At 40.8% G+C, this 143,846-nt stretch overlaps 5 protein-coding genes across 8 annotated transcripts; all 5 read left to right on the forward strand.

Annotated features, from left to right (window-relative positions):
- Nucleotides 1-7,112: 7,112 nt before the first annotated feature.
- CYB5R1 (cytochrome b5 reductase 1) lies at nucleotides 7,113-12,806 on the forward strand. The gene is made up of 9 exons (XM_072648178.1): nucleotides 7,113-7,421; nucleotides 7,859-8,008; nucleotides 8,136-8,208; nucleotides 8,828-8,934; nucleotides 9,226-9,355; nucleotides 10,148-10,231; nucleotides 10,866-10,951; nucleotides 11,482-11,581; nucleotides 11,958-12,806. The coding sequence occupies exons 1-9, from the start codon at nucleotides 7,407-7,409 to the stop codon at nucleotides 12,128-12,130; spliced, it is 918 nt and encodes a 305-aa protein (XP_072504279.1). The 5' UTR covers nucleotides 7,113-7,406; the 3' UTR covers nucleotides 12,131-12,806.
- A 1,380-nt stretch (nucleotides 12,807-14,186) lies between these two features.
- ADIPOR1 (adiponectin receptor 1) lies at nucleotides 14,187-34,388 on the forward strand. Of its 2 annotated transcripts, none has more exons than XM_072648176.1 (8): nucleotides 14,187-14,323; nucleotides 25,688-25,924; nucleotides 27,081-27,197; nucleotides 27,591-27,762; nucleotides 29,279-29,465; nucleotides 30,373-30,560; nucleotides 33,106-33,299; nucleotides 33,467-34,388. In XM_072648176.1, exons 2-8 carry the CDS (start codon nucleotides 25,784-25,786, stop codon nucleotides 33,593-33,595), a joined length of 1,128 nt encoding a protein of 375 aa, XP_072504277.1. In that variant the 5' UTR covers nucleotides 14,187-14,323; nucleotides 25,688-25,783; the 3' UTR covers nucleotides 33,596-34,388. The 2 variants fall into 2 exon arrangements, with proteins under 2 accessions (XP_072504277.1, XP_072504278.1); XM_072648177.1 differs by having other exon boundaries at nucleotides 14,194-14,367.
- A 6,643-nt stretch (nucleotides 34,389-41,031) lies between these two features.
- Nucleotides 41,032-64,851, forward strand: KLHL12 (kelch like family member 12). Of its 3 annotated transcripts, none has more exons than XM_072648174.1 (12): nucleotides 41,032-41,162; nucleotides 46,443-46,676; nucleotides 50,919-51,072; nucleotides 51,899-52,116; nucleotides 54,194-54,343; nucleotides 55,939-56,053; nucleotides 59,975-60,081; nucleotides 60,788-60,983; nucleotides 61,690-61,848; nucleotides 62,148-62,246; nucleotides 63,051-63,237; nucleotides 63,417-64,851. In XM_072648174.1, the coding sequence occupies exons 2-12, from the start codon at nucleotides 46,494-46,496 to the stop codon at nucleotides 63,541-63,543; spliced, it is 1,695 nt and encodes a 564-aa protein (XP_072504275.1). In that variant the 5' UTR covers nucleotides 41,032-41,162; nucleotides 46,443-46,493; the 3' UTR covers nucleotides 63,544-64,851. The 3 variants fall into 3 exon arrangements, with proteins under 3 accessions (XP_072504275.1, XP_072504274.1, XP_072504273.1); XM_072648173.1 differs by lacking the exon at nucleotides 41,032-41,162 and adding an exon at nucleotides 41,565-42,016; XM_072648172.1 differs by lacking the exon at nucleotides 41,032-41,162 and adding an exon at nucleotides 43,035-43,124.
- Nucleotides 64,852-66,563: 1,712 nt separating this feature from the next.
- RABIF (RAB interacting factor) lies at nucleotides 66,564-71,706 on the forward strand. The gene is made up of 2 exons (XM_072648179.1): nucleotides 66,564-66,860; nucleotides 70,587-71,706. Exons 1-2 carry the CDS (start codon nucleotides 66,735-66,737, stop codon nucleotides 70,830-70,832), a joined length of 372 nt encoding a protein of 123 aa, XP_072504280.1. The 5' UTR covers nucleotides 66,564-66,734; the 3' UTR covers nucleotides 70,833-71,706.
- Nucleotides 71,707-76,630: 4,924 nt separating this feature from the next.
- On the forward strand, nucleotides 76,631-84,472 carry LOC140529476 (tubulin alpha chain, testis-specific-like). Its single transcript, XM_072648175.1, has 5 exons — nucleotides 76,631-76,852; nucleotides 78,314-78,536; nucleotides 80,669-80,817; nucleotides 82,175-82,855; nucleotides 84,080-84,472. The coding sequence occupies exons 1-5, from the start codon at nucleotides 76,850-76,852 to the stop codon at nucleotides 84,371-84,373; spliced, it is 1,350 nt and encodes a 449-aa protein (XP_072504276.1). The 5' UTR covers nucleotides 76,631-76,849; the 3' UTR covers nucleotides 84,374-84,472.
- Nucleotides 84,473-143,846: the final 59,374 nt, after the last annotated feature.

Genomic DNA, 143,846 nt, shown 5'->3' on the forward strand with positions numbered 1-143,846 from the left:
TATAACTTTTTGATTACAGAAATTTGCTATAAAAGAAAAAGAGGGACAATGTAAATTCTAGTTCAATAAAGTCTTTAATAGCATATAAATATTGACTTGGTATCCTTTCATGCCAGGCCTAGAGGCCTGAGGGCTACCCGAGTCTTACCTTACCTGTCCCAGGTCTTCGGTTGGCCAAACCGGATAAACGTATGAGAGAAGAGACTTTCTGGAGTCGAACAAGGGTTAGGCTTTATTCAGGGTCCTGGTTACATGTGCAGGGGGAGCTCTTCCTTAGGAGGGAGAGAGAAATCTCCCAAGGAGGCAAAGATCTTACAGTAAGAGATTGGAAGCAGAAGTGTAAGTGGGGAGAGAGGGGGAGGGGAGAGCGAAGAGAGGAAAAATGGAGCCTTCTGTCCTGTCAGGGCCCCTCCGTGCTAAGAGTGCCTTCAGGCTTTCCTGACCCTAATTAAGCTCTCCGGCCGCGTAGTTTGCACCTGAATACCGTGCCTGTTAGATAACAATAGGTGTGCCCAGATCCGGGTCAGTCTCGAGGGCGGGGATGCTCCTCCCATCACATTTCTCACGGGAAGAGGTGGAAATACACGAGATAGCTCGGTCTCACTCCTCGATTCCCTGCTGTTTTCTGGGGGGCCTCATGAGAACTCTAAGATTTAGAAGTTCCCACCTTTACCCGCCCGAGACTGTCCACATGGAATTGAGCTTCCACCCCCAACACTTTCAGATAGAGTCATCTCATATTTGATTGAGCTATTAACTATTAAATCAAGCTAACCTTAAGACAAGATAGCTCATAGATTATTACTTTTTAGTTCCATGTACTGGAATCCAGTTTCAGCTTAAACAAATATAATCACTAATGATAAACATTTTAGCCTTTCTTTCTTAAGTCAAATACTCTTGCTACTTAAAGGAAAACCTTATTCATAACTTCTCATAAGGTATCCCTTGAAGGAAAATGTGACTGATCATTCTCAGCTCTGAATAGCTTTTCCCCTCTCTTTTTTTTACTCTACTTCCTTAAAGAGCTGAAACACCATCTTTTGGCTCCCCTTCCCCTTCAGAGGCCCACCAGATAAGCTCTCCCAGACTCATTCCAGCTTTTAAATCAGATTGGGGAGGGGGTAACATCCTCTGGTAAAGCATACATAGATATTCTGCTGTTTCACCCAAACCTTTCAGGCTATATACTAGGAAAAGCATACAAAATTTTACAAAAAGTTTGAAATTATACCTGTTTTCCTCAGATTAGCCTAAAACGCTCCAATATTCTAAGACAAGGCTTTTGATCCAAGCAGAGACCTGAGGATGCTGACAGGGCATTGCCAGTCTCCCCAGGCAGAAGTCTTCATAGTTTCAAAAGATTAAGTAATTGGCTGCCTAAATACTCACATTCCTTGTAGTCATCCTTCAGAATCTGGAGAGTCAACGCTTCCGAAAGAAATCACTGAAATTCCTAAGTGAAGTTGCAATTTTAAACACACTGTCTGGTATCAGATACATTGACCCAATTCAAACATGAAGTACACATTTTAACCCTTCACTGCAGACTGCATGAGGCTCATCCCCTCTTTTTTACTTGCCAATACAAAAGAGATTATCCTAGGTGAGGTAGGGAATGACCTGCCTCACCCCTATCTGACAGAGGTAAGAGGTCCATGAGTGCAGTAAATTACACATATTTTCAAACTCTTTAATATATTAGTCAGTTTTTATTTATTTTTTCCCTCATTTTTAAAAAAAAAATATTATCTGGGATAGGTGTCTAGGAAAGGGAGCTTAAGGACACTTTGAGAGATTATGGTAATATAAAACATCAATAAAAACTTTTTTTAAAAGTTTGATAGAATTTTCCTATAAAAAAGAATGATCTATAGATTTCTTTCTCTGCTTTATCTCTCTCTGTTTCAAGTATCAGTATTTTATTCAGTTCATAGAAGGTGATTCTTAGGATCACGTTTTTTTTTTTTTTCAAACAGTTTATATAACAGAATTCACTTGCAATTCCATCTGATCCTTAGTAATTTTCCTTTGGGAGTTCCTTTATAGCTCACCGTAGTGGATTTTTGCCAAGCACTGTTTCAATTTCACTGAAACTTAATTTCTGTACATCAATAAGTACTTCAAGAAGGAAGGGAGAATTCAGAATTTAACTAGGTTGAAACAAGAAAAAAAAAACAATATTGTAACATGGTGAGGGCGGGGAGAGTTAGAAAAACAGGTAGTGAAATGTAAAATTGACATGTCTCAAAAGTCACACTGAAGTGCCCAAGTTACCTCAGAATTGATGCAGCATCCAGAATTTTCATCCAGGTTTTGGGAATAAAAACAATTTGTTCTCACGTCCTCACTTGTTCTTAAGCTGCCTACTGTGATCAACACCTAGTATGAGACTTGGAGAAAAGAGAGAGACATGGGAGTCAATTACTGACTGCAACTGTTAATTGGGGCCATGTATCCTTAACCTGTATTTGTCAACTGTATCCTTACAAGCTGAGTAGGGCTACTTTTTAATAACCATATTGCTGGTGTTAGGTCAAGTCATTTACTTCATTTCAATTCCTGAGGCTGGTAAGACTATAGCCTCCAACTACACTAATACAATTCCTTTTTCTGAAATTGGGTTATTTAAAATTTCTGTTTCTTTTTCCATTCACCTATATGTTTTATATTTTTGTAAATATTCGTCCATTTCATTTAAGTGATCAGTTTTGTAGTCATGGCATATGATGGCAAAAATACTTCATCTGAGTTTTCATTTTCAATACTAGTAATTTGTTTTACCTCTCCCTTTTAAAAATTATGTTAGCTAACAGTTTACATGTTTCATTAGTTTTCTTTAAAATGTCTTCTAATTTTATCAGGAAACTTTCTTATTCATTTCTTCCCTCATTTTCAGAATTTCTATTTTTGTGTTTGATTAAAGTTCTTTAATTTGTTGCTTTGTTAGTATTTTTAAATTGCATATCCAATTTATTGATCTGTTTTTCCTCTCTTTTTTTTGGTTGGAAGTTTTTGGAGACATAATTTTTCCCTTAGGGGAAAAGGGTTTGGACTTATAGCAAAAGTTTTGATAGATCAGATCATCTTTGTCATTTTCTTTGATGAAATTATTTGTTATTTTTATAATTTGTTATCAGTTTTAAGGATTAAATTATTTTATTTCCATTCAAATTTTAATCCTTTCTTCAAATGTCTTTTATTTATTATAATTTATGCTGCACTATCATCACTAAAGGATGTTTTTACTATTCCTTCTCTTTTACATTTGTTTATGAGGCTTTTATGCCCTAAAGCATGATCAATTTTTGTAAAGGTGCCATGTTCAGCTAAGAATATAAATATATTACTTTGTATTCCCATTCAGTAATCACCAGGAATCTAGGATATATAAGTCTAGCACATTCTATTCAGTTCCTTAACTTTTTCTTATTTATCTTTTTGTTAGATCAGTCTAGTTCTGAAGGGGGAACTTCGAGATTCCTAACATAGGTTTACCTTATACTTCTCCCCGTAATTTAGTTAACTTTTGTTTTAAGTATTTGGTGCATATAATTGATACTATTTCATTATCTATAGTACCATTAGTCATAATGAAGTTTTCCTACTTATCTCTTATTAACCATGATTATTTTTACTATTGCTTTCTTTGAAATCATGATTGCTGCACTTATTTTTTAAATTTGCCTACAGCATAATAAATTCTGCTCTACTTTCTCATTTTAACTCTGTATGAGTATTTATATTTCAAGTACCTTTATTGTAAACAATATATTGTTTGGATTCTGCTTTCTAGTTCATTCTGCTGTCTGCCATTTTAGGACTCAATTCATCCCATTCATATCCAGTTATAGTTATTTATTGTATGTTTCCCTTATTCTATCCTCTTATACTCTTCTCTCTTCCACCACTTTGCAAAGGAGGTGGAGAAAGAGAAAGAATCTAATCTAAATAAGTTTTTAAAAACTGAAGTGTCTATTCCTCCTCTTTCCCTTCCCCTTCCCCTTTTTACCAAGATGAGTGAAATGATTATTTCTCTCATGTTAATAATAAAATGTTGAATTAGAACTAAGGTTTTTCCCCTTTTCTATTTCCTCATTCAGAAATCAATCCCTGTAAGCAATCCAACCTTTGAAGGGCAGGACTAAAGATAAGATGAAATCTTGGGCAGACATACTTGGAAAAATTCAAATCTGATCAAAAAGTAAAGAAATTCTAGTTCAGGTGAACTGGTGGATTCTGGTCCACTGTGTTTTTCTCAGACAGGTCTGAGTAGAAGTAGATTTCCCCCTTTTGTCTAGATTACCCTAGATAGGGTGGTATGTGTATAGATAAGTCTCTTTGACCAAGATTGAGTGATCAGAGTCATGTCCCTCATGCTTTCATTAGAATAAGCCCCCCTCTCATTAAAATATTCATTCTCTCATTACTTGTTAAGCAATCAGAGTTGATTTCAACCGTCAGGAACACCCGCTCTTCCAAGAGCATATAAGCATTGAGTAGACCTCATGAGGTGTAATTGGTTTATGAGAGATGGTCAAATGACTGTCCTTTTATTATCTGTTAGTATAATTAATAAAACAATTAATTACCCAGAAATGATGTGTCAATTTTTTTATATGTCACAAAACCCAGAACCAGATTCTTTTTCATCTCCACTTTATGAGTTTTCCTCTGAAGACAATGTTTGTTTCATTTGTTACTATTCCATCCCTGGATTTAGCTTGTCTCTTAACCCCAACACACACTCACCCTTTTAATGGCCCTAATTATTTAATGTATTTCTATACCAAACTCTGTGTGTGAGTGTTCAGTCCTTCACTGTGAGTTTTTTATAACAGTGGGGATAATGAGATACTCAGTCCATCCTTCCTCCATGTTTGTATGCTCTGTTTCTTGCACTCCAGTTATTCAAAAGAGAAAATTCCTCCTCCATCATCCTTATTTCTCCCTTAGTCTATTCCTTTTTCCAATCCTTTTCTTCTCTCTTAAAACCTACAAAGCAGAACAAAAACATACTCAGTCCCTGTGTTTGTACACTTCTTAACTCTTTCTGTAGTCCTTGAAAAAAGTGAGATTCTGAAGGTGCACATCTCTTCTCTCTATTAAAAGGTAAGCACTTCATCACCATTCAGCATTTTTCAATAACTTAAATATAATAACCTTTCTGGGTTTCTTGACTCCTGTCTTTGCATTTCAAAATTTAAACTCAGTCTTCTTATTAGGAATGCATGAAAGTCCTCTGTTTGTTTAAAGTTCCATTTCTCCTCTAGATTTATACTCAATTTTTCCAGGTAGGTTATTCTTGATTGTAAGCTTTTAACTTTTGCCTTTTGGAATATTGTATTCCATGATTCTCTCTCCTATATAGAATTTTCAACATAGTGTTGTGATACCTTGACAGTAATTTCTTATTAGTTGGGAAGAAGTTAGAACTCATAGTTTTAGGAACAACTGTTGAGTATTGTTCTTGCAACTAGGAAACTGAAATACAGATAATGAGGTATAGAAAGCTATCTTGCCCTACAGGACAAAAGAGAAGATGGGGATAAGGGAGGGATGTTAGAAGAGAGGGCAGATTGGTGATAGGGGCAGTTAGAGTGCTCAGCGTTTTGGGGTGGGGGCAGGGGAGAAATGGGGAGAAAATTTGGAACCCAAAATTTTGTGGAAATGAATGTTGAAAAGTTAAATAAATAAATTTAATAAAATAAGATAAAAAATAAAAATGATTTGCCTGCTTCAGTAGCCTTCAAAGCCATTGGAACAATTGTTCTCATCTGCCCATTCTGCTAGGGGGAAGTTTTCACATATGTAGGGTAAACATCCCCCAACTCACCAATGGGTTTTGAGTCCCTTCCATCCCTCTTAACATAGTGTAGCTTGTCTTCCCATACTGTTTTACTGGGGTGTGGACAATAAGCATGCTTGGAGCCACAGGTGAGAGTTGAGTGCCAGGTAGACACCAAAGGTGAATGAGCAGCCCTAAAAAGGGCTTGGTAAGCTCTCACACCAGAGGTGCTAGTCCTTTTTGAACACCCTGTATACCACTTCAGAGATAGCAACAAAGTTTTGAATATAGGAAAATTAAGTGAATAGTGATGCTGCTACTAACAGGCATAATGAAGCTACTTCACAGTATGTCATTCTCTTTAAAATCAAGAAATCCACCCTATCATCAAACTTCAACATGTCTTGCTGCATTTTCCTCAGTGAACAAAGCCTGGCATAAGCAGATTTCTGTGGTTTTGTCACCTGTCAGATTTCAGGTTTGTCACCTGAAATAAAGTTAACACAAGAGTTAGGACTGACAGAACAAGGGATGTGTAACCTGCAAAAGAGAGCACAGGAAAAAAATGTGACAGCTGTCTTCATGTTTTTGAAGCATTGAAAAAAAGTGGAAGAGGAAGGAAGAAAACAAGCTTTTGTTAAATACCTACCATATGCCAGGCACTTCACAAATTTTATCTCATTTGATCTACACAACAACCCTGGGAGATAGATGCTAGTATTATTCCCATCTGTGACTTGCCCAGGATCATACAGCTAATTAATGTCTGAGGCCAGATTTCAAGATTATTCTTTCAGACACCAATGCAGCTGCTTGGATCAGACCTCTTTTGCTTGGTTCCAGAAGGAAGGTATATGAACAAAGGAGTGTAAGTTACCGGAAGACAAGTATTGACCCCACTTATGGAGAAACTTAAAGCCATCCAAAAGTAAAAAGGACTATCTCCAAAGAGTGAGTTTCCCCTTTTTCGTGGGCTCTACGAACACTTGGCTAAGCTGTTAAGAGGATTTTCCTCTTGGTCTGCTTGCACTAGATGCCCTCAGGGGTCCCTTCCTGGTTCTGAGTGTAACAGGGTGAGTCTGTGATCCTTTTCCTCTTGTGACTAGAGGACCTCGGTCCCCTTCTTTCTCCCTCTTCCTCTTCTCTCATCCCCCCCAGCACTAACCAGGCATAGAAGTAAGAGAAGTAAGGTAAGAAGAACAAAGGATTCCGGTGTTAGGGGAAGTACAAGGACAGCCCTCAGAGTTACTGAATCCTTCTTTCTTCTTTCCTTTCCCTTCTTCCACTCCTCTTCCTTATCTTCCATTACCCTTCTCTTCTTTCTCCTTCCCTCTTTTCCTTTTCTCTACCCTTATCTTCTCGCCTACCTCCCTTTCTCCTCCGCTTCCCTCCTCTCCTTCCCTTACCCTCTTCTCTCTTTTCTTCCCTTTCTCTCCTCCCTTCTTTTCCTTTAATCTTTCCTAGCTTTGATCTTCCCCCTCCTTTCTCTCCTTCTTTCCTTTTCTTATTTCTTCCCATCTCTCTGGGTCTTGTCCTGTCCCGCCCTGCCCCGCCCCGCCCCGCGGCGCATTGTGGGATCGGGCCTGGGAGGTTTAGGGAGCGGACTCAGCACTTGACCATGGGGATCCAGCCGGTGAGAACCCCTACTCCTCAGTCCTGCCCCCTCCCCTCTTTGCACCCGCAGACTTCCCCTTCTCAGGACCCCGAGGCCCCTGCGCCATCACCTGGGGATCACTCTAGAAGCCCTCCTTTCTGGATTGCGCAGCCCTGCTCTGCATCCCACCTGCGCCCAAGCCCAGCCTCTGGATCCCTTCCCTGGAGCAAATTCCCACGTCCAGTACCAATACCCGTTTCTGGAGACCGCGCTGTCACTTGTCTCAGACCCCTCCCCAAGACGCGCCTCACCCTAGAGCCTCGAATCTTGCCCCACCCTCAAGCAGCTCTGCCCTTAGCTAAGCCAGGCACCACTCCAGCGCTATAGGACCTAGAGGCTCTGCTTTTGGACATTGCAGTTGACAGGCTCCCGAACTGACCCACTCAGTCCCTCACTCAAACTTCTCGCCCCGACAGAGCACTGCCCTGCTGGCCTCCCTGGGAGTGGGACTTCTGTCCCTCCTAGGAGTAGCGGTAGGCTCCTACCTGATTCGTAGGTCTCGAAGGTCACCTGTCACTCTTCTGGACCCCAACGAGAAGTACTTGCTGAGGCTGCTGGATAAGACGGCAAGTTGCCTGTGGGAATATGTGCTTCCATGGTGGGGGTCGGGGTAGGGGTGGGGGGTTCGAGAGGAGGCTAGAAAAGGGAACAAGGGGTGGCCAGGTAGTGAGATGCACTTTTAACTCTTTGCAGACTGTCAGCCACAATACCAAGAAATTTCGTTTTGCCCTGCCTTCAGCCCATCACATCCTGGGACTACCTATAGGTAAGGACAGTCTCTGGTGGGCAGAGGACTAGGAAGGGCACTGCTACTTGATCACCCTTCTCCCTTCCAATCTGCTATTACTCCATTTCTCCCTCTTTTCCCTGGATCCCATAGTTTCTTTTCCTTTATGATTTGATTTTCAGTCTGTGCTATAATGTTCTATTGCTAGGGTGTGGTCTCCACTTTTTGCTTACCTTTGCCAGTCACAATCCCCTCCTATCCCCCAGGATTCAACATCATTATTGCTGGCTCTTGCCAGGGTATGTCAATATTAACCTGGACCATCTCTCTTCCCCTCAGCCCTTTAATGGGGCCCTAGGACAAAATGATCAGGGTTCTTCCAATTTTGTCTGCTGGAATTTGGGGATCATGTGGAATCTGACTAGGAGCAAGAAGGGTTCTACTCTCTTCATAGGTACCCCCATGTAAACCTTGCTATATCTAGAATGAACGCATTGAGTTCACTCTCCTTTTACTTCATGATTCATTCTGACCTGGAACAGAGAATTGGTGGGCTCAGATTTAAAACCTACCTTAAAACTCACTGGACCAGAAAGCAGGAATGGCTGGGGGACTTTTCTGATTCACTTTCACACCCTACTTTCTACATGGTCACCAGGAAAGCATGTCTACCTCTCTGCCCGCATTGATGGCAACTTGGTTGTCCGGCCCTACACACCCGTCACCAGTGATGAGAACAGGGGCTACGTGGATCTTGTCATCAAGGTATGATATAGAGCCCCAAGTATTCTTCCTTTCCTCCCCCCTCCAACATTTTCCTGAGAATTCACTGAGTATGTTAAAGACAGGCAACCTTTGGGGGTTGGAGAAAAGGAGTATATACAATCCTTACCCTAAAATCAAGCTCAGTCAAGTAGCTGACTCAGCCACTGGTAACATCTGGAGTTTCTGAAGCTTGGGTTAGATCTGTGAGGAAAAGGCCAGAAGTGGAATTGGGAGAGATGGGGTTTTACAACTGGTAAAAACTGGCTGGATGCTATTCTCTCCCCTCTTCAGGTCTACCTGAAAGGAGTACATCCCAAATTCCCTGAGGGAGGGAAGATGTCTCAGTACCTAGACAGCCTAAAGATTGGAGATATGGTGGAATTTCGGGGGCCAAGTGGAATGCTCACTTATAATGGGAAAGGTATCAGCCCTACTGCTTTCTAATCCAACTCCTAGTTTTCTAGGTCCTGAAACCTTCCAGTCTTTGTCTGCATTATGAATGTATCTGCATTATGCATACCTTTTTGTATGATCTTTATTCTTTGTATATATCTAAAGCTAGGGCTCCTTTTTCACTTCAGCATAGCTCTGATAATATGAGACATAGTATCCTGTCTCATCTGCCATAGGGAACAGCCACTGTCCTGAATCCATCAGTTATAATAGACATAGATACGACCAGGGCAAACATTTGGCTTCCTTCTCTTCTCCCCAAAAGCACTTTCTCAGTCTCATTTTCATGGTGAGCTAGAGATATGTTTAATTGAAGTTCCTCCCTATTATTCCCCCACTAGAACAGCTGGGCCCATTAGCTTAGCCTCCTGAGCCCCACTGGTGTCACTAGGCAATGTTGAGTCACACCTGGCTCCGTGCCTGTCTGTCTCACCAGGGAGGCATCTCATTGCCTAAGATTGCTCATGACTCATAGTGTAGCCCTAGAACAACAACTCTCTTCCCTTAGAGTACTGGGATCTGGCAGTTATGATAGACAGGTGGCTCAACCCTACTCATATTCCCAGGATATATTATTGTCAATAGCCAGGTCAGCTTGAATCTTTCAGCCAGTTTGCGAATAAATTTGCCACAGCATTAAGGTCCATAATTAAGGTTCATAACCACTTGATAAAGGGTCCCTGGGGTTTCTTCTGCATTTTCATTTTCAGTTCCTTACAATGAATTCCCATTTGTCCTTTCTGCCCTTGACTTCTCTCAGGGAAATTTGACATTCATTCCAGCAAGAAATCTCCAGCAGAACCCCGAGTGGCGAAGAAGTTGGGAATGATTGCCGGAGGGACGGGTGTGTGTCACCCCTGTGTCTGTTCCCAATGCTGCTGGCCGTTGGCATGGATCTGGTAGCAAGTGACACTTGGAAGGGTTAGATGCTCATAGCTGGACTGGTAATGATGGGTTGCTGGAGTTCTTGGATCTGTGGAAAATAAGAGGGATTGAAATCAGGGGGTGTTTCAAACATTTTCAAATCATGACCTTTTGGGATTGGAATGGAAAGAAGCAAATCAGAATGGCTGTACAGGCAGATGGATCCGCAGCCTTTCACTGAATCATTAGATGTTTGCTGACAGCTGCTTCTTTCAACACTAGTCCTAGACTGTGGATTTTTTTTTTTTTAGAAAGTCTTAGATTGTTTCGTTAAATGAATTTTACCATCTGAATTTATATGAATCTGTGTGATGTCACAAGATTTATCCAAACCACTCACCAAATTCAGACCTCAGATTTTCTGTAATTCCTGTCTGGAAACAGAGGAGTTCTAGAAAACCAGGGAAGAGAAAGAATCAGGATACTAGAGAATGAGAAATGGAGTAAATATATGGAGTAGGTAATAGGATTGAGGAGAAAAAAGAACTAAGCAGGCTCTTGGTGGGAGGAGCTGTTCCTGACACACAACAACAAGGGTGGGGGTCTTTATTCAGGGATCACCCCAATGCTACAGCTCATCCGGGCGATCCTGAAGGACCGTGAAGATCCAACCCAGTGCTTTCTGCTGTTTGCCAACCAGGTGGGTTAGATTTGCTCTCTGCCAGGACTGCGGAATGGCTGATGACTGTGGGGCATGATGTGCAAAGTGCCATAGGCTAGACTCAGGGCTTGTTTCAAAACCCATTGCAGCGAGAGGCTGAGGTTTGGGCTATTGGAGAGAAGAGCATAAAGTGGTTTCTGGAAGGTGGGGAGGATGGAGGACCAGGTTCAGATCCCAAATCTGAGGCTTCCTATGGGACCTTGGGCAAATCTCACCTCTGGCTTTCAGTTTTCTCATCTGGAAAATGACGGCATTGGACTGGAGGGTCCCTTCCAGCTATGATCCTAGCATCTTTCCATTGACCTTCATTTCAACTCTATGAAATCTTATTTCCTGGAATTCGAAGCTATTCCTTAATAATGTCTTTCCCCACTTATTAAGGGAGCATCATGAGGACTGGAGATTGAGGTGTTACTTTAGAAATGAGGCTTTTGCTTGGGTTCTCTTTGGGGATGAGGGATGTTAGGTGGTTCTAGAAGGGTTTACTTCCTCTTTCCTTGACATTTCAGACTGAGAAGGACATAATCTTACGAGAAGATCTTGAGGAATTGCAGGCCCGATATCCTGAACGATTTAAACTCTGGTTCACCTTGGATCAACCTCCAGCAGGTTAACTCAACTTCCCTATCCCTTGGTATACCTAGACATTTTCTTACCCCCTCACCCCTGTCATTTTCCCCTCCCCTGGCATCTGGGTCCTAGCCTTCTCCATCCTGGTTTCTGGTTCAAATGGAAAAAGTCTTTAGTGGAGTACCCATCTCCCAATGGGTTGAGACCACCCTAAAGACGCATTTAATTTCTATTCATGTTCCCTGAGTCCTTGGCAGGGGTGGTACTGCTAGTATGACTGGGCTTGTGGCCACATTCTCTATTACTTAACACTATTTAATAACATAGAGCTTATGGTAACATCTACCACACCAGTCACACCCTGGGTAAGAGATGGTGTCTCAGTTTGGTTTCTCCTCTTTCCACCCCCCTGTAGATTGGGCCTATGGCAGGGGCTTTGTGACAGCTGACATGATCCGGGAGCACTTGCCTGCTCCAGGGGAAGATGTATTGCTGCTGCTGTGTGGGCCACCTCCCATGGTACAGCTGGCCTGCCACCCCAACTTGGATAAGCTGGGGTATCCACAGAAGATGCGTTTTACCTACTGAGGCCCTTACCCTCCTCTAGCTTTGCTCAGCCTAACAACCCCCATCCATCTCCCTATCAGCTGCTCAAACTGTGAGCACCTTGCTACTGATCTACTGTCACTGCCCAATCTTGTTCAACCTCTGCCAAGTCTTAGATCCTGGAGTTTTCTCTAGGATCAGCTCTGGGAGCAGGCACTCAGTTGGGTCTAACCAGACTTAGATCCTGCCCCTCTTCCAATTCCTGGGCTGGAAACCTCAGTCTATAAGGCCAGAATGGCAGTGCTTAAGGATCTGACTTTGGGAGAGAGGATTCAAGGATTTACACTCTCACCGTCACTGTCCAGGGATGTAAAGAGCAGTTGGGGGCCACAGTTTGAAAACTGAAGATGCTTAGTTATTGCTTCTGAAAGAGGGGGGTTGATTTCTTGTGTGTGCAGTAGAAGGGGGGTATTAAAATGGAGAAGGCAGTACTGCTGCTGAGATGGGACTGGGGATAGAATGCTCTCTCCCCAGACTCCTCATCCTCATAGGAAGGAGTCTGAGATATATGTGCCTATTTTCGATACCAGGACTCCTATTTCCCTCTCCTCATGTCTGCTGGAAGATATTGCCTGCCTAGGGTCTTCTTAGACATTGTCTTTGTGTCAGGAACCTCTGGCTGTGAAAATAAATGGGGCCAAGGCCCCCATGTGGCTTCCGTGGGTTTGGTGTGTCTGTGTGTCTGGGGTGACTTTTAAGAGCTTCAGCTTTCCAGAGGGTAGCCATGTCACAGCATAGTATCCTTGCCCAACCTTCCACGTGAGGGCTGTTGCCGCAGCTCTGGTTCTGTGTTGAAATGTGCAGTGCCACATACACCATCCACTGTGGCACAATTTGAGCAGCTGCCTCAAGGAAGGGAGAGGGTTCCTAGCTGGGGGGAGGGGGAAGAGGAAGAGGAAGATGGAGAGAAGTAGCTGGAGGAATTGTTGGACAGTTGGAGTGAAGGGACCCTTTCTGAGGCCTGAGGACAAGAATATATACCATTAGATGCAATCTATCCCTCTGGAGACACTATTGACATTCTACCTCCTCCTCAGGAAGGAGAGGGTTTCTCCTCTTTGGAGTTCTTAAAGCAAAGGCTAGATGGGGGAAGGGGAGGTTTTTGTTCAGGTACAAGTTGAACTAGATCACAGATGCTTAAACTGGGGTCTGTGAGGAAAGAGAGGGGGAGGCAGAAATAGGAGGGGAAAAGGAGGAAAAGGGAACAGGAAGAGGAGAAAGGAAAAGAAATGGAGGAACTGAAAAGAGGAGGAGAAAGAGGCACAGGAGAGAAGGAAAGGTGAAGAGAAGAGGGGAGGAGAGGAGGGGAGGAGAAAAGGAAGGGAAGAGGAAAAAAGGCAGGGGAAGTGAAGAGGGTGGGAGGGGAAAAAGGAGAGGAAGGAAGAGAGGGGAGGAAAAGCAGGAAGGAGGATAGAGGAAAAAAGGAGGAGGGGAAGAGAAAAGGGGAGAAAGGAAGAAGGGAAAGGAGAAGAAAGAGGGGAAGGAGTATAGAGAAGGGAAGGGAGGAGGGGAGGAAAGGTGAAAAGAGGGAGGCGAGGAGAAGGGAAAGGGGAGGAGGACAGAGGAAAGGGAAGGCGGAGGGGGAGGAGAAGGAAGGAGAAGGAAAATGGAGAAAAGAGGAAGAGAGGGGAAGAGGAGGAGGAGAGAGAAGGATAAAGTGGAGAGACTGGAGAGGAGGAGGAAAGAAACGGAGAGGGGAAGGGAGGGGGAGGAAAGAGGGAAGAGAAGGGGAGGAAGAAAGGAGAGGGGCGGGGCGGAGGGAGGAGGAGCAGGGGGGCGGGGAGGAGGGAAGAGGAGAAGGGGAGGGGCGGGGCCGGAGGAAGAAGGGAGGAGGAGCAGGGGGCGGGGCGGAGGAAGGAGGAAGGAGGAGGGGCGGGGAGGAGCGGACGGCCGAGGGGCAGGCCCCGCGAGCGCTCACCTCCAGAAGCTGCCCCGCCGCCGCCGCCGCTGCCGCCGCCGCCGCCGCCTGGCCTCTCGGCTCCGCCGGGCGGAGGTGACGCGGAGCCCTCTCGCGCTCCTTCCGGGGCCGGCGCCTCCGCGTCCCCGGGGGGTGGGGGCTTCTCCGCCGCTGGGGCCGAGGCCGAGGCCGGCGTCACCGCCCGCGCCGGGAATGTAGCTCCGGGGAAGGCGGCCCCGTCAGAGCCCTCGGCCGCCGCCGCCGCCGGAGCTCGGCCCGTAAGTGTGCCAGGGTCGGGGTCTCCGGGCTCGCCGGGGCCTCGGTGGGTAAACATTTTCGTCCCCGCCCCCGGGGTGCCCCAGTCTGTCAGCCGATCTGTCAACCTGGGGTGGTGTGGGGGCCGTGGGCTGCAGCTCCAGGGGGCTGGGGGGGACGACTGAACGCCGCGAGCTGTGCGTGGGCCGGAGCTGGGGCGCTGCTCGGGAGTCTCCCGGGACCTCGCCGGGACGCTGTCATCCGTGGGGGGCCCCGGCCCAGACAGCGAGGGCGAGCCCTGGCCCTAAAGCCCTGATTGCTTGGACACGTTTTCGACGGGAAGGAAATCTCTGCCTTCCGATGTTCCAGGCTGGAACATTGCAAGTGCCCGCCCCCGCGCCCCCCCCCCCGCGCTCCCCGCCCCCCCCCGCGCTCCCCCCCCCCCCGCCCCCCGTCAGTCCTCGAGCACGCCGTGGTGACTGTGCTGGGCCCCCCTCCGTGCTCTCCCCGGGGTCAGGGGAACTCGGGCAAAGGCCGTGGACGTTTTCTGTCCAGAGGAGGAGTTCTTCACCTGGCATCGGGGAACCAGGTTGCTTGAACATTTTAATTATTGTATTTCAACATCATTGGTTTCTTTTGCAAATTCTGTGTAGTCTGTTGTGTGCGTTTAAAAGCATTATTCCGGGAAGGGGAGCTCCCAGGCTTCGGCAAAGGGGTCGGTGACTCACAATGGTTAAGAACCACCTCATCCAGATTTATCTCTAAGTCTTCAGTTTCTGACATTTGTAACTATGCTTACCTTGTCAGGGTTTGGGACGGAACTAAATCGAGAGTACCCCATTGTGCCAGTAATGTGGCAGGAAAGTCTAGGAAACTCCGGGGGGGGGGGAGTATTGGAGATAGACCCCGGAAAGTTTGACTTAGGTCCTACTAATTCTGAGACTTTAGGTGACACCTAGACTACAGGGCATTTCCTTAACCCTGGGTAAATGGTGAAGCTTTTGGGGTTTTTGAGGTTTTGCAGCAGCTATCAGTGCTAGAAATAAGACTGGGGGGCTACATTCGTGGGGCTTTGCTGATAGAATTATCAAAAGAATTGTTTCTGTCTGATTTCCTCCTATAAAGGAATTTAGAAAGCATGTCTATTCCCACAAAGGATGATATGTTGGTTGAAATTAGCCTTTAGAACTTGAATTTCTGTTGGAAACTCAGCTTGAAGTGAGAGCCCTGTAGAACTGAGTCTTAAGACTGGACTGAGAATTGAGAAGCTTCTAGTCCCAACAACTCTTAGAATTCTGTGATTCCCAGGGACTGCAAAATATTAGTACATTTGACTAAGAGACCATTTCCCTTCAGAGTATTAAGGTAACTCCAACAAGTAGTGAGAATTAGTATTACCATCCGTTAGGCTCTCTGTTGTCCAAAACATGAAATACAAACTCCTTAGTCTGATGACCAGGATCCTCCATGCTCTTGCTTCATGGAGCTTTGGAGAGTCTTACTACCCTACTAACAGTTGTGCCAATTACATTAGTCCATTTGGTGTTTCTGAGAACATTTCTTGTTGTTCCCCAGCGCTTATCCTGCTTAGAATATCTTACCCTTCACATTTCCCCATTTGCAAATAGTCTGTAAAGTCTTTCAGCTCTAAAAAAAATCCTGTGATTATCTTAGCTTATAGACTGACATCCTACAAACAGCTTCAAAACCTTCCGAGCCAAGCTTTGATACTCCTTTTCTGTGAAGCACTTCCTAATCACCCTGCATGGAAATTATTCTAGATCTTCCTTCCTCTAAAGTCTTTTAACTCTTACTGACTTTTACTAGTTATATGATTTTGTGTCAGTTGTCTTTTCACCTCATCTAAGTTTATAAATGTCTGATGGGCAGGAACTATATCTTACTCATCTTTATATCTCCTGTACCTAGTAGTATATTTGTTGATGGAAGACCAAATTGGCTCCATCTTTCAGGCATAGTATTTTTCTCCTCCTATAGGACATGTTGGAGAAAGTTTTATTTGCTGACACCTACTGGATGAAGCTACTTTGAACCTATCAGTAATCCTATTATTTAGCTGGTTACCATAAACCCACATACTTGGGAGATTTGAGCAGCTTTCTGGGCATCTGTGTCAACACAAAAGACCTTTAGCACCTAAGATCTTTAGAGTTATAGGTATTGTGGTAGATACTGTTACTGTGTAGATGGAAATATGAGGGTATCTTGATTCATAGATCCTTGGGATTTTTGAATTAGCTTCAAATCACTTAGCTGATCAATTCTAAGGACTTAAGTTTGATTACATGTACCCAGCAAGGTCATTATTAACTTTTTATTTCTCTGATATTGTTCCTTACCTATCTGACCTTAGTAAGACCAGAAACCTTTCTTCATTATCATATTCTATAGAGTGAAAAGGGTGTTGGATTTGGAGTCTGATCCTGCCTCTGCCACTTAGTATCTGTGGAATCTTAGGTGAGGCATGTCATTTCTCTGTGCCTCAGTTTCCTTAACATAAAATGGCCTAAATGGATTAATCTGTAAAGACCCTTCTGTTCAAGATAGTTGAGTATATTGACCAGTCGGATTGGCAATAAATAGCAAATTAAGATGACTGAAAGCTAGATGTAACAGACCTCTAGCCAACAAATGGTGCCTTCCAGGTTCAGAGGTTGGTAGGAAAACCAGATATGAATGCTAATGACTTTGCCTCTTAATCTTCTGTGCGCTTTTTAGATTTTTAATCACTGTGTTTCAAGAGCAAACCTGCCTTGTAACAAGTATAAGAACCTAGTCTTCTGATTTGCATTACCAGGAAAAGGTTACCCCAAAAAGTTATGATACCTGTACTACTTGACAGTCAAGTAAGAGATGAATCCTGGGACCTGAGAATTACAGAAAGTAACCCCTTCTCTTGGTTTTTCCCTTAAAATGAAATTTCTCTTCCCTTCCTTCATGGAGGAATATTAGAGTCATAGAATTTTCAAGCTGAAAGGGACCCGAGTAGTTCTCTAGGCCAAATGAGAGAAGAAGAGAATCTCTTCTACTGCACACCCCAAAAGTTAACCAGTCTTTGTTTAAAGATGGTCACCGAGAGGAAATCCACAAACTCCAAAGCAGACTGTGCCATCATGGAATCACTTTGACTGTTCAGGAGTTTGAATCAGTCATCAGCACCTTGATGGTGTGGAGCTTTTTCTGGGCTAAGCAGAGCAAGGCTGATGATCCTTTTGAGTTACGTTCCAATAACAGGCCTTCAGTTAAACACAGCTATTGTGTCCCTGTAGTCTTCCCTTTTCCATTTCTTTCAGCTGATCCTCAAATGCCCCTTCACCATCCCAGTCTCTTTCCTCTGGCTGATCTCCTCCCTAAAACACAGTACTTCAGATGTGGTCTGATTAGAACGGTTCCCCTCTTCCTGGAAAGCAGTTCCTTAATGCAGCTCAATATTCTGCTTTCTTTTTAAGCTATCCTGCCACACTGTTAATTCACATTAAGCCTACAGGTTAGATCTTCTTCAAATAACCTGTTGTGTCTAACCATGCCTACCATATCTTATACTTATAAAGTTGATTTTTTTTTCCCAACTCAAATTTAAGACTTGGTATTGTCCCTATTAAATGTTATCATATTTGATTTAGCCCAGTAATCTAGCCTGTCAAAACTTGTTATCCAGCATATTAACTATTCCTTCTATATTTGTGTCATCTGAAAATTTGATAAGGATGCTATCTGTTCCTTTATCCAAGGCATTGATAAAAATGTTGAGTAGCACAGAACCCTAGGGAGATACACGCTGCAAGAGACCTTCCAAGTAGACACTGGACCATTAATATGTGTTTGGTTGGTTATTTTGAGACTTGATCTTTCTATCTTGCTCAGGCTAGAAGTGCAGCAGCCATTCACAAACCAAACCTCTTTACATATCAGCATGTGGACTTTGACCTCCTATTTTGCCAACCTGTGTTGGTTTTACCCTCTTTAGGTAGTCTGATGACCCTCTCCTCCCCAGGGACTTGCCATATTGATGCTAGTCTTAGGACACTGATTGGTTTTGGCGCTTTCAAAACTCCTGAACTCACGCAGTCCAGCAGCCTCGGCCTCCCCAGAAACAGTGACCACAGTGGTGCACTACCTCTGTGTGACTTATGCCACTCCTAAATCTAACAGTTTTTAGTCTTCTTAGTTATATTGCCTCTAACTCATATCATTTCATCATTTCTGTAAAAACGTATGAGAGGACTTTTCACATGCTTTGCTAAAATCTAGATAAAATATATCTCTAGTATGTCCCTGATCTACCAGTTTAATGATCTTATCAAAAAAGGAAATTAGCCAAGTCTGGTATGACCTGGCTCTTTGTGGTCATCACTTGCTTTTCTAGGTGTTTATTATTTAGTAGTCTGATCTAGACTTTTCCAAGAGAACTTGAAGTCATGCTCATTGTTTTATAGTTTGCAGTTCTTCTTTTCCTCTTGAAAAAGTTAAGTGACATGGTGGGCAGATTTGTGTTCAGATTCTGCCTCTAACAACTTCAAACTGTATGACCCTGGGCAATTCACTTACCCTGTATCTGCCTCAGTACCCTCATCTGTAAAATGTGCCTCTCAGGATTATTATAAAGATAAAATGGGATAATATTTGTAAAGTGCTTTAAAAAGTAGTGATGTCAGACTTAAATAGGAGCAAGGTCCACTAAATGATACATAAGGATCAGAGTGACTTAGAAAAACTACATATTCATATTCTCACCGTGCTGTATTTCTATTTAGTTTTGCAATGTGATTGCCATGTTTGACACCTCTGTGGTGCACCGCCTAGGAATGCTAGCTATTTCCCTTTTTTTGAGAATGGCCTCATTTATTCTTTGCAAGTCTTGTTGCCAGTCACTCTCATACTTCACAATCTTGCCACTAGTAAGTGAAGTGGTTCAGCAATCACCCGCCAGTTCTTTTAGTCTCTAAAGCTGTAGTTTATTTGGGCTTGATGGCTTGAACTCAGTTAAGAAAGCTCTGTCTGATTTCTGTCAATTCCTTAGCCATTTTTGTTATGACCTTCCAAGTCCAAAGGTCATTTTCCTTGGCAAAGGAGACAAAAGCAAAATACAGATTGAGCAGCTTTGCCTTTTTTTCTGTTGTCAGCCATCATTATCCTAACACCCCAAGTTCTAGCCCTTTCCTTTCCTTGATGCTCCTCTGTTCCCCAGTACAGCTTGAAAAACTAGCCCTTTTTTCCTTTAATTGTTAATCTATCCTTTGCTCATTCTGAGCTATATCAGGGCTCAGTCTTGTTCCTTGCTTTATATATCTTCTTGTATCGAGTTTTTTGTGTATTTGGTGGGGAGTGCTTTTTCATTCATTCTTCAGACAACTCATTTTATTCCTCCCCTCTTCCTGAGGTAGGTAGCTGGTGGCCTAATTGCTAGAGCATGGTTCCTAGAGTCAGGAGGATCTGACTTCAAAGCCAGCCTCAAACACTTACTGGCTGTGTGACCTTGGGCAAGTCACTTAACATCTGTCTGTAAAATGGGATAATAGCACCTACCTCCCAGGGTTGTTGATCAAAAGAGATAATGTTTGTTAAGTGCTTAGTGCAGTTCCTGGTGCATAGTTGGTACTTGATAAATGTTTCTTTCCATCCTTCTGGGAATTGTTTCTTTTTATGTTTTTAGAATTTCATTCACAAGAGCTTACTATCTCTCATGAGCTGCTTTTTAGCCCATATCATTTTAGTCCGTAAGAAATAGGCAGTGTGGTGCCATTCTGTAGAAAATAGCTACACTGCAAAAATAAATAAAAATACAGCGATGTGAGAATTGTATTTAGACCTTTGTACCTTAGCTTGAATCCTGGTCTGCTTTTGTCACTTTCTTTTCTGGGTGTCCTTGGGCAAATCACTTAGCAATTTTGGATCTCAGTTTCTTCATCTGTAAAATTGTGAAAGAGGGATAAAAACTAGATGGTCTCTGATGTTCTTTTCTACCCTAAGTTAATGATCCCATGTGTTCTCTGAAAGTCAAGTTTTCCCCATTCTGTATCAAGCAATAGGTAGGTAGGTGGAAGAGAGAGGGTGGCTTGTAGAACCTGACTGAGCCAGTTTGTTTGTGTCCCTAGGGAAAGAAGGTTCTATTCTGTTACCAAGAATAAATTTCCTCCAACCTCAAAAAACTGTATAGACTAAGTGACCTGGAAAGCTTCTTTGTCCCAAGAGATGGGAGTCAGCTCTTCAGCTGATGGGGGATTAGGGCTCTAATCATTGATAAATCTAACCAAAACATAAACAAAAAAGAATTAAGGAGAAGAGTAGAATTTTAGAAAAGTAAGATATGATAGACCTCTGGAGAAAATTGAATAGGAACAGAAAGAAACAGAACTTTTTCTCAGCTATTATAGTACCTTCACAGAAATTGAACATGTATTAAGGCATAAAACCTCACAACCAAATGCAGAAATATTAAATAATCCTTTTCAGACTATAATGCAATAAAAATACATTCAATAAGGGGCCATGGAAACAAATTAAAAATTAATTGGAAACTAAATAATCTAATACTAAAGAATAAATGGGTCAAAGAACAAATCATAGAAACAATCATTAATTTCATTAAAAAGAATGACAACAATGACACAACATGCCAAAAATTATAGGATGCAGCTAAAGCAGTGCTTAGGGGAAAACTTATATACCTCAACATGTTTACATCAATAAAATAGTAAAAGAGCAGATCATTGAATTAGGAATGCAACTTAAAAAAATAGAAAAAAGAACAAATTAAAAATCTCCACTTAAGCATCATATTACAAATCCTGAAACTCAAAGGAAAGATTAATAAAATTGAAATTAAGAAAACCATTGAACTAATAAATAAAACTAGGAACTGGTTTTATTGGGGAAAAACAATAAGGTAGATAAACCATTGGTTAATTTGATTTTAAGAAAGCAAATCAAATTGCTAGTATCAAAAATTAAAAAAGGGTAAATTCACTACCAGTAGAAATTAAGGCAATTATTAGGAGCTATTTTGCCTACTTATATGTCCGTAAATCTAACAATTTGAATGAAATGGATGAATATTTACAAAACTGTAAGCTACTGAGATTGACAAAAGAGGAAATAGAATACTTAGATAACCCTGTGTTAGAAAAAGAAATTAAACAAGCCCCATCAATGAGCTCCCTAAGAAAAAATCCCCAGATCCAGATGGATTCACAAGTGAAAACAACTCTGAGGTACCACCTCACACCTGTCGGATTAGCTAATATGGCAGAAAAAGAAAATGACAAATGTGGGACACGATGTGGGAAAATTGAGATATTAATGTACTGTTGGTAGAGTTGTGAATTGATCTAACCATTCTGGACAGCAATCTGCAGCTATGCCCACAGGGCTTATAAAACTGCATACCCTTTGACCCAGCAATATCACATCTAGGTCTGTGTCCCAAAGAGATGAAAAGAAAAGAAAAAGGACTTATATGTACAAAAATATTCATAGTAGCTCTTTTCGTGGTGGCAAGAATTGTAAATTGAAGGGATGCCCATCAGTTGGGGAATGGCTAAACAAGTTTTGGTACACAATTGTGATGGAATACTGTTGTGGAATAAGAAATGAGAAGCAAGATGCTTTCAGAAAAACCTGAAAACACTTATATGAACTGAAGCAAAGTGAAGTGAGCAGAATATTATGCATAGTAACAGCAGTATTGTACAATGATCAGCTGTAAATGACTTAACTGTTTTCAGCAATACAGTGATCCAAAACAATTATAAAGGACTCATGATGAAAAATGCTGTCCACCTCAGAAAGATGGAGTCTGAATTCAGATCGAAGCATGCTTTTTTAACTTTATTTTTCTTGGGGTTTTTGTTTTGATTTTTGATCTGTTTTCTTTTGCAGCATGGCTAAAATGGAAATATGTTTGCATGACTACATATATATAATCTACATCCTTTCTCAAGGATGGCAGGGGAAAGAATTTGTAACTCACATTTTTTTTTTAAATGAATGTTAAAATTTTGAGAAAATATAAAAATAGGAAAGATGGAATCTAATCATTTCTCTGGTTTGACAGAGGTTTTTCTTACACTTATCTGAGCAGCCTTTTTGCCTTCTTAACTACTTTCTTTCTCAAGATTTAGTTCTCTGCAGTTAGAAAGCTTATTGACTGAAAAAGCTTGGACTTTGGAAATCCCATAAAAATGTAACAGCTTCACCAAGACACTGAATTTAGATCCATTATATTTGAAAAAAGAAAAGACCGTCATGTTCGGTGAAGTAACTCTGGGGGAATCTTTCTTCTACGACATACAAGAGCTAAAGAAAACAAGGAAAAACTATTTCCCTAGTTCTAGTCTCAGGCCTCACTAATTCTTTTTAAGTCTGGGACTGTTTTTTTGTGATAGAAATCAAAATAACTTGCTTATCACTTTGTACAATCTATGCAAGACTTAAGGCCAATAGCCCACTCTGTTTGAGTTGGAGTTGGGCAGTGTTCATGTGTTGTATTTGTTCTTCCTTTCTCTTGTTAGACCTCTAATTGCTTCTCTTCCTGCCCTGTCTCTGTTGCCACTCTGCAGAATACCAAACAGGATTCTGGATTTTGCATTCAGGGATGAAGTGATGTCCGTTGTATATACTTGTGTATGTGAGGACACATCTGATATATTAATGACTTGGCTTGTTTTTGGTTGTTAAACTCAGGATATTTCTTCTGGAGGGTTTGCAAAATCACAGAACCAGCTCATTTGAGGAGGGGAGAGCTGAAGGCCCAGAGAAAAAAGATCTGGAAGCCAAGACAAAATAAGAAAGGAGGAGAGTCAGCAAAATTTGGTACTAGAACAGTCAAGGTAATAGATTTATCAAGATAAAGAAAGAGCTAGACATGGATGACTAGAAAGGAAAGTCATGAGCACTATTACCAAAACTAGACTTTATTCTGTTCACCTGTGAGTAATCACCTTAAAATTTGTACCTGTATTTTGTTTGCTACCTCTATCTAGTGAAGCTATTACACTCAAAAGCAGGACTACATGTGCTGAAAGGTGTTCTTCAGTTTACTGCCTTGTATTATATGCATGTGCCTTATCTTCCCTATTAGATGGTATGTTTCTTAAGGACAGAATATCTTGTAAATCTTTGTATTCTGCAGAAAATGAATGTGTTAGCAAATATATTTATTCAGGGTGTCCCCAAAAAAGGCTTAGTGCAGTTTTAAGTAGTTAAAGCTTAAAAGTGCACCAAGACTTTTTGGGACACCCTTTTATAAGCACTTTACTCTCAGCAGGCCTATGTAGTGGAAGTAGTGTTTCTTATTCTTATTTTACAAATGAAGGAACTAGTCAGTGGGGAAGAAGCTTTGATCTAGTTTGAGTCAAAGTACTTGGATTCAAACCCTAGCTTTGCATGGTATGACCTTGGGCAAGTCACTCAACCTTTCTCTGACTTAGTTTCCTCATTTGTAAGATGATCTTTAAGGTCTCTTGCATCTCTAAATTGAGATCTTACTATCAGAGGTTAAATGACTTGCCCATAGTAGTAGGTAGTGGGTAGAACAGGACCTCTGGTTTCTCTGTTAGACAAAGGGGGAGAGGGGAAGCTTGGGTAATGGCAAGGGAAGCAGAATTTATCTAGCCCACTTGCTTGTATGGAAGTTTGAAGTATGCTCTCTGTGACAGTCAGGAAAGAGATGGAGATCTCTTGCTAAGAACATGGTATCACCATCCTAGAAAACAAGAACAAATTTCAGCCTGTTTCTGAGGCTGCTCGTATTGTGGGATGATCGCTCTTTCTCTGAGATGCCAGGTATCAGTGGTTTTTTTGTTTTGGTTTAAGTGTATGAATTGTATATTAAGTATGTGAATTTTTTTCTTTAGTATTTTAGTTTGAGGAAGTTTCTATTTTGTTACTTGTTGGTACCAAGAAAGGATTTCCCAATGTTTCCTCTTAACATTGGTTGTACTTTGTAGGTTTCTAGGGACCTCCTATTTCCTGTTCTTCCAGAGTTCCTCTCTTCTTGCAAGTGTCTCTTGTTTTGCACATCTTATTTTGCACATTTAAATTATTTCTAGCAAGGAATAAGGAATGTGTCATTAGTACCAGAAAGGGGTCTTCTGTATGGAAACTGGTAATTTTTCTCTTTTTTTTTTTTTTTTAAGGTTTAGATTGCTTCAAGCAGTGTTTGGGTGTTCTGTATATCATCCATGCTTTGAAACTACAGTTTTGTCCTTGCCTGAATTTAGCAATATTCCCAAACTAACTAATATTAATTTGCAATTAGTTTGGAATTCAACGATTCATGAAATAGTAAAAGAATTTGGTCACTTTCCTTCAATTTCATGGCCAGTCTGCATATCCATCACATAGGAATTAAGAGACCTTTTGATTTATTTGTAATTCATGGAATTTTGTGGGATTTTTTCCTGGAAAAAGTAAGGTTTAGTTTACCTGGTTTTAACAAAGGACCTCTGCATGTGTTCTTGGTGTCCAAAGAAATGGTCTGAATGAATTCAGGGCAAAAATATGTCTTGGAAGTGGTCAAAGGAAGCTACTGAAAAGCTTGTTGGGCCACCTGGGTGGCAGAGTTAGGGTGATGCTATGCCCACTTGACTCCAACTTCCTGCTTGCAATAATTTTTTGCTTGTTTATGAGGATGGGAGGAGGTGGCTGGAGGGTGATTGTTATTCCGGATTACTTGTGTTTGTGATTTCCAAATCTAAATAATAATCCTGTAATTACCAACCTCCTTGAACTCACTTGGAGCTAAACTATTCTGGGCAATCACACACACACACACACACACACACACACACACACACACTCTTTTTATATGGAAAACAGGTGTGGTTGCTCATTTACAAAACTGAATACATTTATAGTTTAGTTCTTTCCAAGCTGTGGTTGTTTTGGCTTCAACGTTTTTGTTCTTCATTCTCAAAATGGAGCTTTTCTGTGGACTGGATGGGCCCTCTAGAGAGTTAGGAGAATTCTCTCTCTGGAAGAATGGGGGGAGGGGAAAACTAGGAGATAGCTGTACTTCTGTGGTGACAAATTTGTGCCTGAACCACAGATCTTTGGGCAGTGTGTTGATGTTAGGTTGTCTGTTCGTCTGTAGATTAGTGGGATTCTGATAAAGGGTAACATTTCAGTGGGAGGATGGTAAGATAGAATTTATTTAAAGCTAATGACTCTTCTGTCAACATGGAGGTCAAACTGGTTGTAATCTCCACCCTTGTGCTGGTTTTGAAGATTATTGGCCTTTGGCAGGCAGAGGGAGGGTTATACAACTGTGTATGTATCTGCCTTTCGTTCCATATTAGACTACCAGAATGACAGTGTAAAAACCATAACTTGCTAAATATGCTTTGTGTTTGTGTGCTTTTTCCTAGGGTCTACCAACAAGGGGAGATCTCTGCCCCCTAAGACTGGAAAGCTTCAACTTTCAACCATACTGAAGTTGCTGGTTGTAGGGGGGTGCCAACCAGATGTCTTCCTGCAAAGGATCTGTGGTGGGGCAGGGCAATGGGGCACCAGCCAGTAACCGAGAAGCAGACACAATGGAGCTCACTGAGCTGGGACCCCTACTAATAGAGAAGGGTAAACGAATGACCCCCAGTTCCACCAAAGTAAGTAACTTTCCCATATTTGTTGCCTTGAATGTAAGTAGTCTGTCAGATTCCACCGTAAGAGTTTGTAGTTTTAGTCCAAGGGGAGAAACCAAACAGAAAACACAGCTCACATCACTTAGCTCTGAATAATAGGAAAGGCCTTGTCTCATTCAAGAAACTCTGGGGGAAAGTGTCCCAAGTGGAAAGCATCAAAACACATAAAGGGAAAAGTGTTGTCCCTTTTGGTGTCTGGGTGTTCTTCTGTCTGTTTGACTGGGTTAAAGCCTTCGAGTACTAGGAATCAATCAATCAACTTCCAATTGTGTAGCCAGTTCTGGGGGTACTGTTACTTTTGAGAATACTGTGGACATGACATTTGAGACAGAAGTTCTTCAAAGATTAGGCTCTATCTGATTGCTTCTGTCTCTATCATTTCAAAATAAGATGCTTTCAGAGCCAAAAAATCTGGGGTTGGCTTGAATTGGTGTCTGCAGAATTGTTTACAAAGCACAATTCCTTAAAGAAAGGTCTTTTGGGGGGGGGGAGGTTTGAGTGTCTTGGAATAGGGGTAGCAGCAAATGCTGCATTTGGGAGAAGAGTGGAGTACCTAATGATCAGAGAACAGCCAAACTTCTTAGCCATTTTGGGGTCCTATATCCCATTGGCAAGCTGTTGAACCCTTCTCAGAATAATGGTTTTAAATATGTAACATAAATTACATAGAATTACAAAGGAAACCAATTATATTGAAATAAATATGCCATTTTTTCCCACCTAGGTTCACAGACCCCTTGAAATCTATCTATGAACCTCAAGTAGAAAGTAGAAGGAATTATCCAGGCTTAGGATAGAAAAGGCTGCCCCAATTCCCTAGTGCCTCAAAGGACAAGCTGTGGGCAAACTCCATCTCAATAGAGTCTTCAGTTTTCTGTTTAATAAATAAATACCTTAAGCTCAGTAGGGATTAGGCTTTGGGGGAGGAGGCCACATGATCCTGTGGAGTGGGGAGGATGTGCTGAGACTTAAGCTTCTCTGGTCCTGTGTAATGTACCAGGGACAAACTAAGTACATGAAGCATATTCAAAATAATGTGTGATAAACCATGGATATTTTGTTTTTAAAATAACCAAACAAAAGTGATTGACAGATGAACCCTGAGCTTTCCTTACTACAGGTTGAAGAAGAGCAAACATGTCCAGTACCCCAAGAAGAAGAAGAAGAAGTGCGAGTACTGACATTACCCCTCCAAGCCCACCATGCCATGGAGAAGATGGAGGAATTTGTATATAAGGTGCTGACTGTGGGTGCTTTTCCTGAAGTTGGGGAGTAACCCATGGGATGAGGGAGTGGGACAGGAGGTTTAAAAGGTAGCCCCAATTCCAAGCATATGATAGATCAGAATTGTTCTCATTTGCATCTGTGTGTTTTGGGGGCCAAGAGGAATGTTGCTTTTCTTTTTTCCTTTTTTTTTCTTGTTATAACTATATTATGGAAGTAAATCAGAGGTAAGGCTGGCTGGTTAATCACCTAGGGATTCTGCTGCTTCCTGTGCCTGGTGTTAAAGAGACTTGGCAAAAATATGGGTCAGGATTCTGCCAGCTTCACTCAAGATTTGCTTTGAATCCTGCCCACAGAGAGGCATCAGTCCACAGGAGCTTGCCTGGAAGAATTATGTATATTTTAGGTATGGGAAGGACGCTGGCGGGTCATCCCATATGATGTGCTCCCTGACTGGCTGAAGGACAATGACTACCTACTACATGGTCACAGACCACCCATGCCTTCCTTCCGTGCCTGTTTTAAGAGCATCTTCCGTATCCACACTGAGACTGGCAATATTTGGACCCATCTGCTTGGTAAGTGGTAGAATCAGAGGCTAAATAGCGTGACAGTTCAACCTCTCATCTCATATAACAATAGATTTAGAGCTGAAGGGACCTTAAACACCACATATTCTAACCCTCTCATTCTATAAACAAGTCAAGGCAACAAGCATTTATAACATACCTGCCATGTGGCATTCTCTGTGCTAAGCACTGGCGATGCAAAAAAGGGCAAAAACAGTGCCTGCCCTTGAGCTCCCTGTCAATAGGGAAGACAACCAACAAACAACTGTATCCAGACAAGATATAGACCAGCTAAATCAGAGGTAATTGAAGAGGGAAGACCCTAGCATTAAGAGAGATCAGGAAATCCTACCTTCTTGGGGAAGGTAGAATTTTACCTGAGACTTGAAGGGATCTAGGAGGTAGAGACAAGGAGGAAAACAATTCCAGGCATAAGGGATAGCCAAGTGAAAACTCATAGAGCTGGGAGATGGAATGTCTGTGCAAGGAACAATAAGGAGGCCATTGTCACTGGATCACAAAATGTGTGGGAAAAGACAGAAAAGGTTTAGGAAGGAGCCAGATTACTGAACACTTTGAAAGCCAAAAAGAAGATTTTATATTTGATCCTGGAGGTAATGGGGTAAACCCTGGGGTTTATTGAATTGGAGTGGGGTGGGGTGATATGGTCAGGCCTGTGCCTCAGAGATCACTTTGATGGCTGAGTGGAAGATGAACTGGAGTGTAGAGAGACTTGAGGCAGAGACCAACCAAAAGGCTACTGCAGCAATCCAAGTATGAGGTGATGAGGGTGTCAAAAGATAGAAGGGCAAGTATATATATACAAGAGATATTGTGAAAGGAGAATCAAGAGGGTTTTACAACAGATTGGATATGGGAGGTGAAAGAGAGGGGGGCATCAAGGATGATACCTAGATTTTGACTCGGGATGACAAGTACCCTGAAGAGTAATAGGAAGATAAGGAAACAGACCCAGAAAAGTTTGTAGACTTGCCCAACGCTGCACAGGCAGAGCAGACTCCAGCCTTCTGATTCTAATTCCAATGGTCATTCTACTGCAAAAGTTTTCATTGACTCAAATGCCAAGGGAATGGGGCACCTGTAAATGAAATTAAGTAGAAGCTCCCTCCCCAGCGAGAGAACAAATTAAGGGCTGGACTTTAGGTTAGCCCTGATTGGTTGATTCCCTCAGCCTTTTTATAGCCAGGAAGTAAGAAATGGAAGAGACAGTTTGAACCAAATGGTCTCTTGAAAGTACAAAGCATGGAAATGTATATCCTTTCTTCTAATCCTTTATCTCCATGTTTTAAAACAAAAGGTTTAAGCAGTGGAGCTCCACATGAAATCGTGCCCTTTTCACAGAGTATTAATGTAGTTATTTCCTGAAAATGTACGTAGCAGATCCTCCAGCTTGACCCTTACGTTGTCTTCCTTCAAACCTTTTCTTTTTAGAATGCAGTGCAATATAACAGGCTCCATACCAGTGAGATCCATGCTTTTTATTCATTGGTTGTTCTTCCCACAGGTTTTTTGCTGTTTCTCTTTTTGGGAATCTTGACCATGCTCAGACCAAATATGTACTTCATGGCCCCTCTACAGGAGAAAGTGGTCTTTGGGATGTTTTTTCTGGGTGCTGTGCTCTGCCTCAGCTTTTCCTGGCTCTTTCACACCGTCTATTGTCATTCAGAAAAAGTTTCCCGGACATTTTCCAAGTGAGTCAAAAGACCATCATCAGAAAGAGGTTCCTGAACTTCTGTCATCACTCAGGTGGCAGCCCCCACTGCCTGCTTTGTAGGCACCACACATTCTTCCTTGCTGCTAACCAGATTAGCTAAGAGCTGTAGGGTGACACCTTTTTCTCTAGCTCTTCACAAAAATTTATTATAGTCCTGTCAACATAGTGCTTTATTGTGGAGTTTTCTGCCTACACAGTGAAGGTATGATCCATCCCTGTGTCACGCAGGCAGCCTACCTTGTACCCAGTGATAACTTAACCTTCTGTTGACCTGGTCCCTGAGCAGGGTGTAGTCACTTGTGTGTTCCTACCAGTCAGTGCTTCTTCAGAGTTTATCTCTGCTGCTCATGCAGTCCTAGAAACCCCATATATCTGTCAGTTCACTGACGTACTGACGTACTCTTTCTAACTCCCAGTGTGACCAAAAGTTTTCAAAGGGCTGGTAAACATGTACTCAGATCTGGCTGGGTTTTGGTAGCACCCATATGTTTCAAGCACCCTCTGGATAGATAAGGAAGGTAGTTAAAACTAAGGGAAAAAACTAAGTTTTGGAGTCTAGGTCCCCTTCAGTCTGAGGTAAAAAAAAATTGTACCTTTTTGAATTTTAGGGGATAAGAGTAGACTGTTGTTCTTGTTGTGTTTGTCCTTCGTTCTCAAAGAGGACCATGACATTAAGATGATGACATGACTTACAGCTGGCTTTGATTTGAATGAGGGAGGGCTGGGTAGATTGTGTAAGACTGGGAAAAAGATGAGACCAGCCCAAAGAGTTGTTATAGGCTATAAAGGAAATCTAGAAACTGGAAATACAGCAGGTCACATGGCAAATAAGACACTCGCATTTCTCCCATTTGATTGATCTTATCTTTCTGATTTGTTTTTAGATTGGATTATTCAGGGATTGCTCTACTGATCATGGGGAGCTTTGTCCCCTGGCTCTATTACTCATTCTACTGCTCTCCACAGCCACGGCTCATCTACCTCTCCATTGTCTGTGTCCTGGGCATCTCTGCCATCATTGTGGCCCAGTGGGACCGTTTTGCCACACCTAAACATCGGCAAACAAGAGCAGGTGAGGCAAATATGTTGTAAACACAGGAGGGCCAAGGGTTGGCCTAGGATTCATTTGGAACTCAAGGGGCTTGAGTTTTGGGTCCTCCTCTCTTGGATTTAAGAATCCCAGGTGAGCTCTGAATCTACTTTCAGACCTTTAAGTGAATTTTCAAGGCAAAGTTCAGTACTCCTTTGAAATCTGGTAACAGACCAGAGTGAGTGAGTGATAACTCAAGGTAAAAAAAATAAGTTTTGGAGTCAGGATTTTTCTGAGGTAGAAGAATCATACCTTTTGGAATTTTAAGGTGAATTGTTTAAAATTGGGGAAAGGATGAGAAGAGAAACAGTCTATAGAGTTATAGGCTGTAATAGAAATATGGAAGTGGACAGGAAATATATAACAGGTCATATGGCAAAAGAGACACATTTCTCCCATTTTTCTTGTCTTTCTGACTTGTTTTTGTTGTTCAGTCATTCAGTTGTGTCCAACTCTTTTTGACCCTGTAGACTATACTGTCTGACTTGCCCGTAGTAACTCAGCTAAGTGTCTGAGGCTGGATTTGAGGCCAGGTTTTCCTGACTCCAGACCCAGTTCTCCATCCACTGAGCCACAGAACTGCCTCCTGCTTTTAGATGTGTTAGATTGGACTATTCAGGGATGTTCTGCTGATCATGGGGAGCTAGTAAAATAGCTTAGAATGAGAAATATGACTTCTTTAATATTCTTGATTTAAAGTAGTAAGGAAAAAAACATCTCAGAAGATCAAAAGGTTAAAATCAGTGTACTCAGAGTCACTATATGTTAGAAAACTTAGCTACAATCTGGGTTCTATCAATAAAAAGCTTTGAAAGCAAACATTGGTAAGTGGTATGGCAGCCCCTCAGCTAAACACCTTTGGAGCTTGTCATTACTAGGAGTTCCACTGGCAGTTATCATCAGCCTGCAGTGTGTTTAGGTTTCCTAAGTAAGTTCTGTGCATTAACTCCCTTACTGCTGTTTGTGCATATCTTCCAGTCATTCTTTGTTTAAAGATATGTAGCCATTGGATATCAGGCCTTTAAAGTTCCTCCTTTTTTTTGGAGTAAGTGAAAACATCAGGCACAGCCTTTTTCTGTCCTGAATTTGGCAGCCAAGTGACCTACTACAGCTAAGTCCAGGAAATCTATGTCCCACATTTAAGTTGGAAGTGTGGCTTTGGGTAAAACACCTAATATTTACATCCTTGGGTTTCGGAACAAAATAGAGAGGAGATGAAAATACTTCTTCCAGGAAGGTAAAGAATGTGTGTCCTTGGAAATCCTTGAAAAATAAAGGGTAATATGTGAGACATAAAATGGATAATTTTGATTACATTAAATTAAAAAGGTTTTGTACAAATGAAACCAATGTATGTAGTCAAGAGCAGAAAGAAAACAGAAAATGGGGGGTGGATTTTATACACACTTTCTTGGATAAATGTCTCATATCTCAAATATGTTGAGAATTTTGTCAAATTTAAAGAATGTAAGTCATTCCCCAATTGATAAATGGTTAAAAGGGATGGACAGGTAGGTTTTCAATGGGAAAACCTGTATAGTCATATGGGAAAAAATGCTCTAAATCATTATTGATTAGAAAAATACAGATTAAAACAACTTTGAGATATTATCTCATACCTGTCAGATTGGCTAAACTGATAGAAGGGGAAAATGACAAATGTTGGAGGGGATGGGGAAAAATTGGGACACAGATACACAGTTGGTAGAACTGTGGACTGATCCAACCATTTTGGATTGAAATCTGGAATTATGCCCAAAGAGTTATTTGACCCAGCAATACCACTATTAGGTCTTTTCCCTAAGGTGATGGGGCAGGGGCTGGGGAAGAATGTATATGTTCTAAACATTAATAGCAGCTGTCTTTGGTGTTAGCAAAGAATTGGAAGTTGAGGGGATGCCCATCAGTTGGAGGATGACTAAACAAGTTGTATATGATTGTGATGGAATGATACTATGCTATAAGAAATGATAAGCTGGTTTATTTTAGAAAACCATGGAAAGCCTTGAATGAAATACTGCAAAATGAAATGAGCAGAACCAAGAAAACGATGTATGCAGTAACAGCAATATTGTTCAAGGAATAATTGTGAACAAGTTATTTTGAGTGTTATACGCAAATTAAGTACAAAGGAAGATGTTATCCACCTCCAGAGAAAGAACTAATGTACACAAGTATGCAAACTATGGTTTTATATATATTTATAAACCTGTGTCACATGGCGATCTTCTATAGTGCAGGGTAGGGAGGGATACAGTTTGGAACTTAAAATGTAACAAAAAAGAAAAACAAAGGGTATCTAGATTTGCCCTATCCAGATTGATTTCAAATACAACTCTTCCTTTTCTTCTCACATTGTATGTGTGTGTGAGAAATGTAGTACCCAATATACATAATCTGCTAACTACTATTGATATTTATAGATTTCTACTGTAAGATACCAGCTGAAAATCCTTGATTCTAAATAGGTACGTTATGGGTAAAATAACACATAGTATTTACTCTATCTGCTTCCTTCTTCCCTCAGGAGTGTTCCTGGGACTTGGTTTGAGTGGGGTTGTGCCCACTATGCACTTCACTATTGCAGAAGGCTTTGTCAAGGCCACAACAGTGGGCCAGATGGGTTGGTTCTTCCTCATGGCTGTGATGTATATCACTGGAGCTGGGCTGTATGCTGCCCGAATCCCTGAGCGCTTCTTTCCTGGCAAATTTGATATATGGGTAAGGACTGATTCCTCTAATCATTGACATGGGAGGTCACTGTTCTCAAAGCTAAGTAAAGGGTCTTGAGAGATAAAGAAGGTAATCAGTCTTTTAATCAAAAATATATTTTTTACATTTAAATTATCTGTGCCTTTAGCCTTAAAGCCTCTCTCTACTTTCTGCAGTTCCAGTCACATCAGATTTTCCATGTCCTGGTGGTGGCGGCAGCCTTTGTCCACTTTTATGGTGTCTCCAACCTTCAGGAATTCCGTTATGGCCTTGAAGGCGGTTGCACTGATGACTCCCTTCTCTGAGTCCATCTACTACAGGGAAAAAGGAGGAGCTTCCCAAGTGCTTTTTAAAAACTGTTTCTTTGCTGAAGCGAAAGGAAGACTTGAGTTGTCTGTTTCTGGAAGAAACCTCTTAGTAAATTCCATACCAACTGAGCCTCAGCTCACTCTTACATCCAATGGGCTGTCAACTCTCAATTTCCATGTCTAGGACTGGAGGGGATGGTCTGCCTAAATCATTCCTCTCCCTCCTCAGAACAGCAACCAGTCACCTCACAAGGACAGTGTTTTGAAACTCATGTTTAAATTCCCTTCCACCCTTTCTCCAGTCATTTTGGAAATAACTAAAGAACTGGGTCTTTTCAGAAATTCTCTTTCTGGAAGAAAGTGGTCCCTCATTCCTACTTTGTAACCTGGCTTAGAGCTGTCCACTCTTTTCATAGCACACTTTTGAAAACAACTTGGTCCCAACTTTCCGGGGCCTGGATCTGCACATACAGCAGTAGGAACAAAGCCACCCAGTTTTACCAAGCCGGCTAATCATGGAAATGTGTTCAGGCTTCATCTAACTTGTTTTAATTCCCTCTCCACCATCTTATCTCTCCCCCTTCCCCCAGCAGAGTAATGTAAAATTAAAGTGAAAGAAAATATTTAATATTTAATACTAAGCTTTAAAAGGGAGCCCTGTTATCATTGCTGTGTATCTCAGTGCAAAGACTATGATCGTATAAAGAAGACATATGGTATTTTAGGAGGAGTTTAGGGGCGTTAAAATCTTATTGCCTAGGGTTGTCTAATAAAGAGGTCATTCCATGCCTTCCTGTGCCTTTTTGAAAAGCTAAATCAGCATCTGTTAAGTTAATAATCCAAGAGTAGCTGAAGGTGCTTTGGGGCTTATAGATTTATATTGCTGTTGAAATGAACCAGTTCATTTCAGATGACAGAATCATAGACTGTTTTCTCTCAAGAGACTTTAACTAATCCAGGAGTCAACAAACAGCCCACAAAATGAAACCCATCCAGAGCCTCTACCTGGTGACTTTAAGAATGGCTTTTACATTTTAATACAATAAAACTTTATATTTTAAAATGTAAAAACCATTCTTGTCTCTCAGGTACAAAGTAACAAAACTAAAGGAAACTGAGCCACTGAGATGATACAACTGACCTAGGTGTAGACCTAAAGTGATCTGTTGAGGACTTTCTACCTTATTAAAAACCTGATATTTATAGTACTATCTCCATTTTTCAATGACTTGTGACAAAAAAATATGAATATTCAGAAGCTTGCGATAATATGAAAACTTTGCTTTGACTCTTGGCCTTCATCTCTTTCCTTATTAGAACTTTGATCAAAGGGCCTAATTAATAAAATCAAGATTTGCCTCTTTTCCCTATCCCAAACCGGATAGTGGTGCTAATAAAGTAGTTTGGCCAGAAGTAGGTGACTGTAAAAGAAAGCAAGGAACATGAATAATTAGCCTTAGGGAGTGGAGATTTGGGTATCAGTATTGCTCTTGTCACTTTTTAAAACTACAACCTTTTGATAAGGATGTAAATTTATCCTGGACCTATGTTACTGTTAAAGTATCTTCAGCCTTTGAAACTATTTGGAAGTTGGTAAGATCTTCCCAATATCCCTAGGGAGGGCAGCACTGACTTGTGTCCAGCAGACTTGGAAAACAAAAATATTCAAGCCAGTTGATCTCTTTTGAGGCCTTCATTATTTTTGTGGTAGACTCCCTTTGACCTCCTGTTGGCCTTCCAGCAGACCTGAACACCCAGGTACTTAGTTACCTAGATACCTAACCCAGAAATCTAGACGAGAAGCAACTTCCAGGTCCCTGGCTAGGAATGGAACTTCCTAGTAGCACCTAAAGAGGTGAACCAAAGGCTCAAATTTTAATTAAATTCAATAAAATACATTAAAAGCTTCTACTGTGTAGAGTAATAGAGTCAAACTAAAATAGAAATGGGGGACAATAAACCTTATGTAAGGATCCCTGAAGGACGTATATTGACTTAGAAAACCACATGTTTCTATTTGTTTTTTAATCAAAATATCAACACATTAAAATCTGGTAGTACTTAATCAGGTTCTGCTGCTGTGCTAGGTCCCAAGTCAAGTGATTTATATAAGACATCCCTACCCTCAATAAACTTAATCTTTTAGATGTACTAAAGACTAAACATCAGAATAGCTCCCTGAAAGTGGCATTTGAGTTTGCCTTAAAAAGATGAATAGAAACCTAACAGGAGCAGAGCAAGGAAAGGAAGTATGGGGGATAGTAGAGAGGGCATAGTGAGTAATCCAATTTGGGGATAATGGATGATGGGAGGGCCTTCAATGATTGGCTAAGGAGTTTTGAACCTCATTCATAATAGAACAGGGAGGTGCTGAAGAGGCCTGATTACCCTTGTGACACAAGAGCAGGATGGCAATGGAAACCCTGCTGAATCTGGAGGCTGGGCTTGGGTTTAAACCTCATCTCTAATTTACTACCTGTGTTGATTGTAGGCAAATCACTTAACCTCCATAGACCTCAGTTTCCTCATCTGTAATGAGACAACTAGATAACCTCTAAGTTCCTAGTTTAAATCTATTATCCTATAACCCAGTTTATGAATAAGGAAAATAACATAGGCATGCAGAGGGTTAGAAGGGGCAAGAAGAAAACTGAAAAATGGACCAGATGGCTTCTAAAAGTCTGTGATTAATTACTGCAGTAGTGTAGACAGGTGTTAAAGGCATGAGAGCAGTGACAGTGAAAAGAAAGGGCAAATGGAAAGAGACTATGGGGGCAATATCAAATAAGCTGAATGACTGGATGTTTGAACATAAACTTAATCTTGGACACTGAGTTTAAAGTGATTTGAGGATATCCAAGGGGATATATCAGGTAGGCATCTGGAGGTGGGTCTGGCATTTAGAAAATCTGGGCTGGAGATAAAGGCTGAAGTTAGTAGTAGAAACCATAGGAGTGAATGAGATTATCAAATCAGTATAGAGCAAGAGAAGATCAGGGACAGAACCTCAGCAAAGAGAAAGATCTAGAAAAGACAAGCAGGGACTAGAGAATCAAGAGTGTGGTATTTCAAAGGCAAACGAGACTCCAAGAAGGGATTTGTCATTTGGTTAAAGGCCCAAAAGTCATCTGAGGATGAAAAGTGAAAATCAGCTTTGGTGACCTCAAAGAAGCTTTCAGCTGTGATAGACGCTAGACTGTGGGGGACTGAGTTGCTAGTGAGAAAATAGAGGCATCAGGTACCCTCTCCTTTCCTTGTTTCTACAAGACTGGCTGTGAAGCAGAAGAAAATAAGGTGGTGGTAGCTGACTAGAGCAGAAGTCTATTACATTCAGGGCATCTAAGGCCACGAAGACCATCCAAGTTTGAACCTTATTTTGTGACATTCTCCAACGATGCTGAGCATCCAAGGAACAACAGAGGAAGGATTGGGTAGTGAAGGAAACTCGGGATAAGCCTTGACCTTCAGAAAGCAGGCCAGAAAATAGGAATATGTCTAAAATGTCCCATAGCTTAAGAGATCTAGTATGTACCTAAACTGTCACTGAATGTTACAGAGTTAGGATCTCATAGGTTCCTTATACCTCTGTGCCACTTGAGGTCAGGTCAACAGGCATTAAGTACCTTCTATGTGCCCTGTACTGTGCTACATGCTAAGGATACAAAGAGAAGCAAAAAAGTCCCTACTCTCAAGAAGCTCACATTCTAACGGGAGAGACAACATGCAAACAACCATGGGCAAAGAAGCTATATACAAGTTAAATTGGAAATAACTGCAGAGTGAAAGCACTAGCATTAAGGGAGGTTGGGAAAAACTTCTATGAGAACGGGCTTTTAATTGAAACTTAAGGAAAGCCAGGACCTAGGGATGAGGAGGGAACGAATTTCAGGCATGGGAAACAGCTAGTGACCAGGGTGTCCTATATAAGGAATAGCCAGAAAGTCACTGGAGGACAGTAAAGTATAAGATTAATAAGGTAATAAATGGTTTTGAAGGGCTTTAAAAGCCAAACAGAATTTTATATTTTATCTTGGAGATAATAGCGAAGACACTGGAGTTTTTTGAATTGAGGAGTGGCAGTCAGACCTTCACTTTAGGAAGATGAATTTGGCAGCTAAGTAGAGGATGGGCAGGAGCAAAGAAAGACTTGAGGCTGGGAGACCAAGCAGAAGGCTGTGGCAAGAGTTTAGGCATGAAGTGATGACACTACCCCAGCACAGTGGTAGTGTAAGAGGAGTGAAGGGGCCATGTATGGAGATATTTCGAAGGCAGAATTGGCAGGACCTGGCAAAATACTGGCTGGGGGAAAGGGGAAGATAACAGTATAGAGTCAAGGATGACAATTAGGTTATGGGCTCAGGTGACAGGGAGGAGAATGGTACCCTGGGCAGTACTAGTGGAAGAGAGAGCTTGAGAAGAAATAAGATGAGTGCAGTTTTGGACTGTTTAGTAAGCGATCTATGGGACATCAAGTTCAAGATGCCTAACAAACAGCCAGCTGGAAAAGTTACCAGTAGCTTCTTGTTTATGAAAAACGGGAAGCTTGAAAAAAAGATGTGGCTGAGCTATGTTCTTCATATTTTAAAATTCCCTAAGTTCAGCAGCCAGATTTGGCCAAAACCCATCCAAGTGCCTTTTAGCCAGAGACGTATATGATTTGAGATTAGTGACTTGGCAGGGAAAAGTTAGAGGATGGACAGGTTCTGCAAAAGTCTGGTTTATTCCCTTTAACTTTCATGAATGATTCAACATAAAGGGACTCACTAGAAGAACCAATTAGAACAAAATATTAATAATGGATAAAATAATGAATTAAGTAACCTGTTTCAGTGAGCCAGAAGTGCTACATATAGTCACTAAATTCAACAAATGTTTACTAAGCATCTAAGACAAGATCATACAGCTGAGAATACAATTTTTAAAAAATGAAAAATCCTTTGCCCCCAAAGAGCTTGAATTCTGCTGGGAACTGCCTGTGTACACAAGATGGGTAAACATCAGGTTGTAAAGTAATTTCAAGAGAACAGAATACTAGCAACTGGAGGGATCTGGAAAGGGCTTATTTAGGAGATAATTAGTATGTGGGCTGTGCTTTGAAGGAAGTTAAGGGTTCAGAGACAAGTGAGGAGGAAGATATCGGAGAGGAGTGCACAGAGAATGATGGAATGTCCTGTGTGAGGAACAGTCAGACCAGTTTGGAAGACTGTAGCCACTTATAATTGTAAAATCAGAAAGCAGCTAGGTGAGTCAGAAAGACATGAGTTTAAATCCGGCCTCAGATACTAGCTGTATGACCTTGGGCAAGTTATTTAACCTGTTTGCCTCAGCTTTCTCAACTACAAAATGAAGATACTTCCCAAGGTTGTTGTAATGATAAAATATTTGTAAAGCACTTAATGCCTGGCACATAGTAGGTGCTATAGAAGTGCTATTATTACTATTATTTAAAAGACCTGGAAAGGAAGCAAGATTGTGGAAGGCTTTACATGTGAATATTTTGTATTCTAGGGACTGTAGGAAGCCACTGAAAACTTTGGGGCAGGGCTAAGACATGGGCAGATCTGTTGAGTTTAGGGAGGTAAGAGACTGAAAGGGGCCAATTAGGAGGCTAAAACATAGGTCCTATGGTCCGGGCTGAGAGGTGATAGTGGCCTGAATTAAGTTAGAGACTGTATTTTTAGGAAAAATAAGGATGCAGATGTGGATTAAGAATCAAGACTGGCAACTGACTGGATACAGAATAGGGAAATGGGGTTGAAGGAAAAGGCAAAGGCAAGGATGACTTCAAGGTTGAGAACTTTAGGTAACTGAAAAGATGATTGTGCCAATAGACATGGGGAAATTCAGAGGCAGGATGGGTTTTTGGGGGGAAATAGGAATTCCACTTTTTTAAGTTTGATGTGACTATCTAACAACCAGGTGGAGATGTCCAGCAGCCAACTAAAATTTGGAAATCAAGTTCAGGAGAGGTTAGGAGTCATCTACCCAAAAATGATTACTAAACTCATGGGAGCTGATAAAAAAAAAAAAAAAACACATCAGCACCAAAGAACATAGGAATCAAGAAGATTGGTGTCTCAACTAAAATCCCATCTACAGGAAGCCTTTTCCAAACTATCTTAATTCTAGTGCCCTGTCTTTTAGTTATTATTTACCCTGTATATAGCTTGTTTGTACATATTCATTTGTTGTCTTCCCCATTAGAATGAGCTACTACTTTATATTATGGGGGAATTGAATGTTTTGTGCCTCATTCTGTACCCCTTGGCTTGGCGCACACACACTACCCGGCATAGGAGACACATAATGAATGTTTGTTAACTGACTTATGGTGGTCCTGGAGGGACATTTATTACGGATGTGGCTATTATGTGCTAGGCACAGAGGATACAAAGATAAAAGAAGAAAACAGTTCCAACCCTCATGAAGTTTATATTCTACTGGGATGAAAACTCTGTACTAAGAAAACACAGCAGTGACAGCAAGAAACCAGGGAAGACTGAGGTGAACCTTAAAAGGAAGACGATTTCTGTGAGGCAGAGAGGTGGACTGTATTCCAGGGATGGAGACTGACTTGTACAAACGCAGGGAGGCGGGCGTTGGGAGTAGCCAGTTGGGGGAAGAGCAGATCTGCAGAGTCCCTGAGGGGAGAGGTCAGACTCGCAGGCGGTACCCCTCCCACAAACCGTGGGGTACAGGCTTTTACCGGCCCCGCCCGCTCCCATCTCCCGTGACTACGGAAGCCAGCAAGATCGCGGCGGACCCCACGCCCTAAAGGCCTTGCTTCCTCTAGGACCTAGTGGCCTTTCAGGATGAGGTTACGGCCGTAGGGCCGGACCCCGGGGCTTCGGGATTCCACGGAACAGTCCCGGAAGGAGGCGGCCCGCCCCCAAAGACGAGGGACCGCCCGAGGCCCGGGGGCGCGGATGATTCAGCCCCATTGTGATGCAGAGAACGTGGAGGGGGAAGAATCGGCCCCAGCGTCGACTCTGCCCACACCGGCAGGCGCCCCCCGAGCCCCGCCGGCCCCTAGACGCCGTTCTGAGTGATGGGCCTGGAAGGAGGCCACGGCTCCGCAGCTTTCCTCCAAGCGCTGAGAGGCGGCCTGGCCACGCGCCCGGGGAAGCCGGCCGCGGGCGGGTCCTGAGCGGAGGCCCTGCCCGGCCAGCCGCCGTAGAGGAGGGGCTTCAGCGTGCCGCCCAAACCCCGTTCAGCTCCGCCAAAGTCTCACATTCCCTCCTCCGCTTTTCCCACCGGCTCCAAGCGGCATCGGGAAGTGTGGTGCGGGGAGGGTCATGTGACCCCCCCTACGTCACGTGGCACTTGGAGGAGGCGAAGGGGGCCCGTCTTCGCGTTCCTTGCGTCATCACGTCGCGCGGCGACGGCGGCGGCGACAACGACGGCGGCGGCGACGACGATAACCACGATTCTGGCGGCTCCGGACCCGGGAGGCGGCGGCGGCGGCTGTTCGGCGCCCACCGAGCCGCCTGCGGGCCCCGCACCCCACCCCACCCCCTCGGGCGGGGGGCCAGCCCTGCCTGGCTGGGTCGGGCGGGGTGCTGAGGTGAGTGGGGTTGGAGGAGCCACAGTTGAGCCTCCCCTGCCCTCTCCCCGCCCCGTCCGCGCGCCGCCGCCCTCATGTGGCCGGGGAGGGACCCGGAGGCGCGGAGCCCGCGGGAGGACGGGGCGGGACTGCCGGCCGCTGCGCCCTGGAGCCGCCGCCCCCTTCTCCCGGGACCGGCCTCCTTCTGGGGCTGGGAAGAGGGCCTTTTGTCATCCTGCCGCAAGTGAAAAGTGGACCGATGTTGAACCGCACGTTCCCACGACCCTTCCAGACCCAGCTGGGGAGGGGGGTCTGCTCGTGACGTGGGGGGGTGGCTTCTGTGAGCGCTGATTTTGGGTGTAGCGCAACCGGACGTGTTTTTAAATGGGAAGGCACTTCAGCGATCATTAGTCCGACCCCCTCATTGTACGGCCGATAAACCGAGAACCCCAGAAGTAACGCCTTGCCCTCACGGGACACAGGGAGCTGGCAAAGCTGATTCCACTTGTCTTTCCTTCTGATGGCAAGAGACAGGAATAAGCATTTATGTTCCTCTTACTGTGTGCCAGGGTCTGCGCTAAGCACTCTTTTTTTTTTAAACAAACGTCTCATTTGATCCTCACAGCCACTCGGTGGTTTTTTTCTTTTACAGTTGAGGAAACTGAGGCAAACAGGTTAAGTGACAGTTAGTGCTTGTGTAAGGCTGGATGGAAACTTGGCTTTCTCACCTGGGTCCAGTGGTATTTTACCGTTGTGCTGTCTAGCTGCCTCGTATGTGACATTTCTGTGCCCTCAGAGTGGTTGCACAGGCTCCTCCTCCCCACTTGTAGTGACACCCCGAACAGAAGAGAATCGACAGCACTCAATAACTCAAGGTCCCTTGATTTTGTAATGGTTTCTGCTTTGGTGATTTATGTTCCCATCTGTACAGTGGGAACAGTGATCACCTGCCCTGTACAGATGAGGTGTTGATTAACCTATTTTTTTAAAAAAAAAAAAGATAAGTAGTAATGAAAGAGTTGTCATAAGTATACTTCTGCTAATGAGGTGGCCTAGAATTGTCTTTGATATTGAAAAATGGTGGTTGAGAATAAGCTATCAAAGACTCCCCAATTTTACTTTAATCAATCATATTCTCTTGATCATTTGAAAAGCTTTAGACTGAAGAAAATGGGGCAAATTGTTGGTCTCCCCCATTCTTTCCCCCAAAGAGTATTTGTTTTTAAAAAATGGACTGATTCAAATTTAACCAGTCATCATATTTAATGAATTGTAACTGTGTTGTCAAACCATACGATTTTTTTATTTATGTAATGATGGCCATGAGTAACTGTTATTGAACCTGGAAGGTAATAGACTTTGCCATAAATCAAGTTGGTGGGTTTCCATGTGTTCAGGAGCCTCAGTTAAGCTCTTGGGTTGAATCCAGAGAGAAATTTTAATACAATATGATCTTATTATTTATTGATGCATTGTAACTTTGGTCAATTAATACCCAGTAACAGAGATGCCCTTTCAGAAAAAGAATCATAAAAGGTTAGTTTTGCAAGGGGCTGTAGAAATCATCTAATCAAAATTTTGTATTTCACAGTTGAGAGAACTAAAACTTGAAGAGGTGAAGAGACTCTTCCAAAGTTATACAAGTAGTTAACAGCAGAACCAGAGTCTGAACTAGTTTTTCTAATTTACAGGCGAAACTTCTTTCTACCACATTGCACTGTTTTACTCAAACCATTGCCCCAAGAACCCCTTAGTCAACAATTATTACTTAAATACTTCCTGTGTGCCAAGTACTAGACTAACTGCTGAGGATTTTAAAAAAGGCAAAAATATTTCCTGCCTTCAAGGAACCCACTATCTAATGGCAAACAAAACAAGCAAACAAATGAATATAAAAGGATATACAGGATAACTTGGAGATAATCTCAGAAGGCACTGGCATTAAGGAGAATTCCCAAAGTCTTTTTGAAGATGGGATTTTAGGTAAGACTTGAAGGGAACCAAGAGGTGGAGTCATAGAATCATTTTCTTAGAGCAAAGGTGTCAAAGAGTTGGCCCCAGCATTGCCGAAATCAGATTTACATGTAATTGGGAAATATCTAATAAAATTAACAAAAATACAATAAAATATAGGTAACATCTAAGTTATTATGCAGCAAGTAATAATAATTGAAGTTTCCTTGGCACTCTGAAGTTTGCAAAGCCCCATTACATAATCTCATTTGAGCTTCCTAGTACCTTATTGAAGTAGGTGCTTCAGTTATTCCCAGTTTACAAATGAGGAAAGTGAAGACCAGAGAGGTTAAGTGGCCTGTTTGTGGTTACCCAGCTCATATCAAAGGCAGGATTTGAACCCAGGACTAACTGATTCATAGTCCAGCACTATGAACTGAATTACTTTACCTCTAATATAGCCCATTTTGGTTCCAGCCTATTGCAAAATTTTTTGGTCTTTCATCCAGCATATACTTCCCTCTTGGCTTTACTTCATCTATGTATCTGATAAATGTTTCATCTCTATCTTTTAAAAAATTAATCTGTTGACCGTTGATTAAAAATTTCAAAGAGACTAGTGCTAAGGACCTTTTTTCAAGTTGACAACCAACGCTCCCTACCAACTGGAATCTTACCATTTAATTTACAAGGAATGCCATAAGAGATATTGTATAATATCATACACTAAAATACCAGGTACATTATTACCCTGATCAATTCTGACATGACTTGTTTTTAACTAACTTGTTCTGGTTCTTAATGATACCATTCTTACTACTCAGCCTACCAACTTATTCTTTTTTTAGGGTTTTGCCAGAGATCAACAGCAAGCTCATTAATAATTGAATTGTGTTAAATTTTGGGAATTTACCTTCTAGCCCTTTTTTTACTAGTCAGGGCAGTATTTCTGTTTTCTGGTACCTCTTTTGTCTTTTTCAAAAATCATCAATGGTAGTTTGTCAAATACATCTACAAGTTTTTTCATTATCTTCTAGGCCAGGAAAACTTTAATACATGTAAAACATCTAGATACTCTATCACTTTACCTATGTTGTTCAATCACTTTTTAGTCATATCTGACTCTTTGTGACCCCATTTGGGGTTTTCTTTGCAAAGATATTGGAATGGTTTGCCATTTCTTTCTTCAGCTCGTTTGACAGATTAGGAAGCTGAGGCAAACAGAGCAAAGTGCCTTGCCCAGGGTCTGACAACTACTCTCTGAGTTCAGATTTGAACTCAGTAAGATGAGTGACTCCAGGCCTGATACTATCCACTTGGCTGCCTAGCTGCCCTATCCAGTACAGTGGACTGTAACATCCTCGAGAGCAGAAAACATATCTTACCTAATTTTTATTTTTCTTTAGCAACTACTACAATACTCTATGCACAATATATGTCTATTGTGAGTTTCAGCTCTTTTGAATATTCTCTGCAGTCTTAAGATTATTCTCCCTGGCAGAGAAGATAAGAGCAGAGGTTGAGAAGAGTTGAGTAGTTGTGCTTTCTCTCTATTAAGTCTGTTGATGTTAAAATATCTCCCCCCATGTAAAAGACCTCGGTTTTCCTTCTTGTACTTCTTGCCTTGAACAAAGCTTTTAAAGAAGTTCGTTTTGGCATAGTATTTTTTTCAATCTTTATCTCACTCTGGGCTAAAGTCTTCAGTGTTCTTTCAGAACCATGCTATTCTTTCATAGTCTTCCTTGGCTAGATGCCCCTTCTCCTGTTTCTTTGGTACAAATCTTTTTAAAATCTGAGCTCATCTCAGATCTCTTAACCCAACAGGAGGAACACTTTGCTCTCATTTGTCCGAGATTCCCTGGTTTCCAACACAGAGAAATTGGCCTCTTTCTCCCCTTGACTTGGCAGATCATGCCCCCAAGATGGACATCCAGTCTATCCCCTTTTTCAAAGCAAAAGTTTGAAATTTGGATTTCTGTTGCATGTCTTATGACTGGAAGGAGGTTCTTCCCCTGTCAGGGTTAAATACCAATAAGTCTTTTCTATTCTGCAGGTTTTTAAATTTTAACTGATTATTTTAATAAAAGTTCAAAGCTGTAAAAATAAAATAAAATCTGAGCTCATATTCCCCATATACTCATATCCCTCTCTTGAGGCACTCCTCCCCCCTTTCTTAATTAGGAGAAATCATTCATGATTCTATGGTCAAAAATTTGTTTTGTGAGCTCTTCCCCCTTTCATCTGCTTGAGCTATATCCCTTTTAGAGGCTTAGGCAAAGACATTTTACCTATCATGTTTCTGAACTTTCTAGATTCTGCTTTACTTAGTCTGAGACATTTCTTCTGTCTTTCTGAAAAATGTCTCCCCTTGTTTATTAGAAACTCCATGTTAGTGTCCACTTTTGCCCAAAGTTTTGTTCTATTCATTTTTCCAACCAGATCGGTCTTAGTTCTGAACCTGATTCCTCTGCCCTTTGAAACATGAAAGTGTCGATTTCAAAAGCAAACATTTATCAGAAGCTCAATTTTTAGTTGTAACTTCAGTTTAGTTATCTTTAACTTAGCTATCTGGTTGCAGAAGTTGTACAATGTTACCATATCTTCCTGCCAGTTTTATCTATATTAGGGACTGAGTGCACTTCCTCCAGCTGAACAGTATTTCTAATGAGTTGTACTAATATATAAATGAATTATACTACTCATTGACACAGTCCTTTGTCGCAGTTAGTTGGTAGAACTACTTGTAGTTTGCATGCGTTCCCTAAATTGTATTGTCAGTCAATAAATATTTATTAAGTAATATTCAAATCCTGTACCAAGTGTTCTGGGGGATACAAAAAGCAAGTACAAGGCAGTGCTTGAGTTTACAGTCAGTTCAGGGAGATAGGACACAAATGTGCATATCCTCGGTAACAGTTTGGATTGGAGGACAAGAGAATGTATGAAGAATTCCCAGTTAGGAAACAAATATTGGAAATGTAGTTGAAATGTGAGGATATAAAAACCCATATTAGGATGGTGGCAGTGGAAATGGAAAGAAGAAACAAAAAAATGACAATGAAGTTATGTTATTGAAGTTCAAATAACATGAAATTCTACATTTTCTTACATGAAAGTCCTCAAGAGTTGTCCAAAAATCATTTTGCCTTTTCTTAGTACTGGAATTATCTGTGGAGCCTTGAGGAGATAAACTTTCTAATAGTTATATGGTAGCCTTCTCCCCTGGGAAGATCTCTTATTTGAATTAACAAAAAAAGCCAGAATCACTTACTTTTGAAACTGTTAAAGGATGCTTCAGACCCCTAGACTTCTGGAAATTACCTGGCATTTTTCCTCTTTTACTTGCAGAATCTCAGGACCCCTTTTTCATTGTCTCCATATTGCTTGGGGGGAGGCAGTATGGCTCCCAAAGACATAATGACAAACTCACATGCCAAGTCCATCCTCAATTCAATGAACTCTCTCCGGAAAAGCAATACCCTCTGTGATGTTACGTTGAAAGTGGAGCAAAAGGACTTCCCTGCCCATCGGATTGTGCTAGCTGCTTGTAGTGATTACTTCTGTGCTATGTTCACTAGTGAGGTAAGTAGAAAACTAACTTTTTGCATAGGTCAGAACTCCTACTTAGAGCTTATTAGTCATGTGTATCAAATAGCAAAGGCTTTTTTTAAAGTCTGGTAAATTTTCCATGGTAATTTTTAGGCCATAGTCTGAGGAAAATTAGTTCTCATCTTGTCTGTGAAGGCCTGTGTCTAGGAGGTGAATATAGATGTCTGTTCTAAATATGTGGAACAGCTTGGGGAAACGTACTAAGTCTGGAGTATGAAAAAGTAACAGAGATTAAGAAAAAGTTTACTTGACAACCAATGGGATGCCTGAGGCAGAGGATGGGGAGATGCTATAAGTAAGGAGCCACTCTCATCAGGCCTTCAAACCTAGAACAAGTGCTTTATATGCCAGTTGTTTGTGGAATACTGAACAAGAGAGTTTTTCTGTGTTTCACAGCCTGGAACCAGATAGTAAGGAGATTCAAAGAATCTGTTAACCACAAAGAATCTTGTCTTCTAAACCCAAAAATTACAGTGTCAGTCAGCAAAACCTTTAGACAGGCTGATTGAGTAAAGACATGTCTACTAGCAGTGAGTGTCAGAGCAGACAGTGCCATGACTGGGTTGTATTGTTTACATATCAACTTTCTTGCTTGCCTAAAATCTGACGATTTTATTTAAGACATTGAGTCTGGGGCTAATTTTAATGTGTATATCTGGAACAGGAGAAATACTGAAATCTGAAATGTAGTTCCAACATATTTTATACTGGTCTTTGGTGAATACAGATCCTTAAACCCTAACTTTCTGGCAGATTGTATGTATGAGAACATCAGAATCAGATGCTTCTGTTCCAGTTAGCCTTGAGATAATTGTGACGTGTACCCAACAGCTGCTAAACATTGAATTAGAACTGCTGACTGCTAATCATATAGTGTACATCCTCTTCTTTGGCAGCTTGAAGAACATAAGCCTATTTCTTATTCTTTCTTTCCTTCTGCAGGCATCTCATTAAAAATTATGAATGTATAGTTGTCCTATAAAAGAATTCTCCCTCCACTCCTTCACAAAAGTATTTTTATAGTATATTTTTATATGTAAGAAGTGAAATAAAGATAAGGAAGGGGAGGAATTTTAAGGGTATCTAGAGTAAGAGAGAGAGATAGCAAACAGTATCACATTTTTGCAAACTGTCAAGGATCCACATAGGCAATATGATGTCATTGAAATCTCATTGAACTAATTAGAACCTGGATTTTCATTTTAGCTCTACAACTTATTAAGTCTAAGAATCCTTTAAAGACCAGTTTCCTCACCTGTAAATGTGGGTAAATAAGATCATGAAACCATAGATTTGAAGCTAGATGAGACATCAGAAATCATCCAGTTCCCTCATTTTACATATGAGGAAACTTGAGTCCCAGAGACAAAATGTTGCCTACTTCAGAGGGCTATTTGGCTTAAATGAAATCATATATATGATAGTATTTTGAAAAGCTATAAAATATTATACAAATATGTTTTTATCACATAATAATGGTTATATTCATGCCCTAGCAAAGAACCTATAGTAACTCTCTCATCTATGTAAACACAGCTTCCTTGTTGTTTGAAAAATGCTATACAACAGATATACTTTAAAGTCTGCTGTTTGGTGATGATTGTATTTAGTAACTATGGTTTTTTTGTTGTGATTGAATCATATGATAATCATTTTATTATACAGAAGCATGTTTTAAATTCTTCTAAAGCATCAAATACTCAATAAAACTTGACTTTTTAAAAAATATGTTGTGATTGGAGTTTGTATAAATTGTTTCTTTTAAAAAGAAAGAAGTGACATTCCATCCCTTCTTTGATCATCTTCTTTCCCCTAATACAGCTTTAAAAAAAATTTTGTGGTCTTTTGCTTTCCTTACCATTATTAGCTTATTTATTACTTTAGCACTCCTGACCTTATAGGATCATGCCACATGCTCTTAACTGCACTTGTTTCCATTATCTACATAGGTAGACAGACCGATATATATATAATATATATCTATAGCTAAAGATAGATTATATATAGAGAAATAGAGGTCTCTGTATAACAGATAGAAAGATATGTGTATGCATATATATATACACATATAATATTTTTTTTAATGATTTTTCATTGTGTCTTCTGGATTTCATCCTTGAGAATTTCCTATCATGCATGTGTTAACTAAAATTTTAGTCTATAGGATCCCATCTTTCCTTCTTCCAAAGCTTTTGAAACCTATTCTCCCCAAATCAAGGTCCATGTCAGCATTCATCTGACATGCTTCTTGGAGTGGTCACTTTCTCCTGAGCTTCCCAGCATTTCTTCTCTAACAGCCAGCTTCTCTTTGTTTTGTTGTTGTTGAGTCGTTTCAGTTGTGTCCGACTCTTTGTGACCCCATTTGGGTTTTTTTGGCAAAGATACTAGGGTGGTTTCCCATTTCCTTTCCTATTTTATTTTACAGATGAGGAACTAAGGTTAAGTGATTTGCCTAGGGTGGTACAGCTAGCGTCTGTACCACTACTCAGGAAAGAGAGTCTTCCTGACTCCAGGTCTAGTGCTCGCTCTATCCACTGCACCACCTAGTTGCTTCTTCTTTATCAGTAAGACTAACGGAATTATTCTTTGTAATAGAATTTCTTCATGTCAGTTCCTCTTGTTTTTTTGATGGATGAAATATTTATTAATAAGGCAAGGCAAGAAATTATTAGTTTTACTTTTGGCAGAGAGATAACTCCAGCAAGCTGACTGAGTAATCAAAGTCTCATCCCTTGTGTATCACTGTTTGTGATCCACTTCCCAAACTCTTCATCTGTTCTTTCTTTCTCTTTCTGTGGTTGGCAGTATACCCTGACAAGTTTTACTTTTGATTCTGCCTCTGTTGAATTTTAACCTATATGTTCTCTATGCTACATTTCTCCCTTGGGTTCTTAGGTTTTCTCATGGTAATTTATCTGTTTATTATAAAATTCCCCTTTACATATCCTCTTTTTTTTTTTTTTAAATAAAAGCTTCAGAAGAGACCTGTGAGGTTAAATTTGTGTCCCTTTGTTAGAATTTTTAGCTGATCTTGCCTCTTAACTATACTATGGAATTCTGTGTAGGAACAGCTAAGACCACGTGTTTTTTAATACTGGCTCCTTTCTTAGGATTTTTTTCTCCTGTGAACGCAATACAGGATGTTTCTGCTCCTAATCTTTTTACATTGTAGCAACTTTCTGTGATATCTAGCTTGGCGGATGGATTAACATGAGCAATTTCCTCCCTTCCCGTTCCTTTTCAGGTTACAGCCATTTTGATTAGATTTATAAGGTTCCATTCAAATGTATTACTAGCCCTTGTTAGGTTTCTACCATCTTTGGCCAGAAGCCATCACCCCTACCTCTCAAATTATCACACTGTCAGATACTATCTTCATAACCAGCTATTAAAATGTTCAGATCTTTAAAAAAAAGTTAAATTAAGAAAATGTTCAAATATGCCTCTCTTCTGATGCACCTGCCTTCAGCGGGCAGTAGTGATACATCCACCACCTGTGTCCCAGAGGCTTCTGTTTCCTGCCTGACACTTCATGATCTTTAGCCATGTTTTCTTGTGTTCCCCCCCACCCCCGACCAAAGAATGCATTCTGTAACATCCAACAAGTGGTCATCTTCATCTTTTGTTAACAATTCAAGTCAACAGATATCTTATTAGGTGCCTGAGAGTAGTATTCTAAGATGTAGCAGAATGTTAGGTGTTTGCCAGATGTCACAAATAAGTTGGCCCCAGGGTGCAGTAGAAGGAAATTGTTCTGAATCAAATTTTGGACATTGTGCAGTGCTTTCAGTAATCCTAAACTGCTAAGTGTTGCAGATGCCCATCTCTTAATACCATTGTTCTCTGGACGGTAAGTCTTGGAATACTATGTACGTTGCAGTAGTATCATTAAAGTCTTGTCAAAATAGAAGCCTACAACGTACGGGGGGATGCAGGGAGGGAGAGGCAACAGTATCCAGCTGCATTTCTTGTCTCTTCCAGGTTGTGGATTTGACTAAGGAGGCTTTGTATTGCTTTTCTTTTAATGTATTGTCATCTGTGACTAGGATAAGTGATGCAGTATGCCTCTCTGGTACATTGTATCTATTGGCTTCTGTTTTCACAAAATTTAGATATAGGGTTGCAATTTTGATAAACCTTCACGCTTCATCAAATGAGATTCTACCTGTATCTCCTGGAATTTCAACCATTGTTTACTATTCTTTGAATCTGCAGCTCTCAGAAAAGGGGAAGCCATATGTTGATATTCAAGGTTTGACTGCCTCTACTATGGAAATCCTGTTGGACTTTGTGTATACAGAGACGGTGCATGTGACAGTAGAGAATGTGCAGGAACTGCTTCCTGCAGCCTGTCTGCTTCAGCTGAAAGGTATACCAGTCACATATAGTTTCTACTTTTCATGATTCAGGTATCGCTGAAGATTTTTTGAAATGATTGATATGGGCAGTCTGTGACAAAGAATGTTTGCAACATTTTTTGTTCCCAGTTTAGGGAGACATATCTGATAGTGAATATCAGTTGCTGTATGCTATAATGTCCCAACAGAAGTGTCGAATTCCCTTCAGAAGGGAGCTTTTATATCCCTGGGGACCATGATTTTCAAACTGTAATGAAGTTGAATACAGTACTCTCCTCCATGCCAGTTTTTCCTTTGGCTCTGGTTATGCTTCGTTTCAGTAATTAGAGGTTTCTATATAGTCCACACAAAGCAAACTGCATTAGTATGACATTTTCACTTTTGTACATGTTTGTGGATTTAATTTTATGTCCTGAACCTGCTGATTTTAGAATTGTGAGAGGTTGTAGCTACCCTCTCTGCACCAAAAATAGGCCTCATTTGTTTGGTAGAATCGAATGCTGAATGGAATTAAGATTACTAAATAACTTATTTAGAAGTTGTCTACCTTTTCACTGTAATTTTTATGGCATTTTCCCCAAACTCCTTAAATATTAAATTAAAAATTAAAAAAAAATTTTTTAATGAGGTATAGAGAAGTAAAATAATCTGGATGAAGATTGAATGAACATTTATAAGGCAGAATCACATATAGAATTTCCTATCTTCAGTTTTCAATCTGTACCTTAACCATGAGTTTGGACTTTCAGCATATAACAATAAAGTTGGGTCCAAAGAATAGAGACTCAGCCCCTCCAAGATTCTTGAAGTCTCTCTCATTGTTGGTGTTTGCCATAGGTGTTAAGCAAGCCTGCTGTGAGTTCCTCGAAAGCCAGCTGGACCCATCCAACTGCCTAGGCATCAGGGATTTTGCTGAGACACACAACTGCGTTGACCTGATGCAGGCAGCCGAAGTCTTTAGTCAGAAGCATTTTCCTGAAGTGGTACAGCATGAAGAGTTCATCCTTTTGAGCCAAGGAGAGGTGGAAAAGCTAATCAAATGTGATGAAATTCAGGTATGAAGGTAACTTGGTGATTTCACCTCACACAGCACCTTCTATAACAGTCTTGGCCACAAAATGTTACCAGCTGTTGCTAGTAATGCCCTCTACCTTTAAGGGAATCTCTAAGCTAATCAAATGTGATGAAATTCAGGTATGAAGGTGACTTGGCGATTTCACCTCACACAGCACCTTCTATAACAGTCTTGGCCACAAAATGTTACCAGCTGTTGCTAGTAACGCCCTCTACCTTTAAGGGAATCTCTATATCTCTCAATATAGATATCTCAGATAGATAGATATTCTCAGATATTCTGAATATAGATATTCTCAGATAGAATCTCAACTGTCTCTCAACATTGGGATAAACTAACGCTGGAAGAAGAGAGTACCTCTGTATAGAGGCTTTTCTTGCTTTACATAAAAAGATCATCCTGTAAAGCTTTATGCAAAGCAGTTTTTATGTTATGTGCATATGCTCAAAGCTCTGTTGGGAAGGGAGGAGGGAAAGAGTAAGACAGTTGCATGCCTGTGCAGGGAGGAGGCTGGCACACAGTTCAAGAACATGTGGAGCTGGGGACAGAGAAGTGAGAGCAGGGGCCAGGGCCAGCTACATGGAGGTCTGGCTGTAACTGAAAAAGAACATACAGAAGCCAGACACCTAGAGACCAGACGTAAACACAGAAGAGGACAGATGATATGAGAGGGCCAAGGCCAGACATGAAGACAAGTGGGCAGAGCAGGGCAAAGGTCTTCTCTGTCAGAGCAGGAGGTCTCAAGCCAAGCCCAGCCCCAGATCTGGTGGCGGCAGATCTCTCCATGTGTCCATTCTTCTACTTTTACTTGAGGTTTGTTTTTTTGGTGGGGTAGTAGGAGGCCACAGAGTGCCAAGCCAAGGGGTAGGAGTAGAGAGAAAGCAAGCATACTTAGTTGGGTTTTTTTGGGAATGTGGATTTCTTTCAGAATTTTTTAAGTAAAGTTGAATTTATATTATACAAATTTATATAAAGCTAGAACTGACTGTCGATGATATTACATTGCTACCACAGGAAATCTCCAGTTAAGTAATAACAGAGCAAGAAATGGAGTAATAAAGCCAATCCCAGTCCTAAATCCCAATGCTAATAATTTAGCAGAATCTACTTTTCTTGAGTAGGGTAGTTATCTCCTCTGACAGTAATAAAAGATTAATTTGAAATCAGCTAGTGGCACCTATTGCACGTATGTTTGTCACTTTGTACAATCGATATGTTAACTGAAAATTGGATTTTATTAAATCACATCATTCTAAGCAAACAAGGACAGCCTCCAGAGAGTGTATAATTGAAAACGCTACAACTTAAGCCATGCTAGATGGAGCTACCTTAAACCAAGAGATACTACTTAGAATCTAGAGTGTGGCTCTTTTTATTACAGGGATTTCTGCCATGTCTACTTTAATAGTGATAAAATTTTAAGAGTTCAAGATATCCTTCTCAATAATTTGAGTTTTTGAGGAAAAATTTAATAGGAAAGCCTCTGGTAATAGAATGAATGAAGAAAAGTACTACTCCGAGCCCTGCTATTACAAAGTTAAAAGACTGGTGGAAGGAATAAAACATTCAGACCTAAGTCTCCCTTCCCTAACTAGGGATGGTGAATTGCTTCTATTCTCCCTATCTTTCAAGTGGCCTGATTTTGACTCCCTGTGCTCTGTTTCACACTCTTTGGGCTATTATGTATGCTAGGAACTGTGCCTCTTATGCAAAGAGGAATTGTGAATAAAAGGTTAAATTAAGGTCCCGTTTTTGAGTTAAAGATAACAAATGCCTTTAAGTTTCTGGAGGCTAAGAAAGAGGGAGGAAGAGGAAGAAATGTAAAATGAAAACATATCTTACTGTCTATTGGTTATAATGTTCCTAGGAAATATTCTTATCAATCTGGCAATTTATCCATAACACCATTCCCTGGGGCAGGGCCACTTATGAAAAGGGGTTTGGAGGAAGAGAAAAATGATGTTTCTTTAACAAAGTTTCATCTACCCCATGAGTAACTAAAGAAGATTAACTGAATTGAATAGTAGTGACCCATATTCTCTATGGTACATTTGTAGGTAGATTCTGAAGAGCCAGTCTTTGAGGCTGTCATCAACTGGGTGAAGCATGCCAAAAAAGAGAGGGAGGAATCCTTGCCTGATCTCCTACAGTATGTCCGGATGCCCCTGCTGACCCCCAGGTACATCACGGATGTGATAGATGCTGAGGTAGGTCCTAGGAGATGCCTAGACTCTACCGCTTCCTTTGGTTTTGCTGTGGCTCAGCCACGTGCACTGAATAAGATTTCCATTCTCTGTATGTAGGACATAAGAGTTTTCCCCAAGAGACCTCCTTAGCCAGGAAGCTGGGGTTAAAGGGTGCTAAAAAGACACATATTCTTGAATACCGTAACTGAACTAGGAGAATGTATTTAATTTTGCTGATCTGTGTAGCCAAAAGTATCGTCTAGGGAGGCTTTTAGTTACTCCTGTCAAGTGAACCAATACACATCATTGCATTTTATTTTGTTATTTTGAGCTTGTCATTTAGATTCATAGAATTAAAACTGGCAGGGCCGTTCAGAGTCATCTCTTCTGTCCCTTTGAGAGTGCGGTGACTTGTTCAGGATCCAACAGACTGCCCGTGTGGTGGGAGCAGGCCTTGAAGTCTTCCTCCTTTCCACGGTGGCATGCTGCCCACTCAGGCTCTTGGCGCTATACATTTCAAATGTTTAACCATTTCATACAGCTAATCATGGGCAACTAGCCATGCTCCCATCTCACCTGCATTCCAGGGATCCCATTTTAGATTGACTGGGAAAACAGAACTGACCAGAAAGGAACGGGAATAATTTCTTATTTTTGAGACTGGGGGGAAGTCGAGGTCACTGTTTGGGTAGCAGGGGTGGGGAAACTGCCCCTGTATAAACTAACTGAAAGTGTCTTTAAGATGTTCTATTTTACTATTCTGATCTGGTGCATTTTAATCATCAATTTGATGATTACAAAACAAATAAGCCAAGACAGTTTATGAGCCCATTTATTAGCCCCCAGGTATCAGTGTTCTTTGTTGTTCAATCGTTTGAGTTGTGTCTGACTCTTCATGACCCTATTTGGGGTTTTCTTGGCAGAGATACTGGCATAGTTTCTCCAACTCTTTTTAGAGATGAGGAAACTGAGGCAAGCAGTTAAGTGATTTACCTAGGGTCATATAGCTAGTGAGTGACTGAGGATGGATTTGAACTCAGGTCTTCCTGACTCTAGGGACTCTATCCACTTTGCCACATAGCCCAGTTATTAATTCCTCTCCTCTCTTCCCACAAAGACCCAACTTTAACTATTTTTTAAAATCTGTTTGGCAAGGAGAAGAAATAGAGGCTAAAGAACTTACAAATTTTAGTACCATAGCTCATATTATCTTTATCCTGCATGTCATCCTTCACATTCCCATGTACACATCCTTTCCAGGTACCTCTTCTTTGCCTTTACTCTTAACTGTTCATTTTTCTGTCCTATTCATCCTTGAGTGGTCAGGCAAGTGAGAGAGATAGGTGTGCCTGTAAGCTTCTCAGACAACATGTCCATCCTTCATGCTTGGAGGTCACCACAGCCTCATGGCATTCTCCTAACAGATCCTTGAAAACTCTTAATCATAGATCATTTTCAGATCTTCTTCCTATTGTTTTAATGGATCTTAACAGCCCTAGAGCTCCCACCAGTCTCATGGTTATGTATATTCCAAAGTCCATTCTCATTTAATGTAGTTGGCACATCCCTAAAAAATGTACTGCTTATGGTTCATTTAAACATTGGCTATGTTCCAGCCTTTTATAAGATGCAGCTTGCAGTGCAGGGACCTGGTTGATGAAGCAAAGAAGTTCCACCTGAGGCCTGAATTACGAAGTCAAATGCAGGGACCCAGAACAAGAGCTCGACTTGGTAAGGATGACGTGTGGCAAATGGATGGGTGGAAAGAGGGGAACAGAAATGACTGACTATCCCAGGCAAAATCGGGAGGTCTGAAATAGGTGGAGTTTGTCTTTCTGACCTTCAAATTCCCTCCTCTGTCATCTTTGGTTTCTCCTGGCCATCATTTAACCCCTGCTAGACCAATTGATGATGGAAAATACTCATTGCTATGCTCAAAAATATAACCCAGAGCAAATTAAAGAAGTCCTTTAAAGTATTCATTTCAGTAGTATAGTCTGCCCCTCCTTGGATAAATGAATACTGAGCACCATCTCCCAAACCTGTGTTCAAGGGCTCTGAGAAATAACCTGGCCTTTTAGGGACTAATGCTAAGAAAATGCTGAGATTCCTGGGATCATAGGAGAGCTAGAGCCAGAAGGGACCTCAGAGGCCAGCTAATTGAAAACTCCCCTCCCCTCCATTTTATAGAGGAAGAAACTAAGACCTATGCCCCACAGGAGGTAACCTTAGAGGCAAGATTTGAACCCAGGTCCTCTAGGCCCAGTTAGCAGTTCCTTTCTTATTTTGCAGGACAGAAGATGACCCAAAAAGAGTCAGCAACTCTGTTAACAATTCAGACATGATTGACTTAATTCAGCAAGAATTTATTAATAAGCTCCTGCTTTATGCATGGCATTGTCTTGGACTTGTCGTAGAATAGTAGGATGTAGAGGTGTAAAGGATCTTAGCTAAGGTTAGCAAAGAAAAGACCTTACTAATCTCAAGCCAACATATGTTTTATTAAGTACTTGCTGTATGCACAACACACTGCTATACACTGGATATTCAAAACCAAAGTCCCTGCCATCATGGAGCTTGCTTCTACTGGGGAATTTCAGGTAGAGGTGACACAGGGGGATAGGAGCCATTTAGTTCCACAGGAACAATTATAGTATGAGTTGATTATGCTGTATTAATAAAATTATCACCAGATTCCATTGATCAGGAGGATATTATGTGGGTTATGCCTGCACTCTTTGGTATTGCCCACAGCACCTACAGTACATTACTAGGCATATAGTAGGCATTGAATAAATATTTGTTGGATGAAACTGAAATTTAACTGGTTAACTACATAATCTAAGGTAGTTCTTCTATAAACGTAGTGCCTGCAGTCTTCTGAGCAGGCAACAGAGAGTGAGGAGTTTTTTGTTTCCTGGTAAACCCAGGAGACTTTTTCAATTCAGTGTTTCAATCTCAGTATTATTAGTTGATGGCTAATATTTAAAGTTAATGATAAGTGTTTTGATATTCTTCATAGCACCTCCTTTGCCAGTGGCCTTTTCAAAATAGATTGTTTCTCAGGCATGTTGTCTTAATATACATCCTAGAACTGTACATTTTGTACTAGTATTACCTTTATGCTTGGGAAGAATTACAATCACAGCATGAAATGCAACTTTTTCATGGGTGTGTTCTGTCTGGAAAGGGTGGCCATGCTTATAACACAGGGCATTTTAGATAATGCCAAGCTTCCTATCGTCATAGGTCTGTATCCTGATTTAAATTCAGGAATAGAGTTCCCCTTTTATGTTCTCTGGTAGTTTTTCATGACAAAAAGATTCTATGAACATATACCTGGAGAATGTGTTCTTTTCTACAAGCCTGTGCCTTTGTGGAATGCAGGTTTCTCCTTAGTTACATTTCTTGATTTAGATGGAGTCATTTTCAAGGCATTTGTAATATTCTGTGGGATAAACCAGGTAATCAGCATCTGCAGCAAACCCTTCTTGTTGTCTGATTGACAGATTTAGGGTATGTTTCTCAATAGCCAGATGACTAATTTTTTTCTCTTCAGAAATTGTAGTATGGAGACCCTTACGGAGGTGACTAAGGATTAATTCATTCCTTTCCAACTTTCTCTACCTATAGAAGTGGCTGAAACATATACCAGTGGAATGGTGGCTCTGAATAGAAGTTCAGTTGAAAATTAGAATTAGAATAAAGCCTTAGTTTTTGTCAGCTAAATAAAAACAAAAAAGTATGTTGTGTAGGGTGGTTGGTTTTTTATTTAGTTGTCACCTTCCCTCAGGTAGAAAATATTTGTTTACCTTATATTCAAGAAATAATAGCATTCCTTTGGGAAAAGAGTAAGCATCAAAAATAGTTATTCTGTGTCTATGAGATAAATACAGGATAAATATAAGTATATTATGAAAGTGTGGGTAAGTCTACCAGTTGTCATTGTTATACTCCATTCTTATGATACGCTGTTTGATCCTGTTCTTATGAGTTTTTAGCATCACTTCTCTCATCATAAGTATGAAATCTGTCCCATCAAGGAACAGTGAGAAAAGCAGCTGACTTTTGAAATGAACTTTTTCTCCACCTTTAGTTTTACACTTTATCCAGACTCTCTCATGGTAAGGCCATTTATAGCTAGGAGATCACTAGACTCATAACCTCACTTTCCTCTGAATCTACCACTAGTGGAGACCATTTGGGACAATGTCAGACTGTCAGGAGCTGTTTTACTTCTCTGGGTTTTGTAGATTGATCTAGCCAATCTATCCAGTCCTTCAAAAAGCTGGTCATCTCTACTTAGAGGGATATTTTAAAGGAAGAGAGGGTAAAAGTTTCTTCTGACTTCAGTTCCTGGGAAGTCTTGAGGAAAAGTTGTTGCATAACTGTAGCAGAGACTACAATCCTCAAATCAGAAGACAGCTTTAATGTTTGCAAAATGTGAAAAGACTCATTGGTTGGTTGTGCATAATTTTGTTCATTCACATCAATTGCTGTCAGTAGCATCATCACATACAAGGACAATGGCATTTAGATGGAAGTATCACCCTTTCCTTTCTATGTCACTTTCACAGAGAGAAAGTGGTATGAATGGAAATAGCACAGTGCTTAAAGGAAAGAGACAAAGCTACTCTTGGTCTTGCACTTCCAACTGGAGAGAATCTGTGGGAATATGCTCACATATTTAATGTAATCTGAAAGGTCCCTTTGGTTAAAACTCATTGTCTTTGCAAAGAAAGGTCTGACCATTGCCTCTGACCAGAGAAAGGGACTTCTTTATTTGGCCTTTGGGAAAGAAGTTACTCTTAGAGGGTGAGGCTAAGCTCTAGAGTCTGTGCTAATTTCCTGGCAGATTCAAGGCAAATCCAGGTTACTGTTGCAAACAATAATAGTCTAATATATGACAGCCTTTTAGAAATTGAATGAAAATCAGCTGCCCTGAGGTGCTCTAGGAGAACAGAGGCAAAGGTATTAGTTGAAACAGGGATTTTAAATTATTATTCTTTGAAAATGGTAAAGAAGCTTTCTTTTTCTAGCGAGCAGCACTCTTAGAACTTTGGCAGGTTTGATCAGCTGGTAAGGCATTTAGTCATTCAGGTGGCCGAATCAGGGAAGCATTGTCATAGAGAGAAAGAAGAAACTGCAAAAATCTCTTTACTAGTTCCTAAGCTGTTCTGTTCTAGGGAGATGGGATTAAAGTGAGAGAATCTTCTCCTATCCTTAAACCCATATCTCCAGATTTTAATTTTACACAATGAGAGACAAGAATACCCTCCTTCACCTCCTCACAGTTCTTATAAGTTCCAACTCATTGACTCCAGTCCTTTCATGTTGTTACAAATGAGTAGAATAATGTAGTGGTTTGTTCATATGTGAATTTTTTTTTTTTTGTATTTTGGATTTTTATCCTGTCTTGAATACCCTTTGAATATCAGAAATGCAAGTTGTTCCAATCAGGGGCTTTGTGAAAAAGTGATATTCTCTCTAAGTAGGCATTCCTACTACATACTGTTTACTTTGAATCATTCTTCTCAGACACCAAAGAAAGTAGATGCCTCTTAAATGTTTCTGTCTGAACTTCCTCAGAAGGGACCCTAACCCCAACTAGAAATGGAAAAGTAACCCATCCTTTTCTTATTTTGTCCTTAGGGGCCAATGAGGTACTTCTGGTGATTGGGGGATTTGGCAGCCAACAGTCCCCCATCGATGTGGTGGAGAAATATGATCCCAAGACTCAGGAATGGAGCTTTTTGCCAGTAAGAAGTAGTAAAAACATACCTGAACAGAAAATTTACTTTTGCATCTCCCACTTTGAGTGGTGATAAATTGCATTCTTACCCTAGAGTTGCCTATAAGGACAATCTCAGCTTTTGTTGAGGTTCTAAATCATAACTTTACCATAAAGGTCTGAGTGCTTCTGAAAGCATTGGCTCTTGGCACAGCCTCATTGTAATGCTGGAGTCTCTGCAAAAAAGGCTCTGAACTATTGTACTGGTTATCATACCCACCTTCCTTTTTATCATTCATGAAATAGACTATCAAGAGCTGGGAGGAACTTCATAGGATCCCCTAAATGGGGTCATATGATGGTTGTGATTTGAACAGTAATGTGGCCAAAGTGCTTTTCAAAATCCAACCAAGAAAATTGGTGTCATGTTCCCCCAGCTCCCATGAGGCTAAGATAAACAGGAAGAAGAGACTGAATGGTAACAAGACATTAAATGAGGGACCCCATAAGATATGTAGAAATGATAAGTCTTCCAAAAAGATATTAATGGAGGCATGGAAATCATGTGTGGAGGGAAGCTCATGAAAGAAGGTAGTGATTACTTCCACCAGAAGCTGGGAGAAAGTATATGATAGTAAAGGGTAGCATTCAAGATTTTTCTTTCATAAACATATGGTAGATGTCTTTGAACCCAGTCCCTAGTATTTGGTATTTGTTCTCTCCACATATTATAGAGCATTACTCGGAAAAGACGTTATGTGGCCACAGTATCACTACATGACAGAATCTATGTAATTGGTGGCTATGATGGCCGCTCCCGCCTCAGCTCAGTGGAGTGCCTGGACTACACAGCTGATGAGGATGGAGTCTGGTATTCTGTGGCCCCCATGAATGTCCGACGAGGCCTGGCAGGTGCTACCACTCTGGGAGGTAGGCATGTTTTAGAGTAATAAACACATTCATCCATGACTGAGTACTTGGAGCTTGCAACATTCCTATTGTTAGGCATTGGAGTAAATTTGAGGGAACTGGAAGAAACTGACAAGACCAAAATTGCATCTCCCTACTGTAGCCCCTTGCATGATGGGTAGGCACTGTGTAATCAAGTCCCCATGTTCTAGCTACAAAACCAGGATTACAAACTATTTTAATCTTTTCCTTGCCTTGAATTGCCATAGGGCATTCTTTTCTACCCTACTGTCAAGGGGTCAACTAAAATCCCTTATTCTTCAGAGCTTTATGGCCTCAAAAAAAAAAAAAGGTTTAACATAGAGCTTCTTAGTTTATTTTCAGTGTTTGTAGCAGAAAAAAGCGGTAGAAATCTTTCTTGTTTCCATTATTTGTGATTTGAGGAAGGCAGTAGAGATAGTATTGGGCCTTGGAGTCAAGAAGATCCAAGTTCCAGTATGGTCTCAGACACTGTCCATGTGACCCTGGTCACTTTGTCTCTCTTAACCTTAGTTTCTTTTTCTGTAAAATGCAGATAAAAACAGCACCTACCTACTTACTGACCTACCGGGGTTGTTTTGAGCTCGGTTCAAAGGAAATATTTATAAAGGGCTTTTCAGTCCTTAAAGTACAATATAAATGCTGACCACTACTCATGCTCTTGTTATTGTTTGCGTATTGTGAGCAGATATGATCTATGTCTCCGGTGGCTTTGATGGGAGCAGGCGACACACCAGCATGGAGAGATATGACCCAAACATTGACCAGTGGAGCATGTTGGGAGACATGCAGACAGCGCGGGAAGGTGCCGGACTTGTGGTGGCCAATGGGGTGATCTACTGCCTTGGTACTTAGCCTGGGCCCTGGAGGTGGGGGGAGTTCTGTTTCAGACCACTGCTGTTTTGCATAATATGAATTCTTTTTCACCAAAATACAGGTTGGTCCACAGACATCTTCCATTTGGTGTGCTGCTTTCAATAAATAATTACTTCCTAATAACTAAGATCTAATTTAGTTTCTAAGAATATGGTGCAGTCAGTATTTTATTCAAGATGCATGAAACTATGATAGGAGAACTGAGAACAAATGGGGAAATAGAAACATTTATCATGAGAGTTGCCAAAATGGTGCTATTTTGTGTTCCAGGAGGATATGATGGACTGAATATCTTAAATTCAGTTGAGAAGTACGATCCCCACACAGGACACTGGACTAATGTTACACCAATGGCTACTAAACGCTCAGGTGAGGAAAGTCAGACTTGAATTGGAGAGAGAGCAATGCTGATGGGCTAATTTTAAGTTACTGTCCAGTCAGTACTGGTAAGGGCCTCATAAGACTAAGAATCTTGAACCGTAAGTTGTATCCACTGGTTCTAACACCTGCTTTTTTGTAAAGCATATACAAAATCATTTCTTTGCCTCTGTTTTCCCCATATAAGTAGCATTTGTCATGGAGTGGACTTCGTCTCCAATTATCTTATAGGATGTTGTAGGCAATAGCTTTGTTGTTTTACTTTCACTGAGGGAACACTTTTTAAAAGTAGGGTAGATGGGAACAAAGGAAAAGAGAAAGTGTTGTAAATGGTGTTTTAATTACATATCATTTTTCCTAATTCATGAAAACTGCTCAGTCAACCAGCAAAAACTTTTTAAGTGCTTATTATATGCCAGACGTGTTAAGAGCTGGGGATAAAAAGCAAAAGCAAATGCTGTCTTTGCCCTTCATAGTGTCTCTTATTCTCCTCACCTTGAGGTTTTCCTTTTTCTATTGAGAAGGAAGTTGAGTGGAATCAGGTGTGGACTAGAAATTGGGGGGAAAGATGAGAAAAAAAACCATTCTGTTTCTAATTCTCTCCTGCCTAAAGGGAGGACTTCATGTGGTAGTGGATACTGTAGGACTATTCTGTATCCTCGTCCCTCATTGTCCCAAGGTGAATTAGCCATGAGGAATGAAGAGCAGGGGTCTTCAGGTTCTTTTTCTGTCATGTAGTTAGAACAGAATCCTAAATTCAGTAATGCATATTTGGTATTTCCTGTTTTTCCACAGGTGCAGGAGTGGCGCTGCTCAATGACCATATTTATGTTGTGGGAGGGTTTGATGGTACTGCACACCTCTCTTCTGTGGAAGCCTATAATATCCGAACTGATTCCTGGACTACAGTTACCAGTATGACCACCCCACGATGCTATGTTGGGGCCACAGTGCTTCGGGGGAGGCTCTATGCTATTGCAGGGTGAGGATTGAGAAACCAAGCAGGACTCATCAGATGCCTAGGGCAAGACTCTATGGGACCCGGTCTTGTCTTTTGAAAGGGGGTGGGTTTAGGAGTGGGACATATATTTTGTATTGAATACTGGTTGGTCAGGGGAAGGAGCAGAGCTTTTAATGCTCTCTTTTGCTTTTCCCCCCCAGCTATGATGGGAACTCCCTACTGAGTAGCATTGAGTGCTATGACCCCATCATCGACAGCTGGGAAGTGGTGACATCTATGGGGACCCAGCGGTGTGATGCAGGCGTGTGTGTCCTCCGTGAAAAGTGACCAAGGGTGGAGCACCAGCCAAAGCCGTTGACCAGTTCAAGGGGCAGGTTGGGGGAGAGCCAAGGATCTCTTGCAGAAATTTCTTTCTCACTGTGTGGACGGGGCGATTACAGGCACCGGTGCAGTGATGGCTATACTTATTTGAACTCCCCTGTGTTGGCACCAGCTCCTGGGAATGGGTAGTTAACAGAAATGCACGGGAAAGCACTTTGAATGACATGTGAGAGATCACTCTCTTCTCACTCCATCCAGGGAGCCTTTTCCTGGTATTCTCCAGTCTACCTTGTGCTTAAGCAAATGTTTGTGTTGTGCCTGATGTCTCCCAGAAAGCTGAGGTAGGCATGGTTTCCTTGGTATTTGATGTGCCCTGCCTAGTTCGTAGGGTGCCAACTTGATTTAACAGTGGTTAAGTCCAAGCCTTTTTTCTAAGAAAAAAGCCTAAGTTAGTGTGCACTGGTAACTGGGGACAGCAGAATTCTTAAGTTTCATTCCATAGGACACTAACAGCCTCAGAGAAATGAGGTTTCCTATCAAAACCTACAGGCCAGAGGCCTGGGAGATCATTGGACACCCCAGGGACAGGGATGCTTCTGAAATGAGTGAGGGTAATTGAAAGGAATCCAATCTAATATAGATTGGACTTAGAACACTAGTTATGTCTTGGAAGAATAAGATGGTGTACCCATTCAGAGATCCTTCTCCCCCGTTGTGTGTAACGTAGAGCTTTGTTTCTCTTGGTGCCGGAGACTAACATCTGGAGGAAACAAAACAAAGCAAACCAATGAATGTCATCAACGTGGAAGTGGAATGTGCTAGGGGAAGATCAGTGATTTTTGCAATCAGTTCATACACTATTTGTCCGTATCAGGTCCCATCTCACCATGGCAAGGTTTGCCTGGAATGGATAGAGCTTTGTTTTCAGCAGGGCTCTTCCCTCAGAGTGGTTTTTGCTGCTGCTCAGTTTTATCATTTTTTTCTTCCTCCACTATTCCCAACCTCTCCCTGAAATTAATGTTCCCATGATTATGTGCTGCATAGTCAAGGATAAGAAGAAATGTTCTGTTAGATTTTCCGCACCTTTGGTGGCCTTCTGAGCCATTTTACTTACTGGGTCCCACTGAGAACTGAAATGAAATGTTTGCTATTGGGGATGGGGAAAGAACAGTCATCTGAATAAGGATGCACGTGTCATTTGATCTGAAAATCTACTTGGGCCCCTTTCCCTGAATCTTGTGTTTGACTCTCCTCAGAGTTCATTTCATTTGTATTTTTTTATGAAAATATTAAAAATCACATGTCTTGAGTGCAGTTTGTGGCTGATCCTCACTGTACTCTAAAGGCCTTTATAGGAAAGGGGGAGAGGATCAGCTTTAGGTGCCTTCTCTAGAACTTGATTTTCACCTTAATCTCTTAAACCCTTGTGTACTTGCTGCAGAGCATTAGGTCCTGCTACAGATAGGAAAACAGTTGCTCTTCTTTTATAGGGACCAAAACTACCTTCTACCATTTTTTACTAACCCAAGTCACACCACTCAATCTGAATTTGCCCTACTGCAGTATACTCAATGAGAAGGGAAGGACAAGGAAGACAAAGGAAAGAGAAACATAATGCCTGCTTGGTTATTTTAGGGGTATACAGTTAGAGAAGAATGTATGCCACATTGTTGTGAATGGAAAGCAAACTTCAACTTGGTCACTATTTCCCCAAAGAATACTGTAGCAGGGTTTCAGAGGAGCTGGACTGAAAACCTTAAAACTTGCAAATGACTGATCAGATCACTCAAACTTAACTCTGTTCCTTCTGCTATAAAATGGAAGTAATAACTGCCCTGCCTACATCACAGGGTTGCTGTGAGGATGGAATGGGCTGTAATGCATGTAGGAAACACTATACAAGGGTAAGGTGGTATTTTCTGATTCCTTTTCCTAAATGAGATTTTCCTTATCAGGTCCTAACTCTTCAGCATTCTGGTCACTTCTAAATCATATGCCTCCCCAGTACTACCAAGGCCTTTTCTACAAGGGCTGGACCTTGACAGGAAGAAATTTGAGGCTATTGAATTAGAAAGCCATCATTGGGGAAAGCTACCAACCTTTTGATAGTCTTAAGCAACTGGGGTCTACTAATTCAGTGTTTAAAAGTTTCCAGAATTAAGTAGGTGGCAACTTGGCATACTGGATATATGGAAGTGAGGCAGCCTCAGAATAAGGAAATCAGAGCCCTGCCTGATAACATTAGCTGTGGGACCTTGGGCAAATCACAACCTCTCAGTGACGTCCAAGAACATCGAAGACTGCGCTAAACTTACATCACAAGTTTAAAATCCCTCCCAACTTCATGGATGGAACAGAGCTGGAGAAGATGAATGGCTTAAAGGACAGAGATAACAATCGTCCGCAACTTCCACAGGTTCTGCCTGTCTAGTAACTTTCTAAATCTATGACCTTAGGCTCAAAAGTGTTCATGGATGTTAGTAAATCTGTGGTTATAGATGAGAGGGAGAGAGGCGGGGTAAAAACATACAACTGCCTCTCCAGACCTCATTTTCTTCACCGCGCCCTAGATCCAATGCAGTAAAAAAAAACGGGCATCTTTGCTAGTGCCTCTAGTTCGACTGCCAGGAAAAGTGGACGGTCTGCACTTTCTAGGAAAGTCGCGTCTTCTTAAGGCAGCTTGCCAGAGAGGCGTACGGAGTCGGGCGGGGTCTCCACGTAGTGAAGGGCTACTGCCTCCCCCCCCGCAAAGCTAATAGCAACTATGTATATAGTCCTTTCCGGGCTGAGCGTGTGACGTCAGGCAGCAAGATTAAGCAAGCCTTCATCTAGCCTAACCCCGCTCGGGATCGAGGAGGTTGGGCGCTGCCGTCCCTGTGAATTGGCAATGGCGGGAGGAGGGAGTTGGACGCTGGTTCCCAGGAGTTCAATGTCCGCGTCACAAAGCCACTCCGATACGGCTGACCACTCAGGATGGGCAGTGGAGGAAGATAGCGCCTGCGTAGTGGACCCAACAGTAGCGGAAGACGCCTGCGCAGTAACGAGGACTGCGGGGACCCAGGAGGCGGCGGCGGCTGCGCACTGAAGAAAGGAGGTGTGGAAGAAGGCTCCCACGCTGTGAGCCAATCTGCGCCTGCGCAGTGGAGGCGGCTAAGGGAAGGGGTGGTAGCGGCGGCAGCGGTGGTGGCAGCGGCGCGATGGAGCCGAAGGAGCACATGAACGAGCTAGTGTCAGCCGAAGGCCGGAACAGGAAAGCTGTGCTGTGTCAACGCTGCGGATCCCGGGTGCTGCAGCCCGGGGCCGCTCTCTTCTCACGCAGACAGGTATCGGGCAAGAAGGAGCCCACCCTCCGGGCATAGAGGATGGGGCTGCTGGGTCCGGAGACCTCGCCCTCCCCGCCCACAGCCCCGCCCTTCGCGGTCTGAGATCTTTCCCTCTCTGGCTTCCGAGCCCCGCCCCGCGCGCGCGATATTGCTTCCTGCACCAGCCCCGCCCCTCGCTACACTAGACTCTTCCTCCCTGAGCTCCGCCCCTCCGTGTTTCCCCGCCTCCATGCTGCTCCCTCGCGGCGCCCTCGTGCGCCTGCGCCCTGGCTCTGGCCCGCCCCTTTGACCCCTTTCTTTTGTAGGGTCACGGTCTGAACCCTTAGTAGAAACCGGCCCTGACGCTCACACCCGGACCCGGCGTCCCGCAAGGAAGCTAGCCCGGCGAGGGTGGGACCCAGGAGCCTTGGAAGTTTGGGGGTGGAGAAGCGTCTTCCTAGTGCCCCCGGCTGTGGTCCGAGTCCCTGACCGAGCTCCGCGCGGGACACCCTGGAGCCAGGCCCGCAGAGGCTCGGGACCCAGGTTCTCCCCTCGCTCCGTCAGCTCTACCGCCCTCGGCCAGGGCACCGCGGCCTTGGCTGAGGGCCAGACTTGATGCCCTGGAAAACTGAGGGAAAGGACTTGTGAAGATGGCCTCTCCCACCCCTAAAGAATTCCCCTGCCAAAAAATCACCCTCGGGGTTTGGGACTGTCAGTAGGAGGAATTAAAAACCCCAAGCTCAATGGTTCACATACGGAGGCTACGGTGCCTCGGCGCCCAGAAGTGTGCTAGGAACGTTTTCACGTGCAGCCCTGGCCGCGTCAGCTTGTTAGAAAGCCGGGCCCGAGTGGGCCGAGGGCAGGAGCAGGCCAGCTCTGAAGCCCCTGCGCCGCGGCCTCCCTGCGGGCGGTTCCTCGAGAGGGAAGGGAGGGTTCCGGGCCTGGTTGTGCGGGGCTTCCTCCGGATTCATGGCTTGGCGGAGTGGGGCCCCTTTCCGACCGGGTCTCAAAGCGCCCGGATTAGGGGGGGGCCGGTTCTCTTCCAGTAGTGATGATTGCTAGCTGGCAACAACCAGGTTAGCCGAAGCGGTTTGGGAGTTTGGGTCGTTTTGTGCAAAACTTAAAGCAAATTAAAAAGGCCATTCAGTTAATGTATAATTACTGTAAATAAGCAGTACTTTAAAATGTCATAGCAAACTCATGGAATCCTTTCATGGGTGCCCCTAGGGTCCCCCAGTTGGTTAGCGGCGGAGATGGGGGCTCGGGGAGGGGGGGAACCCCGCCCTGACCTCGGTCACGTGACTCCGAGCTCGCTTTGGCTTCGTCTTTTGGGCGAACCTCTTTGCACGTGTAGGGCCGCTAGGTGGCGCCGTGGCGCTCGGGGCCGGCCTGGACTGAGGACTCCTGCCTGAGTTGAAACGTGGCCCCGGGCACTTCCGAGCTGCGGGACCTGGGCTAGTTACTTAACGCTGCTTGCCTCAGTGTTCTCCGCAGTAGGATGGGCGGGAGAAGATTAAACTAACAGAACTAACCTCGTCTGGTGTGTCCTAGATCGAGACCGCGTTGTCTGCTCTAGGTGTGGAAAAGCCACGCGTTTCAGTATTCCAAAAAAGCCCATTTTTTTAATCAAAAATAAAGGAAAGAAACAAAGCAAGTTTTGATTCCTTAACGAACACCAAGTGCTGGACTTACAAAGACTGGGCGGGGAGCCTGCCCTCAATGAGTTCACATTTTACCTGGCAGTACTGCATGTTCACGGATAGGTAAATACCTGATACGTGCAAAGTAAAGGCACCATGATTTGGAGACCGTGACAACACCAGGAATTAGGAAAGACTTTGGGGCAAGTGCCATTTAAACTTCAAAGGGAACTGAGATGGGGGGAGTTGGGAGAACGTTCTAACCTAGACAAAGGTAACCCTACGATCCCTGGTACCATTCTGTTGACTAATCCAGTGGCCTAGTTTCCCTTGATAATAAAAGCTCCCGCTTATATTTCCCATTAACGTTTGCCAAGCATTTTACATCTATTATCTGATGTTCACAACAACCCTGTGAGGTAGGTGCTCTTGGGTTTCTTCAGTCGATGAAGGGTTTTGTGGACATCTGCAAGCACTGGATGACAGGTACCTTGGTGCACGCTGCCCAGTATTCAGCCAGCACCCTGGTGTATCCCAACTACAAATACTTCCTCTTTACCTGACCTGCGCTTGAGGGAGGTCTTTGGCGTTGCAACATTTCATTTGGAATATTCCTCTGTCACTGCCATGTATGATAATCCTGACTGGTCAGGAAACAAATCTAAATGGGGATGTTCAGTAAGATTGGACTTTACAGAGTGGACGCTCAGCAAATTCAGTAAGTGTTTGAGAATATATATGACTAGTAAGAAGAGATAGTCTAGTAAGTCAGGAAAGGGTTGCAGTATATTGGTCCATAAATGAGAACAGAGTTAATATTTCTTTTTTGTTTTGCTAATGCTTAATACCACCAAGCACATAATTTGCATGATCTCTGTTTAATGGAGATATTATTAATGTACTCTTATATCATGACTTAATCTGTGGATATCAAAGCTCTTTACAAAAGTTAAATACTCAGGAATTGCCTGAAGTCACAAAGTCCGGCCCCCTGCAAATTGTTATAACATGATCTCATCCATGCCCACAAGATTGAGTATTGGCAGAAAACATTTTCAGAGAAATTGATACGTATAGACATGAAATGGCTTCTAACTTTGTAGTGTTACCAGAGAAGCCACAGGTGAATTAGCAGATAGATGTCTGTGTATTAGGATGACACAGACATCTATTTGAACAAAAGAGAAGAAGTATCTGGAGGCAGGGGGCAGTAGTGTTAGGAAATGTGGTTCTCCCCAAAGAACTCTTGAAGTGACCATTCTCCATATAAGAGTTCCTTAATACAAACTAAAGAATCCTCATCAGCATCTATCACATACTTCATGGTTATACTGTGTAGAGAATTTACCTACCCTGTTTTTCCTGTCCCTTATATCTGTCAAATCACTTACCATTTAAAGACTTTTACTTGAGTTCTTTGCTCATCATTATTAGGTTAGTTAGAAGGAATATACATTGTATGTGTGTGTGTGTGTATATACATACAGAATTCAGATCTAGAAGGGACTTTAGAGATCATAATCCCATCATTTTACAAAAGAAGAAATCACTAAAGTCTTCAGGGAAATGTGATGAGAGCAGCTATAAGGATGAGAGACAGAATGGAAACCTACTTTGGTGACGTTAGAAACCATGTAGCATTGGTCAGATGTTAGTAGAGCTGATTTGGCAACATTGGAAAATTAATTTGGTTCTTTGTCTGCAAAAGCTCTTTGAATTTCTACACTGCTGGTGGAGAATCCTGGAAGTTGGAAGGGTGAAATTCCAGAGATCTTGGGCATGGAGACCCAAGTCTTGGGGCTGACTCTGAATCCTAGGAGCACTTCATGTAATGTTGCATATGTAGTCTATTCAGGGAATCCAGGGAATAAGAGAGCCAGGATCCTCTCTACTGCTACAAAGACAAGACACCAGCAGTAACTAGAATCTTGACTATGTCAGGTAGCATCAGGAAGCCAGACATGAACCATCCAGAATGCCCCCTCAAACTATATACCTTGTTCCCCTTTTTAAAATTGTTATTACTTGAGGTTGTAGGACATTGAATATGATCAAGAAATAGGGTGATGTGTGATCCCATGTGACTCTATGTTTTCTTGCATGGCAGCTGTTCCTTCCCTCCATGAGGAAGAAACCAGCTCTGGCTGATGGCAGCAACCCAGAAGGTGACTTTCTTCAAGAACACTGGCTGGTTGATGACATGTTTACCTTTGAGAATGTGGGCTTCACCAAAGACGTGGGGAACATCAAATTTCTGGTCTGCGCAGATTGTGAAATCGGACCCATCGGCTGGCACTGCCTGGATGACAAAAATAATTTTTATGTGGCTTTGGAGAGGGTTTCCCATGAGTGACTAAGGGATCTTCAGCAGCAGCTTCCCATAGTGGAATCATCTCCCCAAAACAGAAGTCATTCTAACCTGATATAACTGTTCTGCTGCTTTCTTCTCCGTACTAACGTAAAGTTGTGTGTACCACAGTGTCTACTTGGACATACAAAGGGTTTACCCTAACTTGCTTCCTTGAGACCTCAAGTGCACATGTCTCAAATATTTCTCCCTGTAGTGCACCACTCTTTCCTCTTCCCCATTCTGGTTTGAGTGACATGGGAAGCCAGGTGCCTCCCGGAATTCATCCACTGGCCTGGACATGTGTCAGTTTCTCTTATTCAGGTGCTATTTTTTGTTTCCTGGTCTAGGTGACAAATTTTTACTGTTCTGATTTATTTGACTCCTTTTAGCTTTTGAAATTCTCATGTGGTTTCTCATCAATGGTCTAACCTTACCTTACGCTATATGAGTATAGAGTTAAATTTTTAGCACCTTCTGGCAACCACCACAGAAAAGTAATTCACCAGATGTGTCTGAGACTCTCCGTTGAGTATTAGGGTGGAGAGCACATAAAGAGGGAACCACTGCTGACCTGCATGTGAAGTTTACAGCCTCGGCTCATGTCTGAACAGATGACTGAGGCTCTTCTTCACGAGAAGAACTGTGTCCAAAGAAAGCATCATCAGTACAGTTATTGGACCTGATGGACCTGGTGCAGGGCAAGAATTCCTGGTGAACACTCGCCATCCTAACAGATTCCAGAATGCAAACTTGCCTTCCAGTTTCCTGTATTCCTATTCAATTCAAGTGAATTCATGTTTCCTGACTGCTAGGAAAACTCTTGGCCCTTCTGGTTTGGTGCTGATCCCAGAGGGCATTAAATATGAATGAGTTGGTATCCTTTCTTGTCGTTACTCTCTTCTGTGGTTTCCATTTACTTTGTCATCTCCATTGAACTGACCCAGGGTACCTTCTCTCCAATGGTGTATAAAGTAAGGTTTAAAGCAGTCTCCTGGGACAACTCAGGGTGATGGGGGTTAAGGTGGAGAGGAAGCACAGATTATTCGGAATGCAGGCACCATCTTGAGTGACTGAGTGCCTCATACCTCTTGGTTTGATGCTCTGTTCCATTCTCTTCCTTCTTCCTTTCCCTCTCCCCTGACCTATTTAACACATCTACAGAGTGGGCTCCCCATTAAGGTGAAAGTATTGTGCATAACCCTTTAACCAGCCTTTCCCTCCCCCCCAAAGAATGGTGGCTTTATTCCCCAGTCATGGCCTCCTGGAGTGCTACTGTTGATAAAATTGGACAGTACCTAGATTTTCTGAACATCAAAGAAGTTGAATGTGTTGTTGTATGGTTGCTAGGAACACAATTGAGGTTTTTTTTATTCGTACAAAGACAATTGGGCCAAAGAAACAAAACTGAGTAGGTGTGTCTGGTGATATGTTGACCCTTCATTTTACCAGCCAAACCTGGACAAGCAATTTTTGCCTCAGAAGCCAAAAATACAAGAAATTTACTATTTCATCTTTTCAAATTTACTGACAATAAAAGCAAAAAAATCTGAACAAGGTAAAAGAACTTGTGTGTCCTTGGAGAGAATGTGTGAATCAGACATCGTAGGCCTCATCTTGAATTTTCCTGCCTCTGGCTCATCAGCTACTGAAGTCATTGGGGAGCCCCCACTCAGCTTTGACTTTTTCGTGCCCAGTCTTGATTAAAGGAAACTTTTTTTTTGTGGCTTTGCACAATACCTTCCACATAGCAGTAAATAAATGTGAATAAATGAATCAGCCACTTTCACTAGGTCTGAAAGGGCAACTTGGCCTTACTGCTGTGGTCATGGTCACTGTGGTTGCTCCAGGGGAAGCATTTGGCCTTGTGAAGGGATCTTTTGCAACTAGAGAGTCACTTCTATGTACAAGAAGTCAAAGCAGAGCATACTCTTGCTATATTTCATGTTAGCACCATGCTCTCTGAATGAGGGCACACAGGTTGTATTACAAGGTATGTTTCAGCACTCCAGACTCAGTTCTTCACTTAACATCAGATATTTATACAGTAGTTCATTCCAGTTAGTTACAGATTTATTGCGGAGCAGAATGGGATATATAAACACTTCAGAATAAAATTCTGTTAACAGATATCTTCAAAAGAAAAGAATTTTCTGTTGTATTCCAAAGTTATAACAATTTTGTAAGGCTATATTTTCTGGCATATCCATTAAAATGAGGCTCATTTAAAACAGTTTTTGCGGACAAAGAATTTAGTTCTTTGGGTCAATAAATGCTGATGATATCTCTGATCTGTAAGGAAGGGCTAAAAAACACGTTCTGTGTGCTTGCCTCAGACTTGGATAGAAAGCAGGCTGGATGAGATGTAACAGTGTCTAGGTACTGGGAGGAGAGAAGGGAAAGGTAGTAACTGCCGAGGTGGGACTTTTTCAGGTAGAGCAAAAGCTGGCTTCTGAGCTTTTCTTGTCTGGCCTGGAAGTGGTTTTAAATGTCCCCATTTGAGTGGAAGGAATTAAATATGTGGAGATGGGAATTAACCCATCATGAATGAAGTCTAAGGGCCAGAAGCTCAAGAGATACCTCCCTGACACAGGCTCAGAAATTGCCCCCCAAAAACCTGGCAGTCATAATGTTTTACCTCTACTCAGCCCTTGGTGAACAGGATATGCTTGTTCTCCTGGAGCTTTTCCATCTCTGTTTACCTCACCCTCATGGGACTAGACTGTCTGTGGTTCTCATTTCAGTATCATTTTGTCATGCTAAAGGGAAAGGTATGGAAAAAGTAAACAAAGGCCCCAACTCCTTTCTCAAAGGGCTCTGGAGCTTTTGGTCTGCTGGAAAACTAAGTTAGTATATACCAGGGAGCTCCTACTTGCAGCAATTTAAATTCCTGGGCAGGTATGTCCCAGTGATTTGTTGTTTAGTTGTTCAGTCATCTCCAACTCTTCCATGACCTTATGGGCCAAACTGTCTGTGGGATTTTCTTGGCAAAGATACTGGTTACTGACATTTCCTCTTCCAGTGGATTGGGGCAAAAAGAAGTTAAATGCCTTGGCCAGGATTACACAGCTAAGAAGTGTCAATGGCCACGTTTGAACTCAGGTCTTTCTGACTCCAGACCCAGCACTTAATCCACTGCATAGCTGTCTCCTCCCCTCCTTCCAATGTGACCTACAGGGATTTGGTATATAAAAATACACATAAATAGTAGAGAAGAGGTTGAAATTACAAAACACTAAACTTGGAAATGGGATGAGACTATGAATGGAGAAAGGAAGAAATTCAAGATACTCTTTTTTTAAAAAGTTGTAAAATGTGATCAAATTTAACAAATACTTCTTAAAGGCTCTACTTTGCGTAGAGCTCAGGTGACATAGCTGACAACACTCCATAGTAAGCCTGAACTGGATTACAATATAATTGAGAAATATTTAACAAAATAAATAAAAATATAGCAGAGCATAGATAATGTTAATGTGTGGGGTTTTTTTGTCAGTATTCCTTATGTAGTTCAGTGGTCCTTGTTTCACGTTAGACACCACTGTGTAGAACATTGAAAAAGTTTAAGACATGGATCCTATCCTTATGGAACTTAAAACCTAGTAGGAGGTTTTGACATATACCTAAGTAACTAGGAATCAGAAAAGTGCATAAATGAGATGCAAAGTGCTATGGGAGTTGGTAGAGGATGTTTCAGAATGAAATAAAATATCATTGTTCCAAAAAGATTGAGGATCCCTGGATTGTTGGGGGAGGAAATGGCAAACTACTCTGGTATCTTTGCCAAGAAAACCCCAAGAGAGGTCAGAAAGAAAAGGGACTAACCCACTGGGTTGTTGGGGTATGGTAATATATTTGGTTGGACAATTGCATACTCTGAAGAGAGGGGCAAGGGAGGGATATAATGTTCAGTGGCACCAATATTGCCAACTAATATCCACATAAGGAAGGCCTCCCCCTCCTCCACACCAAGTGGTAATAAAGTGGTTTTTAGCTACAAGTACTGCCTTCCTGTAGTAGGACAAGTGAACTCTTTTTCCCTAATAGTAGCCACAATGGCTTTATAATGCCATACATTTTTTTCAGATTTACTTACTTTGTTTTCAGTTTTCAACAATCACATTTTCACATTAGTTATGTTTCATAGAATTAAAAGGAATGGGAGAAAGCATGAGTAAAACTAAACAAAACCAAACATAACAAAAGAGAAAATAGTTTGCTTCATTCTCCCTTCCGACTCCATAGTTCTTTTTCTGAATGTGGATGGCGTTTTGCCTTGTCTTTGCCTTGCTGTGGAGGACTGCCTATCAAAAACAGTCCTCAAACACCGTGGCTGTAACTGTGTATGTTTTCTTGGTTCTGCTCACTTCACTCTACATCAATTCATATAAGGCTATCCAGGTATTTCTGAAGTTCACCTGTTCATCATTTCACAATAGTATTCCATTACATTAATATACCACAACTTCCTCAGCCATTCCCCAATGGGCATCCCCTCAATTTCCAGTTCTTGGCAACCACAATGAGAGCTGCTATAAATATTTTTGTACATGTGGGAATATCATACATTTCTAAAGCACTTTATCCTACATTTAAAGCACTTTCAGAATGTTCATTTGCACTGAGTCACTCATGATCTCTCACCATATTTTTGTGATCAGTGACATTTTAAAGCGCAGCTAGTGGCCTTCGAAAAGTTGAAGACTCTTTCTGATAGTAAATTGCCTGGCACTGAATCTGGGGTCTTCACCTCCTGGAGGTGCTGGAGGGAATACTCATTTACAAATATTTCAAAGGGCAAATGGGCACATTGTTGTGGTGCAACCTATCAGTGTCTTTGAATACACAAATAGAGTTTGTATCTTCTTGGTCAAAGAGCAGTGGATCTGAAATCAAATGAAACATAGGAGACACCAATTCTGAATCTTCCCCAATTGTTCCCCAGCCCATCTAGAACACTAGGATGGGCTGAAGGACTTCACAACTATAATTTCGCCTTGGGAGAATTGAATTTAGTCTCAGAGACCTCACTCCATAAAGTTTGTACACGTTAGCTCACGTACATCACTACCACCTCCCGTCAGTCATCTTTTGAGAAGAACATGATGAAAATGGATGAAAAACTGCAACTTCTGCTACAGGCTGGAAAAATATTAAAGGCGATCATTATTGAAGGGTGGAAGTACTTTATCCAATCCTTTGATGAAGCCGAATGACATTTCGCTCCCTCATTAATCTGCCCCTAAGCAGAGAAAGGGGCTAATTGTTTACCCAGAAGGAACAGAAATTGTAGACAGGTGTGCTTCGGATAAACAGGTGAATCAGCACTGTGAGATGAGTATGGGACTCAAATTCTGAGATGAACCAACCTGAAAACTCTGAAAATAGGCAAAGTAATGACATGGAAAGTCGGTCTTTTCAGTAAAATACAGATAATTCTGAATGTGTTCCGTGTGATCCCGGAAAACTCAAGACTTTTAAAAAGCAGATCTTTCACATGATTCATTCCTGGGGCTCACATGGGGGAGGGGGGCGAGGAGGGGCAATTCAAAACCGAAATTCTGAAGTACGCACATTGGCAGGAGAGGCACACAGGGAATGGGGTGGGAGGGAAGTCAAACGCCAGCGCCTCCCTTGGACGGACCCTTCTGCTACGCTCAGGGACTCAGCGAGGTACAGGCTCAGGTCCCGCAGGAGACACCTGGGTCCGGAGGTGTGCAGTCTCCTCCCCTCCCTAGTACAAACTGCCCAATGAGCAGCTCCGGCGGGGAGATTTCATAAGCGGCTGCCCAGTAAGGAAAGGAGGGGCGGACTTCTTTGGGGGCCTGGCCCAGTGAGGGAGCGGAGGGTGGGGCCCGGCTTAGGAGACGGCCCAATGGAAGCTGAGAGGAGGGCCGGACCAGAGGTTCGGCGGGGCTATATAAGCTCAGGAGGCAAGCGCCCTCGGATTTCCTGTGTTGGCCGAGACCCGTAACCTGTCTGCAGTCAACAGCGCCCTCCCATCTTCACCCGTCGGAGCCACCATGGTGAGGGCAGGACTGTGTGGAAGGGTCCGGGCTGTCGGGAGGGGACCACGTCCCAGGGAACCCGAGGCCACGCTGGAACACTCCCAGATGGGGTCAGGGCGAGAGGAGTTGCGCTCAAGCAATCCAGTCTGACACCTTGGAGGGGAGGGGAAACGAGAACGAGCTGCTTAGTTACTAAGTTGCCTTGCCAGATCGTTGACCCTAAACTCTTTCTCCCCTTCCCCCCATTTGGATACGCTTGGAAGTCTCTTGGGAACAGGAAGGAATTTCTGAGCCTCCCCTGCTCCATCTTTCTCTTGGCTATTATGCTAAAGCACAGAGTGTCCACTGTCCTTGAAATTTGGACTCCCCGAGGCGGAGGGAGGGAGGGAAAAGCTCATAGGTTTCTCCTCCGCCTGGTTTCGAACTGGTTCTGGGGCCCCTTGGCCTGAAGCCAGTCTGGAGCCTGCAGCCTTCGCTAGGATGGAGGGGCGGGGCGCAATGTGGAGTTCCAAGCTTCTTTCCTGTTCTAGCTGCCTAAGATTTGTGGGTTTCCCTGTTGTGACCCCTCCCAGCGCCACAGGACAAATGTGCCTTTGTGCTGGATCCTTTTATGTGTTTGAAGGGAGGTATTGGGGGTGGGACAGTTCATCCTGGCCCTACGAGGGCCACGTTCCCCAAGTTCTGCCAGCAGGGGTCAGCGCCCATTAGGAGTTCCCCATTTTGCCTCAGAAAGATGCTGTTGGCTTTAGTTAGGTGAGGGAGGGAAAAGGAAAAGAAAGAGATAGGATTCAGACATCCTGAACTGGTGGCCATAAAAACTGATCCACCTGGGAGTGGCAGGAAGGGTCCTTGTCTTTCTAGAATCTTTCTGGAGAATGACTAATGTCATCCAGTTTTGCTATAAGTGGTGAAGACGGTAACCCACTCAGACAGATAGGGAGATGCTCTTGCAACTCACACAGCCCAACCTTCTTGGTTTTAAGCCGTTCCAGCAGGTGTAGGGTACTTGGCCAATCTGCAGCTCCTGTGGAATCAATCAGCCTTCTTCTGACTGGAATCCAATAGTGCCTGACCTCTCCTGATTAGGGAAGGGGAACTGCCTGCCTGTTTGGACAGGAAAAGAGGGGGAGGGGTGGGATAGTGCTTCTGAAAGGGAGCTGGCTTGCAGTAACTAGACTCCTTGGTGTACCCGAAGCCAGGTATTCTGGAGGCTTGGGACATCGAGTCAGTACCCTAAACCAGGTTCTCAGCTGATGGTACAAGCAGAGCAGTGTCCATAATAATTCCCTTTCTGCAGCTAGCCAGTGATATTGCCCTTACTGGTTGGGCAGGAATAAGGATTGGACCAAACACAAAGAGAATCTTCCCTGGTAGAGCATAGCAGAAAGGCCCCTGCTGTTGTTTTTCCTAAACTTTCCTTCTCCATCCTGGAAAACAGAAACGACAAACATACTCATTTGTGCATTGTTTCTCATACAGCGTGAGTGTATCTCCATTCATGTCGGCCAGGCCGGAGTGCAGATGGGCAATGCCTGCTGGGAATTGTATTGCTTAGAGCACGGTATCCAACCCAATGGTACCATGTCCAGTGACAGGACCTTGGGGGGTGGTGATGACTCCTTCAATACCTTCTTCAGTGAGACTGGAGCTGGCAAGCATGTCCCCAGAGCAGTCTTTGTAGACTTGGAGCCTGCCGTAATAGGTAAGGAGTGAAAAAGACTCAGTGGAGGGGGATGAGGGGGAGAAAAGACAAAGAAAAGCTTCCCCTTCCCCCAACCTGGACTCCTTGCCCCAGGCCCCAAAGTCCTTGGGGAGCCTGACTTGGGAAATGAGCCTGCAATGGAATCCAAACCTGTCTGCTTGCCAAAAACCACAGCGACGCCTGCTGCTCTTGTCAAGGCTGCCTCCAGGAGAGGGCAGAGCTGAGGGGCCAGGGAGGGAAGAAATTCCCCCAAGCTCTGATGACTCCAATCTCTGCCATGAATCTAGAGCTGCTTTTTTCTGGCTGTGGAGGGAGCAATCCCAAGCCGTTCAGTGGAGTTAATCATCTCCATGTGGGTGGACGCTGACAGCCAGGTATTTTTTCATCCAGCCTAAGGAGGAATGGGGCAGGGGAAACCGGAACAGACTCTTTTCCCTCCTACTGCTCCTCCAGAAAGAAAAGCATTTCCAGGCTCACTAATCCAAGGGGAATAGGATTCTCACAAAATGGCGGGTGCTCAGCTAAAGTAATTTAACAAATAGCTCCAAGCAGGAGATGGATTGAATTGGCTGTGGCTGGCTCTCTGCAGGCCCTAGCTGCCTTTCTTCTTAGCTACCTCAGTTGGGCCTCCTTGGCTTCCTGCCCTGTGAACCTCCCACTTTTCTAAAGCCATTGCTGCAAATAGGTGACAATGTGGGGAGTTGTGGGCCTGCTTTCTATCTGGCTAATTATTGTTTAATATTATTATCATCAGCATTAATAATAAGCATTTCTAGATGCAAGGCAGAGATCGGAGTCATGAGAGCTTTGATGATGAATTTCTCCCTCCCTAGCATGAAAAGAACCCTTCCTCTTTAATAATACTAGCTAGCCTTTATATAAAGGGCAACTCGGTGGCACAGTGGATAGAATGCCTACCTTGGAGTCAGGAGGACCCAAGTTCCAATCCAACCTTAGACAGTTACTAGCTGTGGCACCTTGGGCAAGTCACTTAACCCTGTTTGCCTCAGTTTCCTCATCTGTAAAATGAGCTGGAGAAACAAATGGCGCACCACTCCAGTATCTTTGCCGAGAAAACCCCAAATGGGGTCACAAAGAATTGGACACAACTTAAACAACAGAAACTTAACACTTTAAAGTTAGCCAAGTGCTTTACAAATGTTCTCTCGTTTTACCTTCATAATAATCCTGGGAGGTAGGTACTGTTGTCACCCCCATTTTATAGATGAAGAAACTTAAGGCAGACCAGGATCAACCCCATACATGTCTGAAGCCAGATTTGAAGTAATATCTTTTTTATTTCTATCCAGTGCTCTATCCACTGGGCCAGCTGTCTGTCTACTTTTAGGTTCTTCTTTATCCCCATCCCAGCTCTTCTTCCTTGTAAATGAAAGCGAGTGTTGACCTATGTCTGCAATGAGTTTATTAAGAATTTCAGGTTAGTGCATTATAGTAGAAAGAGCCAGACTTGAAGAGACCTGGGCTGCTTTTCCTCTCAAATCCCCTGTCCCCCATTTCTTCATCTGTAACATGGATATATTCCTAGCACTTGCTCCACAGAATTGTTATACAAATAACTTTTTAAGCTATAGAGGTCTATAGAAATGTGTTTCCCCCATCCCTCTTCCCTGAGCCCTGGGGACTAAAAGTTAAACCAACTGAAACTTAAATATCTCTTGCCTTTTCCTCCTACCCAGACTCCCAAATCCACAAACCTAAAAATCTGGAATGAAAGATTTAGTTATGATAAGCCAGACCCCTCTCCATTCTAGCCTCTATTTTCTGATGGAATTCATTAGAGGGTACTAATAGTGTTTTGATTATTTTGAAAAATATAGTCTAGTACACTGGGGAAGACCTGAGTTCAAATCGGTTTCAGACACTAGCTGTGGGACCCTGGGCAAGTCATTTAACTACTATGTTCAATTGTAAAATGGGAATTATAATATCACCTACCTCCCAGGGTTGTTGTAAGGGTCAAATGAGATAATAGTTGTAAATAAGAAATAAATTGTAAAAAATAAAAATAAATGAAAAATTGTATCCTATCTCATGGGTGCTTTAAAAATGCTTCTTTCTTTTCTTGCACTGACCTACCCTTTCTTCCTTCACCCCGACATTCTTCCTCACAGATGAGGTTCGGACTAGCATCTATAAACAGCTATTCCATCCTGAACAGCTGATCTCTGGCAAGGAAGATGCTGCAAATAACTATGCCCGGGGCCATTACACTGTTGGGAAGGAAATAATTGATCTTGTATTGGAGCGCATCCGAAAACTGGTGAGCCTGGCAAACATGGCATCTCCCCATACCTCCCTTCCACCTGACCTTCCAGGCTGGCTACCATGAAGTACCCAGTCACCACCATTTCCCCAAGGGTCTTTGGGACCCGAGGGGTAGGATTCTTATGTAGGGGAGGGTAAGAGTAAAGGGAAACCAGATCTCTATGGACTCTTTCTTGCCAGAGCCAATGGTTCTCGGAGTCTTCCTTCAAAGGTGACCTATCCAACCATTTTTCTGGTGTCTTCTCCCACCAAGGGAATGGTCCTTTGGTCAACATCAATGATAAATGTTCTGAAGAGGATGCTTGTGGGTGGTGATTAAACTAGGAAAAAGTATAGTAAAGGACAGTAGCTAACTCTAGAACCTTTCCCTAGAGCAGGGGTCTTAACCTTTCATGTGTGTCATGGACCCCTTCTCAGAATGTTTTTAGATACATGAAATGCATATGATGTCTTGAACCCCTGAGCTAAAGACCCCTGTTGTAAGAGGTATCCGTCTTCCATGTGAATCTAGAGTTAAAATGAACTGCCCCTCTTCTCACTCGGGAAGGTCTGTTGGCTTTTTTAGTTCTACCTGAAACCTGGCAAGTCGATAATCTGTTTGAGTCATGTATCCTATACAGGCCTTTCTAAATCCTAGCCCAGAGGGAGTAAGTAGACTCAGGGGCTTCACATCTCTGTGGTTATTGCTCCCCTTTATCCACATGCACTCAGTCTATCTGTTTTCTAACCAAGTAATTGTGAATTCAGGGCAATATTCACCACTCTAGAAAGGTAGTGCTTAATCTTATTCTTCAGAATATCTCATTCCCCACCTGGGGGATTAAGAACTGGAAATGTATCCACCCTGTATCAGGAAAAAGAATCCTAAGTCAGAGATCCCTCTTTTTTAGAACACAGCTCTGAGAAGGCTTTAAGCCTTTTTTAAGAGAAGAAAGTACTAGGGCCCTGTATTATCCTAGTAACTGTGAAGAACGGTATTCTCCCTAACGCTTGCCTTGCCCCCAAACTACCATGACCTAATGTTGATCGGATCTTTCAGGATCTTTTCAAGTTCTTTATAGTAGAAATAGAGGCTGTTTGATCCTGGGGAAGCCAACAACCATGGCTTATATCCATACAGACCATTTAAATACCTTGTAGATAATCTCTTCTAAAAGCTACTGGGATGGGAGAAAAATGGATGGGAGTATGTTCTTTTATGTTTTTAAAAGGGAATTTTTTTCCCAAATCAAGAAATGGTAAGGAGGTGGCAGGGCCTCTCCTTATATATGTGGAGGAGATTTTGTATTCGTTATCACCTGCCATCTTATCCACATGACATGCTTTTTTTCTTCCCTTCTTCCCTCCCTTAGTCGGACCAATGCACAGGGCTACAAGGATTCCTGATATTTCATAGCTTTGGAGGCGGCACAGGGTCAGGTTTCACCTCTCTGCTGATGGAGAGGCTCTCTGTTGACTATGGCAAGAAATCCAAGCTGGAGTTTGCCATCTACCCAGCCCCACAGGTATCCACAGCTGTAGTGGAGCCCTATAACTCCATCCTAACCACTCACACCACACTGGAGCACTCAGACTGTGCCTTCATGGTGGACAACGAAGCAATCTATGACATCTGCCGCCGGAACCTGGACATTGAGCGCCCAACATACACTAACCTCAACCGGCTCATTGGCCAGATCGTTTCCTCTATCACTGCCTCTCTGCGCTTTGACGGTGCTCTCAATGTGGACCTCACGGAGTTCCAGACCAACCTGGTGCCTTATCCTCGAATCCACTTCCCCCTCGTCACCTACTCACCCATTGTCTCTGCTGAAAAGGCCTATCATGAACAGCTCTCTGTAGCAGAGATCTCCAATGCTTGCTTTGACCCCTCCAACCAGATGGTAAAGTGTGACCCACGTCATGGCAAGTACATGGCCTGTTGCATGCTGTACCGAGGTGATGTGGTACCCAAGGATGTCAATGCCGCCATTGCCACAATCAAGACCAAGAGAAGCATTCAGTTTGTAGACTGGTGTCCCACAGGCTTTAAGGCAAGTAGCAAGCAGGGGATGGAACAGTCATGGGTGGTGGCAAGATCCCTAGTTTTTGACCTTGGGATCCATTGACTCTAAAACTGCAGGAGTTTTAAATGTGGGAAATATAAGCCCAAGCCAGAGTCTAAATCTCAATCTTCCCTGAACTTGCATTATCAGGGGAGAGAGCAAGCTCAGATTCCTGGGTAGTTAGAGAAGTTATTGGATATTTTGTGGGGAATACAAACTTACCTCATTTGCTCTGAGGCAGTTTATTAAGTTATTGCTGTTTTTTAAGTTATTGGTGAGAATAGAGGACGGACTGTCTTTCATATCTTTTTGTATCCCCAGAGCTTAACACAGTGCCTGGTACTACACAGCAAGTACTTGATAAGTATTTGTTGAATTGAAAAACCTATACCCTTTCATTTCTGTCCCCCTCTCCCCTTGACTTGCCATGGAGGTCAAGGGTAGGGGCAACCCCAGCCTAAGGTGTTACTTTTGACTTACATTGGTTCCACAGGTTTTATAACCCAGACCTTGGGATTCTGGATTTCTGTTAAAAAAAAAAAAATCAGTTGGATCATGTGGTCTAATCCCCTCTCATTTTACAGAAAAGAAAATTGGTGACTTACTGGGCTTTTCTGGGACTGAGGCATCACATTTAGTCAGAGTCAGGCCCACGACTAGAACTTAGGTTTTCTAATTACCCTGTTGCTCACCCCCATGTTGCATCCCAGCAGTACACATTTTAAAATTGACGCTCAAATAATTAGCAATTAGGAAAGACTGCCTGGATCTCTTTTTACACTTGTATTACTTTCATCACTAGGGTCCTAGAGGTAACATATATAAAAGTCTATTTTCAAAGAGGAGGATGTGGTAGCTCTTGGTCCTGTTGAAAAGCTAAGTCAAAGCTGCCACAGATGGTTAAGTGATGAGAAGTTCTGTTCAATAAAGATGTCCTGGCCTTGTCAGAGAAGTAAACCTCTTTAAAGCAACCATTGTAGGGGGAAAAAAAGAAGCAGGCTCCACCTCTTCTAAAAGTAGCAAGCTCATCCTGGAAACGAGGCTCTCCCTCATGGCAACATTGCCAGAGGAAGGACTCATGGTATATTTGTCAGAGAACATATGTTCTATAAAGGTGGAGACCCACCTCAAAATATCTCTAGGTTAGGGCAAGACAGCTTGAGAACTGGGGAACCCATCAACCAGAACTCAGTTTCCTTCTATCTCTTTCAGGTTGGTATCAATTACCAGCCCCCAACTGTGGTACCTGGTGGAGACCTGGCTAAAGTACAGAGAGCCGTATGTATGCTGAGTAACACAACAGCCATTGCCGAAGCATGGGCCCGCCTAGATCACAAGTTTGACCTCATGTATGCCAAGCGGGCATTTGTGCACTGGTATGTGGGTGAAGGCATGGAGGAAGGAGAATTCTCTGAGGCTCGGGAAGATTTGGCTGCTCTGGAGAAGGATTATGAGGAAGTAGGCACAGACTCCATAGAGGGCGAAGATGAAAGTGAGGAATTCTAAAAAGCATCCAGCAAATAAGCTATCTGCCTCATCCACCTCTTTTTTATCTTTCTCTTTTCCTGCTACCCCAAAATAAAATCTTTTCTTACTTGCAATAAATACAGACTTTTTTTTTCCCACAGATATACCATTGAAGCTTGCAGGCACTACTGCTTTTCACTGGACTTTTTTTGTCCTTTCGCTCTCTTCTTTTAGCTAGACTGAAAGTAGAACAGGGCAATGAAAGCTTTGAAAATGGGCAAATTTTCAAATTTGCCTTGCTCCCATCTCAGGCAAATTCCACTGCTGCCACATCTTTACACTGAAACTTGGATAGTTCTCTGAGTGTCCATGGAGGACCTTAAGTGAGGCTGTCAGAAGCCTTTCCCAACTTGCAGGACAACTGTCCCTGTTTTTAGACTCTAGTTCCAAGAGCAGAATTCCATTTCCTTTGGGCTCCATGTGTAGGCACTTCCAAGTCAGCGTTGAGGTTGTTTGTATCAGCTGGAATAACCAGTTTCTGAGTTGGAGACTGACTTATAATCAGGTTTTCCTGGCCAGTGTTGCTCTGGGACATCTACTGTTAAAAGCCCAGGCTTGTCACACAAGTTCCTACCTTTATCTATGGGATCAGTCACGCCCTTGCCTAGGGAATTCTCATCCAAGATTCTATAATCCTATATATCACCCAACATAGTTTTTTAACTGGCAGTTTTATATCTACATCAGTTTGTCAAGCTTCAGATTAGTATGCTTACCCTTCACCACCTTATTTACCCCTTTTTCAATTCTATTTTTTTTCTCTTCCTGCCAATCTCCTTCTATGAAGTGTGGTCATAGACCTTTTTGCTTGCCACATGAAAATGACTATCCAAATTGGCCTCTCGGGCTCTTATTTGTCCTCTTTTCCCCTTGTCTCTAGTTCCCACCCATCACTCCCTCCCCCCCACCCACTCATTCTTATCTATTAAACACCCATGTGGCTCCTGGCAATACTACTTGGGCCACTGTAACCTTGCTAACAACCCAAAGTCTTTCCACAGTTGCTCTGGACTCTTCCCTCAAAGTAATTCCCAGCTAACCAGATTACCATTATCATTCCTTTACCAAGTTACTTACCTGGGGTTAGGACAGATTCAGGGGGAAATGATTTGGAAGAACATATCACGACTAATGAGGAAAAGAGGGGAGGTCTGTTCTGCATTTGCTTATAGAATCTTGGAAACCATCTCCCAGTGACCTATGACCCACAGACAACAGCTGCCTTGACAGGTGGTGTACACACAATCAAACCTGTGTAACCGGCTACCCCTCCTTTTCACTGATTTCAGAAAGGTTTCCTGAATAAATAGATGCCACAGATTACAATGGAAATAAGACTCAGGAAGAAAACTACTCCCTCTTCAGACCCTTACTACCTGTGTGACTTTAGGCAAGTCACTTGAACTTCCCTAGGTCTCGGTTCCCTTCTTACAAAAAGGAAATTTTGACTAAAGGGTCCCTGAGGCACCATTCAGCTCTACGTTTATAACTCTGTGCCACAAACTGCCCGAGTCCTTTGAGTTCAGGTAGATTTCTTCCTTTCCCCCTCCCATTGGGGAAGTGTGAAATCCCTCATTTCCTTAAGGTTTCTCTGATATGCTGACACCCACATTCCTATTGGTTGTGTAAGGTAATATCTCGGTCTTTAAGGTAAGTATGTAGCAGGGTGGAAGTAGGGCACATTCAGGGATCAAAGTTGGCACAGCTACTAGATTAGCATTGTCACCAAGGTCCCAGGGATCTCTGCCAGCTACTCTTCCTTCCCAGTTGTATAAAACTGACTTCTCTTCTTTTTTCCCTCTTAGAGAAAACTGTCCACCATAGTGACAAGGCAGGGGAAAGTGTGGAGGATCAGTTTTAATTCCCTCAATGTCAAAGTACGTGCAGCCATTCTGTCTTCATTGGCATGTGTCCCAGGAGAAGTCAACTTGTTTTTCTTTAACCAGACCTGTGATTTCATTGGTGTGAGGAAACTCCCTTAACCAATGAAGTTCTGCCACATTTGGCCTTGGAGAGCAGCCTGGGGCCATTGAGGTTTAGTGACTAGGCCCAGATCACACAGCTGGTCTACTACCTCCAAGTTATGATCCTCCTGACTGCAGCAGACTCCATCCATCTGCCAGCTTGTTCATAGGTTCTTGGGTGGGGGAATGAAGAATGATTCCTTACCTTTCTGTGTTACACTCCTACGTTGTAATAATTCTGTGAATTTCAGCAAAGGCCTGTGACGTACACAGCACTGAACCCAATCTGAGTAAACTGCTTAGCCAAAAGCCTGGATTTTTCTTAGAGGACGTAAGGTGGAAGGTGATTTGTGAGGTCACAGTCACTTGATGAAGATAAGACACACCCAAATAGAAAAGGCCCTAAGGACCTCAAGGGGAAATAGCTTGGCTTAAGGCCTTTGACCAAGTGGATAGAACTCTGGGTCTGGAGTCAGGAAGACTCATCTTTCTGAGTTCAAATCAGACACTTACTAGCTGGGTGAGGACTCTGGACAAGTCGCTTAAGCCTGTTTGCCTCAGTTTCTTCATCTGCAAAATTAGCTGGAGAAGGAAATGGCAAAGCACTCCAGTATCTCTGCCAAGAAAACCCCAAATGGGGTCACAAAGACTCAGACACAACAAAACAACACCAAATAATCATGAGCTACACTAAGGGCTAAATGCTTAGGGATACTGCAAAAGCGAAAAACAAACAAAAACAAAAAACCCAGTCCATGCTCTCAAAGAGTTCACAATCTAATGGAGGAGACAAAATGTAAATAACCAAGTACAAATAAGATATATACAGTATAAACTGGAGATAATCAGGAGGAAATCACTAGTATTCAAGGGCATTAGGAAAGGAGAAAGTGGCCTTTTGCTTTAGACTTGAAGGGAGCCAAGGAGGATAGAACTTAGAGATGAAGAAACAGAATTCTAGGCATGAGACAGTGAAAATGTATGGAGTAGGGAGTTAGGATGGAGGGGAAGACCACTGGATTGCAGTGAGGAGGAGGGAATAAGGTATAAGATGACTAGGAGGGGACCAGATTTTGAAGGGACTTTGAATGACAAATAGAGGATTTTATATTTAATCCTGGAGGTGATAGCCATTGAAATTTATTTGGGGGGTGGGGAGCAGAGAGATGAACCTGGTCAGATTTGAACTTTGGATAAGTCTGTCACCTAGGTAGAGGATGGACTTGTGGCAGACAGACCAACCAGAAGACGATTGCAGTAGTCTAGGTGTGAGATATTAGGAGCTTGAACCAGGGTGTGGCAGCATTAGAGGAAAGAAAGGGGTGTATACAACAGATGCTGGAAAGGTAGAATTCACTAGACTTGACAATTGATTAGATATGAGAGCAGGGAGTGTGAGGAGCTGAGAATATCTTGTAGGTTGCCAATCTGAGTGACCTAAAGAATGGTGGTGCCCTTGAGAATAAAAGGGAAATTAGGAAAATGAGGGAGCTTGAGGCAGAAAGTCAATGAGTTCAATTTTAGACATATCGAGTTTAAAATGTCTACTGGACATTCAGTTTAAGATATCCAATAGGCAATTGGAGATATGAGATTGGAGGTCAGGAGAGAGAATAGGATGTTAGGTTTGGATAAAAAGATCTGAGAATCATCCAAATAGAAGGAATAATTGACTTCATTGGAGCTAATAGGATCCAGAGCCCTAACTCCATCTAACTCTACACCTACCTAATCCCTATATCTAGCCAGCCCCATCTAGATCAAGCTTTGCACCATCCAGACCAGCTATAATAGAATTTGTTGTTCAGTCATTTTCAGTCATATCTGACTCTTCATGACTCCACTTTTCTTTTCTTGGCAAAAATACTAGAGTGGTTTGCCTTTTCCTTCTCCAGTTCATTTTAGAGATTAGGAAACTGAGGCAAACAGGGTTAAGTGACTTGCCCAGGGTCACACAGCTAATCTGAGGCCAGATTTGAATTTAGGAAAATGAGTCTTCCTGACTCAGGGCCTCGTGCTCTCTTTACTCTTGCCCATAATAGAATTATAAAACCATAAGTGTCAAGCTGAAAGGAAAATTAGAATCATTCAAGTCCTATCTTTTCCTACTTTGTAGATGAGAGAACTAAGATGCAGGGAAGTTGGGACTTTCCCTAGTAAGTATCTGAAGGGGAATTTGAACTCAAGTCTTACCAACTCAAAGTCTCAAGCTCTCCCCACTACTCTATACCATCTCTCTACACTTTCTTACCATCTTCCAGCAGTGTAGGCAGTATTAAGGGATGTTAAGGGGTCCCCTGAACTTGTCTTTTTGAGTTGCCATGTTTTCCAGAAACACTGGACTTGTAGGAGGCCTTGAATGTGTCAAAGACAACCCTCCTTCCCCCACAGCTGACATAAGTTATTGTTGCACACCAAGCTGGATATGCTGTGTGTCCTTGGGAGGCAAAACAGGCACCAGCCAGTCTGGGCCAGCCCTGGACCCTTTGCAGATAACGCACCTTCCTATCTTCACAGTCAGTCTAGTGGTTCCCAAGGGAAAAGAATGTCATCCCCTTGCTCTTTCCTTTCCTCCTTTTCCCACCTTTACTGCACCTTTCCCCCTCCCATGGGGCCGCTTTAGGTAGAAATTTGTGATGTCTCTTCCTCCTTTGGTTGTACTACTGTAAATACACAAACCTCTGTAAGGACCAGGAATTCTTTGGGGTCCACATGCATGTTCATTTTTATTGTAATCAACCTGGTTTTCACTTAAGTCTCATACTGTTGACAGCAGTATGCATACCACCCAACCTATTTCTTGTCCAAGGCATAGTCATCAAATCAATAGTATTTTGGAAAGGGTTTGCCAGTGGAATACCCTATGGATCAACTTGCCTTCCCTGAGACTCTATCCCGGGTCACCCTATCACCCCCCACATTACCCTGCCCCCCCACCCTACCCCCCACAGGCAAAGTGGCCTCCTTAGCGTCCATCAGGCACGTGTATCATCTTCCCCTTTTAGAACAGAAGCATTTTGAGGGATGGGACTGTCTCCTTTTTTATATTTGTATCTCCAGCTGTCTAGGCTGTAGCATAGTGCCTAACCCTAGGAAGTACTTAATAGATGTTTTTTTTCATGAAGACAGTGAGTTTTCGTGACTCGTAATTTGGTGGGAGTGCCACTTTTATGAGGACCCAGCCTGGTTCTTCCCAGAGAGGGCTCTGTGGCTTACTTTGAAGTGGTGCAGAGAGGGAATCAGGAAGCAAGTAACAGGAAGTGACTCCCCACTCACCACACTCCCCTGCCCCAGGCTGTTTCTGCTGGGAAGAACCGCAGCATAATGAGGTGCAGGGGCCCTGGACCAGAGACTGAGAGTACTGAGCTAGCACCTGCTATTAGCTATGTCCATGGTGGGTGGTGGGAGTGGCTGGGGAGAAAGGGTCTTTTCCTCCATCTAAACCTCAGTTTCCCCATCTCTACAATGATTTGTTACTGTTCAGTCGATTAGTCATATCCCACTCAGCAAAGATACTAGAGTGGTTTGCCATTTCCCTCTCCTGTAGATTAAGGCAAACAGAGGTTAAGGCACTTGCCCAGAGTTACACAATTAGTAAGAGTCTAAGGCTGAGTCTAAACTCAGCTCTTCCTGACTCAGGGCCCAGCACTCTATCCACTGAGCCACCCAAAATGATACAGGTGGATTAATCAAGTAACAGATATTTACAAAATGCTTTGCATATATTTGAGTCTCACAACAGCCCAGTGAAGTCAAAGCAATAGACATTATCATGCCCATCTTACAGATGAGGAAACAAACCTGTACTCAGTTTAAGTGAGCCTCCAGCAGTCGCACAACTCAGAGTCTCAGAGGGAGGAATTCAGCCTTCAGTGGGTCAGTCACCAAGTGTTTATTAAGCACAGTTTGTCTGATTCCAAGTCCATTACAGTGTCTACTATACCCAGGGATGTGCTGGTAAATGTTTAACAACTGGCTTTCTTTTTTTTTAATCTTCTGCAATTTGTTTTTATTTTTTGTAAACATATTTCCACATTGGGCATGTTGTGAAAGAAGAATCAGAACAAAAGGGGAAAACCATGAGAAAGGAAACAAAGAAAAAAAGAGAGAAAATAGTTTCCTTCCGTCTGCATTCAGACTCCTTAGCTCTTTCTCTCTAGGTGGATAGCATCTGAGTCTTTTGGAATTGTCTTAGATCCTGGTATTGCTCACAAGAGCCAAGTCTAACAAAGTCAGTCATCACACAGCGTTGCTGTTGCTGTGTACAATATTCTCCTGGTTCTGCTCATTTCACTCAGCATCAGTTTAAGAAATGGCTTTCTAAAAAAGAAAAAAAAAAGAATTTATACAAGACAATTTAAAATTTAATCTAATTTGTTAACATTTTTCCCATCATTTACCTAAGTCTAGACTAGAGGGTTGGCAAACTTTGGCCTGACATTAGGTATAAAATGGAAGGAGCATGGTTAGAAATTTGAAAAATATCTAGAAGTCTTAGTGAATTGCAAAATCAATGTGTATTAGCAGCTAGGTGGCTCAGTAAATAGAAATCTGGGCCTGGAGTCAGGAAGACCAGAGTTCATATCCAACCTTACTTACTAGCTGTGTGACCCTGGGCAAGTCACTTAACCTCTGCCTGCCTCAATTTATTCACTGGTAAGATCGCATACCTCGAAGGGTTGTTGGAAAGATGAAATGAGGATGTATTTGTAAAGAATTTAGCTGACAGTAGGCAAATACAAATGCTTGTTCCCCTCCCTCTTCTGCATCTACTGTGTTATCAAAATGTTTAAAAAATCACTCTGAACATGGGCTACATGAAGAGATGACTAGCCTACAGGAATAAGGAAGTGATGGTCCCAATCTATGCAGCTGTTGTCAGATCATATCTGGAGAAGTATGTAAAATTTCTGAAACCATATTTTAGTCAGAATATCGAAAAAGTGGAAAACCTCTAAAGGAAGGCAACTAGGGTGGTGAAAGGTCTTGAGATCAGGTCCTTTGTGCATCAATTTCAGTAAATGGGGATGTTTAAATTACAGAATGGAAAACTCATATGGTGACCTAATGGTGACTTCATGGCACTCACATGAAAGAGGAATTAGATTTATTCTTTACATCCCCAAGGGACAGAACCTGGAGCCCCAGAAGGAGCTAGCCAAGAGCCAAATCACTTACTTGGTAAAATCTTTCTAACAACTAGAACTAACTGAAAGTAGAGTGGGCTGCCAAGAGAGGTAGAGGGGTTTTCCTCATTGGAGGTCTTCACAGATGATGTCACAAGATGACCATTAGTGACTTAGAGCAAGGATTCTTTTTCACATCTGGGTAACACTAGTTGGCTACAGATGTATGTTCTTTTCAACTATAAAATTCCAATATTCTGCTATCTTGAAAGCCTCCATTAGCTCTTTCTTCTTTATATTTTTAATCTTTATTGATTTACTTGATGACATCTTCTTTACTTCTGAGTGCCTTCCTCCTTTCTTTTTACCCATCCACATATTCCTTGTTAAAAAAAAAAACTACAAAAAAAAAGTTCAAAAAAACTGTAAGGTTGTGCCTTCTCAGACTTAGAGAGTCTGCCTTTGCAAAATGTAAGAGGGTGATAACAGAAAATGAATCTAAAAGATATTCCCCTTCACATCGCACAGTTGGGGGGAGTTTCTGATGTATTAAAAAGTTTGAGAGAGAGAAGAGAGAGAGAGGAGAAAGAGAGAGAGAAAGAGAGAGAGAGAGAGATGGTGCCCTCTGAGATTTGTTCAGATTTTGAATGAGTTTATAAGTTGCCCTGCTATGGAGCAAAAAGCCATTTCAGAAATTAAGTGATTCTATTTCTACTAGAAAAGATTAGGGATATGATTGGGCAGTTAGCAGAGAAACTAAACTTGACCCCTAAGCATGGATTATTCTTGTACTTTTTCTTCATCCACTAATTTACATGGATAAATGGTTGTGATTTAAAGCTTAAAAACTTCAGAATCCTTAGCCACTCTGTAAACAGGCATTTATTAAGCCAGTATGTGCCAAGTATTGTGCTAAATACTGAGGATGCAGATAGGCAAAAACCCTGAGTCTGAGAGTTGTTTGATAATTAGTAGGGAAATAGGGCAGTTGGGCAGCTAGGTAGTGCAGTGGATAGAGCACTGGTCCTAGAGTTAGGAAGACTCATCTTCCTGAGTTCAAATCTGACCTCAGACCCTTACTAGCTAAGTGACCCTGGGCAAGTCACTTAACCCCATTTGTCTCAGTTTCCTCATCTGCCAACTGAGCTGGAGAAGGAAATGGCAAACCACTTCAGTATCTTTGCCCCCAAAATGGAGCCACAAAGAGTTAGACACAACTGAACCACAAAAGACATATAACCTTAATCTGTTTTTTTAACCAATTCTGCAGAGGTGAACATTTTGTATATGTGTGATGATTGCAATCAACTAAGATAAGGAAACTCAAGTCCCTACAAGAGAGAATTTAAAAGGTTAACCCTAGTGTCACAAGCTTGCTAGAGTGACCCTATTCTCCCTTCTGCTTGGGAGCTGCAGGCCTCACTGTATGAACTCTGGAGGGTGAAGAACTAGAGAGACTTCTACTGGTCCTAGGGGAAAGAAGGAAGCACTCAATTATTAAGCACTTGGTACTGTACTAAGTTCTTCACAACCATCTTATCCTATCCTCACAACTGTGAGGTTGGTGCTACTATTATTCCCATTTTTATAGCTGAGAAACCTGAGGCAAACAAAGGGGTAAAGTGACTTGTCCCAGGTCACACTGCTAGTCAGTGTCTGAAGCTAGATTTGAACTCATGTCTTCTTAACCCTGGCCTAATATTCTATCCAGTTTATCACCTTAGCTGACTCTGTAAAGTTTGCTGCTCTTAATGAAAGAGCATAGCAATACCCTAGCTGAGACTATTACATGACCTGGGACCTCACAAGCCTGAAGGCTGAGTAGTGACCATGCATCAAGGAGGAGATCAACATTCATCAGAGAGTGTGAGTAGGAACCACATAAAAACATCAGTAGCCCCATAGCTTGTCTTTATAGATATAATGTGCTCCTCCACACATGTGCTCTGGGCACACATAAACTCTGCTTGTATGCCTATTCTAACCTCTCAGTGCATTCCTTCTCCTGTCTGATGCTGTTTATACATGGAGGATAGTGTCCCAACTTTATAGTAGAGATGTTCTGCTGCTACTCTTTAAATGTCTTTGCCTTGAGCTAATTGTGTCCTCTGGCTGACTATTGAGAGGTAAACACATTGACAGGTACTCCTGACATTTTAATTTCAGGAGTACCTTGAATCTGGGATAGTTATCTCCTGGGGGATTAGAACTGTGAGTCAGTGGGCAACTCTCAGGCTACTACATAACCAACATATCAGCTGAGTCTCACAGGATGTGCAAAGTTCCACATCCATCATCTACTTGTCTCAGCCAATCAGCCAACATTCATTAAATCCTTATTATATTCCAGGCACTATGCTAAGTGCCAGGGAGGAAGGGGATGGAAAGAAAGGCAAAAATGGTCCCTTAAAGACCACATCTCCTAATCTGGAAGATGTGTAAATGACTAGGAACATACAATATATATACATACATATAGACATATATATGGGTATGTGTGGGTGTATACATATACACATATATATAAATATATGTACATGTGTGTATAGAAAAATATATACGTGTATGTGTGTGTGTGTGTGTGTGTGTGTGTGTGTGTGTGTGTGTGTGTGTACAGAATAATGGAAGGTTGGTTGCTGTCCCTCTTTCTTGAAGAGCACCAAAATGACATCTCTATGCTAGGGTGGTCCTTCTGAAAAGAAAGAACAGAGACTCACCTCCTCCTTTCTAAAACTTCAACACACCTAGAAATAGGAAAAAGGAGGGAGGAAGGGAGGGAGGGGGGAAGGGAGAAGGAGAGAGAGAAGAGGGAGAGAGGGAGAGGGAGAGAGAGAGAAGTAGGGAACACAAGGGGTATCTGGGTTCCAAGTGAGATTTCTAAGAAATGGTATCTCCTCTGCCTACCCCCAGTTCCCTTCTCCTGGAGCTTCTCTGTTAATTTTGAGTGGAATTCCCCACCTAGGGAAGCTATTTCAGAAGGGATGGGGAGGGGGAATGGGACAGAATGGGGTGCTTGTCTTCTGTGAGGGACTCTTTGCAACAGAGTCTCTGGGAAAATTGTACATATATACAATTAGCACCAGAATGGACTCTTGGGACTCGTGATTTCTTTATCTTTCAGTCATCTGCCCCTGCAGTTCTGTAGATGACCAACCATTTCTGGATGGTACTGAAGTTCATTTCCTCTAAACCAATGTCCTATAGCCAGCTTGACATTTGAACTACAACTACTGGATGTGTACCTAATTCCCCTATTGGCCAGTTCTCCAGAGGACCTCAAGACCTCCTACTTCCAACTTGACAGCTAGAAAGTTCTTTCTCACATTTAACCCATATCAATCCTGCAGCAGTCTTGTCATAGTAATAGCTAATGTATATCACTTAGTTTCCTCATCTATTAAATGAAAATAGTAATATCTGCGGTATCCAACTTATTATACAATAACGATGATGATGATAGAATTTCTATAGTACTTTAAAGTTTGTAAAGGGCTTTACAAATATTTTGTTTTATGGTCTTGATTTCTTCATCTGTAAAATGGAAATAATGGCTGTGCTCTACCAATCTCACAGAGTTGTGAAAGAGAGCATTTTGTAAACCTTAAGCAATGTTTAATCCTAGTTAAATTGGCAAGAGATCTTAGTTATTTTGGCATAGCCTCTTCTCTAACTTCCTTAAAAATTATAAGTAATGTTCATCTCTACTTTTTTGCAGGTGGCATTTTCTAGCTCTTCGTTCTTGTAAAATGCTAGATGGAAGCATTCTTCATTTTGCTGTACTTGCCTCCCAAGTCATTTACAGATCCGGGAGGGTAGTGGTTTACATTTATTTTTTTCCTGCTTGATATCATTTAATCACTCTCGGTCTCAGTTTCACCATCTATAAAGTGGGATAATAACAACATCTACCTCACAGGACTGTTGTAAAGATCAAACAAAATAATACGTATGAATCATATTGAAGACTTAACCAAGTAAATATTAATTATATGTTTATTTTCAGTGAGTTCACTGAAGGCCCATCCCACAGAGCATCTTGCCCTCTTACGCATGCTCAGCTAGAGGAGCCTGGGTCAGTCAGTCAGTCAACAATGAACAAGCATTTATTAAACACCTGCCATATTCCAGGCACTGTGTTAAGTGCTGAGAATACAAAGAAAAGCAAAGGATAGTGCCTGACCTCAAGGAGTTTACCATATAATGGAGAAGAAAACATGTGAATAACTATGGCTGCGATACCAAGTCTCATCCCTCCATTACTCTATAAATTTTTTTGTATTCACTCTATGCTTACGTCTCCCCATTATAGATGTAATGCCCCTATATTGGCAGCAACACTACCTATCCCCCAGTGTCTTCCTCTGACAGGGCAGCTGGAACATCCTAAAGTCTTATACTAGACAGCAGAAGCAGGCAGTCCATTGAATCACACACAATATTTTCTCCTAGCATCCACCATGATCTACTAGGACCTTCATCACTGGTTCATTATAGAAACCAATGCATCCAAGTAAAAATGGAAGGTCATTGCCTTTTTCCATTTACTGCAGAAGGTTTTTTTCATTTTTTTTTAGAGTGACTGATCCCTTATTATTATAATTATTATTTTAAAAATAAATTTTACTTTGCCATTTATTTTTATATCACATTCAATCCACAATTCTAGATTTACCTCATCTTGCCCTATCCTTGCTCTCAATTTGAACTTTCTCATACAACAAAATCAATGAAGAAATAAACCAGTACCTAACAATGTATGTACAGTTATCCCATCGACACTGTGGGAGTTAGGGACATGGCACCCCCCCCCCCAAATCTGGAAAATCCATATAAAATTTTTTGGCCCTCTCTTTTTTTAGATACTTAAGTTCAGAATTATAAAAAAAGAATATGAATGAAAAGAAAAAGGGGTGGGCTAATCATGAGAGGAAACTGAGGGATAAAAAGTACTGTGATAATATCAGGAAAAAAATTGGAAGACTTAGAGGTAGACCTCCAGTGTCTAGTGTGACTGGGGATTTATGGGAAAACATGGGCAAGAGTGGAACAAGAAAAGAAAGTATAGATAGTTACACCAGGTGAAGTGACCTTCCTTAAAGGTGGGATGGGAACATAGGACCAACACAGGCATCATTTTGAAGGGATGCTGAGGGTAGCAGCTAGTCTAGACAGCAACATGGACTAGAAGGAGATCACACATTTTAGGGACCATTGTCACTATGGAGAGGAAGCTAGATTCTTCCAAGATTGTGTTCACTCCCATTATGCCTCTGTATATAGATACCTTACAGTCTGTATAGTCATTAGCTAATGGAATTATTGAAATATGGAAGCAAGGGGAGATTTGAATATATTTGTAGGTTAAGTGGAAGGGACCATAGAAGAGGGAGTGATTGAAAACACATGTGAGTAATAGAGGGTAACTGATAAATCAAGCTTCTCAAGGAGGAAGGAGTGCTCAAAGGCAGGAAGAAGAAAGCCACTGCTTGCCCTTAGCTTTGCATTCATTATTCACAAATTACCATATTTCTGTGTTTAGTCCCCAGATCTGAAATCTAATGAATTTCCGGTTTTGACTATGATAATTTGTTTTTGGGATCTCTGGAGTGTAGGAGTATTTTATTTAAGCCAAATCTGTCCAATTTCTTTGGTATTTTTTGGCTCTACATTGATAATTACCCAATAAACTCCTCCAACACATGTCAGTTCCCTTCATGACTCCTTGGGGGTGGTATGAGACATAAACTTCATATCAGTAATGTGAGGATTGCATATGAACCATGAATCTCTATTTCATTCAAATTGCTTTAAAGAAACCAACATGATGGTACTTGCAACATGTTACTTTCAGAGTTGTCTTGTTGATCTATGCTTTCTTCTGAATTTTTCTGGGGTTTTTTTGGTGCATTAAAATTCAGTGGCCTCTTTTCTCCTTTCCTTTTTTTGTAGGGGAGGGGCATATGAGGCACCACTATTGCTAGGCCCCTTCACCCAACCTATCACTAAAAAATAGACAAGCGCTTCTGTTTAGTATAATTAAACAAAATAAATCCACACAATGGCCATGTCAAAAAAATGCATTTTTCTTCCATACCTTGTGTTCATCATGTCTCTGTTAGGAAGAGGATAGCATGCTTTATTGTAGATACTCTGGAGACATGATCTTGGCTTTGTTTAGAATTGGGTCTTTTAAAGTTGTTTGTCTTTACGTTGTTGATGTTACTGCCTTGTAATATCTCCCGATTCTTTTCACCTTACACTGCATTGGTTCATACAAGTCTTCCCAGGATTCTCTGAAATCATCCTTTCCATAATTTCTTACAAAGCAATAATATTCCATTGTATTCATATACTATAGTTTGTTTAGCCATTTTCTAGTTTATGGATACTCTCTTAGTTTACAATTCTTGGTTATAATAAAAAGTGTTGCTATAACTATCCTTCCACCTATGAGTCTTTCCTCTTTCTTTGATCTCTTTGGGGTATGTCTAGTGGTGCTATCCTTGGATCAAAGTGTACACACACTTTATTGACTTTTTGGATATCGTTCTGAAAAGGCTGGACAGATTCACAACTTCACCAACAGTGCATTGTGTCTTACCACATCACCTCTAGTAATTTTCATTTTCGGTTTTTAATCATCTTTTCCAAACTGAAAGGTATGAGGTAGAATTTGAGAGTTATTTTAACTTGCATTCTTCTTATCATTAATGATTTAGAGCATTTTTTTCACATGGGTGTTGATAGCTCAGATTTCATTTTTTGGAAATTGCCTGCTCAAAATATTTTACCATTTATCTTTTGAATCCTTGTTCTTATATATTTGAATGTTATATATGTATCTTGGATATCAGACCTTTATAAGAGAAACATGCTCCAAACATGCTCATCTATAATAAAGATGGTAAATTGGTAACTATTACTAAAATATATGATTTTTACTACTGAGGCAATTTTCTGCCTCTTCTCTTCTCCCCTTGACTTGACTTAATCAATGAATCTTACCTTTTCTTTTTTTCCCATAATTTTTAATCCATTCATCCTGCCTTTCCAGGATCTATCCTCCAGAGTTGGCATCTCTTTGCCTTGCAACTACTGCCTCATTATTATACTCCCCTTTAACTTCCCTCTCCCTACTCCCACCTGATTCTCTGCTGAGTTTGATGCATTTGCCAGACTCTTCTGGGTTGTTTTTTTTTTAAGTAAATTATTTCCTTTCAATCAGCAAAAATCTACCCTTTATCCTTTTCACCCACACACCCAAATGAGAAAGAAAGGAAAACAAAACCTCTGTTATAAGCATGCATACTCAAACAAAACAAATTTCTTCACTAGATATCCACCTTCCACCTCTCAATATATCTTGTTCTGCCGTCTAAGTGCATCTCTGTCAAGATCTGGGTAGCCTGTTTCATCAAGTCCTCTGGAATTATGATTGGCCATTACCCTGATCAGAGGTTCCAAGCCTTTCAGAGTTGTTTGTCTTTCCAACATTGTTGTCATTACAGAAATGGTTCTCTTGGTTCTGCTTACTTCATACTGTGATCTTCTTCAAAAATGAAAGACAAACAACAACTTCATACTGTGATAATGCATACAAGTCTCCCCAGGTTTCTCAAAAATCATCTTCTAAAAATTTCTGTTTTTTAAAATTCAGTTTCATTTTATTTCCAGTTTTAAATTCTCTCCTCCCTTCCCCAACCTAATTTATTGAGAAGGCAAGAAAAACAGAGCCTATTACAAATAATGTATATTTATGCAAATCAAATTTTCTCATTAGCCATGTTCCCAGAAAAAAGAAAGAAACAGAGGAAAATGTGCTTCAATTTGCACTCTGAGTCCATTGATTCTCTTTCTGGAGGTGGATAGCATGTTTCATCATGAGTCCTCTGGAACTGTGGTTGATCATCGTGTTGATTAGAGTTACTAAATCTTTCAGAATTGATTATCTTTACAATATTGCCATTACTGTATTAAATTATTCTTCTGGCTCTGCTCACTACATTTTGCATCAGTTCATACAAGTCTTCCTGTTTTTCTGAAACCATGACAATCATTTCTTAGTATTCTGTCACATTTACACAGCAATACTTGTTCAGCCATTCTCCAATTCATGAGTATCCCCCCACCCCAGTTTCCAATTTCTTGCCATCACAAAAAGAATTATTATATTTTTACACATTGGTTAGAATTTTTTATGTTTAGGATTAATCCATACCTTAATCTACTTGTTTTCTTGTTCCCCCTTGTCCCAATGTTCTTCTCTTTACCTATTGAATGAAATACATTTCAGTATCCAGCTGTGTATCTATATGTGTCTGTGTGTACTCTTCTCTTCCACCCAGCTCAGATGAGAGTGTAGTTCAAGTGTCAGGAACTCTTCCTACTTCTTCCTCCTTGTTTGTATAGACTTCTACTTGTATACCCTGATTATGTGAGATAACTTTTCCTAACATTCTTCTTACTTCACACTACAGTACACTCCCCCTCCCCAACATTTTCCTCTTCCCCTTTTCCCTTTCCATTCTTTTTTTTTAAGGTCATCAAGACATTACAAAACCCTTCCCAGGCCTATATCTTACTCGATTCCCCCTATACTTCCTAATAATGATAGGTTCTGAAGAGACACATATCTCCTCATATTAGAATGTAAACAATTTAATACTTTATGATTGTTTACTCATGTTGCTTTTGTATGTTTCTCTTGACTCCTGTGTTTGTATTTCAATGATTCCATACAGCTCTGGTTTTTCCCACAGGAATGCCTGGAAGGCTTCTGTTTCATTAATGATTCATTTTTTGCCCTGTGGAATTATTTTCAGGGTTTTTTTTGGGGGGGGGAAGGGGTAAGTTATTCTTAGTTGTAAGCACATATCTTTTGTTTTTACTAAATTATGTGTTATCCTGACTATGGCTTCTCAGTTCTTGAGTTTTTCTAGCTACTTGCAGTAATTTTTCTTTGACCTGGAAGCTCCAGATTTTAACTATAATGTTCCTGAGAGTTTTCATTTTGAGATTTCTTTCAGGAGGGGACTAGTGGATTCTTTCTATTTCTTCTTTTCCCTCAGGTTCTAAGAGATCTGAGCAGTTTTCTTTTATGATTTCTTGAAATGCTATATATTTCTCTCTCTCTCTCTCTCTCTCTCTCTCTCTCTCTCTCTCTCTCTCTCTCTCTCTCTCTCTCTCTTAAATTATCACCCTGTCAACCAGGCAAAGCCCACTCCTTACATAGAAAAGTCTAAATTGAGTTGAATCCAGAAAGGTTTCTTCAGAAGGAAAATTGGATACTAGTGCCACAGCAACCAAGTACAAGGTACAAGGAATATATATATATGCTATAGCGTAGGAGAGGCAGGGACGATTTATGCTTGAACCACAAAGGGGAGGTTTGAGGAGGGGTTAGGGTAGACAAATGGATAGTCCTTTTCAAGAATAGGAGGGATTCAGAAGCAGGATGTTTTGCAGTAATGGTTGACCACAAGGTTGGTTTAAGCCAGTTTGAAGTGCATCACTCAGCAAGGTCAGTCAGCAAACACAAGCAGAGGTGTCTGGGAGTGAGCAAGACTTTTGGCTTACTTCAGGCTCCTGATTGGCTCTTTTGGTATGGTGCCTTTATTCCAGGTCCAGTGCAGCTGGCTGGTAAAGTAACTCATAGAAAATACAAATATTAATCTCAAGGGTACCCTCATATCCCCTCATTCTGTTTCCCAAATTATTATTATTTTTTTGGCTATGAGATACATTCTGTTTTCTGCTCTTTTTTTTAGCGTTTTAACTTTGTTTTAATGTTTCTTGTCATTTCATGAAGTCATTGGCTTCTATTTGATTCACTCTAACTTTCAGAAAGTTTGTTGCTTGGACAAGGTTTTGTACCTTTTGTGCCAAGCTGCTAATTCATTTTCCAATTCTTTCTTCCATAGTTTTCATTTCTTTTCAAATGTTTTCTGCTAAGATGCTCATTTCATTTATAAAAATATTTTAAAACTCTTTTTCCAAATCTTGCTTTATCTCTTCCAGGAATTCTAGTTGAACTTGTACCCAAACTGTGCCAAACTTCTTCAAGGAGGTCTAGGACAGCATAGGGAGATAGAGAGGTCCGAAAACATGGGGAGAAAATTCTGGCCAGAGCTGCACCACATGAAGCATTCCAGTGCAAGGAGGGGCTGTGTACCAGGGCAAGTTTTCAGGGTTCCCAAAGTGATCTGACCTAGGGCAAAGTCTAGTTTCTGCTCCACTTGACTGATCTCTGCAAGTTCTTAACCCAGGTTTGGGTCTGAGCAAAAATGCCTGTGGGCTTGGCCTATCTATAGTTTCAGTAGACTGCATCTGGACTCAGTTTTTACTAGCCAGAGGAAAACTCTGCTGTTTCAGCAGGACAGAACTGTAGGCTTCCCTTTGGTCTGGGATTCTTGCCCAGGTTATTCCATTATAGGCTTCAGACTGAACTTGAAGCTGGAACTATGACCCCACTCCACTTCTGAATTCTAAATTCTATAGCGAGCTATTGCTTGTGTCTGAACTTGTTCCTTGCTTGTTATACAGCCTAGGGCCCTGACATGTAATTGCTTAGTGAGAGAGAGAGTTGTCAGTTGGCACATTTACCTGTAACCTACACAACTTTAGACTGGATCTGGGAGTTCTTTGACTTGGGGCACAGCCTCTCCTTGCATTGGAAAGCTTCAGTACACTTTTGGTCAGATCCCTTTCCCCAAAGGTCTTCAGACTTCTTTGTGTATCTCCTTATGCTGCCCCACGTTAGAAAAAATAATTCCCTGGGATTTTTTTCTTGGATTTCCCAATCAGGATACGGTGCATTTTCTTGGTCTTTTGAAGGAGTCTTGGGTAGAACTTGACAGTACTTCTTCCTTCTCTTCCACCATCTTGGCTCCACCTCTACACCAAACTTTTTGTATGTGTATAAGTGTGTGTTCAATCTTCCTTTGTCTGTTTCAGAGAAGAGTAAGATTTATTCAAGACTCCCACCCCTTCTTCCATGATTTTTTGCTCTTCTTGTATCCACCTCAACTATGAAAAAGAAAAAGTTCTACTTCCTTCTTTTTACTCTCTATATAAGTATATTCCCTTTGCCCTCAATTTTATTTTCCCCCTTATAACTCTCCAAAAGAAATCATTGCTGCCCCCCCCCCCCCCCAGATGATTTCTGTTTTTCTTACTTAACTCCCGCACTTACTAGCTGTTCGGTGCTGGGTAAGTCACCTAACCCCTCTAAGCCTCAAGCGTCCTCATCTGTAAAATAGAGACTACAATAACATCTATCTCAAAGTACTTTTGTGATAATAAAATGAGATCATATATACTAAGTACTATGCTAACCTTAAGGGAAAGGAAATTGGACCTATGGATTCACTGATAGAAATTCCCTCTATTAATGTAAGTTACCACCTTCTCTAAAACTTAAAGGTTTAGAGAATTGCCTGAAGTGACTTGCTCAAAGTCACACAATCAACATGTATCAGAGCAGAATTTGAACCCAGGTCTTCCTGATTGTGAGGCTAACACTCTCTCCACTAAACTGTACTACCTCACAATACCAATATTAGCTATTACAATTATGATTGTCATCATGTCCTAAGATTTCTGCGGGGAAAAGTAATGTGGAATGGTGGCTGAAGAGCCACCAAGGTAGGAATATTCCCAGGATGCCAGGCCATTGGACAGAATGTTCAGGGCTCAGATCACTGTGGTTTCTTTCTCCATCTCAAGAAAAGTACAAAATAAATATTTCCAGGGCTATGGACTAATGTCCTTCTAGGGAAGCCTCTTCCTTTTCTCTGGGAGACAAGTAAAAAGAGAAGGCCCAACTTCATATTACTCTATTCCTAGACAGGGATCAGGGCAGAGCCAGTTAGTTTCTGAAAATAAATGTTTTCACTATTTTGGGGGTTTCCAAGCTGATGGAAATCCAAAGGAGTCCTGAAGCAGCTAAAATGATGGTGTAGCATCAGAAGGATCATCACATGATGCCCAGCATAAGAAATTTCTCTACAGAGAAGTAGGAGCAGAATCTAAGGTTCAGTAGATATAGCCTAAAAGGCCTAATTCCAAATTGGGCATAGAGCTATTCCTCCCCTCCCCTGAAAGTTCTTTTTGTTTTTCCTTTTCTATGCCTCTTCCTAGATATCCCTAATAGATTATCTCCTGGATCTGCTGCCCCTCCCACCACTATCTCCCACCTTTTATTGGGAAATAGACAGAAAACAGACTTGGGCTGCTATCTATGAAAAGAAGGAGATCCTTGTGATATTTACTATCTTAATTTGTAAGATGAAGTGTGTCCATCCAACCCTTCAGAAGTCTGTTTTTAAGCCACTTTAAAGAAATGATTTTGCAATTAGAATAAGAGTCACCAGGTTATGGTGGTGGTGGTGGTGGTGAGGGTGGTGGTAGCAATGGTAATTACTGGTAATGGTAATGGTTAATGGTGATGATGGTGATGGTGATGGAAGTGATTTTGTTGGTGATGCTTTGGTCGATCCATGTCTCCTGCATTATAGACCTGCTAAACATAACAAAACATAGTTTCACTCCATTTTTCATCTCTTTTTCAGAAAAATGGAACTTTCTATGAAGAAATCACACTACACGTTATTTTGATTTAATTAAAAACATATATACCTTTTAGGTTTTTTAAATTTTATTTGTTTTCAGTGTTCTGCAATCACTTCCATATATCTTAGATTTTTTTCCCTTCCCTCTTCCTCTTTCTCCCCTACCTCCCCACTTCCTCCCTGAGATGGCATACAGTTTTATATAGGTTCTATACATATATTCTTATTAAATATATTTTTGCCTTAGTCATGTTGCATAGAAGAATTAAAATGAATGGGAGAAATCATAAAACAAACCAAAACATAATACAAAAAAAAAAATGATCTGCATTCTGCGATCAAATTACATAGTTCTTTCTCTGAATGTGGAAGGCATTTTACCTTAAGAGACCACTAGAAATTTTTTAAGTCCTTGCATTGCAATGAAATACTAAATGTACCAGAAAAATTCCTCAGACACTATGGTTGTTGCTGTGTGCAAAGTTCTCCTGGTTCTGCTCCTTTTGCTCAACATCAGATCATGTAAGTCTTTCCAGGTCTCTCTGAAGTGTTCCTGTTCATCATTTCTTATAGCATAATAGTATTCCATATACCACAATTTATTCAGCCATTCCCTTGAATTCCAGTTTTTGGCTACTACAAAGAGAGCTGCTATAAATATTTTTGTACATATAGGACCCTTTCCCATTTTTATGATCTCTTGGGGATACAGTCCTAGAAGATGTATTGCTGGGTCAAAGGGTATGCACATTTTTGTAGTCCTTTGGGCATAGTTCCAAATTGCTCTGCAGAATGGTTGAATCAGCTCACAGCTCTACTAACAATGAATTAGTGTTCCAACTCTCCCACATCTTCTCCAACATTCATCATCTTCCTGTTTTGTCATGTTAGCCAATCTGATAGATGTGATGTGGTACCTCAGAGTTGTTTTGATTTGCATCTCTCTAATCAATAGTGATTTAGAGCATTTTTTCATATGACTATAGATGGCTTTAATTTCTTCCTCTGAAAACTGCCTGTTCATATCCTTTGACCATTTATCAATTGGGGAATGACTTGTATACTTGTGCCTTTGACTCACTTCTCTCTATATTTTAGAAATGAGGCCTTTATCACAGACACTAGTTGCAAAAATTCTTTGCCAGTTTTCCTCTTCCCTCCTAATCTTGGTTGCATTGGGTTTGTTTGTACAAAAACTTTTCAATGTAATATAATCAATATTATCTATTTTGCATTTCATAATGTTCTCTGTTTCTTGTTGTCATAAATTTCTCCATGCTCCATAAATATGACAAATACACTATTCCTTGATCCCCTAATTTGTTTATAGTATCAACCTTTATACCTAGATCATGTATGCATTTGGACTTTATTTTTGTGTATGGTGTCAGGCATTGGTCAATACCCAGTTTCTGCCACACTGTTGTCTGGTTTTCCCAGCAATTTTTGTCAGACAGTGAGTTCTTATCGCAGAAGCTGGGGTTCTTGGGTTTATCAAACAGTAGATTGTTATATTCATTAACTACTGTGTCTTGAGTACCTAACCTATTCCACTGGTCTACCCCCTCTGTTTCTCAACCTGGTTTTGATGATTGCTGCTTTATAATACAATTTGAGGTCTGGTAGGGCTAGGTCACTTTCCCTAGCATTTATTTTCATTAGTTCCCTTGATATTCTGGACCTTTTCTTCTTCCAGATGAATTTTGATATTATTTTTTCTAGCTTTAGAAAATAATTATCTGGTAGTTTGATTGGTATGACACTGAATAAGTTAAATTAATTTAGGTAGAATTGTCATTTTTATTATATTAGCTTGGCCTACCCAGGAGCAACTGATGTTTTTTCACTTACTTAGATCTGACTTTATTTGTGTGAAAAGTGTTTTGTAATTGTGTTCATATAATCCCTGGGTTTGTTTTGGCAGGTAGACTCCCAGATATTTTATAGTGTTTACTGTAGCTTTATATGGGATTTCTCTTTCTATCTCTTGCTGTTGGGCTTTGTTAGTAATATATAGAAATGCAGATGATTTATGTGGGTTTATTTTGTAACCTACAAATTTGCCAAAGTTGTTTATTATTTCAAGTAGTTTTTTACTTGATTCTCTGGGATTCTCTAAGTATATCATCATATCATCTGCAAAGAGTGATAACTTAGTTTCTTCTTTGCCTATTCTAATTCCTTCAGCTTCTTTTTCTTCTCTTATTGCTACAGCTAACATTTCTAGTACCATATTGAATAATAGTGGTGATGATGGACATCCTTGTTTCACCCCTGATCTTATTGGAAATGCATCTAGCTTGTCCCATTACATATAAAGCTTGCTGAAGGTTTTAGGTAGATACTGCTTATTATTTTATGGAAATTTCCATTTATTCCTATACTCTCCAGTGTTTTCAATAGGAATGGGTGTTGTATTTGGTCAAAAGCTTTTTCTGCATCTATTGAGATAATCATATGATTTCTGTTAGTTTTGTTGTTGATATGATCAATAATGCTAATAGTTTTTCTAATATTGAACCAGCCCTGCATTCCTGGTATAAATGCTACCTGATCATAATGTATTATTCTTGTGATAAGTTGCTGTATTCTTTTTGCTAAAATCTTATTTAAAATTTTTGTATATTCATTAGGGAAATTGGTCTATAATTTCCTTTCTCTGTTTTGGCTCTTCCTGGTTTAGGTACCAAAACCATATTTGTATCATAAAAAGAATTTGGGAGGACTCCTTCTTTGGAAATTTTCCCAAATAGTCTATATAGTATTGTAATTAATTGTTCTTTAAATGTTTGATAGAATTCACTTGTCAATCCATCTGGCCCTGGAGATTTTTTCCTAGGGAGTTCATTGATGGCTTTTTCAATTTCTTTTTCTGAGATGGGGTTATTTAAGTATTCAACTTTCTCTTCTGTTAATCTAGGCCATTTATATTTTTTTAAAATAATCATTCATTTCATTTAGATTGTCGAATTTATGGGCATACTGTTGGGCAAAGTAATTTCTAATTATTGTTTTAATTTCCTCCTCATTGCAGGTGAATTCACCCTTTTCATTTTTGATATTGGTTATTTGGTTTTCTTCTTTCTTTTTTTAATCAAATTGACCGAAGGTTTATCAATTTTATTGTTTTTTCATAAAACCAACTCTTAGTTTTATTTATTAGTTCAATAGTTTTCTTAATTTCAGTTTTACTAATCTCTCCTTTGGTTTTCAGTATTTCTAATTTGGTATTTACTTGGGGATTTTCAATTTGTTCTTTTTCTAGTTTTTTCAGCTGCATGCCCAATTCATTGATCTCCTCTTTCTCTATTTTATTCATATAGGCATTCAAAGATATACAACTTCCCCTAAGATCTGCTTTTGCAATATCCCATAAGATTTGGTAGATTGTCTCATTATTTTAAGGTTGAATGAAGTTGTTGATTGTTTCTATGATCTGTTGTTTAACCCACTCATTCTTTAGGATTAGATTATTCAGTTTCCAATTAATTTTTGGTCTATTTTTCTATGGCCTTTTATTACATAAAATTTTTATTGCATTGTGATCCGAGAAGGATGCATTCACTATCTCTGCCTTTCTGCACTGGATTGTGAGGTTTTTATGGCCTGGAATCTGGTCAGTTTTTGTATATGTGCCATGTACCACTGAGAAAAAGGTATATTCCTTTCTATTCCCATTCAATTTTGTCCAGAGATCTATCAAATCTACCTTATTCAGAGTTTTATTCACCTCTTTAACTTCTTTCTTGTTTATTTTGAGGTTAGATTTATCAAGTTCAGAGAGGGGGAGATTGAGGTCCCCCACTAGTATAGTTTTGCTGTCTATTTCCTTCTGTAACTCCCTTAACTTCTCCTATACCTTTTATTTTAACAGAATATATGGTTCTCAAGGAACACCAAAACATAGCCTTTGAGTTTTCAAACAAAGCCTCCTACAAAACACATTTCCCTAAACAGTTAGTTTATTGATTAACAGAAGGAAAGCTGTGTCCTTTCACTTGGACACTATGGCACTAACATGGGCCATTGTTTTTTACCAGAGTTTTATTACTGCACCTTGTTGATTTTATTTGCATTTTTTCTGTCATTGTGTCTATAGTTATTTTGATTTTACTTTCTTTACCTTGTAGCAATTTTCTGATTCTAAATGTTATGTTTAAAATATGATAATCCACGTAGCAAACTTCTGTAGAAAAAGAACCCTTAAACTCAATTCTACTGACTCACTCATTTTCCTATAATTATCAATTTAACCCAATAGTTCAAGTTCGTATCTCATTTGGATCTATAAATTTAGATTCAGAAGACATTCTCTAGAGTTGAGGCTCCAATGAGGTATTTTGCTTAAATTAATGTCAAAAGCTATTGAGTCATTTTTCCTTACTTGTCAATATCTTCCCTCTAGTCTGTGTTCCCGAGCAATTGGATGAAAGACTTTCATTTGTTTTTTCAGCTTTTCTACTCTTTTCTACTTTTCTCTACTTGTTCACAAAGAGACAGCAAAAGATATTGATTACCTCTCTGCCTCTCTTCCTCTAACATTTACTTTCAAAGTTACATAATTAGATAAAGACCTCCTCCCAAAAAAGAAAAAGAAAGTTTTTCTGTACTACCCTCACCTTTACTGATCTGGGTACATATGAGTCATTTTGTCTATGCATTGCATTCAAGGTGCTCTGGGGATAGAACTAATGTCATTTCCAAGGAACCAAAGTGTACCATTAAACACACAAGGAAAAAAGTTTAAGGTCTAAAAAGCAGGATGTGACTGGAAAGAATCAAATATATTTGGCATTAACTCCTCTGATCCCAGATGGATCAGGTCTGTCATCATCATCTTCCCAATAAGGCTCACTGGACAACCATTGTTTCTCTAGCTTCCAGTGTGGTGGGTCAGACAGGCTCAGTGAGAATCTGCTTGTAAATCTAGTTCTATACCTTCAGCAATAAGACTAGAGCATGAAAACATCAGGGATGAAATACAGTTATCAAAATACATTTTTAAAAAAGTTAAGAGACCCTAGGTTAAGAAACCATGCCCTAAGGGATGTGTAATCAACCCACTGGATAGTGTGAGGATGGGTTATATCCTACCCTGGTTATGATTACCAATCATGGGCTTATCTCCAACATAACTACACCACCTCTTCACCCATTATCCATCAATATTTTTTCTGCTTCACCAGCCTCTTCACCTACTTGACAGTATCAGGCATCAATCTATTTCTGTATTTGTGTGTATATGTGTGTGTGTGCGTGCACACATGTATACACATGTATATATACACATCAAGATATACAAGCATATGTATACACATAAACCTACATAGATATAAATGCATGCATGTATACATACATATAACTGCTCAGCTATCATCCAATTATCTGTATCAGCTGTTCAGGCAAATTCCATACCACTTTCTCTGTCCCAATATCTTGTCCCCCAAGTCATCTTACCTATCTGAAATGGGTAAGGTTAGTGCTCCAAGAAAGTGGCTAATGAGTAAGACAACCCTACCTTTACTTTCTTTTAATAAATTTATTTTCTTATATATTCATTTAACAGCACCTATTGTTTCTTCTTCTACCACCACAGCCAAACTGGAAAAAGAAATAAGAAATTCCTTATAACAATTACATAGTTGAACAAAACAAATCACATCATTAGATATGTCCAAAAATGTATATCTCACTCTTCACCCTGAGTCCATCCCTTTTCTGTCATGAAATAGCACACTTCACTGTCACTCCAGAATTATGCTTGGTCATAGGGTTGATTAGTTTTTAAATCTTTCAAAGTTATTTTCCTTCGAAATGTTGTTAATACATAAACTTTTCTCTTGGTTCTGCTCACTGAATTTTTCATTAGTTGATGCAAGTCTTCCCATATTTGTCTGAATTATTCCCTTTGTTATTTCTTTTTTTTTCTGGAGGGAGGAAGGCAAGGCAATTGGGGTTAAGTGACTTGCCCAAAGTCACACAGTGAGTAAGTGTGTCAAGTGTCTGAGGCCGAATTGAACTCAGATCCTCCTGACTCCAGGGCCAGTACTCTACTCACTGTGTGACCTAGCTGCCCCCGCTTTGTTATTTCTTAGAGCTCAATAATATGCCATTACATTCATATACCATAATTTGTTCAATCATTTTCCAATTGCTGGATATCTCCTGAATTTCTATTTGTTTACTACTATAAAAAAAGATGTTATACATATATGGGTCCTATATGTGTGTGTGTATATGTATGTATATATGTTTATACACACACATACATACATATATATACACCTATAAATGATGGAAATGATTCATTGTGGACTCCTACACAAACTCTAATCAGTATTACTTCATTATGATTTCATAAGGGGTAATGATTATTAGTAATTACTTTAATATATTCATCTAGTAATACATATCTAGGCAAACATCTAATAACAGGCATAAGAATAAGCATTGTATTTATCCATACTTTGTATGAGTCATATAGGAATATAGATTCTAATAGAAGGGTGTGAGAAACATGCTCACTTTAAACAAAGAAGCATACTTGTGAAATCAGGAAAGGTTTTATTAATTTTTAAGTTCATTCTCCTTGAATGAATAGGTAGCTCCTAGTGGCCTGCTACATTTGTTCAGAACAATGCAAGCCTTTTTATATTGCTCCCAATTTAAATTTCCTGCCTTGATCTCCATTGGCTAGATACAGCTTCCTAATCATCTCACTTCATTTTCTCCTCCCTGACAGGTTCTCCTTCAAACAGCTTGTTAAGCATGCATGCAAGCTTCTGACCTTGTAACTGATCAGAAGCCTGGTTCTGCTAGGTCACCTCTATCACTCAAAGAGGAATTTTAATCCCCTGGAAACAGAATTCCTTCTTTTGTTTCCCACAAATTACCCCCCCCTTTCATCAAAATTTTTGTTTCTGTACCTATATGTAATTGATACTTCCTTTCCCATATGAATTCTTCCCCTCATCTATCTCATCTTTAAGTAAATATGGGAAGGGAGCAAAGTTGGCCGATGCATTGACAAATTACACGGGGGCAGTTCCATTTTATAAATTCAGATGCAGAGACCCAAAAGATAAAGGGAAATCAAGGAATTGTCCATTTGGAAACTTCATCTCATACAGCAGTCTGGGGGAGGGGGGGACATCATGTGATGCAGTTTTCTGGTCTGGATGCTCATGCAAACCATCTTCAGCACATCTCATCATCTTCCCTTTGTCTTCCTGTAGAAATCTGCTTTCTTTATATCTATTCGCCTATGGAACTGACCACAGTACAATTTTAAATTTCCATTCCTAAGCCTTATACCCTTATAATTTTTACAAAATCAAAATTGAAATCTTGGTCAATTGTCATGTTTAAGTAATTCACATTAGAACCCAGTTTTTACATTTTACATTAATCCACTATTCATTCCTCCATCAGGAGAATGAAATTTCACTAAGGAATTAATAACAGGCTCTAGTATATACATAATATAATAAGTAATCATTTTTTTTAACGCAGTACATATGAAGTCATAAAACAATTCCAACTTTTGGTCATGTTATACTTCTTTTACAAGATAGACCACAAACCATTCTTTTAAAATTAACTAACTAAGACAAGTTTGATATGAATTAAGTATGCTGATTTCACAAATCCTTGGCATATACACACACACACATACACACACACATACATGTATATATATGCATGTATGCATATATATGCCAGTAACAGATGTCGAAGCTAAATAGTTAGTTGGACTAAAATTCTAAGCCTAATAGTTTAATCTTACTATAGTAACTTCATATGTTCCTGTACCAACCTATTATTTAATAGATTTGGTATTATACTTACAAAACTTTTGATTTTAGGAATTTGCCATTAAGAGTGTAGGGGCATAGATATAACAAGGGAACAACATTTCCCTAACTTCATGTCAATTCCAGGCAGAAATTGTATAGATTGTCAACTAGCATTTAGCCAGTCTTAAAGTCTTCCAGGTGTCAGTGGGGGAAATTGAGTCAGAAGAATTCTACCTCAGCTTAAGAGGAAAAGTCTATCTCTCAAACTTCCCATGAGATCACCCTTTTGCAGTTCAGTGGCTCAGACAGTCATTCTTATCCACACTTAGAGTTAAACTCAGAAAAACAGTCAGTTAACAGTCCCACAAAATCTTAAAATGGCAAACTCCAATAATCAGTTTCAGATATGACTATAATTTCATATTGGCTGGGGAACATCTTTAAAGTGAGCTTTAAATAGCTTGCATGCATTTCAACACTTGTTCTATTTCATGATTAAATAACAACAAAATCAAATTTACTATTAAGAGCATAAGTTATTGCCCTACTAGATTCGCATCTGTTTCCCAAGATTCTCTATCCTTTTCTAATCATACTCAGTCTCAAAGAATTGTGTGTGTGTGTGTGTGTGTGTGTGTGTGTGTGTGTGTGTGTTCAAACACTAACTTAAACTTATGTTTAGGTCATGGAATGTATTGAAATCAAAACAGAAACATTTAACTTTTTCATCAATGCAAAAGTATTCCCCAGGTTACCCCCCTCCCCTTTTAGAAACTTACACTAAAATTCTTTTTCCCAAACTGAAGATGTCTCTGATTTAGTTTCAGTAATTAATTCAGTCAATTGTTTTAATACCCAATGGCTTCTATATCACTTTGAAACATGCAAGGACTTTATTCCATACAGATACACCTTATTCCATACAGATACAAAAATATATGTGTGTGTATGTGTGTGTGTGTGTGTGTGTGTGTGTGATTCTTGTTTTCTCGATAGGAATTCTACAACAAAGAACCTCTTACAAAGAATGCATAACAGCTTCCTAACCCATTTGCCACTTTTCTCTGACAGTACAATTAAGAGAAATTGCTTTTTTACCAATTCATTATCAATTTAGATGAATATATTTCCAAATCACCTTGCACAGAGAATAAACCTTAACTTTAAACAACTGTATCCATGTTCATAATAGCCAATATTTCAAATGGAAAATCTACAATTATAGGAAATATTAAATTATTTAATTTTATCATACCCTTTTAAAAGCTCACTTCATATATAATAAAATCCAAATTAAACACTGCTTTAACACCATTTTTACCTCACAGGGGTTTCACAGATTTTACAATCTAAGGGAACTTTAGAAGTAACCATAGAGATTTCATTTTCAGAAATTATTGATCTTATTCCTTTTGGCATTTAAAAACCATTTCAAAGTTAACAATTTCATTAAATTAGAGAGAGATGATAATAATGTTGTATCTAATATATACCCATCCTTGTGTCAAGCCCTTTACAATCATAAATGCCAAATAACAATATGTAAACACTTTAATTACATGCATATATTTTATTATATATATTTAAATCCAATTCAGACACCTTCCTCTATTTTTAAAAAAAATTTCCAAGTTATGTTAGCTTAAAATGTAGTAAGTTAATATTCTAATTATTGCCTTTGGCTCAGGCAAAAGAGATCTAAAGAATTGTAACCAAAGCACCTCTGGAGCTTAATAATTAATTGAATAATAATGAATACAAACCACAGTAACCAATATCTTTACCACAGTCAGTACACATTTTTAAATTCAATAGAACTCTCCATAACTTTGTCTACTGGTTTTCCAATCAGGCTACAAATTTTTGCTTTTTAGCCCCTGAGAAACATCCCCAAATCTTTTGAAGTGGGATGGGGTAGGGAGTGACCAAGTGCACATGGTCTATGACTCCTCAACTCCCATCTAAACTATTCCTTTTTTTTTTTCTTCAAATTTTCTATCTCTCTTTCCCAATCTTTACTCAGACTATCTCCATTCTCTTTTACATTAGTTAAATACCTAACAATTTACATACCAAGAGAGCCACATTTCTTCCCCAACCTCAACAAAGAGCTTTTGATAATGCATTTTAAACAGACCCCTGAAATCCTGTAGCAATCCCATTACATAAACTTTAGTTTTGAGATGTAATTAGATCTGGATTTAAACCCTCAGCCTTCTTCTGGGCTGTCTTCTTGAGAATTTTTTTTTTTTTGATTGTGAATCTTCCACTAACTTCTAGCAGAGTTTCTCCTTGCTTTTAATAAATTTTAAACTATATTAAGCATTAAGTTAAGAGTGACACATTTCACTTTTCACATTTCCGAATACAACCAGAATGAATTCAACTACCTTTTGGTTATATCACATTACAGAAAAACTTCTCCTTTCAGGTGAGGCAAGGAATGGGCCTGCTTTTCTTTGTTCTGAGGGGAAAAGACTCCCCTCCCCTTTTTTTCTTTCTTATCTCTCTTTTCATTCAAAACTTGGCCAGAGTTAGAATGAAGAGGGAGAAAGAAAGAATTTTTTAAAAAATATTTCACCACAAAACATGAAACATTTCACAAACACACACAGACAAGACATTTGACAAAGTATCTGACAAAGTTTCCCTTCTTCCAATGCTAGAGATCCCGGATGAGCCCCCAAGTTGTGAGAAATGCGCTCATTTTAAACAAAGAACAATACTTGTGAAATCAGGACAGATTTTACTAATTTTTTAGTTCAATCCCCATGAGTGAATGGGTAGCTCCTAATGTACTGCTATATTTGTTCAGAACAATACAAGCCTTTTTATACTACTCCCAATTCAAATTTCCTGCCTTGTTCTCCATTGGCTAGCTGCAGCTTCCTGAACATCTAATTTCATTTTCTCTTCCCTGACAGGTTCTCCTTCAAACAACTTTTTAAACAAGTTTCTGACCTTTTAACTGATCAGAAGCCTGGTTCTGTTAGGTCACCGCTATCACTTAAAGATGGGAGGAATTTTAATCCCATGGAAACAGAATTCCTTCTTTTGTTTCCCACAAATTGCCCTATAATAGACCTCAAAGTATACCATAATGTTCATTACTTGTTTACCACGTATGGAACTTACTTGCACAACCACAAGAATGCTGACAAAGACAGCACTATCCTATTTTCTTCAAATTCCATGACCAAACCAAGCATGGGTGGTGGCATGGTGCAGAAAGTTTCCCCCTCACTCCCACTCCATATGTCTCTGGAGCATAACATGTGCCATCTCTTCCTGTCTAATCTAGTGACTACCTAGTCAGTGGAGATATTCTTTGCTTCACCCAACTTAGGACCCACTGATGATCATTTTTGCTTATTTTTGCAAATCAATGAGATTCAATCAATGAGATTCTATATTTTGCCAAGCTTCTTTTTCATATTTGGGTATCAAATTCTATAAATACAAGGTCCTGGAAGAAAGAGTCATCTCGGATCATGAGGAAGATCTGAGGTCCACTTCATTAGAAGGAACCATGGACTTTTTAATAAAGTACCTCTGCCTCATTCTTTTTTATTGTAGGTTGGACATTTTAATCCTGCTATATACATGTGTATGTGTGTGTGTATACATATATATATATAATATATGTACATACATACATATGCATATACATATACATACACACAAGTAACTACCCAACCATCATCCAGTGGTCTGTATCAGCTGTGCAGGCAAAATTCCATACCATTTTGGGTATCAAACTGTATAAATACAAGGTCACACACATATGCATACGTACGTAATGGTTTGTACATAATTGTTTGCACATTGTCTCCTCTATTAGATTGTTAGCTCCTTGAGGGCAGGGAGTGTTTTTGCTTTTCTTTATATATCCAGTGCTTAGCACATAGTGGGCCCTTAATAAATGCTTGTTGACTTAATTTTCCTCTCTTTTATCTTATGAACTTAAAATCATTATTCTGAGAAGGGGCCCATTAGGCTTCACTAGGTTAAAAAAGAGTCCATGACACACAAATGGTAAAGAACAATTCTCCTTAAGGTCATTCCAGGGCCTCCACTTTGGAGAATATTTCTGCAGGTTACCTACCAAAGTCTGTTTTGTTCTCAAGATTCTTCCCTCAAATTTCTAGTCTTTTAAAAAATACAAATCTGGAAGAAATAAATTTATTTAAAATTCTAAGCATCTTTCCTTAAAATTTTAAAGGACAGCTTCATCCTGCCTTGGAAAATCTCTCTAACCCAAGATATTTCCACTAGTAATTTAGGGTATTCCCAAAACAATGGCAAAATTTCACAATAATATGAAACATATTTAGAAAATTCAGACAATTGCTTTGATTCATCAAATGGAACAATATTTTCAATTTTTGGCAGACCCTGGAGAATAATTTTGCTAAAGCCATTCAATCCATCTTTAAGAACTCTTAAGGATTTTCCCTTCCAAAGGATCAAAGATAAACTCTAGAGGTACTTCTATTAATTAAATTAATCAAAGACACTCCTCCTAATCTGTTAATTATAGATTTATAGAATCTAATACAATACTTTGCACATATTAGGTAGGCACTTGGTAAATTTGTTGAATTGAATAGAGGGGAAATATTGTGCAAAACAGGGCAAAGAATAGTATAAGCCTGAAAGGTGAGATACTAAGACAATAGGACACCTGGGAATTCTGGGAAAGAAGCTAAAATAGGGAGGGAGTAGAGGATACTTCTGGGAAGCTAGGTGGTGAAATGCATAGTGTCATACCTGAAGTCAGGAAGACTCATCTTCTGGAGTTCAAATCCAGTCTCAGATACTTACTAGTTTTGTGACCCTGGCCAAGTCACTTAATCCTGTTTGCCTCAGTTTTCTCATCTGTCAAATGAGCTGGAGAAGGAAACAACAAACCACTCCAGTATCTTTGTTTTTGTTTCTCCATCTCTCTCATCTTTTAATCTCCATGACTCTAAGTTTTTTAAAAATAAATTAATTTACTTGTTTTCAGTTTTCAACAATCACTTTCATAAGACTTAAATTTTCTTCCCCTCCCTTTCCCCCTCCCTCCCTGAGATGGAGGCATGCAAGCTTACATGGGTTCTACACATACATTCTTTTTATTATTATTATTATTATATTTAATGTTCTACAATCACTACTATAAAATTTAGATTTCCCCCCGACTTACCCCACCCCCACCCCCCTCCCTCCCCAAGACGGCACACAATTCCATATAGGATCTACATATACTTTCCTATTGAATACGTTTTCACTACAGTCATGCTGTGTAGAAGAACTAAAATAAATGGAAGAAATCATATAACAAATCAAAATGTAATGCACACACACACAAACATGATCTGCTACATTCTGCGAACACATACATTCTTATTAAACACATTTTTGCATTAGTCATGTTGAATAGAAAAATTAAAAAGAATGGGAGAAACAATAAGAGAAACCAAAACAAAGCATAACACAAGAGAAAATAGTCTGCTTTGTTCTGTGTTGCAATTCCATAGTTCTTTTATGGATAGCATTTTGCCTCAAGAGTCCTTTAGGAATGTTTTAGGTCCTTGTGTTGCTGTGAAGGGCTAAGTCTATCAGAAACAGTCCTTGCACATTGTGGCTGTTCCTGTATATAATGTTCTCCTGATTCTGCTCACTTCACTCAGCATCAGTTCATATAAGTCCTTTCAGGCCTCTCTGCAGTCTTCCTGTTCATCATTTCTTATAGCACAATAGTATTCCATTACATTCATATACCACAATTTATTCAGTCATTGCCCAATTGGTGGGCATCCCCTTGATTTCCAATTCTTGACCACCATGAAGAGAGTTGCTATAAATACTTTTGTACATGTGGGACCCTTTCTTATTTCTATGATCTCTTTGGGATAGAGTCCCAGAAGCGATATTTCTGGGTCAAAAGGTATGCACATTTTTGTAGCCCTTGGGTCATAGTTCCAAATTGCTCTCCAGAATGGTTGGATCAGCTCACAGCTCCACCAACAATGAATTAGTGTTCCAACTCTCCCACATCTTCTCCAGCATTTATCATCTTCCTGTTTTGTCATGTTAGCCAATCTGATAGGTGTGATGTGGTACCTCAGAGTTGTTTTCATTTACAGCTCTCTAATCAATACTAATTTAGAGCATTTCTTCACATGACTTTAGATGGCTTTAATGTCTTCCTCTGAAAACTCTGTTCATATCCTTTGACCATTTATCAATTGGGGAATGACTTGTATTCTTGTACATTTGACTCAGTTCTCTCTATATTTTGGAAATGAGGCTTTTATCACAGACACTAGTTGCAAAAATTCTTGGCCAGTTTTCTGCTTTCCTCCTAATCTAGGTGGCATTGGGTTTATTTGTGCAAAACCTTTTCAATTTAACGTAATCAAAATTATCCATTTTGTACTTCGTAATGTTCTCTATCTCTTATTGGGTCATAAATTTTTCCATTCTCCATAAATCTGACAAATACACTATTCCTTGCTCTCTTAATTTGTTTATAGTACCAGTCTTTATACCTAGATCATGTATCCATTTGGACTTTGTTCTGGTGTATGGTGTCAGGCATTGGTCTATGCCCAGTTTCTGCCATACTGTTATCCAGTTTTCCCAGCAGTTTGTGTCAAACAGTGATTTCTTATCCCAGAAACTGGAGTCTTTGGGTTTATGAAACAGTAGAATGGTATATTCATTGACTACTGTTTCTTGAGTACCTAACATACTCCATTGATCTACCCGTCTATTTCTTAGCCAGTACTATGTGGTTTTGATGATTGCTGCTTGATAATACAATTTGAAATCTGGTAGGGCTAGGGCACCTTCCCTAGCATTTCTTTTCATTAATTCCCTTGATATTCTGGACCTTTTGTTCTTCCAGATGAATTTTATATTGTTTTTCTAGTTCTAGAAAATAATTTGCTGGTAGTTTGGTATGACACTGAATAAGTAAATTAATTTAGGTAGAATTGTCATTTTTATTATATTAGCTTGGCCTATCCACAAGCAACTGATGTTTTTCTAATTACTTAGATCTGACTTTATTTGTACCACTCCAGTATCTTTCCCAAGAAAATCTAAATGGGGTCACAAGGAGTTGGACACAACTGAACAATAAGAAGATACTTTGAGTTTCCTGAGAATTACAGTATAAATATTAAATCATACTTTAAAGAGAGAAGATGTGACCCTACTGAAGATAGAAAAAGAAACTGAAGAGTAGTCAGATAAGCAGAAGAATCTGGATAGAGCAGTGCCATAAAACACTAAAAAGAAGAGTTTATCAATGAGAAGAGGGTGATTGTCCAAGGCCACAGAAAGGTCTGAGTTTATGGGCTGAGTAAGGTATAAGGATACTGGAAGATTCAAAAGAGTTAGGTTTTGAAATACTCTAAAAGCTAAACAAAATTTCTATTTGATCCTGGTGGTGAAAGTATATTCAACAAAACTGAAGTGGGTGACATGGTCAAACTTGTGCTTTAGGAAGATCAATATGACAGCTGATTGGATGAAGAACTGATGAGAGACTTGAGCCACACAGACCCAGCAAAAATCTATTGCAATAGTCTGGGTATGAAGCGATATTGGGCTGTGCTAGGATGGTGACAACATGAGAGGAGAGAACGGGATGTTATGAAGGTAAAATTGATATGACATGGCAACAGATTGAATATAGGATGTGAGAGAAATTGAGGGGTCAAAGATGATACCTAGGTTGTATAAAATCAAGAAATGATTTTAATTCTATTTTTAATAATTATTCAAGTTGGCAGAGATTTTAATGCTAATATTTTAATAAGAGTATTTAATTTAGTACTAATAATCCCACACATCGTAAATCCAAATTCCTTAATTTGTAACTTCACCCTTTACCTACATTCAAAAGAAACTTGCTGGAAAGCCGACCTTTTGTCTTGTAATTCCCTCCACCCAAGACTCTATTCTATTTGGAAGTAAATCTCCACCCTTGTAAAGTCTACCTAGGTAATCTCACCTATCACCCACTTAACTCAAATTCAAGTTGATTAAATCAAAGCTATTACAGACCACACCCAAGTCTTGCCTATCTCCCAATAAAGAATTAGGAGGACCTTAGGTGACTCTTAACCCACCTCTCCATTAAAATGTCTACTAATTGGGATTGTCTTACCATTGCTAGGGGAGGTCCAAATAATATCCTATTAGGCTCATCAGAAGGAAGACACATCTAGGTTGAAAAGATCTTGTCAGGCCTCAATCTGGGACTTTGGTCATTAAGAGGAACCATTGGCCTAATTTATTGGTTACTGCTAGCCTAATAAATTGATCATGCTCAGGCTATTGATTCTGTTTGCCTTAATTTTCAAAATGCAACATTTGTGAGACTGGGAGGATAGTGATGCCCTTGAAAGTAACAGGGAAGTTTGAAAGAGAGGAAGGTTTGAATAAAAATAATGGGTTAAATTCTCTACTTGTTTGGTTTGAGTTATCCAATAAATATTTGAAGATGTCAACCTGGAGGTTAGGAAAGAGGTCGTGGTTGTTGTTTAGTGGTTTTCAATCATGTCCAACTCTTTGTGACCCCAGGAAAGAGGTTAGGACTGGATAAGTACATATGAGAATCATCAACATTGAAATGATTATAGATTATTGAATCTATAGGAGCTGATGAGACCACCAGGTGAAATAATGTAGATGGAGAAAAGAAGAGGCCTCAGGACAGAGCCCTGGGGGATAGCCATGATTTATGGATGGACCTGGATGAAGATCTGACAAAGGAGACTCAAAGAGTGGTTCAATATGGAGAAGAAAAACAAGGAGAGAACAAAGTCCCCAAAAAACTAGAGAGAAGAGTGGTGATTCTTCCTTGGTTCTCAAAGAGACCAGTGACATCACAGGGAAATTTCTTACTTGCTTAAGAGTTGGATTTAAGTGAGGCAGAACTGCACAAAGCTGTCAGCCTTGCCATGTCCTCCAGAGTCACTGGAGTCCAGGGGAAGACAAAAGCAAGATGACTGGCCAGAGGGAAGTACAAGAAGAGGGTGATCAACAGAGCAAATAAAGATACAGATTTTAAAAAGGCCTGTTGGATTAGATAATTAAGAGATCATTGGTAATTTTGGAGAAAGTAATTTCAGTTTAATTTTGAAGTTGGAAGCCAGATTGTAAAGAGGTTCCTCAAGGGACCATAGGGAGAATGTAGTCATCTTGTCAAGTTAAGAGGCAATGAATGGGTAATGTGATTAGGGATGGGATTTTTCTCTCCCTTATCCCCTGTCTACAACCTCCTTTGAATAAATAGAATTTCTAACTTGAGAGCAGCCTAATTCCAGAGATAGTTATAATATGGATAAGCTGGGCTTCATTCCTTGAAATAAGCATAGATATTTTCTACCTAGTTCCAAGTCTACCACATGGAAGCTACGGGGAAGCCTACTTTGGGTCATGTGCTAGAGTTGCATCATGGAATGACAGAGACCTCAAACTGGCTGGTGAGCCAGAAGAACTGATGATTCAGGTTTATACAAATCAAGTTGTTAGCCTCTTACATTATTCTTTTTGTCTTTGAAGCATGTAGACTATATTGAGTAGGTCATAAGAGTTAGTGGGGGAAGAGGTAAGCTACCCTGTCTCCCACTTTTGTCTCTTTGGTGTTTTCTTATACATCAAAGTAGTTGGGTTTGGTTGTAGTAGCAGCAAGAATGGGCCAACAGCAAAGGATGCCTTTTTTCAAGAATTGAAAGACAGTCATCTGAGGAAGGATGAAGCATCAGGCAGGATTAGCCTGATATCCCAGGCCATGGAAGCAACCAGGTGGTGAACTAGACATTTTCTGCAATCTTTACCATCTCTCAAACAGAAATTATGCACCAAAGATAAAGCAACTTCAGTTATTTCTATCATCTAGGCTACCTGGAATCCAAAAGAAGGTTAAAAACAGAAACAAAGCCCTAGGAACTGATGGCTACTAACCCTGAACTTGCTCAGCACCTCTCCCTCACCTCCTACCCTACTGGTAGTGAGGCCACATTAGCAGACTTAAGGATGTGACCCAAGCTTATATCAAAATCTACTCCTACATTCCTACATATTAGATAACTCAATGAAGTAGAGACTCCGCCCCCCACTTCAAATTGAGGAAGTTGCTCAGGCCTTGACACCCACTGTGCCATAGACCCTTAGGAGCAAAAGCTTGCCAAGGGCTGCAAGCTGGAAGCAGCAGAGTGGCAAAGCTATGAACTGCCCGTGCCAGGGGAAACAGGCTCTGGATATTGGTGCCAGGCCAGAGAACTAAGAAGTAGAGGGAGTGGGACAGGATATTGTTCATGTCAAGGGTTGTGTAGCATTCCACTAAGCCTGAGGAAAAGAAGAAATGGGTACAGCACCCAGCAGGGTCCAGTTCTCCACCCAAGTCACTTGAGGCAGAGACCTATGCTGGTGAACCATGAATTGCTCAGTGTGAGAAGAGGCTGAGATGCTTTGAGATCTAGTCCCCAAGGAAAATGCAATCAGAAAGGAAGAAGTCAGAAAGTGAGTGATAAAGAAAATGGGTGGTGAAGGGACAGGAGACAGCAGGTTGAAAGTACCAAAGATTTTTGGAAGAAGAAATCTCAAAGATCTAAACAGATAAATTAATGGAGAAAACAGTAAACAGTAACAACAGAAGGAAATACTGTTTCCAGATCTAATAAATGAGTTCGGGCATCTATGAATCAATACCACAAACTAAAGGAAAGTGATCCAAAGGGAGTCTGTGGAATTTGAGAACGTAGAACTATGACACACTATTCCTGAGTGGTTTAAAAGGAAAAAGAGAATTAGGAGAACTGTCCATGTCTCACACAGCAAAAATAATGAGCAAAACAGAAAGTACTGAGTCTGCAATGTTAAAGCCTCACCAAAGAAACAAAAGAGAGAATAGATTAGAAGTGCAAAAACATAGAAGAGGACGACAGTTTAGAAGAAGAGAAGCAAAAACCAATAACATTAAAAGAAAATATGCTCACCATGCAAGCAAAACATACAGATCTCAAAGAGAAAATTCATAGAGATAACCTAAGGATCATAGATCTCCGGGAAGGACATGACAGCGCAAAAAACCTTAACATGATAATGAAGGAAATAATAGGAGAGAACTGCTCAGAACTTCTGAAGTAGAAAATGCAATCCCTATTGAAGGAATTCATTGATTACCTCTGGGGAAAAAAATCCAGTGCTGCATACTCCAAGACACATAATGGTTAAATTTAACAATTCAATTTAGAAATAAGTTCTTCAAGACATCAGGGGAAACACCTCAAAATACAAAGGGAAGGACATTCAAATAACACAAAACTATTTTGCATTCACTAGAAAAAGGAGAAGGGAATGGAATAATGTGTTCCTAAAAGCAATTGAGTTCATGACAGGCCAGAGTGATGTGCAAATCTGAGCTTAACCATAAGGGCAAGAGGTGGATTATTCAATAATAAAGAGTTTGATACATTTTTTAGAAAGAACACCAGGACTAAAGAGATTATTTCCTTTTTGAATACCTCAAACAACAGAAATGCCTGAGGAGGGAATTTATCCCGCCGGTAAGGATAGTAACAGCAACAGAATGATAATAGAAAGCTGTAAGAGGCTTCTCTCTAAACATACTCAAGGAGGTGGAGGTGAAGGCAGAAATCTGGTAGAAGTGACAGTAAGGAGAAGACTAAGAGATTATGGACAGAATCCGGCAACACCTGGCCTACAGGTGAATGGGATTCTATTACAATATAAGAGGGCACAGGAAAGGGAGGGAGGGGAGCAAAGATAAAGAGAGAAATAAGTAATGTCTCAGGTTCAAATCCAGAGCTAGCAATGAGCAGAAGGTTAAGTGGTCTCAGAAAGAAAGAAGTAGGTGAGGAAGAGGAAGAAAGACTGAAAAGGAGGTAGGGTAAAGAAGGGAGGCCTTACTTTGGAGGTGGGAGTGAATGCTCTTATGGATGAAGGGAGATGATACACTTACACTGGATGAGGCCCGGAGCATTTAGTCTTTAAGTAGTCTATTTGTCCCGTGAGGGAGGGTGTTGGAACCCCTGGGGTAACTGGCACTGGGAGGAGTGGGACAGCATGGACTCAAGAAGATCAAGGAAGATGTAGAAGAAAAGGTCAACCAGAGAGAGCATTGGTTAGTGTTGGGGGAGGTGATCTACCATGGGGCAGTGCCCTCTCTGACACCTTCAATAGTTGCCAGTTTTCAGAAAATGAGGCACAATGGAAAGGGGGAATCCATAGGGTAAACTCTCCTAGGTAATGGCAGAAAGCACACAGATAGAAGAGTCTAGAATGGATATGTTGGAAGCTTTGTATAAGGAATGCAGAGAAAAGAGAGAAACCATAGGATTATAAGGGTCATGAATCAAAGAATGTGGATCTAGAGTAAACAGAAAGAGGAGATAGATGATGAAAAGAGGAAGAGAACTCCTTTTTGGAAAGGAACACCAAAAAAAAGAATGAAATTGAAAAAACTAATGAATAGAACTGGCTGAAGGGGAAGAGTCTCATGCCTGAGAAGAACAAAGAAGGGGAAGAAATGTATAACTAGATAAAAGCAAAAGGGAGGAAGTAATAAAATCCTAAATGGAAAAGAGTAGTAAATGAGAAGAGGGCATTAGGAGTTTGGGGAAGAGAGCCAATGGGAACAGGGCCACCTCAGAAAAAAGACTAAAGTAACTGAAGGAACATAATACTGTATTTATAGTAGAAAAGGGTGAAAAAAATCATAACTTGAAAAAAAGCCAATTTTAGAGACAGAAGGAGGAAAATGTTAACCTAATTCTTGTAACTTTAAATGTGAATGGATTAAACAATCCAATAAAACAAAAAATTGACAGATTGGATAAGAAAACAAACCCCTACAATCTGTTGTTTACAAGAAACACATTTTAAAAACAGACATACACAAAACAAAACTGAGGTAATAGAAAAAAATTTACTGTACACCAAATGAATAAAAAAAAGTAAGAGTTGCCATGATGTCATCAAAGAAAAAACAAACATTCCAAAAAGAAAAAAGGAATAAATAAGAAAACTTTTATACTAAAAGGACAACAAACAACAAAGACAACAGACCAGTTTCAATAATAAAATTTGTATGTTTCAAATGCCTTAGCACCCAAATTCATAAAGGAAACATGATCTGAACTTCAAAAAGAAATAAGCGGTAACACAGTCATGATGGTAGACTTCACTATCCTTCTATCTGTTTTGGATAAATCTAATAGAAAGATAAAAGGGAAAATATGGTACTGCACAAATTTCGATAACTAAAATTGAAAGATTTGGGGCATCTTCTAAATTGGTCAGTAAAAGAACATACATACATATACATATACATATATATGCATCTGTATATGTGTATATGTATTTGTCTGCACCATATGGAACTTTTACAAAAGTTGACTATGTACTAGGGCACAGAGATATTGCAAACGAATGGAAAAAGTCAGAAATAGTTATTATATCCTTTGTAGACCATAATGCAAAAAGCATAGAAACTGGTTCAAGCACCACAAATAAAAGATACAGACCCAAAACAGAGATTTACCCATGAAATCTTAAATAATAAGTGGATCAGAAAACAATCACAGAAACAATAGTTATGTAAAATAAAATTATAATAATGAAACGACATACCAAAATTTCTAGGATGTAGCAGCTGTCATGGGATGTCATATCCTTATGCTTATACATTAATAAAATAGAAAAAAAGAAAATTAGTGAACTGAATATGCATTTTTTAAAATTAGGAAATGAAGCACAAACCTAAAATAAGCACAAAAGAGGAGTTATTAAAAATTAGAGAGGATATAGATAAATTGAAAACCAAAAAAACCCCTCACAGAAATGATAAAACTAAAATCTGGTTCTTTGAAAAGATTAATATGATTGATAATTAGCTAATACGATATAAAGAGGAGAGAACAGAAAATCAAATAAATAAATAGTAAATAAATAAAATCAGAAGAAATAAAAATAATGATCAGAATATATTATGCAGTTATATGCTAACAAAACTGAGAACACAAAAGAAATAGAGGACTACCTTAAAAAATACGAAATATCCAAATTGTCAAAAGACCAGAGATATTAAATTACCCAATCTCAGAACAGGAAATAAGTTTAATTGTAAAGGAAATACCAAAGGAAAAAAACTTCTGGTCCTGATGAATTCATAAGAGAATTCTATTAAACTTTTAAAGAAAAGTCAGTACCTATATTTCACAAATTATTCTCAGAGATTGAGAATGAAATGAATCCTTTTATGAGACACATAAGAGTCCTAATACCTAAACCAGGGAAAGATAAAACACAGAAAGAGAACCATAGATCAAAATCGTTAATGAATTCAAAAATTTTGAACAAAATCCCATCAAGCAGGGAGCATAAACCTCTTTAGCAGAGTATTGTTAGAGACATTGCCCCAAGGAAAGCTCTGTGAAGATGCCAGGACCAGGTAAAGAACTTCTTAGTCCTGAAGTACCAGAAGTTGTGAGTAACCCTTTGCCACACATGTATGCTACATGTGCACTTCACTACTATTGACATCTAAATTCATGCCTACTTCCCCATGGAGAATGTGCTGCCCATTAGCATCCATTTATATTGGAACTTGACACTACTTCTATAAACCTATTGGTTTATATAATACCTATTGGTATTTGTTAGAGAATTTGTCCTGGAAAACTATTTTCTATCAATTGCTCTTGCTGTGCCTACTTAGTAAATACTTTCGATAAGAGCTAATCCAGCCTGCTAGCTGAAGTACACAGGAGTCCCCCGTATTAAAAGTATAGTGATACAGGGTTGTTTCTAGAACCCTGAGAATAGCAGCACCTTTCTGGGTACTCTGCTGAACGAAATTAGGAGCATTTAAGTGAGGAAGAATGGCATAAAGTTGTCAGCCTCACTCTCCTCCAGAGTCATTGAAGTCCAGCGGCAAGACAAAAGTCAAAGTCAAGATGTCTGGCAATGTACCAAGACTCAGTGGATGGCCTTGGCCTTTTAAATGAAGGTTGTGGTAGCTGACTCAGAGAAAAAAATGAGGCGTTACAAGTCTCTGTCTGTCCTCATATGCTCCTTATCAACAAGATTTCTCTGGGTGCCTTCTGCTCTGCCAATAGTCTGTCTGGAAAGGGGAGGAATACCCTCCATGTCTTGGTCTAGTTAAATCTGTTCCCTCAGCTTCTTCTGATAGCTTTTATCCCTTGTGGGCATATAGAAGATGCTCTGAACCACTGACTTTGACAGCTCCTGCAAGCAGCTTAGAAAGGGAGGAAGGAAAGGAGTTTGGTTGTGCTGGAAACTCTGTTGAAAACATAGGCAGGGATAAAAGGAAAAGAAAAGATGAGTTGGCTGATCTGTTAACAGAGAAGAGAATAGCAACTCTATGGTCTCACAGAGAAGTTCTTTATTTGTCTAATTATAATGATGTAACAAGGACTGGACTGGAGCATATTTCATGTGTATCCTGTAGAATTCAGTGAGTTACTCATGGCTCAGTGCTAAAGATTTGGGATGCTATGGAATGACAAAGCAATACCCTTATTAGTCCCTTGATCCGTGATGATAGCAAGAGATATCTGCATCAAGAGGATTAGTCACTGAGCCAGGAAGAACTGCTCAATAGACTCTAAAAAGGGAAATAGCGTCTTCCCTAGAAGGTGTGTGTAATTCTCTCCCTGGGCTTCCTGTGAAGGGATATGGGAGCCGTCACTCTTCCTTCACCCTGATTATGTGGTGGTTTACAGCAGTAGTGTCAAGCTCAAATATAAATAGATCTTTATGGGTATCATATAGACTTAGAAAACCACAAATAAACACTATCTGTGATGCATTTTATTTATATTTTAGCTAAACATCTCCCAATTAAATTTTAATCTGGTTCAAGCCAAGTTTGGGAGTTTTACTGGGCCTAGAGTTTGGCACCTCTGGCTTTATCGCCTTTAGCAACTAAAGCTTATATGTTGATTAGGCAAACTTGAGACTAGATCGACAGCCTCCAGCAATTACTGTCTTTCTTGAATAGGATGACCACTGACAGGAAGATGAGACCATCTATTTGCCTTCATGCTAGAAGACATGGACATGGAGGGAATTTTTTTTAATAGTACAGAACTGAAGTGAAGATTGAATGTATGATGCACATTCAATTGTTCCACAATACACTTTCCTAAAATATGTTTTAATATTTTAAATATCAAGTACCATGGAGAATATAATACTTTCAATCTACTGCTTTATGTTTAAGGGGTTTTGTGGTTCTTGTTGTTGTTTGTAAATATATGCCTGTGACCCCTTTGTGTTGAAAATTTCTATTCTGTGTGGAGAAAATAAATTGCTTTGAATTTCCGTCCTAAAAACTGACTTATGCTGTATATGAAATACTTTTAATAGTCTCCTTTTTGTGGAGACCCTAGACATGAAAGAAACAGAAATTTTTAACATTCTCCCCAGGATTCCAAGATTAGCTCATAAAAAGACAAAGAGTTCAAGAAAAAGAACCCAACCTCTGTATTTAGGGGACCGTTTTCTGGTAGAAGCAAATCTATCCAATTACAGCTATTATTTCTAAATATCTCCATTCTGGGAGAAGCTTAGGAGTTTTCAAAACCTTCCCCGCCACTTTCTTTCTTTCTTTCTTTTTTTTTTTTTAGCGAGCCTGAGTTATTTGGTTCTGTAAAGGTGTGGACTCTGGGTTGCAATGTGTATATAATGCCACACTTGAAGTCAGGAAAGCCTGATTTTAATTCTAGCCTCAATTATCCATTGGATGACCCTGGACAAATCATTCGACCTCTCTGACCCTTAGTTTCCTCAACTCTAATAATAGTGTTGTCATAGTGTTGTCATGATGATCCAGTGACATAATATGTAAATTTCTTTGCAAAACTTAGGCACTATATGTTAGATAATGGATCCCAAAATGAAGGCATTTAGAAATAATAGATGTATTTAGAATACCAGTTGGAGAATGAGGGGCTGTGATCAGAAGATAAGGAAGGGTGATCTAAAAGGAAACTTTGCTCCACAGGTCAACCTCCCAGTAAACTGAGGACAATAACTGTTTCCTTGAGCCTAATGCAGTAGGTCTTTAATAAATGTTCAGTGAACTGAAAGCTGATCAAAGTTAAATTTAACCCAAGGACAGGGGATGGGACTTTAAGAGAGACAGGGAGTTTCATCTGGATTGTCAGCTCTCCATAAATAGTTTAGATCTCATACTCACTTCCTACATAAAGAGAAATCCCTGGTAGTTGCACCTTCACACACAGCTTCTCCTCCTTGAGCCATCCAGTAGACCCACCTAGCTTTTTCTCTTTTACCCAGGAACCCTGAGGGTCTTCCCCTCCCAGTTTGATTTTTTTCTTTTAAAAAAGGGACCATCCCTGGAGTAACTACTTAAAGAGGCATATTCATTGAATGGGTATATCTCACTCAAAATAAGAATCTGATAAGACCTTAGCCTAAAACAGTCAGAATCCCACTTCCAGTCATCCTCATGAATATCAGGTCAAAGTCAACTTGTTATCATCTTGATGTCATGGTCTTCTTCCAGAAGGAAGGACAAAAACAAGCCCACCCAGGACTACTCTAAGTATTATACTGTCCCTCATCAGCACTGAGTCACGGATCAAGAGCTGATGGGGAAAGGGAACTGTAGAAACTTCTGTTCCTGAACACATTGGCATCGCCACAGCCCTGAGGCTGACTAAGTTGGTCCCTGTGATAGCTGCTATGGTAACTGAAAGATTACAGCACCACTACTAACCTTGCTTAGCTGTACCTCTGTTGCCTGGAACTCTGTGTCTACCACTGCCCCTTGGTTAATTGTGACTTTAGAAAACCCATTTGTCTTCTTTGAGCCTGTGTTGATTGTCTCACCTTGAGGGGGTCCACAATTCTATCTGCAGTACCAACCCTGGCTCTGCTTTCCTCTCCTTTGCAAAGACTATAACAGGGGTGGGGAACCTGCGGCCTTGAGGTCACATAAGGCCTCTAGATTCTTGAGTGCAGCCCTTTAACTAAATCTAAATCTAACAGAACAAATCCCTTTAATAAAAGTGTTTGCTCTGTAAAACTTGGACTCTGTCAAAAGTCTATACTTGAGGACCTAGAAGACCAAATGTGGCCTCAAGGCTGCAGGTTCCCCACCACTGTACTATGATAACTGATCACCCTTTTCAACACTCTCTTGCTCTCCTAATCTTGGCTTCCATCTAATCCATTTCAATAAACATGTATTAAGCTCCCACTATATATCAGACACAGTACCAAGTGCTGGGGATACAATTAATAATCAATTGAAGACCTGAGTTCAAATTTGACCTCAGTCAGTTACTAGATGTGTGACCCAGGGCAAGTCACTTAACCCTGATTGCCTCCAAAAATGAAAATAAAAAAATTTAATAATCAATCAATAAATATTTAAGTGCATACTATGTGCCAAGCACTGTGCTAAAAATAAAAAGAAGACAGTCTCTCCTCTCAAGTTGCTTATAATTTAAATTCATCTGATTCTCTTCTGGTAAACTGCTGCTGGGGTTTCTTCTCTCCCAGATCCCTAAGCACTGGACTCCTTTTCCTTTCTCACCCCAGCAGGAAAATACTTAAATAGCACTTTTCTTGACAAGTCCATTAGTGATATTAAATAGATGCTTTTGACTTTCAGGTTTCTTCTCAATGGATGGAATGACCCCAAACTTCTCTAGGGAGAGAGATATGATCCTAATGATGAAAGGGTAGAATCCAAATGGCAACTAGGTTGAGGAGATCAAAGGAGAGGGAAGGAAAAGGACTGGGAATAGTAGAAAGGAGGATAAGCCAGGACAAGTCTGAAGAAACAGAGAAGACCTCGTTCATTCTTTCATTCAGTAAACATTTATTAAATACCTACTCAGCCTTTTAGTCACAGCTCCATCACTAGCCATATGACCAAGGCCAAGCACACCACACCTCTGTGATCTCCAATTTCCTCATCTATAAAATAAGGGAATTGTACTAGATCCCTCTGGGCAGCTAAGTGGCACAGGGGCTAGAGTGTGGACCCTTCAGTCAAGAAGATCACCTACCTGAGTTCAAATCCAACCGCAGAGGTGTGACTCTGGGCAAGTTCCTTAACTCTATTTGCCTTAGTTTTCTCATCTATATAATGAGCTAGAGAAGGAAATGGCAAACCGCTCCAGTATCTTTGCCAAGAAAATCCCAAGTAGGATCATGAAGAGTCAGACACAACTGAAAAAGGACTCAACAACTAGATCCCTGATGAAGTTGCTTCCAAGTCTTAAAATTCTAGGGCAGGAGTGGGGAACATGTGGCCTCAAGGTCAAAGTTCTACACTCTAGTTCTAGGGTTTTATGAGATGGAAAAGAAAAGAAGACCTGAAAAGAGAGAAAATGGAAGGATGACAAGATGTCAGGAAAGTGGATGTAGAGATAAGAAAGGAAGATAGAGTAGAATGAATAGAGTATGTCCATCAAACCATTCATAAAGTTTAAGAAGCCAAGTCTGCACCTAGTCTACCTCCAGCCTAAAGGAAGCATTAAACATGAAAGACCATCAAAAATAAGTCAGGCAAGAGGACAAATCTCGAATGAGAACTAGAATTTTCTTTCATGTGGCATGTACCTCCTTCCTCTATTTGAGTTAGAGAGGAAAGAGAATGATTCTGTGTGCACACACCAGAGGCCAGAGGACGTGGTCTGACCTGAGCAACAGTGGAGATTTGGATCATATCAATCTGATTATTTGAGGGGTTCAGTTTATAATATCCAAGATCCAAGTGGCAGAAACATAAGATTTGAGGAGCACCACCTAAACGGGATAATGATGGCAAATGAGCTCATTAGTCATAGCTACTTAAAAGAGGCATAGCCAAAGAATTTGCTTAATGAATCAATCAATGTCCACTTGAAGTCTCTAGTAATAGGCCATAGGACTTTGTCCTTGTCCTGGTCCCATTCAACGTTTTGAGCTGTGGCTTGGTTGGACGTAGAAAAGTATGCTTATAAATTCTGTGGATGATATAGACATAGATGTGGGAGTCATAGAAATGGTAAAGCAAGGTTAGAGTAACCATCTGTCAGGAATGCTGTGATGAGAAGGGATTCCTCTTCAGACAGGGATTGGATGAGATAACTGCTGAAATATCTTGCAGTTCAGAGGTTCTATGATTCTTTGAGACTGTACAGTTTAGGATATTTGCCTAGGAGGGGAATGAGAAGGGATACTATACAGAAATGAAGATGATGTAAAAAAATAACACATTTAGAAGAAAGTTAAGAGCAAAGATTTTTCATATTTAATTTAGTCTAGGGGAAAGACTTCAGGTAATAACCTGCATAGAGTAGATTAAAGAAAGTTGAAGGATGATTATCATTACATTTCAATTTTTATAAAGTTTTGAGCAGTCATTACAGACAACTACTCAAAATAAAAAGTCCAGACTAATTTTAGTTGTAGGCCAGATCCACCAGGTAAGAAAGAGAGTTATCTTCTGGATAAAGAAAAAAGGAAAAAAGAGAAAGTCTGCCACTTCATACCATTTAGAGAATAATACTGTAACACAAGTGGCTGTAGGAATAAATGAAAAGTACAAGAATAAAATTGAACAGTGAACAAGTTAAAAGACTTTGTTAGATCCCCGGGGAAAAGCCAAAGCTGAAAAGCAAACAGCTGGCTTGGAAGGAGCTATTGCCCACAGCTGCCAGCTTTTGTTAGTTTACTTGCAAATTCCTGAGCTTACTTAAGAGAATCAGTGAGTTTCTTTGGGGCTGCTGATGACTTGGGTAATTTGTGTGAAGTTAGGCCTGTAGGTACATTTGTGAGAGAGCTTGGGACTGGTTATTTGAAGGACTACTGTGGAACCTGAGGCCAAAGGTGTGTGGAACAGAGAACTGAAGGGTTGATGAGTCAATACCTTAGTAAGGAAGAAAACTTGGATACAACAAGGGCGTGGCTAGTTGGAAGCATTAAAAAGATTTGAAAGGTCTTAAATTAAGGAGGCTGCACCTAGATATTTGGGGAATGGGTCTAGAGGCAAGAGAGCCCCTTGTGTTATATCCAGCTGGAGAGATTGGATCCAGACTCCTAGTGCCCTTCCACATGGGAAACAATGCAGGTAGCCAATTAGTCAGATTTTCTCTGGCATCACTTTGCCTAATTACCATTTTAGGAATCTTCCACATATGTTACCTCCAAAATCTCTGTCCATCTCTTTGTCTGTCTCTGTCTACCTCCATCTGTCTGACTCTGTCCTCTTCCTCCCTCCCCACTCTTCATGCTCTCTTTGTCTTTTTTCTTCCCCTCTCCCTTCCTCTTTCCCCACTCCCTCTCTTCCTCTCTCTGTCTCTGTCTCTCACACTAAGTATAAAATGGGATTTGCTTGCAGCAGTAAGATTAAAAGAATCTTTTGAAGATTAATCCCATAGGGGCTCCAATGGTAGAAACTGAGCAAAATAGCAAAAATTAATCAAAGTAAATAAATTTGCCCCTCTGATGACAATATCCTCCCTTTCTAGCTCCTCCATAACATTACACCTTTCATCTTCCCTACTTGGTGCCTTTTGACTGCTTGACCCAGATTCCTGGAATGCTCTCTCTGCTGGCCTTGACTTCCTGGTTTTTTGGTCTCCTTTTCCAATAGCTAGTATTTAATAATAATAGGTGCTAGGCAGTCTAGTAGATGGAATGCTGTACTGGAGTCAAGAAGATCTGAGTTTGAACCATGCAGCAGACACTACCTATGGGACCCTCAGCAAGTCACTTAACCTCTTTTGGCCTCAGTTTTCTCATCTATAAAATGGGGAACAAAGAACTAACATTTATTAAGCACCTGTCATGTATCAGGCACTGTGCTAAGTCATTTACAAATATTATCTTGTTTGATCTAATATATGATATAATAGCCAGGTGGTGCAGTGGATAGGATAGAGTCAGAAAGATTTAAGTTCAACTCTGCCCTCAGACACTTATTAGCTGTGTGACCCTGGGCAAGTCACTTAACCTCTGTCTATCTCAGCTTGTTCAACTGTAAAATGTGGATCATAATAGCAGCTACTTCACAGGGTTGTAGTGAGAATCAAATGAGATGATATTTATAAAGCACCTAGTATGTAGTAGACAATAAATATTTATCCTCTCTTTGCTTCCTATAAGAGCATCTATCTCCCAGGACTGTTGTGAGGATAGAATGAGATATTATTTATAAAGCACTTTGCAAACATTAAAGTACCCTGTACATGCTAGCCATTATCATTACAGCCTGTATAATCTTAATTAAGTCACATCTCCTCTGGGCCTCAGTTTCCTCATCTATAAAATCAGGGGTTGGACCAAATGACCTCTACAGTCCCTTGCAGCTCAACATATATAATCTTACATCCCTTCCCTACCTGTTATACTACCACCCTAGTTCTATCCTGAAATATTTTATAGGCTTTCAACTGGTCTTTCTTCCTCCAATTTCTTCTTCTTTTAATTCATCCTTTACTTTGCTGCCAAAATAATCTTACCAGTCCACAGATATATGCCAGGTTGCTTCACTCAAAAAACACTAAGCAGCTCCTCACTGCATACAGGATAAAATATAAACTCCTTATCCTACAGGTATTCAAAGTCCTCCATAATCTGGTTTCAACAGATAACCTCATTTCAAACAATTTTGCTCCACACACTCTATGTTTCAACCAAACTGGGCTAGTTACCATTCTCCCTTCTCATTCTGTAGTCTCCTGCCTCCATGTATTTATACATGCCATTCCTTGTTCCTAGAACGGACACCCTCCCCACATTTTGGACTATTGAAATCCTTTCCTTCCCCAAGATGGACTCTTATTCAGAGGCACCTAATCCATGAAACTTTCCTTGATAACAGTAATGACAATGATAGTAGTAATAACTTGCCTTTATATAGTCCTTTAAGTCCTATCTCATTTGATCCAACAACTCTGGCAGGTAGATGTTATTATTATCCCCATTTACAGATGAGGAAATTGAGGTTGAGAGAGGTTATAAGACTTGCCCTTATTCCTAGCTAGAAGAACCTGACAATAGAGACAGCCCTGACTCTGGAGTCAGAGTACCTGGTTTAGAATCCCTGCTCTGATGCTCTCTGTGGGCCTTCAGGACAATCTCCCCCCTAGAAGGCTGTGGTTTGTTTTTTTCCTTTTTTTTTCCTTTGTAATCCCAGAATTTATTATAAAGTCTGACACATAATGGGGTCTTGATAAATGCTATTAATTGACTGATATCACTTAATCTTCCTGGGTCTTAGTTTTCCCTTCTATAAGATGAGGAGATTGGACTTGACTGGCTTCGAAAGTCCCTTCTAGGCATTCCTCTGTCCATGGTCCTTTGATCCTCAAATCTCTGATGCCATAGTTTTACCTCTCTTGGAATCTTCCTGATCCTCAGGCCAAAATCTCTCCCTAGCTGAGCTGAGATTTTATCTCCCTTCTAAGTCAAAAGCTGCTGCTTTTTGAGTGTCTTAACACCTAAAGAAATCTTTATAGGACTTTCCCATTATTGTTTTATTGCTAGCTTTGATAAATGTTTGCTGATATCTATGATTGTCTTTTGTGTAAAACAAGGATTTAAGGGCAGCTAGATAACCTAGTGGATAGAGTTCTGGGACTAGGGTGCGTAAAACTCATTCATTTTTCTGGGTTCAGATCTGGCCTCAGACACTTACTAGCTGGGTGAACCTGGGCAAATCACTTAACCCTGTTTGCCTCAGTTTCCTCATTTGTAAAATGAGCTGGAGAAGGAAATGGCAAGACACTCGGGTATCTTTACCAAGAAAATCCCAAATGGGGTCATGAGGAGCTGGATACCACTGAATGAACAACAAAATAAATATTTAGTGGGAAGAAAGCTAAAGATGTCCAAGATTGAGATAATTTACCCTCCATGTCTGGGTGGTCCCAGTTCTCCCTCCCTCAATAACCAGCAAAAGTGTTTTTTATCTTGAACCTCCAAAAAGATTGATACCCCTACCCCACAAATACCTGGTATGTAATTAATAGATATTTTCCAAAGTCCAATAATAACTTTCTTAAAGATAGGAAAGCAAGATCACTGTTCCATGACCATTCTCCTGCTCCCAACAAAGGTGGAGGGCAGCTGGGTGGTGCAGTGGATAGAGCACCAGTGCAGGAGTCAGGAGGACCTGAGTTCAAATATTACCTCAGACACTTGATACTCATTAGTTGTGTTGCCTTGGGCAAGTCACTTAACCTCAGTTGGGTCATCCTGGTGAACATCAGCTCCTCAAAAGCAGGCATTTTCTCTTTTTTTTGCCTTTGCATCTTTAGTATACTGCTACTGTCTATCAGTCTGCAAGTGTTTATTAAGTGCCTACTATCTGCCGGACCCTGAGCTAAGCCCTGGAGATAGAAAGAAAGGCAAAAAACAGTTCTTGCCTTTAAGCCGCTCACTGTCTAATGAGTTAAACTTGACTCTGGGGTCTCACAGAGCTGAAATCTACTTATATTGAGGGGAGAGGGAGGTCCTTAAATTCATGTGTTCAGGCTCATTTTCCTTGCCACCGTGGATAGTGTTGATCCCCTGTGAAAGGAAACTTAGAAGGGGAGAGATTTGAAAGAAAGTCAGGGAAGGCTGCAGTGTCTCTTCTTGTTGGTCAGTCATGTCAACTCTTTACGACTCTTTCTATTTGGGGTTTTCTTGGCAAAGATACTAGAGTAATTTGCCATTTCCTTCCACAGCTCATCTTACAGATGAGGGAAGCTGAGACAAATAAGGCTAAGTGACCGTAAGTGTCTGAGGCCAAATTTGGACTCATAAAGATGCATCTTTCAGACTCCGGGCCCAGCACTCTATCCACTGGGCTACCTAGCTGCTCATCTCCTTATTGTCAGGAGTGTAGAGAGGTCCCTCATCAGTCTGTAGCTCCCACGCACAGGATACAGAAGCCCAGAGAGGCCCCTGGTAGACATCTCCAGCTGATTTCAAAGTTTTAACTCCTTGTCCCTTGGGAACATGGCCCCATCCTCTCCCACTATTGCTCATGATCGACCCAGAGGTTGATGTATTTGATGATGAGCCAGGCCTCACCTAGAAGGCAGTCACCACAATCGTCACCCAGCTCACTTTGTGCCCAGTCAGCTTTCTGAAGCTTCAGGTCAAAATACCCATCAAATAGTGAACCTGTTATTGTGTATTGGCTGCACTGTTTGGGCTCTCCAGAGAGTTGGTAACCCGATTCTGCATCACTTCCTGTAACCAGGACTGTACCCTTTGGCACCTGCATTCGAATCACTTCAGCTGACTCTGTCAGAATCACAGGCAGGTGGCTGCCTGACCTGGGCTCCAGTGTCTCGAAGTAATCCTTCCTTACCTTATAGACGTTATGGTGGAGATGGTCTGAAAGAAGCTGCATGTCAGCATGAACGAATGATTGGGGCTTATGAGGAAGGCAATGGTCATTTTCTTAGAACTGGTCCATTCGGTCATTGTAAGAACCATCAATGGAAGAGGAGGAGGGGGCTTATGTGAATGGGTTCCTTTGACCCACCAGCTTTTGGAAATGAGAGAGGAACAAGTCAGGAGGCACCTGAATTGGGCTAGGGTGGGGAGGTCCCTAGAATGATAGAGTTTGCCAATGAAGCTCAGATTGGAGAACTCTAGAACTGCACAGGGTCTGTCCCTCCAGATCTCCAGTGCCCTTCAAATGAATGTGGCAAAGTGTTGGGCACAGTGGATGTCATTCCTAATCATGAGGAAGTAGTCAGAGAAATTGGCATCAAAGCTCGTGAGGAAGGTATAGTCCAAGGTCCGCTTTTATTGGAAGGCCTTCAAGTCAGAGGAGTTATTAAAGTTATTGGGGACTCTTAAGGAAGGATAGGTGGCAGGTAAGGTCTGAATCTCTATTAACTTCCTGGCCAGTATCTGTGGGGTGAAGAGGGTCGTGATTTTGGCAGTGGTCTGGTTGAGCCAGAAAGAATTGGAACAGCCAGGTGGATCAGCACAGTGATATATCCCAACTCAGATTTGGAGAGAGACTTGAAAACAGACTCCAGAATACTTAGAGTTTTCCTCAGAGTGATGGACTGAACACAGACCTACAGTCAACAGCTCTGGGGAGTGAGTAAGGATAGCTAGCACTGGAGAGAAACAAAGGACTGAGATCTCTCTGGGGCCATCTTATCTCCTCTTTTCCCTTACTTCTTTTATTCCTATTACTATTTTAGACTATTAATCAACAAATAAGCATTTATTAAGAGCTTAATAGTAAGCTCTGTTCTGCCATGCAGAACAAATACAATTCCCACCCTCAAGGAGCTCACATTCTACAGGGGAGGCAACATGAATAGAAACAGGTACATACAGATGAGTAGAACAAATGGAATATAATGAATTATATTGTCTCTATAATGAATTATAATGTCTCTAGAAATCTCTAGGGATCTGGGTGGTAAAGGGACACTATGAAATAACACATAATATCCATACATAACATTCCCTTCCTTTAGTTCTTTTTCCTCCTCTCTTCAGTTTGATCCCTCCCCTCTACCTTCCTTCTCTTCCTTCTTCAGGTCCTTGCAGTAGACACATTGAACCCTTCTTGGGCATTGCTTTCTTAGAAACTTACTTTCTCTCAGGGTAGAGCTCCTGTCAAGTATTAATAATTGAGCTCAAGAAGCACTCCTGTACTCTTCTGCAGGTACCCCTCATTCTTAGAGCTATTCTAGACTGAACTCGACCTTGTTTCCTGAGGAAATACAAGTTTCAACCCTCAGGGGCATCTTCCAAGATTTTCAGAGCACAGTTGTAGGTGAATTGTGTCCATTCAGTAGGGAAGATATGTCAACCAACCAATCAATAAACAGTTATTAAGTACCTATTAGGTGCCAGACACCAGTGCTAAGCACTGGGGATACAACAGTAGGCAAAAAACCTGTTCTTGCCCTCAAGAAGCTTACATCTATAGGATTCCAGGTCCTTCAATGAGACAGAGTCTAGAGCTGAGGGTACAGGTGCTTCCTCCCCCAACTCAAGAAAACCATTATTTCAAAGACCATGATACCTGATTGCCTCCTGAGGAAGTAACTTTCTATTCTCTGGAGAGAAGTAAAGGAAAAAGGTAGGATCAGGCTTGGTTGATTGTCCTTGCTAGACCCTACCACACATCTTTCATTGGAGGCTAAACATGGTGGGGGGAAGAGAGGCTGAGAAGAGTACTCATTGATCTGCCCTAGTCACCAGAAAATGGTCTTTGATAAGCTTGGGAGCTGCTGGTCCAAGAAATAATCACAAGAATCCCGAAATAACTAAGACCATGATGAATCGAGGTAAAAAGCACTTGACAACCAGGGTGATATGTTTCCCCACAGACAAAAGTGAATGTGGCTTGAGATTCAAATGTGTGACTTGAAAGAGCTGTTGTTGTTGTTTGTCCTTCAGATGAAAGTGACAAGCTTGTCCTTCCTTCTCAAAGAGGACCATGGCATGTGGTCATGGTCAACTTTGCAGCTGACTTGAATTTGAGTGAGGGAGGGCTGTGCAAGATTACCAGCCTCACTTTCCCCTCCTGAGCCATCTGGGTCCAGTGGCCAGACATTCATCAAGATGACTGGAAATGGTCCAGGATGCAATGGGAGACCCCAACCCTTTTAGGCTAAGATTTTTTCAGGTTCTCATTTTGAGTTAATGCCCATTCAGTGAACAGGCCTCTTTAAGAAGGGAGTCAAGGGATAGCCCCTTTAATATAAAAGAAAAAAATCAAACTGAGAGGGGAAGACCCTCAGGATTGCTGGCCAAAAGAGAAACAGTTATGATATACATTCACTCTGAGCTAAGAGGGCCCAAAAAATAGCTTTTAGGTTGTGCTTGGGCAGGGACCTATTGTTGTCCAATCTATGAGCTCCAGAGTGAAATGGGTTTAAGGTTCAGGTCTTTGAGGAAAAAATCTAGCCAGTAAACCCCAAGTCAACTAGGCAACTTTCAACCAACAAAATTTACCTTCCCAAATATGTTCAGAGCTGCCTTCCTTTCTCCTAAAGTGTTCCATTCCACTGCTAGGATTAGAGTTTACTCTATATGTCTGCTGTTTCCTCCATCTGGAAGGGCCTAGACAGAACAGAGGCTTTGTTCTGGCCTAGGGAAGGAAGAAGGTCACTGAGATATTTGCTCTCGTGCTTTGTGAGGGTAAGTGTGCAGATACAACTTTGAGGTTTTTATCCCTTCAAAGAACTAACCTTTAAATTAGAGTCAGTTCCCATATGGTGATATCAATGCTTTGGTCAGTTTATTATTCAAAAAAACATTTAAGTGACTATTAGGCTTCAGGTGCTGTGCTGGATACAGAAACTGGGATCCAGGAACTGAAGATACAGAAACAGAAATGAAAAAAAATTCCTGCCCTCATAGCCCTTCAATCTTTTAGGGGGAAATGTACATATGCATAAATATAAAATATGAACCAAATCAATATAAGATAATTGGGGGAAGAGAAGAGGCATCTGGAAGGGGTGGGAATCAGTAAAATTCTTCTAGAGATGGAGCTTTAATTGGGCATTAAAGGAAGGTGGAGATTTTAAGATGCGGTGGTGAGGAGGAATGTTATTTCAGGGTGATAGAGACACTTGCCAGTATTGTAAATGAGGAATTTCAAACAGGATAGTTTGACTGAACTATAGAGTATGTGAAAGTGTAGCAATGTCTGATAAACCTGGAAAGGTGGACTGGAATCAGTGTGGGAAGGGTTTCCCATACCAAACAAAGGAGTTTGTATTATATCCTAGAGCAGCAGTTCTGAAAGTGTGGTTCGGGGATCCCTGTGAGTCCCAAAAATTCTTTCAGGGGGATTTTGAGGTCAAAATTTTCCATCATTTCTAATGCAGTAAATATTGAAATATATAATTCATATAAACAAAAGCTCTTTGAGGGATCCTCAATAATTGTTAAGGTTGTCAGAGGGCCTTGAGACCAACATGTTTGAGATCTATTATCCTAGATGTAAGTGGGGAGCGGGAAAGAGGGAGTGACACTGTCAATCAGATGCCTGTTTCTTAACTCAGCTAAGCCTTCACTGAAGTGAAGCAACCCGTTTACTCATCCTTCATTGAGTCACCATCCTATTCACCAAAGTGGTTTTTAACTTTTTCAACCTTCCTCAGACCTCCTACAACTTCTCCTCCTTAAATGAGAACCTTATCTCATATTTCACTTAAAAAATTATGATTGTTTTCTAAGAGTTCACTCTTCTCTCCCTCCCCATCCCACCTCACATCATCCATACGCCTTCTGTCACTGTCTCTTCCTTCATTTCTACATCACATGAAGAGGAAGTCCTTCTCCTTGTGCTAGCATAAACCCCTCTACATGTATAAGTGATCCTATTCCATCCTGCTTTTTCTAGTGCATCACCCCCTTTATCATCTCCATTCTTTCATTAATCTTCAATGTCTCCCTATCAGCTGCTTCCTTGTTGTCTTGTTATCTCCTCCATCCTTAAGAAAAAAAAGGCACTTAGTCCATCCACTAGATATTATCCCATATCTCTCCTCCTTTTTGTGGCTAAACTCCTTGAGAAACCTGCCCATAATTGGTGCCTCCCTTTCCTTTCCTCTCACTCTCTACTTAATTCTCCGCAGCCCAGCTTCCAATTTCATCATTCAACTGAAATGGCTCTCTCTAAACTACCAAATCTAATGGCTTTTTCTCAGTCATACGCTCTTCTCACTAGGGTTTTGTAACACAACCCTAACCTGGTGATTCTTCTTCATATCTGATTGCACCTTCTCAGTCTCCTTTGCTGTATCTTCATCTGAGTCATGTCCACTGATGTTGGGCATCCTCAGGCCTCTGTCCTGGGTCCTCTTTTCTTCTTCCTCTATACTCTTTCACTTGGTGATGTTGTTAGCCCTCATGGTTTCAGTTATCATCTCTGTATTGATAATTCTCAGACAAACTTATCCAGCCCTATTTATTCAGCATCGCTAACTGCCAATTGGGCATCTCAATCTAGATATTCCAAAGACATATTAAACTCAATCAGTTCAAAATTTAAGTCAGTATCTTTCTCCCCAAACCCTTTCCCCTTCTGAACTACCCTGTACTGTTGAGAGCACACCCCTCTTCCCAGCACCTAGACTCACAACTTTGTCTTTGCAACTTCTTATCCACTTCACCCCTCCATATACAACCTGTTCCTAAGTTTTGTCAATTTTACTTTCATGACATCTTCTGCAAATGTATCCTTCTCTCTTCTAATAATACTGTCACCACCCCAGCATAGGCCCCCATCAACTCACATCTGGACTATTGCAATGGCCTGCTGGTTGGTCTGCCTGCCTCAAATTTCTCCCCACTCTAATCCATTCTCCTCTCAGCTTTCAAATTGATCTTCCTAAATCACATATCAGACCAACTCAGTAAATTTACCCCCCAACTCAATAAATTCCAGTGATGTCTCCTTATCACTCTCTGGGCAAAACAGAAAATCATGAGGCATTCAAAGTCTTTCATAACCTAGTCTCTTCCTACCTTTCTAGTCTTAAACCTTACTTTATCCCCAGTGATACTGGTCTCTTGTCCCTCCACAAGATACTTCACCATTTTGGTGTCTTCTAACTCTGTGCATTTTCACTGGCTATCTCTCATCCTGGAATTCTCTCCCTCCTCATTCCTGCTTTTTGGTTTCCTTCAAGTCCAGCTAAAATTCCACCTCCTATAAGAAGACTTTTCTTAATGCCAGTGTCTTTCCTCAGTTGATTATCTCCAATTTATCCTGACTGTACCTTGTTTGCATATAATTTTTCCTGTTGTCATCTCTATTGAATTTTGACCTCCTTTAAGAAGGGACTGGCTTTTTTTCTTTCCTTTCTTTATGTCCTTGGCATTTAGCACAATACTTGGCCCATGGTAAGGTGTTTAATAAATGTTTGTCAACTGATTAATGGCATAGGAATATCACTTTAATAGATATATGGAGGATGACTTGGACTGAGAATAACCTGAAGGCAGGAAGATGAATTAGGAGGTCAATTTGAAAAGATAGGGAAAAGGTGATAAAGGCCGGGACTAGGGTGGTGACTACATGAGAAGGAGACTCCAAAGATGGGAGAGGTGTCATTGACATAGAATCTACTGACTTGGCAACTGACTAGACATGAATGATGAAGGGTAGTGAGGAGTTCAGGATTTACCCTGAACCACAGACCTACTAAAACTGAATTAAGACATGGTGGAACCAAAGTACAAAAAGATGGACTTAGGGTCATATGGAATCAATAATTGTCCTGAACTTGTTAATAACCAAGTATCATGATTAAAAAGCACGAAAACAGAATTCTGTTTATCCAGATTTCCTTGGGAATTAGGGTGTAGGCTAATGGATTATTCTGAATAGATGACAGTTGTCCAATATGGTAGCCAAGAAGAAATACTTTTTGACCTAATCAGAATAATTATGATAATAGTAACAATGGAGTATATTCAGTTGCATAATATGATATACTTTTGAAAGTACTTTCATAGATTTTCTAATGCAATATAATAATATAATCAATATAATCACATAAAAAAACTGGTTTATGTGACCTAGTGCTCTAGTTTTCTTCCTTTTCTCCTTTTTAATTAAAATAGAAATTTTTAGTAAAACAAAAGCTAAATGGAGAATTGTACATATGAAATATCATATGCTCTGTCAGACTCAGTTGATTTGTTGGTTAGTTTTGCTTAATCTCTTCTGTTCTCTTTCTTTTTTAGTCTTCCTTGCAAAGGATTCTCTGAGTAGAAGAGATATATTTGGAAATAAAGGTAATGAAAGAATAAAAGACATCACTAAAAGTTTTTGAAATGACATAACTTGAAATGACAATATTTGAAATGTGTTGATACCATATATAGCAAACTTTTATATAAAACAATGAAATAAAATCAGTATCTAACACATAATTTTCATTAGCTTATTCTAATTCGTCATCTTTATAACTCACCTGTTATTCATTTAGATT

Source organism: Notamacropus eugenii, chromosome 2, assembly GCF_028372415.1.
Source record: "Notamacropus eugenii isolate mMacEug1 chromosome 2, mMacEug1.pri_v2, whole genome shotgun sequence".
Lineage (NCBI taxonomy): Eukaryota > Metazoa > Chordata > Mammalia > Diprotodontia > Macropodidae > Notamacropus > Notamacropus eugenii.

Coding starts and splice junctions, on each gene's coding strand:
- CYB5R1 (XM_072648178.1), top strand. Junction 8,935..9,225: donor ACGTGGATCTTGTCATCAAG/GTATGATATAGA, acceptor TCCCCTCTTCAG/GTCTACCTGAAAGGAGTACA. Junction 11,582..11,957: donor CTTGGATCAACCTCCAGCAG/GTTAACTCAACT, acceptor ACCCCCCTGTAG/ATTGGGCCTATGGCAGGGGC.
- ADIPOR1 (XM_072648176.1), top strand. CDS start 25,784: ATGTCTTCCTGCAAAGGATCTGTGGTGGGGCAGGGCAATGGGGCACCA. Junction 25,925..27,080: donor TGACCCCCAGTTCCACCAAA/GTAAGTAACTTT, acceptor TCCTTACTACAG/GTTGAAGAAGAGCAAACATG. Junction 29,466..30,372: donor GTTTCCCGGACATTTTCCAA/GTGAGTCAAAAG, acceptor ATTTGTTTTTAG/ATTGGATTATTCAGGGATTG.
- KLHL12 (XM_072648174.1), top strand. CDS start 46,494: ATGGCTCCCAAAGACATAATGACAAACTCACATGCCAAGTCCATCCTC. Junction 51,073..51,898: donor CTGTCTGCTTCAGCTGAAAG/GTATACCAGTCA, acceptor TGTTTGCCATAG/GTGTTAAGCAAGCCTGCTGT. Junction 63,238..63,416: donor AGGCTCTATGCTATTGCAGG/GTGAGGATTGAG, acceptor TTTCCCCCCCAG/CTATGATGGGAACTCCCTAC.
- RABIF (XM_072648179.1), top strand. CDS start 66,735: ATGGAGCCGAAGGAGCACATGAACGAGCTAGTGTCAGCCGAAGGCCGG. Junction 66,861..70,586: donor CTCTCTTCTCACGCAGACAG/GTATCGGGCAAG, acceptor CTTGCATGGCAG/CTGTTCCTTCCCTCCATGAG.
- LOC140529476 (XM_072648175.1), top strand. Junction 78,537..80,668: donor CTTGGAGCCTGCCGTAATAG/GTAAGGAGTGAA, acceptor TCTTCCTCACAG/ATGAGGTTCGGACTAGCATC. Junction 80,818..82,174: donor TGGAGCGCATCCGAAAACTG/GTGAGCCTGGCA, acceptor TCCCTCCCTTAG/TCGGACCAATGCACAGGGCT.